Source organism: Dreissena polymorpha, chromosome 1 (assembly GCF_020536995.1).
Source record: "Dreissena polymorpha isolate Duluth1 chromosome 1, UMN_Dpol_1.0, whole genome shotgun sequence".
NCBI lineage: Eukaryota > Metazoa > Mollusca > Bivalvia > Myida > Dreissenidae > Dreissena > Dreissena polymorpha.
In genome coordinates, this window is record NC_068355.1 from 3,787,597 (window position 1) to 3,931,775 (window position 144,179).

Consider the following 144,179-nt stretch of genomic DNA (forward strand, 5'->3'; position numbering starts at 1 on the left):
TCTGGATTCAAGTATTGTCCAACCGAGCTTGTTCATCATTGCAGAAATTTCCGAACAAACTCAAAAAGATGTTCAAACCTTTTGGCAGCATGTTCTACTGCAACTCCATCTACTTCATTCACTTATGTCAACAATTTCGAAATGAACATTTCTCTCCCCACCCACACGGCAGTTTCACAAGCACAGTTTCCTGGCCGTAATCCAATAAATGGCATGTTTTTGGAGCTGTACTTAACCTGCAGAACCTCAATATCTACGCACAACCACCACAGTAAACCAAACGCGCAGTATATATTCCAAATTCTAATAAAAACATCATTCAATTCTTTTACACTTGTTGACACACTGCGAAGACTAGCTGAAATAATTCGCGTTCAGAATAAATCTGAACGCTGAAACTCCGGTCTGTAAAAACCATAACGAAAAATAAATACAATATTATTATGGGAATAACAGTATTTACAAGTGTATATATCTGAAATCTACCTTTTGTTTGACAAATATGAACTTAGATCACAAAAATTACCTGTATTACATTTAAAATCATAGACATGGAGCGATCATTTTCTCAAAGGCAGCCATTTTAGCATTGTTGTTGTTGTTGTTATTTCGTACCATTGCTATTTCGTACCTTTTACTTTTGGGGTATTTTGTTACTGTCGATTCTAATATTTTGAGTTATAATAGTTATAATTCTTTTTTTGCTTCATCTTCTTACTATTTTCAATTTCATTTCTTACTGTTTTGCGCATATTGCACACTTAATTTTTGTGTTCGAACTCAGTTACAAACATAGTTGAATTTAACCTCCAGTTCAAGGGAGATAACATGAACCCTTTACTATACAAGGATTTATATTGGATGAAACAAACTCGAAATATAGTTTATTAACAGGTAAATTTTGATATATTTTGCTCAATAAATACTATTTAGGCAACGTTCTTCCATAATAGTCACAAATATGTGTGTATTTAAATTCAGGAATGATGCGACCGAAATTCGTGTCGGAACTCTCGCTATTAAGAAGATAGAGTGGACTTTTGACGCCAAGAGTCTGCCAAAGCAAAAATCATCAAAAGACTCTAAGGCGGCAATTTATATTGACTATGCGAAGGCGTGACTGTGAGCGACTGCACTTGCCTTGACATGTTACAACGGTTATCAAGTTCGCCTTTAAAATGTATAATATATGCTTTTATTTTGTGTAATAAATTATTGATGCTTAAATTTTTTTTGCCGAATTAAAGAAGAAAGAGAAAGAAACAGCCTTATTAAATTACATTAAATGGCGCTACTTTTCGTGTTGCAGAACAATGCTATTTTTAGAAAGATTAATACGCGATTAATGAATGCAGCGGCTCCAGGGCGTAGCGATTTTTTTTCATTATTTCTTGAAAAACGGGGTGAGTGGTGTCAGTGGTATGATAAACAGAAAAACAGGTTACTGCCTAATCGTTATGTAATATATCAGGCTCGGCACGAATAAAATAACGGCTCGGCAAGCCTCGCCGTTATTTTATTCTAAACCTCGCCTGATATATTACAAAACGATCAGGCAGTAACCTGTTATTCTCTATATATCAAACGTATTGATAAGAAAATCATCGTACGGGCGATTTACATGGTTAGATTTGCAAGTAAAACAAAACCACTAAATATCAAAATCGAAGAATTCCTATCCAATTGTACTCCGAATTGATGAACATTTGCATGGATTATGCAGTTTTACATTTATCTCCACAAAATGCATCTATTGCTGTTATTGTATGCATTGAGATTGATTTTCATGTCGTATGTTCTACAGTGGTGTTTATATCATGTAAAAACACGTTATGCAACTTTTTTTTCTTTCGGAAAAGAAGGAAATCATTGTGGGCTATTGTCAAATAATTAATTTAACTAATATAATACAACAATATATAGTTCCACTGTATATTCTGTAAATACCGTCTAAGAAACATGCTTTACATGACATTAGGCTTTCTTGTACAGAAAAGAAAGGACATTTAGTGTGGGTAATTCTGCGTTAATTGTCATGACTGTGGATTTTTCGACACAAATTGTCATATACAAATTATTTCGCATCTAACAAGATTTTAATGTTTTCTCCGCAAAAAAGGTTTCAAAGACTAAGTATTGAGCTGCGATTTATAATTAATTATATAACCTAAGGTTTACATAGTGATACCACTGGGGGATTGTGTATTTGAACCAAGACGAATATCGTGTCAAGGACGAACACCAAGGTTGGTATTAGGTATAATTAGGTTTAATCGCTTCACGACATTCAATGCGATACACGGCAGAACCGTTGATCGTTGGGAATAGGCGACAGTGAAGGTTTCTGGTTTGGTCATAGGAAGTATTACATAGTTTCAACTGCAAGAAATAGTTAAAGGGACATTACTGTGTTATACTGAATACTAGATCCCGTAAGAGTTGCCTCTACTGTTAATCTTATTTGATTATGCTCCATAGTGTGTTGTACACGCTGTGCGTGATTTTTATAACACCGGGTAGACTACAACAGGTAGCATAGTATGATAATGATATTATGAAATAAAGAGAAGTTTTATGCTGCTTTCAATTATCCAAAGACGCTAACATTCTCGTGCCCCTTTCATTCATTCCTTTGAACCTCTTTGTACTCCTTCGTTCATATCAAAATAAAATGTGTAAACGTAAAATAGTGTGTTCTAGTTTAATAGCTTTTTCATGACCAGTGACGAAAAACAAGATGGTGCGCTGTTGTTTTTCGGGGCAAAGTTATTCACCTACAAGACGCTAATAAGTCGCTTACGTTTTGTCCAATAACATGCAGGGGTTGGGTGGCATACGAGAGCGTATCAGTTTTAAAAGAGTTAGCTGGAACTAACATACAAGATGGCGTCGTTTTTGTGTTATTTAGTGAAGGACTAGCGAATATTTTCACCTCGTAAGCCAATTTGTATTTATATTTCTTTTAAATGAATACGCCCTTTCGGCTCTACGATGTGTGTGCTTCCGACGAGTTTTTGTTTCAAGATCGTAGACGTCGGGATCAAAAAGTTATTGAAGGAAAACTGTCCACAAATATGTTATCTACTGACGTGACTTTCGAAAAATTGGATGCACAGATGTCATTTTCTCTTGTAATACACAGTACGTATTGATGTAAAGGTACAGTAAAACATAGCTTAAATCATGAGTATTTTATTTTTCGACGCCGTTTTATCTCTGATATCTAAATTATTGCCAAAAATGATTTAATCCCCTTTTTGGAACTGAAATCCTTTTAATCACATTTTGGGACAGGACATAACTTCCAAACGACAAAAAGCGCTTTCCTATGTTAAAGAGCGTGACACGAAATACCTACCCATCTTTAATGAGGTTTATATGTGTACTTCAATATTATAGTTTTATCGCATATAAGCGGGAAGAAATGACGTAACACAGATAATGGTATATTTTTATTTTAAAAAGACACATATTGAACGAAAAGTGTAATTAAGTAGCACTCATAGCAATTATATGTCAGACTTGTCTTTGTAGACATAATAAAATTAAAATAAAAGTTTACAAACATCGGCTGTACATGTTGTTTTGGTTCGTGTGTTTTAATTGGCTGTTTTAGTCAGGCGCTGTTGAGGGATTTTTTTCTATGATATACTACATAAACTTATGTGGTCCGTGAATGGGTAATGGCTTTTCAGTCCTCCGCTAATTTTAAATCCCTAATTACATATACTGCAACGAAAAATGAACATAGTGTCGCCCTATAACCTGCATCATCTGAAAATACAGTCAATGAATAGCTAAATAAAAGTTCATATCCGAATAAGGGCGACACGTCATGCAATTTAAAATTAAAATATTACTGAAAAAAGCTTATTAACATTCTATATGCAAAAACCGAGGAAAGCACAAACACCGTAGAGCCGAAAGGGCGTATTCAGTAAAGAAAAATTAAATACAAAGTGGCTCACCAAGTGAAAATATCCGCTTCTACTTTACGAAAAACACAAACACGACGCCATCTTGGAAGTAAGTTGCGACTAATCTCAGTTAAACCCGGTAAGCTCTCGTATACGCATGCCCCCTGACATTTGTCAATTACCGGTGTGATTGATTGTTCCCCGACTGAATAACGACTAAAGAAAACTTGTCCTACAATTCCCTGTTCAACATTACTAATAACATCGTTTTTTGAGGTTCGATACGTGATTATTGGTTAATTGCATGCTTTGAGTGTCCACGGTTAAAGTAATGAACACCAGACAGTGTTCTGCATTTTGAAAGACAGAATTAGAACAGTTGCATTTGCTTTTCACTTTGTACTGCATGTGACGTACTATAACTGATTATATGCAGTTTTTTACTTTATCATGCAGTTTCGATGTATGTAAAAAGTAATGATCAAAATGTGTGAAGTTGAATCTTCAAACTTTTATTGTTGGAATCATGTTATTCATTGTCACTTAGAGATCGGTTTTGCCTTTGTAAATATGCTTGAGAGCAAAGTGGAAACCTTAGATAAGATAGAAATTGTAGTTGAAAGGTCGAGTTGATTGATGGGTCAAGTTGATTGATTTTCTCATATGGAAGTATGCTAGCGACCCTCTGTGCTGTTGGAAGGACCAAATAACACTTCAGTGCTCTGTTAGGAATTCGGTGTATAGCAATAATCTCAAACCTCCTTTTTGGCAAAGATTTTATTACAAAATCTCTTACTGTAAACAAAAAAAACAAAGATGATGCTTTATTGTCGTCATTTAAGTTAATATTTGGTGGTCACGTTTTTTTCTTAAACAAGCAAAACATTATTCTAAAAGCTTACCAAAATGATTTAGCTGCATTTTGGTCCATTTATTGTCTCTAGTAATTATAATTCTGAGACACAGTATTTTTCCATACACTCTAAGAAATATTATCAGGCCCACAGTTTAATATCATGCAAACATATCCATTATTAGCATATTGCCATGGATAAACTGGTCATATAACCCATGTTTGCACCCGTGATACAAAAACAACATTAACACTAGTTATTGACACAAATAATGCTACAAACGACTTCGTGTTGCTAAAAAAAAACAATATAGCATTTCCAGGACAAATAAATATAGGATCTGGCACGAGTTGTCATATCATACCATATTTTATTAAAAGAGTTCAGGAATTTTGTCAGTAAGCGAGCCTTTGGCGAGCTTACTAACGAATTTCCTGGGCGAGTTTAATAAAATATGGTATGATATGACAACGAGTGTCAGATCTGTTTTATCACATGCTTTTAAATGAACAAAATAAATAAATATTTACGCAAACATGATGATAAATCTCGAATATTGTTTACATTTCCTGACGTCATTTTGAATGCCTCGGCTTTTACAAAGCAAAATAACAAAATGCGATTGGTCAATAAACGAAAACTAAGCCAATGAAAACGCTTTAAAATGTTGTATTACACATGTGTAATATAAAAAAATATGTAATGGTTGTATTATTTTGGAAACAGGGTATATCATGTGATAAAACAAAGTACAAAAACATTGTTATGGTTATGTTTGTAAAATACTTATAATTGCATTGTAAATTGTTTGTTCATACTTTTTTGATAATGTCGTATGAAAACGCAGCAAAAATTCAAATATTTATTGACATACAAGATACATGTTTAGATGTCGATTCCCTATTTAAGCTATTCGACCCAACATACGCTTGTTAATTTCCAGGTAATTTTGACGAAGTCTAATCGCTCAAGGTTCTGTTCCGTGCTTGGATTATCATCTATAAATATGTATTTTTAATCCGAAGCTTAGTAATGAATTGAAATGCTAAAATGAACGATATGAAATGCATATTGGAGAACAAAAATAAAGATCTTGCGTAGAAGAGTAAAAACTCGGTCAAAATCAAAACAAAACTCTTAACATTGAGTATGATGTGCTGACTACTTAAAGTGTATTCTCGGTTAAATCATTCATGTTTATTGATGGGACCAGAACGTTCAAAGTTAGAAGGTTTTAAGTTAAAACGTGTGTTGTCTCTGCCCCAGCAAATTCACGATTAAATAATGTAATAGAGTGCAAACATGTGTTCATTTTAAAATAAAATAGTAACAAAGGTAAGATTAATTAAATTTGCTATCACTTATTTAATATTATCGTTTTGCTTAATTTTGTTTTCAAAAAAAGAACAAAAAAGGAAATAAACAACTTATCGTTTACACTTAAAAGATGCTGGCTTCTAAGGCCATTTTCAGACGTGACACGCTGAAAATTATTTAAGTTCTAACCGACGTTTATTGATAGTAATAGGGCTTGGGGCTTATGTAGGATCAACACAAATAAGTATTCTTTTGGATAAACGTGACACACCGATCGCAACAATATGCAAACATAGGCCTAGTAATGTTCAGTTCTAGAGAGATTTTCAAATATTAATAAGCATTTGCCATTATTTTACGCGCTAAACAACACACCAGTTAAGTTGCATGTAATAAGAATTAAAATACTATAACATACACAATATGTTTAAAGTATTAAAATTGTTAAAACATTTCGTGAAGTTATGTATTAAAACACATTTATAAAATAAGAAATTCACATTACATAGGCAGTTCGAAATCTTTTTTTATCTTTTTTTAAATATTTTTTATCGATTTAAACTAGTAACATCACTATTTCATTATAACTTATCGGTATTACGAGTTGAACTATTATCACCACACACACACGTTAGTATACAATATGTGTGTGGACACCATGCTCACATGGATAATATCTTACTATTCACCTAACTCATTGGCGGTGATATCTTGTACAACTGAAGTTTCCCGGCTCCTGTGGCGCTGTTGGACACCGCCAGCTTTGTGCTATCCTTAGATCAGCTGTGCGGCAACTTCAAATTCAAAGGGTAGGAACCAAGAACGTCACCACCAACAGTCAGGTGCGCGACGTCATGGTTATTCTTACTACACACCAGAACTGTGTCGTCAGGCCCTACACATGCACTACATGGTTCCCGGATGTTTTTATTGATGACTGCTATAGTTGTGCCAATCAGGGTGTCGTTCATACATGTACACTGCATGAGCGTCCATGTCGGTAAGAACTATAACGTGTTCTTAGACTCGACATACGTGCACATACTAACATCTATTTTGTACGTCTTTACAGGAAACGTCACGTGATCAAAGTCAGACTCCACACCGTCCACTGAAAACATTCTGGCAGGACAGGGATCATCGTATGAACTCACGACCATGCGTAACGGAGACTCGCGAATATAGAGTAGAACTTGTTTGTTGTGTTGATTATCCTCGTCAGCATTGCATTGTCTTTACTCACAGACAGAAGACACACTAATTTACCTTTTCAAAGCATTGCAGCAAATTCATCTGATGAGAAGCATAATACATCTGATGATTTTGTATTGAACTTGTGAGATGTTCATAGTCTCTGCAGCAGCTCATTCACTATGCATTTGCAGTTATAGTTATCCACGGTTACTAGTCTCCCGTCCGATAGGAAGTCCAGTCCAGTGAGGTAAGGTTCCTTCTCATCCTCCTCATTCTTCGGTAGATCCACGGTCACGAGCAGTTCCAGGGAGATAGGTCTTGACAGGGATGATAGGCTAATTGGACTTGTTTCCACTATAATAATAATATTATGGTTATTATTATGATTATTATTATTAATCATGATGATGATGATGATGAGGAGGAGGAGGAGGAGGAGGAGGAGGTGGCGGAGGAGGAGGGTAATGGTAATAAAAACGTGATCTAATATGATCCATCGGCAATGTTGAAGTCACTTTTAATCAATGAACTGTATAGAACTACATTTTGAGTCAATACGATACCTAACATATCTAAATACTCTTAAACCTGTTGAAACGTACAGCATTAAATGAGTAAATATACGATTGCACTGTTTTTAATAATTATCATTACGCCTGGTTCCTACTATCTTGCTACCCATCATGATAGTCACGATTGTTCATTCGTATCTGATCGTGATCTGTCTCTGACTTTCAGTCTTCTGTTATGCAGTGCGCCCGGGTGCAATCTGATCACAATATGTTATATTACATGTATATTCTCGCTCATGCTTTTAAATACCGATTCAATAACGTCCGTTAGTAAATAATACGAGTTGCTTCGTTGAGTCTTACACGAGTTAAATTGATGTTGGCCAAGATACATGTATATGCCATAACAAGACACAATATAGCTAATACAATATTGGGACACAACTCTTTCCATAGGCGGGAAAATGTGGACAAACTAATAGTCATCATCCCGGACAGTACGGCAGACTACAAAGGTGTCAGAAAATGAAGCTGCGATATCATTCATTGTAGTCTTTTGCTGATAAGTAACCTCTTTCAAAACTGAACTCAATAGTTATTTCAAATGATCCAGCAATACAGAGGTTTCACCAATTAATTTAGAACTTAAAGGCGAACCTCGGACAATATCCTCCACAGGAGACAACTTTTTTACAACTTTTGGAGCATCAATCACATTCATAACAGAAATTATGGTTTTACTTACAGTTGTATCCACCAGTGTACTTGCAACAAAAAGGCATGTACCTCAGTGATTATTTGTAGGATCTAGCACGAAGTCAGACTTTCAATTGTCATTGATAAAGGCTGGAATGTACTTTTTTGAACTAGAGGGTATAATGATAGATTCTGGTGTTTGAATGAGGGCGCACAAAATAGACTGATACTTGTACAATGCCATTTTACCCATTTTTGTTTTCAACATTACCTTTGGCACCTTAATTGAGGCTTATTGCATACATGTATCTAAAAAGTCCATTCCTAAAATACCATACGATTCAGCAATATCACCCACTAAAAGTTCATGTACAACTGTGAGATGTTCTAATTGAAATGACAATTTGCATCTTCCCATTAGTTTAATTTCCCCTCATTGGCATCAATGAGAGATCTTCTGGTATCCAACAGTTTGGGCTGATTTGCATATACAATCTCACCTTTTTCTCGACAGAAGGGACAATTAAGGGAACCAGTCATTCTACACGTATTATAAGTATTCGCGTTTTAATTATTTTAAGTTAATAATAAGTTAAATTATTATATTAAGAAATGACAAGTCTTTTTGTAGTGTGTTGTTTGTATTTTAAACGTTAACAGTGCATGTCATGGCAGTCTATATGTTTAAAGGTCGTAAAACGTTCAAAGGGTTTGTTAATGAAAATTTAACACTTACGCTTTTTCAACTTGCATATTAACTAAATGTATAATTTATAAATAGAATTGTTGATAACAGTAGGGTAAATATTTTCGTATAAGAAGTCTATCAACGTTTCATTACTTTGTTTACTATTGCTAACAAACTTGAATGATTTAAATGTATTTCAAAAATCAACACGTACATTAACATTCGTATTGCTGGTATTTGTTTACCTATATTTGACATAACTTCATATGCCGACTGTCGCCTAATAAAACGAAAAATAGCGTGGTTCCGAGAACATATCTGTATTCCTGACCTGAAATACCTAAACTTAATGTAGGCGGCTAATTATAAATGGTCATAGTTTAATTAACATGAACGTTTATAATTGCCTCACCTGCATCATAAAGCAGATCTCAATACAATAACAAAAGATGTAAATGCCTAAACATTGCATTGCCCAGCCCTTTAATGGATTGTCATCGATCAATATAGGGAACAATTAACTTGGAAAGGTCGAACAAAGTACAGGAAGTTTCTGTAAAAAAAACTAATAGTCAACTATTATAAAATCAATATAAACGAAATTTTGATTCTTTTCTTTGTAAATTCATTTGTTCTTTACGGCGTTAAATGATTTAAATTTTTCTTAAATTTGTAGTTTAAAGAAATTTGTTCAAACATTGAGGCATCTTTTGAAGTGTGTCATTAAATGTAATTAATTTCAATTTTGCTAGATTTCTGAATAATAAGAATAGTTTTCAAACTTTAATAAAAGCTCGAACAATGGTCCTTTAGAATTAAAATCAACCGCCCTGAATTCTGGTTATGAACGTTTATAGTACGATATATTTTTATATTTACATAAGCGATCAACGTCATAAAAGTTAACGAAAATCAACATAAATACTACCTTTGGTAATTTTGTTCATAACGACTTCGCCTTAAACAAATAACAACATTTTATGACTTCAGGTTCATTTTTAATAACTATTTGTTAAGAGACAACAATAAGTTCTTGTTTATATGATTTATAAAGCACCGAACTGTTTAGGATTGTTACGAAATCACAATTGATGCTTCCTGTGATGTAAAAACATTTCTTATGTGCGTGTTCTAATTACATCTAAACTATTTGGTTCTTTAATTGTAAGCTGTTCACAATATAATTTGATCGCGTTAGAATCTAATTAATATGTGTATATGCTATTTTTTTGTCCTATAACCCACGATCATGGGTAAAGATGAGACTTACAAAATTAGTATTGCAAATTATTCATGAACGTGGGTTATAACTTAATATGAAAGAACATATTATTCCGATTCTTCCACTTATCAAGTATTGCATACTATATTGAAATAATACATTACTAGAGTGATTAACTTGAAGCCATCACTGCTAAAATGTTCAGAAACTTACGGCGTTCCGAAAAATCTACCTTACTTGAATACGTAGCAACCAGTGAATTTGTTGACTTGAATTCTGCACCCATAAGAAGGCTAATGTAATTGAATTGACTCAAGTCGAGCGCAATCCTTTTCTTGTTAACATGGACATATATTAAGCAAGATTGAAAATCGTATACATAGTATTATAAGGGGCAGTTTAAGCTTTGTATAAGTGGGCTGTTAACACAGTGGCAAGCTTAAAGTGCAGGGCCCCTCTGGATCATCGACGCACTGTTATCGTTTTTTAATATGACATCGGGTCATATTGGACTGTGTTATTTTCCGCAAAGCAGCATTGGTACTTTAAAGAACTTGTGTCACTGTCAGTCCAACATGAATTTTACTTTTCGGTTTAAGGCGTAACACAATACTATAAATTATATGGACTAACCGTCAAGTGTTTAAATACGATGGGGATTATAAACTGTACCTGAATCGCAAATATTGCGATGCGTGAAGCGGTAAGTACCAAGGTGTATGTACGTCACGGTGTATGTATAGAATGCCGTGCGGATGCCCCAACATAGAACGACCTAAAGTTTAAAAAAACACATGCACAACCACTGTTAAAAAATGAGGTATTAAAGTTAAGACCATGATCTCAATGCTTTCATTTTATGTGGTAAAACAAAAGTATTGCATTTATTTATTTTAGCTCTGTCTATAACAAATAACAAATTATCATTTATCTCACCACAAACTTTTAGAAAGACAGTAATTTTACTACATGCATATTCCATCGAGTCAAGTTCGTAAATACCTTTATAAATTAAGAAGATTTCCTGATAATTAAAATACATCTTTATTTTGGAACAAAGTGATCGTAATACGGTATATAACATTAAGTTTTGTTTCTTATTCGTATCTGAAAGGTTTTAGTTTTGCTGTTAAGTCAAAGCGTTGGCTTTGTAACTACAAAGATAACTAAATAATATGTTTTTATTTTATGCTTTCCGGTGGTTTATATAGAAATATCAGAAAATTAAAACTGATATTTCACTGTTTTAAACAGTGAAAAGTAACAGTGAAAAATATCGATATTTTTCACTGTTTTACTGTTTTTTGACGAAATGACGTCTTAAATCCAGCGACATTATCCAGTTAAATCTTTTTGAAATGTAAATAAACGGTGAAAAAAGCATAAAATAAAAAGAAAATTTGTTGGATTAGATGGATTGTCGATTTTAATTCACTCGTGATCATAGAAAATATATTTTTCACTCATGGCGGCGCCACTCGTGAAAATATTATTTTATATGATCACTCGTGAAATGAAATCGATATTCCATCGATACCGCTGGAGACCGCTAACTCGTTTCAAATACCACATCAGCATATAACATAATGTAATGTCGTAATGCTGTGTTGAACAGTAACTGTTAGATATTTGGTTGATACAACCTTTAACACTGTATAGCAAACGTGAAGATCGGGGACCAGAGTATATATGCCCATTTACAAACAGTGTGATTTACTGGTGAGTAACCTTTCAACGTCTTTGTACGGAAAAGACGTAGTTTAGCAAACATGTCCAAATATAGGTCAGACGTCACTTCCTGCAGATGACCCACTTGATTTATTCACAAAACCCTTAATTTTCTTTGTCCGTAAATATTTTATCTGACAGAATATTTCAATCGTAAACTGTGAAGTAAACGTAAGTATATATGTTTTTCATATATCACTTGATTTCATAAATAAGGAAAATGTTTGACACTTGGTTATGATTTTGTTTGTAAACAAAAGAAACTGTCAAGAATCACGGCCAAGAGTCACACCACTCACACTTCTCACGTTCGTCGATATTTTTAGTGCTAACATTTTTTAGATTGTGTGTGTGTATGTCATAAAGATGTTTAATTAAGTTGGAATCTAAGCTTTATTGGCACAGTTCTGTTCACACTACATCTGGACTTTTATTGCCAAATTTCAGGACCAATGTTATTTCACATGAATTTATCATTTTTGGTCATGCTAAAGAAAATTCACAGGAAAATAAATATACTGACGTTATAAATCAACAGTTTAAAGAAAACAACACATCAATCATTAAATTATCAGCATAATTAAGAAGAATTATAGTTTTACAATATAAACTTTTCACGGGGCAACTTAATCATTTCCAATTAGTGTCATCCAAATCTGGGGTGCTTGTTTTAGGTCGGTAAGTCAACCAAAATATTACTGAACTACAGTTACACTGCTGTAAACAAAAAATACTGGCACAGGACATTTATACACAAACATGGCATAGCCAAATGGCAAATTCCCAAAGTCTCTCATGTTAATGCCTATTAAAACACCATTTTAGGCTTGAATCATACTTAGATTGAGTAAATGAAGCAAAATATAAGATCGCGCTTAGCACAAACCGCTTATCATTACATAATCTTGAAAGAGCAATGGGCAGTATCATAATGTGAATGAGAAAATTGCTAATGTTAATTTTGCACCATGAACGCAAAAGAAAATGAATAGCATGTCCAATATATCTATATATGCATTCTCAGCCAAACATGGCCGGACCGACAGACATGTCCTGTAAAATTTTGTAAGGTCCAGCCTGTCGGTCAAATTAACAGGACCGATTGTCTGGTATAAAAAACGAGAACAAATTCGTTGGTTTGAATATGTTTATGGCTCTGAAAGTTTTATGAGTTGAAAAAAATAGCGATAGCATCTTTATACACGTGCTTTTCCGTACCAACGCTCTTTCTGCTGACAGAATTTTCTGAGAGCACCTGATTTCATTTTTAATACGTTTGCGGGTCAGGATGGTCCAAATTCATGACAGCCTAGTCGCTATTGTCCAGACTCCTATCTGACATGCGCGCTAAGCGTTAGCTTAGGTAAACAAGTATAGGATACTTTCGTTTTGAAAAACATTTTTTTGGATATGTTTCAACTTTTAACTAAACAAGACTAGTACCATGTATGGCGTGTATTATTATTGAACTAACTTCAGATACAAATGTGTGACCTTGAAATTAATAGCTTTTTAATCATTTATCATTTTATATCATAAACACCTTGATCCCAGCAATGAAACCAAGTTATTTTACAATTATATTCTGTAGCCGGTTGGTACTGTAAAAAAAGAGGAGGTCCTGTATTTGTTCCTGTTTTACAAGACCTACTGTCCTGTAAAAATTTGCCTAGTTTGGATTTGACTGTTATATGCACACCTAACAAAGGAAAAAAGCGGCACTAATGGCAGATGGCCAACAATGTATACATTTGCGAAATAATTTCCAGCAAAAATAAACAGAAATGATAAACCATTACTTGCATAATGAAATAAATAGAGGATATTTGTTGGATTGGGTGGAATATCGATTTTAATTCACGAGTGATCATAGAAAATATATTTTTCTATGATCACGAGTGAATTAAAATCGATATTCCACCCAATCCAACAAATTTTCTTTTTATTTTATGCTCACAAATTGATATTTTATACGTTTGCCAATCCATTCAAACCAATTTCCCTTTGGGCGCCCCAAAATATCATAACCGCTTTTTCAATAAGCGTTGCAAATAGTTCACAAGAAAACAAACGTTAAACAATAACTTTTTTGTATTTACAATGCAACACATATCAAGTGAAAAGAAAAAAACACCGATAACATCATTTAAAAAATAAATAATCATATGATGACACAATTTGTTTATGTCATGTTGTCGTATAAATATGCGGAGTCTATTTATAGCGTAAATAACGTTAACAGTGTGTACATGTATGTTCAAGGGAAGTTACTCCGTATGTTGATATAAATATTCATCGAAGAGTTCTCGCTCTTGGTGGAAGAATGCGTGGGGGTCACAATGGGGTAAGAAAAATAGTGCCGGTAAAACAGTGAAAATTATCGATAATTTTCACTGATAATTTTCACTGTTTTAACAGTGAAATTATCAGTTTTAATTCACTGATATTTCTCTATAAACCACCGGAAAGCATAAAATAAATGCTCATTTTCAAATGTGTTGGCTATGAACCTGCCTGAGCTTTATTGCTGAATTAATGTTAATGTAGTTTTATACATCTCACAACATACACAACATTATTTTCTTAAAATGGTATATTATTCACCTTTGCTAACAAAACAAACTATTTTAAATGAATGTGTTTCCCATTTATTTTATTGTTCTTAAAAACAATTGTGCATGTACTTATTTTTATCATGTTTCAGGTCATTAATAAAACAATTGTATAATGATAAGATTTATGTATTATTTGTATCTATTAATAAATATTAGATGCACAGTTGCAATATTAGATGCAATTATTTATTCTCTTCATATCTTACCATGTTAACTGGTTTATAACACTATCGTCTAACTTCTATCTTCTACTATTATGTATAAATTGTAAAATGCATATATAATGTGAGCTTTAAGCTTGTATGCACACAATAAATGTTGTTGTTGTTGTTACGTATGGATATTTTATGACATCCTTGATTATTCGAATACAGATTATTTATCTGAAGTGATGATTCAGCCTTTGTCATGCACTACCCATGTCACTTTAGTGGCAGATGCTTTTCTAAAATGGGATTTTTCCCCACACCTTATTTGAAAGTTGTGAATAACCTTTTTATAAACTAATACAACGTGCAAAGTACATTTTACACTTGCAACACTTACATGAAGATATGGAACTTGTGTTGACATGTGGCTAAAGTATTGCTACTAAGAACACTGATAGCCTGTCAATAATTTTGTGATAATTTATTCATGATCATTATCACCATGAATGCATTGTTTTACGTTGGGGAGGGGGGTAAAATTGTGGAGGGTGCTTGTCTGCATGTATGCCATATTAATAATAACCATCTGCAGCCTTTTATCAGGCTACTTAATATGAGCTTAGATCTGGGATAATTGGTCTAAATGCATGTGTGTTAAGTCTAATTAGGCTTATCAGGGAATGCAATATCAACCTAAACTTGATTTTTGTTTTGAGCAGACTTCATTTAGATGATGTTTCCAAAAAGCAGAAAGTGTTGTCTCTGATTATCCTTGACAGCATATTAAGAACATGACTTTTAATGGTCCCATAATTTTCAGACCAGCTGCCAGCATGTCAGACGATATGAACAGTGGGGAGTCTGACCATGATTCAGACACAGACCTCTCAGACCACATGGATGAGGACGACGATTACTGTGGTTACTATGACAATGATACCAACGACCTTGACATTGATAAACCCAAGAAGACAGACGACCCCGAGTATTTTGAATTTGAACTGTTGCAGTTGGAAGATGTGGAGCGGTTCTTAAATGAAGAAGTGGAGGTGCTATGTAGTTCACAAAAGGTTGGTTTGATTCATCAGTACCACTTTTCTACTGTAATACAACAACATATTTTTTAAGATTTTCACACAAAAAATTAGGTTGAAACTTGTTTTGTTGTTATTAATTTCTATTGTTATTCTTAATGATATAATGCATAACAAAAACATACTTTTAACAATATTATGTTGTTTGCTTTAAAATTAAAACAACAATCATTTAAAGACAGCTTTTTTAAGTTTTAGTAAGTTGTTGATTTGTATTAAGAAACACATGTACATGTAGACAGAAACACATGAAAACCAGTAAATCAATATACAAATGGAAATCTATTTGACATTTTACATACTTTTCTGTACTACTATAGTGGGAGACATATTGTTTTTGCCCTGTCTGTTGGTTGGTTTGTTTGTTTGTTTGCTCCAACTTTAACATTTTGCCATAACTTTTGCAATATTCAAGATAGCAACTTAATATTTTTCATGCATGTGTATCTCATGGAGCTGCACATTTCGAGTGGTGAATGGTAAGGTCAAGGTCATCCTTCAAGGTAAAAGGTAAAAAACAACAAATCCAAATGAAGTAATAAGCTTTAAAGGTAGATAATTATCTGAACCTGCCAAATGATAAAAAAAATAAAAATAGGCGCAGTAGAGGACATAGTGTTTCTGACAAATGCATATCTTGTTTTCATTTGAATTGAACTTAACGTTACATTGACAATTTTTTTTATAAATTTGCTTCAAAGTGCTTTAAATGTACTATATTATAATTTATTTCAACCATTTCAGATTAAACCATCGTTAGCCAAAATGTTGCTTCATGCACACAATTGGAAGAAAGAATTTGTGATTGAATGGTGAGTCACATTCATAGACTAGTAATAACCCTTTGCCACTCAGAAACAAAGTGAAAATGTGCAAACAGCATTAAACCAGATCTGTCTGCGAGTAACTCCCAGTCTGTTTAGGTTTGTATGCTGTTTGCTGCTCATCAGTATCTAAGGGTTAGAAATGAAGCCTAAAAATTTGAATCGAGTAAGAAAGGTCTTTAATTAAATTACAATTTCTAAGGGACTACAATGCGTCAAATTACGTATGATGATAAACGTGGTAAAGGGTTAATGTGCTTGGTTATGTATGTTCATGTATCTTCTGTGCAATATTTTGCACATGTCTAAAAATTTAAATGTTCAATTTTTAACCAGGTTTTTAACCAGGTTTTCCGAAGGAAAAAACTGGTTATTAGATTGGCGAATGCAGGCGGGCTGGCTGGCTGGCGGGCGGGCGGAACAAGCTTGGCCAGGCCATAACTATGTCGTTCATTGTCAGATTTTAAAATCATTTGGCACATTTGTTCACCATCATTGGACGGTGTGTCGCGCGAAATAATTACGTCGATATCTCCAAGGTCAAGGTCACACTTTGAGTTCAAAGGTCAAAAATGGCCATAAATGAGCTTGTCCTGGCCATAACTATGTCATTCATTGTGAGATTTTAAAATCATTTGGCACATTTGTTCACCATCATGGGACGGTGTGTCGCACGAAAGAATCACATCAATATCTCCAATGTCAAGGTCGCCACGACTAAAAATAGATTTTTTTTGAAAACAAACTTACAAAGGGGGTTAATTTTGTTTGTTCATTTCAAAAGTTCAGTTTGAGTTTTCTCCCTTTATCAGATTTTTTTTTCACAATGAAAACCTGGTTTTGTGACAATTTTGTCCCTTGTCTGATGATACGCTACACTTCAAAAAAATTCTTTAGTCCTGCAAACATGGTGAATGTTCTGTAAATGATTTGCTTACTTTTCAGCCATTCCAAAAATCCTTCTAAGTTGCTGGTAGATTCAAAGGTTATACCCAAAACCAAGAACCAGGTTTGTGCAAATATCAAATACTATTTCCACTTTCTTTTACTCATAAATGATTTTAGTTGAACAACTTTTTTGTATTGGACACATTTACAATAATTTTTACAGAATATTTACTGCCATTGCAGAGCAAAGAAGAGTGCAAAGTAGAGTGCAAAGTAGAGTGCAAAGTAGAGTGCAAAGTAGAGTGCAAAGTAGTTGGTGAAACCCATAAATAGTAATGATCAACGTAAATATGAACCACACTCAGGGATAACATGGCTTTATATATTTGCGTAAAGTGTCATCCTAGATTAGCCTGTGTAGTGTGAACAAACCAATCAGGGATGACACTTTTTGCTTTTATGGATTTTTGTGTTTTAAAGAAGTCTCTTGTTAAATTTTTTTTCAGAGAAAGTCTCATAGAGATCTTATGTCTTAGACTTGAATATGACATCTGGAACTAACACAACATAGTATAAATAGCCTTTACATCAGATTGTAGACTCTATAATCGCCATCTTAGCAGCTTCACTAACATACAGTATTTTTATGGTATTTATCTACTTGATAAACCAATAAACAGACGTAAATTTAATTCTTAGATCTGTTATGGCTGATGACTGAATAAATGACAGCTGAACATAGAGGGGTATATAACCTATTTCCAGATAAGGTTTCCTGCTGAAATATTTGAGAAGCGCTTTAAGAAAAGAGGGTGTAATGAATGTGTGTGAAGTGTCGTCATTGATTAGCCTGTGCAGGCTGCACTGGCATTGAACCTCGTTTTCTCTGTGCATCACATTTATTTACTGTTTGCCATTTCCAGCAGCTGCTAGCTGGCCCGTCAGCCGTGTGTGGGGTGTGTCTGAGCCAGGTGGCGCGCACTGACCTCTACGACCTCTCCTGCGGTCACATGTTCTGTGGGGAATGCTGGGACTCGTACTGCCAGGTCCAGATACAGCAGGGGACCACGCTTGGTGAGTGCATTGATCCTTTCCTGTCAGAAGCTCAAGTCCCATGAAATGCTCACTTTTAGCTCGGCTGTTTTTCTGAGAAAGCCCGAGGTATTGTCATAGACAGCTTGTCGTGTAGTCCGCCGTCAGCGTCTTGCTAAAACCTTGACATTTTGCTCTAAAATCAAAGTGCTTCCACCTACAACTTTGAAACTTCATATGTAGATGCACCTTGATGAGTTCTTCACGACACAAACACCCATTTTTGGGTCACTAGGTCAAAGGTCAAGGTCACTCTGACCTCTACAAAAATAAAATTCTGACAAGCTTTCATTTATTCAAAACTGCACCTGTAGCCAAGCGTGGCACCCGTTATGCGGTGCTCTTGTTAAGTCAAGGCTCATGCACCTCTGACTTACAAGATTATACAAGATTAGAGGTCGTAGTGTTGTAGTGGATATGGCGTCCGCTTAGCAAGTGGGAGGTCACAGTTCAATCCCCACTGGGGGAGCGTTCTTTAGATTTCCCTCATAGACACCAAGTACTGGTTCTGGTCCCAGGAAACTGACTCTAGAGCATTTCAAATAAGCCTTAAGCCGGGGATTTCAATAGATTTTAAAAACCAGGAGTCAATGACCCCTGGACTGAAATTTTGAGGAGTCAAATTGAAAAATGGTGGGGTCAATTTTGAAGCGCGTTAATTGTGTTTTTGTCTGTATTATTCAATTTTTTAGATAAAAATATGCTCTAAGAGTAACACAATATCTTAAAAAGTTATACTGCTTTATTAAATAACAATACCATGATACATAACACAACATATTTTAATGAATTGGCATTTAAATATACTTCCTTATAGTTATAACACATTTAAGTCTTTTAACACATTTAAATAATTTAAGATATGTACCGGTAGCACCTTTTCATCACATATTTATCGTCATTATATTATTATCATCCCTATGATAGCTTTTCTAACAAAACACAATCTAAATACATGAAACATCTAGTATATCTATTACTGTTTATCCTAAAACTATACATGTCCGAAATATGTACACTTTGGAATGCCTTACCTGTAGTAGTTTTACTTTAATAATCCAAATTTTTCTTGTTGTTATCGGGTTTAACAAACCTTATCAAATGTTTGTTAAATCCAGTTAATGCTTTCTCCATTATTGAATCGCTATTACTTGCAATTTGAATCGCCAGCTTTGAATTGAACGCGGGTTGAATGTTAAGTCCGCCATTTACAATGTCGAAGGTCATGACGCAGCAATTTAATTCTACTCGGATAATTTATATATTATCGAGAAAATGTGTTTTCTCAATGTTTATGTGTAGTATTATTACTTGTTAGTATAAAAATGAACTGTGATTCCAGTTTATATCAGATGGGTGTTACTTGTAATTATCGGTGGATTAACAACTGACAAAACTCGCTGGACTTAGATCTACTATTGGATCTACGTAATTAATAGACCTTTGTTCAATATGGTTTTTACTTTAATTAATTTTGCCGACATTTTTAACAGTGCCGTCTGCAAAAAACCTGCAATTATCGGATGGTCAATCAATTATCACGTAATCACTGCTGCTAATTACCCAGTTAGTGGGCACGCACTATTTAGACGGTGACATGTGTACTGGAAGAGATGAGATAAGATAAACAACGCCCGGGGTATTCCCTCGATTATAGACCGAGTTTCAAATACTGATACATTAATTTCAATTAGGAGCACAGCGGGATTTATTACCATTGAACTCGAGATGCTAACTGACTGACGCACGGGTCAAATTTTCGACGCGTCAAAATGACGCACAGCAGAAAAAAGGGTTGCGTCAAAAATGAGTCATTTTTAATTTGCTCGCGTCAAAACGCAGGATTCTGCGTCTATTGAAATCCCTGAACAATCAAGCTAAATAAATAGGTTTGAGATGATACACTAGTACCTTTTGTGATCAATGTTCTTTGCTTAATGATGATTGTTTGATTTTCAAGATAATCTGTATCAATAGATATTGAAGCCTGCTATGCACTGTTTCGATGGCTTCTAGTGATTTAAAGGGGCCTTTTCATGTTTGGGTAAATTGACAAAATTGAAAAAAGTTCCTGCAGATTCGCAAATTTTCGTTTTAGTTATGATATTTGTGAGGAAACAGTAATACTGAACATGTACCATGCTCTAAAATAGCCATTATACAGGGTCTTCCCCAGGCCATTTAAGCGCCCCTTGCCGGGGCGCTTGAATTTCGAAATCAGAGTCCCCGGGGCGCTTGAAATTTTCCGATCAGTGTATTCTTCAGTAAAAGAAAGTGGAGATTGTCCAAAAAAATCAAGGTTTCCCTTTCAGTGTATCAATATTCCCTGTTTTAAAAGAGCACTCGGTACCTACTTTCACAAGTAATCGCCATAAACACCACATGGGGTAATGGATAATCCACTGATAAGAGAATAGCATGAAGCGCGTATCGATTATTCTAGCCACATTACACGGTCATTTAAATGCTGACAAGGATGTATCTGGTAACTTTCCAGTCGTCAAACTGTGAAGTTCATCGTACAGTACAGAACATTTAAGACGGTTTCGGGCATCATCATCACACCTTTTTACTGTAAACAATTGTTACCTATGACTCATAATTAATACGAGAAATTAATTGCAAGTGGTAAACAATTAATTATTATAGCGAGTAAGTTGTGCGAATGACTCCCGGTTACAATTATGTGACAACAATTTATTTAATTCCAGTACATGTATATTTCAACATGTCCATTTATAGAACTGATTCATCTCGTTTTTCTGACATTTATTCGACACGTAATGCGCTTAAACAAATTTTCGTTGAATTAATTACGCACACTTGTAAATGTTTCGTCCGATTATCGATAGTTACAAGACTGATGATGGCAACCGGCCGTGATCCTCGTGGACAACGTGAATTTCATGCATAATTCCGTTAAAACAGTTATTCGACTCGTAAAGTGTTTAAACAAATTATCGTTGAATTTATAACGCAACGGTTAATATTTGTTGAAATCTCAAATGGAAATAATTAAATTTGTAATCCGAAACCCATTCCCGTAAGTCGATGTTAACGCGTTTTTAATCCGAAACACTTCCGAATGTAAATGTTACCGCAACAATAAATATTTTTGCTTCAAATTAGCAGTGCAAATTTGTTTTGTGTCGAATCTTTTTCTCAATAAAAAAGAGCGCGAAAATTATGCAGCATGTACAACGTCGCGTCTATTGCATACAAATGGCGTGTATTGAGCGTTTTAACAAGCACACAACAGGTCAGGGGATTGACGCATATTCAGAGGCAATATTTCATCAAATCTATAAATAGTCACTTAAAAATGGCAAGGTTTGTGTTAAAGAAATAACTGAAAGCTTTTATCGTAAATATTTACCAGAAAGAGATTGATAAAAACGGAATAAACGGGATTATCGGGTAAGAAATAGAAACTTGAAAAATAGTAAGTATACAGTAATAGAGTCGGGTTGAAACGGATGTATTGGGGAATCGTTCGAGTCGGGATTTTACTATCTGTGCGGAAAAGTTTTAAAACAATTAAACAATATAAAAAAAAATTTTTTTTAATGACTGGGGGATTTTTTTGAAGAGTCATAGCGCACCAAATGACGTCTTTTGACGCTGTTTTTCTTTGAGTTATAACGCACCACACAACGTGAATTGACACGTTAAATAAAAAAAAAATCAACGTCGGGAGGGCACACCCCTCCCGAACCCACCCCCGATCGGCCCCGGGGCGCCTGAAAAAAATCCTGGGGAAGGCACTGATTATATGCATCTTTTGATGATTTAAAAACCCGAAAATTATAAAGCGTTGCAACGGGATACGAATTAATGATTTGGAGAGTTCTGTTGTTGTCATTATATTCTGTGAAACTACGAGGATTGGTTATATTAAGTATAAAATGCATCTGATATTGTATAAGGAAGGATGGCCTAGAGGTCTAAATAGGAGACTTTTTACTCCAGGACTCCAGGGGTCAGTGGTTCGAGCCCTGCGGAGGGTTACCTTTTTGTTCGTTTTAGCTCACCTGAGCACAACTTGCTCATGGTGAGCTTTTGTGATCGCCTATTGTCCGTCGTGTGTTGTGCGTCGTGCGCCGTTAACATTTGACTTGTGAACACTCCAGAGGCCACATTTATTGTCCGATCTTCATGAAATTTGGTCAGAAGATTGGTCTCAATGATATCTTGCATGAGTTCGAAAACGGTTACGTTTGCTTGAAAAATATGGCTACCAAGGGTCGGGTATTTTTCCTTATATGGCTATAGTAAAATCTTGTGAACACTCTAGAGGCCACATTTATTGTGTGATCTTCATTAAACTTGGTCAGAAGATTCATTCCAATAATATCTTGGACGAGTTCGAAAATGATGTCAGTTGGTTGAAAAACATGGACGCCAGGGGGCGGGGCATTTTTCCTTATATGGCTATAGTAAAACCTTGTTAACACTCTAGAGGTCACATTTATTTTCCGATCTTCATGAACCTTGGTCAGAAGATTTGTCCAAATGATATCTTGGATGAGTTTGAAAATCGTAACCTTTGCTTTAAAAAAATGGCTGCCAAGGGGCAGGGCGTTTTTCCTTATTTGGCTATATATGGCTATTGTAAAATCTTGTTAACACTCTAGAGGCCACATTTATTGTCCAATCTTCATGAAACTTGGTCAGAAGATTCGTCGCGATAATATCTTGGACGAGTTTGAAAATGATGCCGGTTGGATGAAAAACATGGCCACCAGGGGGCGGGGCATTTTTCCTTATATGGCTATAGTAAAACCTTGTTAACACTCTAGAGGCCACATTTATTTTCAGATCTTCATGAAACTTGGTCAGAGGATTTGTCCTTATAATATCTTGGATGAGTTCAAAAATGATGCCGGTTGGTTAAAAAAAAGGGCTGCCAGGGGGCAGGGTAGTTTCCTTATATGGCTATAGTAAAACCTTAATTGTTAACACTCTAGAGGCCACATTTATTTTCCGATCTTCATGAAACTTGGTCAGAAGATTTGTCCCAATAATATCTTGTTTTATCCTACAGCTAAATGATTTTATAGAACAAATACGACTCATAAAAAAAGATTTTCTCCACGGTTATTTTTAGATCAGGTTTCTTTCACACTTATTTTAAGAACATTATTTAGGGACTAGTTTTTTTTTGGCCTTTCACCCCTGATTGCGTCATTTAGGTCATTGGGTACGCAGTCTTTTAATGAGTTTACGAGTGTGTGTGTCTACGATGGATTATTATGCCCCCCATCGAAGAAGAGGGAGTATATTGCTTTGCACATGTCGGTCGGTCTGTCGGTCGGTCCGTCCACCAGGTGGTTTCCGGATGATAACTCAAGAACGCTTGGGCCTAGGATCATGAAACTTCATAGGAACATTGATCATGACTCGCAGATGACCCCTATTGATTTTCAGGTCACTAGGTCAAAGGTCAAGGTCACGATGACCCGAAATAGTAAAATGGTTTCCGGATGATAACTCAAGAACGCTTATGCCTAGGATCATGAAATTTTATAGGTAGATTGATCAGGACTCGCAGATGACCCCTATTGATTTTCAGTTCACTAGGTCAAAGGTCAAGGTCACGGTGAACCAAAATAGTAAAATGGTTTCCGGATGATAACTCAAGAACGCTTATGCCTAGAATCATGAAACTTCATAGGTAAATTGATAATGACTGGCAGATGACCCCTATTGATTTTCAGGTCACTATATCAAAGGTCAAGGTCATGGTGACCCAAAATAGTAAAATGGTTTCCGGATGATAACTCAAGAACGCTTATGCCTAGGATCATGAAACTTGATAGGTAGATTGATAATGACTGGCAGATGACCCCTATTGATTTTCAGGTCACTAGGTCAAAGGTCAAGGTCACGGCGACCCGAAATAGTAAAATGGTTTCCAGATGATAACTCAAGAACGCTTATGCCTAGGATCATGAAACTTGATAGGTAGATTGATCATGACTCGCAGTTGACCCCTATTGATTTTCAGGTCACTATATCAAAGGTCAAGGTCACAGTGACCCGAAATAGTAAAATGGTTTCCGGATGATAAATCAAGAACGCTTATGCCTAGGATCATGAAACCTCATAGGTACATTGATCATGACTCGCAGATGACCCCTATTGATTTTCAGATCACTAGGTCAAGGTCACGGTGACCCGAAATAGTAACACGGTTTCCGGATGATAACTGAAGAACGCTTATGCCTAGGATCATGAAACTTGATAGGTAGATTGATCATGACTCACAGATGACCCCTATTGATTTTCAGCTCACTAGGTCAAAGGTCAAGGTCACAGTGACAAAAAACATATTCACACAATGGCTGTCACTACAACGGAGAGCCCATATGGGGGGCATGCATGTTTTACAAACAGCCCTTGTTATAATATTATGAATGTAAAAAACACAGTGTTTGGATATAAAACTGGAATGAAACTGGTGAGACTGCATTTTCGATTTAGTTAAAATGTCGAATGTACTCGAATAACGCGATGTTTTGTTGAACAATTCATGGATTAAATTTAAGAAAAGTGTCAGTGAATTGTTTTTTAACTTTTCGAAGAAAATCAATGTCGAATTAAAATGGTAATTTCTTTGATGGTTTAGTCTTCCTTTGTCAGTCGATCAAAGAATGTCTATCCAAAAAGAATTGCCTGCTTACATCCAGTGCTTTAAAATGGAAAAGATGGATGGCGATGAAGAAATTTGTCTAGAATTTTAACTCGTCATGGAAGCAAATTAAACATTACCAAAATAAACATGGATGTGGTTATTATACAACTTTGGTGAGTAGAACAATACTTTTATGTAAGTAAGTATAAAGTGTGTAAAAAGAAGAGTTGTTTAAAGACTAAAATTAACAATATCGGCGGGAATAAATGCTGAATCATGCTTCACTTAGCCATGGTATGTGTCTACATATTTTGTAAATTTCAAAATGGCGGGAGCCATGTTTGTTTTTTGGTTTTTTACAGTGTTGAAACAAGAATTGTAGTTTGAACACAACCGTCTGTGTTCTACTTGAGTGTGTTACATTTGGAATGCTGATTAAATTTGAATCGAGGCGTATAGCGATATTTTGTCTCGTTACTTTTCTTTTGCGTGGAATTCTTAAGGACTATTTCGATTTCTGTAAACAGGAAAGATCACAATACATATAACTACGCAATGTAAGATTCAGTTAATTTAATGTGTTTTTGCTTTTATTTTAGGAATAAATTAAATAAAACAATATTGTAGGATAAATATAATACTATGATAGTGTGATTGTGCAAGCCTCGCCATGTAAACCTTTCTTCACATGTGGGATAAATTTAAGTACACAATCACACTAGCATAGTATTCTCTATATCTCAGGTGAGCGACTTTGGGCCTTTCAGGCCCTCTTGTTTAAATTGTATTCTTGATTTTTTACTAGAGAATTTAAAATCCAAACTTTACATTTATCAATATAAAGAATTTAATGACAAACTTCAAAACATGCCAATATCTGTGAAAATGCCCCTTTAAGGCAATAAACACATAATGTTTAGTCAGTGTTTGTTTCACCATTTTGTGAATGGGACTAGGGCCATTTAAGTTAGAAAAAAAATCTTGTTATTTTGCATGAAATTGAGATATTATTTTCTTGTTTTGGGCTAACAAATACCTTAAAATTGAGAAAAAAAGTGTTTTCAATTTAATATTAACAAAGGTTTAACTTAAAGAGCTTAATATTGATATCAACTAAATATCTATATTAAAAAAAACTTTTTTTTTATAATCTTCATTTGGAGTATTACTCATTTGTGAGAAAAAAAACTGAATGGGAATGAAGCAAAACAAAAAAACTTGTAGTGTAACAGTTTTATCATGGCTCCCAGTTTGACATATTGTCTGATTTCAGGTATTGCATGTATGGCCAACGACTGCGATGTGATGATGCCTGAAGATTTCCTCTACAGCATTCTCAGTAAACCTGACCTCCGCAACAGATACTCACAGTTATCTTTCCTTGAATATGTCAAGGTAGGTAATGCTCTTTTTTAACTGCTCTACCTTACAGTGTATTTTATACCCCGCCATGGGCGGAGGGATAAAGTTTTGACTTTGTCCGTCTCTCCATCTGTCCAGAACACATCTGTGTCCAAACAAATCTCGATACTGCTTTGGCAGATTTCATTTAAACAAGGTCTGAGTGTTTATATGAATTAGAGGATGATGCAAGTCAAATGCTGTCACAATTGATGGCAAAAATGAATAGAGTTAAAACCCTTTTTGACTTGAAAATAAGCACACTTTTGTGTATGGAGCCAGATTTTGGAAATTCTTGGGCAGATTCATTTAAAGTTTGTATTTCTGTATATATTGAAAAGAAGATGATGCATGTCAAAATGCAATGCAAACAAATTAACAATAATAGAGTTATTGCTGTTTTTGACTTTAATATACCCTTTTATGTAGCACTTTTCTGTCTTGATTTATCTCCAATAACAAATGAGTTACAGACATACAACCTACCACAGTTGTTCTCTGTAATTTGGGGCTGAGTAACATGCAAGACCCATAACCCTAGAGGCAACATTTAGGTTGCTAATTAAGGTGAGGTCAAAGATCACAAATTTGATTAATTATTAAAAAGTAATCCATTACTTCACTGTGCATCTAGAGATTCTGTTATGTCTTTCTACAAGTGTTCTTCTTTATCTTGCAGTGTGTCTAGGTGAGACTGAGGTCTCTAAGGTCAGGGTCAAAGTCACATACTGTGGTCAAATGTTACACATTTTGATAATATAGGCCTTATTATTCGTTGTAAAAGGCAGAGGTACAGGCCGTCCCTCTATCTGTCAGTCTGTCGTCTGTCTGTCTGTCTGTCTGTCTGTCTGTCACAAACTTTTTAGTTATGGCAGGAGATATCAATTCAAAGAACTTGCCTGTTGTGTTAGGATTCTACCATACTAAAAGAGATTTGCATCAATCTATGAACTAAATTAATTTTGCAGTGATATCAGTTCTACATAATTATTTGCTTGTTTTTTGCGAATGTTGCTGGGACCGTTTGGATAAGGGTATTGTGTTTTGACAACAGTTGGGAAAATTGTCTTCTTGTTTTTTATCTAAAAATAATTTTAAATTGAGAATGAAATTGTTTTCAATAGAATACTTACTAAAGTTCAACTTATAGAGTTTGATAGGAAGATGAACTAAGTGTTGTTTTTTGTTACCATTTTGATTTTTTGGAAACCTTTAATTGAAAAATGTAGGCCCTTATTAGAGAAAAACACAAGGGAATAAATGGAAATGGGAATGAAGTGCAACCTTAATGTGGCACACACAAAACATTTATTATTCAACTAGGACAGTATTCAGTTTCTGGTATAACTATGTGTACTTAGTTCTAATTCTGGTAGACCACCTAACCAAGGAAAATTGTGGGGAGTTTAACTGACTGCCAGTATAATGACTTAAATACATAAGATAAATAGGGGCAATATATCTCAACGATAAAAATTGCATGTGCCTATAGTGTCATCCAAGATTAGCCTTTTGGTTTACAGGCTAATCAGAGACAACACTTTCCGCTTGTCTTCTTAACGAAAATCTGGTTTAGGCAAAACTCTACACACAAGTATTAAGCCTTATTTTTATGCAGCAGTCAGGGGTTCCACTGGCCCAAAAAAAGTTGTCGCCACTTTTTCGCGGCGCGAAACTGTCAGTTATTCCGACCTTATTAATTATGACAATCGTCTAAGAAACCTTACAACATCAATGTCATTGACTATATTATTACTTTTAAAAGTATGTAAATACATAAATAATAATAAGAAACTTCATAAGTCTTAATAAGCTTTATTTATACATAAAAACATTAGTTTGCACATGATAAACAATCACATATAACCAAACTTATCTAATAATGTTAACATCAATGGAACAGTATGCTGCATACATTTTTTATAAAAATTTATTTAAACATACAATCACACAAATGTACATCATCTGGAAGGGAAAAAAATTCAAACATCAGTAAATAAAGCCTCTCAATTTAATTGTTAAACAGTTACATTTCAGAAAATAAAACATCTAAATTTAATTGTTTAACAGTTACATTTGGTCATTTGGCTAATATGATGCACATAAACTGAAAGCTAAAAAAATGATACACATCTGAACGACTAACATCTTAATTTAAATTAACACCGCCTTATATATCGTTATAATCATTGATCTTTGTGCCAGTTTGTCCTAAGTGTTACATAATTGAGTGTTCTTTATCATAAAAGAACCGTTAATCCGATAATAACCCCCATAAAACTTGACAATAGCAGTAAAAACACCGACTGTAACACTTTCACGCTTCCATGATTTCAGTGCACTCTACACTGTAGGTCGCTTACATCGTCGTAAATCAATATTTACAACTGACATACGCTGGCCGCTTATGCTTGGTCGCGTGCTTTTCGACTCGCAGTACATTTTCGGATAGGATTTTACCGATTTTTTTAAATTCGCCACTTTAAAAAAATTGGAGCCACTTAAAAAAAATTAGCGCCATTTGGCGCCAATGGCGATCGACAGCGGAACCCCTGATGCTCCCCCAAAATTTATTTTGGGGGGAGCATATAGTCGCCGCTTCGTTTGTGTGTCCGTCCGTGCACAATTTTTGTCCGGGCTATTTCTCAGAAACTATTAACAGGAATTCAATGAAACTTTATGGGAAGCTTCACTACCAAGAGGAGATGTGCATATTATCAGCAGGTTCTGGTCGGATGATTTTTCACAGAGTAATGGCCCTTTGAAATTTTCCATTAACTGTACATATAGTGCAATTCTTGTCTGGGCTATTTCTCAGCAACTAATGACGGGAATTCAATGAAACTTTATGGGAAGCTTCACTACCAAGAGGAGATGTGCATATTATCAGCAGGTTCTGGTCGGATGATTTTTCACAGAGTAATGGCCCTTTGAAATTTTCCATTAACTGTACATATAGTGCAATTCTTGTCTGGGCTATTTCTCAGCAACTAATGACGGGAATTCAATGAAACTTTATGGGAAGCTTCACTACCAAGAGATGTGCATATTATCAGCCGGTTCTCGTCGGATGATTTTTCACAGAGTTATGTCCCTTTGAAATTTTCCATTGTACATATAGTGCAATTCTTGTCCGAGCTATTTCTCAGCAACTTATTTTGGGAATTCAATGAAACTTTATGGGAAGCTTCACAACCAAGAGGAGATGTGCATATTATCAGCCGGTTATGGTCGGATGAGTTTTCACAGAGTTATGGCCCCTTGAAATTTTCTATAAACTGTACATATAGTGCAATTCTTGTCCGTGCTATTTCTCCCCAACTACTGACTGGAATTCAATGAAGCTTTATGGGAAGCTAAACTACCTTGAGGAGATTCTCATGTTATTTGTGGGTTCTGGTTAGATGATTTATTTAGAGCGTTATGGCCCTTTTTTTTTTTAAGTTGCTAAACCATCCATTGTATTATTTTGTCCAAAGTTATGCCCCTCAAGACGTTTCCTTTTATCTGAATATATAGTGCAATATTGTGACAAAAAAAACCTTTGGGGAGCATCACCCGTCTCCGACGGTTTTTATCCTTGAATTAGACTCTATTTTCCCCTGCATGTTTGTTTTTCAGAGCCATCCTGCCCTGAGGTTCTGTCCAGGACCAAACTGTCCCATCATCGTGAAGGCCAAGGACTGCCGTGCTAAGAAAGTCCTGTGTTCAACCTGCCACACAATGTTCTGGTACAGATTTGGAATTATGGGCTTACATAATTGCACATGTTCATGCCTTATTTGCTGGAATGTTCAGTTTCACTGCTCATTTGATTTGTTTACTTAAAGTAAAACAAAATGTGCTTTTGGATCAACATGGACGCAAATCGTCTTTCTTTCGGAAATTGGAAAATTTATAATTTTTCCTTGATTTGGATAGAGGCTTTTATGGGTACTGTAAAAAGAAAGAAAACATCTGCTGTCAGTCCAGCCAGTAGCAGACTTTGCCTTTAGCTACTCACATTGTTTACCCTTTACTACTGAGATATGCACTTCAACATGTTTGTAGTCCCTTGAAAATCAATTGAAATTTAAGATTTCTCACTAGATTCAAATATTATAGCCTTTATTTGGTGAGCACCAAACAGCATAAAACCTGAACAGATTGCAAGTCACTGCGAGCTGTTCTTGTTTTATGCTGGTTGCATGTAGCCATTTTCCCTTGCTTCTGAGCGGGCAATAATTGATCTAAAAAAAAAGACTTTTAGAATGATAATTCCATTAATAGTTTGAGATATACTACTGGCAAAAATGTCATTGAAAATTTACCAACATGTTTTGGGCTATAGTGTGAGGTCGCTTAAAATTGGAAAATCTTCAACAATTCCATACCATTCTTTCTACTATGGGTATTCAGTTGAAACTTAATACACGTGTTTGGGGTCATTGAGGTGAAGTTGTCTTACGTGGTTGCTAAAATAAGCTGCACAGATAGGATCAAAATATTTTGAAGTAAAAATTGTCAATTGGTTACTGCCGTTCTCAATAGTTACTTAAGTTACCAGGTGAATGAAAAAGCAACTAAATGTGGTATCAGAAAGTTTGTCTTCTTTCTATTATTGTGTTTTCAACTTTCATGAAGATTTTGATAAAATACCCAATTTCAAAGCTAGGGCCATCAGTTCAACAATTGAACAAAAAGTGGTCTTTTGTTTATTTTATTAAAGTTTATCTTAATGTTTACATATACTGTTGAAAGCGGTTTACGGAAAGCTCTTTTTCACATGTTATACATGGCTTTAATAATTCATTCTTATTCTTAGTTACTGTATTTTTGGGATATAAGAATATTGGAATATAAGACACTTCCTCTATGTTGCTGGTTTAATAACTTCAATACGAATCTTGTTTTGCAAAAACAGGGTTTAATGCATGTGTATTAAGTGTTGTCCCTTATAAGCCTGCGCAGTCCTCGGAGGCTAATCGGCACAACACTTTCTGCTTTATGGAATGTTTTGTTTGAAGGAAGTCTCTTCTAAATTAAAATCCAGTCTGAGCAGTCTTTGCGGACTGCACAGGCTGATCTGCGATGACACTTTACGCACACGCATTAAGCTCCCTTTTCTCAGAGTGCTGCACATTATATTAATATTCTATGTGAAATGTTAGTAGTGTTGTATGTTTGCGTTTATTCAGTTTCAAGTGTGGCCTAGAGTACCACGCTCCTACTGACTGTGATGTCATCAAAAAGTGGCTGACAAAGTGTGCCGATGATTCAGAAACAGCAAACTACATTAGTGCAAACACTAAAGATGTAAGAAATATATTTAGCATTATTATTGTTCAATATTGACATTTATATTTGTCATCTTTAATCAGGCAAATTTGAAGTTTTCATGTGTTATTGTTAGTCCTTTTGCTTAATAGTCACATTATATGAGCTTTGCTCTGGTAAAAGTTGTCTAAATGCATAAGTTAAGTGTCGTCCTAGATAAGCATGGACAACACTTTCTGCTTTTATGGTAGTTTAAAGGAAATCTCTTCTTTCTACAATCCATTGTAGGTGGAAAGTGTTGCCCTTGATTAGCCTGCGCAGACTTTCACAGCCGAGTGTGGCACCCGTTATGCGGTGCTCTTGTTTATAAAAATTATGTTTTGAATTTTCTGTGCTAAGGCTAACAACTTTTCTTATTACTTATTTGGTAGTTATGCTTCAAATAGTTTGTTCTTTTTCTGTACAAAAATACAAACTTTCTGTAGAAAAATACAAACTGTATGAGATGTTTTGTAATCTGCCATGAAACATGTTGCAAGTCACATCTGTTGTACATGTATATGTTTTCAGTGTCCTAAATGCCATGTGTGTATAGAAAAAAACGGAGGATGTAATCATATGGTAAGTGCAAATTGGAACCATGCACAAAATTGTTAAATTGGGTCTTTTAACATTTTCGTTATGATTAATTGCATATCCACAACCAGTTAGATTCTTTTATAAATATAGAAAAAGATTAAATATATGAATGTGGAATAATTAACCATACATACCACCATGGAAATAATTCATGAGCTTACTTGCTGACAGTGCCATTCATGTAAGGATATTTTTATGCCCCCAGTAGGAGGGCATATAGTGATCGGACTGTCCGTCTTTCCGTCACACTTTGCGTTTAGGTTTCGAAAAATGCTCACAGCGATTTTTCCTTCTTTATAAAGTACCGGTAAACAGCACTTTCCCAATTACGAAAAAACTACAAATTTCCCAATTGCTGTCTAAAAATTCCCAATTTAATTTTAATTTTTTTGGAAAATGCAACATTTTGTTAGTTTCCCTATGCAGCTCTATTGTTTGAAGCTAGGTAAATGTAATATTGACAGATTGAAAACACTTAGTTATCAATTTTAAAGTATTTGGGAGCATAAAATCAAATACACCATTTTCCCAATTTGAGGGTTTCACGACTCGATTTTTCCCAATTTTCAGGCTTTCACGACTCAATTTTTTCCAATTGGTACGGGTACTTTTCCCAATTGGACAAAAAAAATCGCTGGCTCATAACTTCTATGTCCCTGGAGATATAACCTTCATATTTGGTATGCATGTGTATATGGACAAGGCCTTTCCATACGCACACAAATTTTGACCCCTTTGACCTTGACGTTGAACTTGGGGTCCGCGTTTTGGTTTCGAAATCTGTGTTTAAGTTTCGAAAAATGCTAATAACTTCTATGTCCTTGAGATATAACCTTTATATTTGGTATGCATGTGTATATGGACAAGGTTTTTCCATATGCACACAAATTTTGATCCCTGTGACCTTGACCTTGAAGTTAGGGTCTGTGTTTAGGTTTCGAAATCTGCGTTTAGGTTTCGAAAAAAGCTCATAACTTCTATCAAGCGTTTATAGGGGGCATAAGTCATCCTATGGTGACAGCTCTTGTTGATATTGCGTTCAATAAAGTTGGAATACAATTTAAATTTAAATTAATCCACTATTCACCAAATAGTCTTACTTGTAATACTCACCCTTGCATTTGCGTTGGTGTAATTCTCTAGTTTAGGTTTGTGTGCAAAATCGCCATATTACTGTTACTACTGCGGTTATTCAATTGAAACTTCATACATGTGGTCAAGGTCATTGTATGAGGTCCATTACAAAGTACTAAAACTCTGACAGGCAATTTAGCAGTGTTATGCCCTTTTTGTTGTCAGAATTTTCATGTTTAGTTTACCTGTAGTTTAAACCTATTTATTTAGCTTAATTGCATTTATAGCCTAAGGCTCATTTGAAACGCTCTTGAGTCTGTTTCCTGGAACCAGACCCAGTACTTGGTGTGTATTGGGGAAATCTGAAGAACATACCCATAGTGGGGATCGAATCTGTGACCACCTGGTCGCTAGGCGGACACCATATCCATTACGTCACTGTTTATGTTTGCCAGTCAGTAACTTCAGCTTGAATGATCATAATGAAACTTTGGTTATGGCAGGTTTGCCATGTAGACCTAGGGGTCAGATGGGTGAACTAACATAATTTAAGACTGAGGTTTCGTGTGAATTTTTGTGTGCAGGTACATATAACTTACATGGAGACCTATACTGGTAATGCATTTAAGGCCAGTTCGCTACAGGCCAAGGTAACTGTTACTATAACCACAAAAATGGTGTCTGTCCCTGTAAAGCTTAATGTTGTGCTGAAATTGTTTGTGGTGATAAATTTAACAACATGCTTTGGTTGATGTTGCAAATTAATGAAATCAAAGTATGTGGTAACCTTTGAAAACCTCATTTAGTGATTATGGTCATGTTTCTTGTTGTATTTTATTAATCTTGAGGTTTAAATTTATTTCTCTTTAACTACTACAAATATTTAATGTCATACATGTCTTCCCTATTAGTGTGTGAAAATTTACTGATACACCATCAAACTGGAAAGACTAGTTGAGCACTTTTAAAAGCAATTGTTTACTTTTATTATTCCTTATCAAAGTATGAGAGCATATAAATCGTAGTCATCCTGTTGGATGTGCATTCAGTCTATTGAAAGCGCAGTCAGTCTGTTGGTTGGTGTGCTAGTTAACAAGTTTGTTGAGCTTTTCTCATGCAATGTACTTAAATTATGTCCTCACCATGTCACCATCACACTTTTCATCGGTGTGATTCACACATCCCAAAGTTATTTGCATAAGAACATACATGACAATATGTCACAAGAGTAGGAGTCATTTTTGCTTCAAAATTCGAGCTGAAAGAAGGTCATGGTCAACAGAAAGTTCTTATATCAGTCATGTGTGGAGGATGGTCATTTTACTCGGAATCAACTATGAAGAAATCATTTTTAGTAAAATTGAATCAGATTCAGCAAAACAAACAAATTGATACCAAGATGTAATATATTTTAAACACAAAATGCAACACAAACAGCAACAAACATTTTTTGCCAATATTAAGCATGTGTGCTCATGACGTCATTATTAACACGTCACACAACAACAGTCATATTCTTTCCCACTAAAATTGCAGCTTTTTAACGATTTTTATGCCCCCGAAGGAGGGCATATAGTGATCAAACTGTCCGTCTGTCCGTCCGTCACACTTTGCATTGAGGTTTCAAAATATGCTCATAACTTCTATGTTCCTTTAGATATAACCTTTATATTTGGTATGCATGTGTATATGGACAAGGCCTTTCCATACGCACACAAATTTTGACCCCTGTGACCTTGATCTTGAACTTAGGGTCCGCGTTTAGGTTTCAAACTCTGTGTTTAGGTTTCAAAACATGCTCATAACTTCTATGTCCCTTCAGATTTAACCTTCATGTTTGGTATGCATGTGTGTATGGACAAGGCTTTCCATACGCACACAAAATTTGACCCCTGTGACCTTGACCGTGAACTTAGGGTCCGCGTTTAGGTTTCGAAATCTGCGTTTAGGTTTCGAAAAATGCTCATAACTTCTATGTTCCTTGATGTTTGGTATACATGTGTATATCGAGTATGCATGTGTTTATTGGCAAGGCCTTGAACTTAGGGTCCGCTTTTAGGTTTCTAAAACTGCGTTAAGGTTTCGAAAAATGCTCATAACTTCTATGATCAAAGCGTTTATAGGGGGCATATGTAATCCTATGGTGACAGCTCTTGTTTAATACTAATGATTAATTCAGGAGACTGCAAATTTTGTTTACTTCATTTAGTTATTGTTTGAAAAAGCTGCGTAGTAAGCTTAGAAGCATATATGATACAACTTTTTATCACATGCTATACCCTGTATTCCATGTAATACGACCATTACATATTCTTTAGCTCACCTGAGCTCATGGTGAGCTTTTGTGATCGCTTTTTGTTCGTTGTCCGTTGTGCGGCGTCAACATTTGCCTTGTTGACTCTCTAGAGTCCACATTTATTGTCCAATGTTCATGAAATTTGGTAAGAAGATTGGTTTCAATGATATCTTGGATGAGTTTAAAAATGGTTATGTTTGCTTGAAAAACATGGCTGCCAAGGGGCGGGGCATTTTTCCTTATATGGCTATAGTAAAATCTTTTTTAACACTTTAGAGGCCACAGTTTGTCTGATCTTCATAAAACTTGGTCAGAAGATTCATCCCGATAATATCTTGGAAGAGTTCAAAAATGATGCCGGTTAGTTGAAAAACATGGCTGCCAGGGGGCGGGGCATTTTCCTTATATAGTAAAACCTTGTTAACACTCTAGAGGCCACGTTTATTTTCGGATCTTCGTGAAACTTGGTCAGAAGATTTGTCCCAATAATATCTTGTTATCTCAGGTGAGCAACTTTGGGCCTTTCAGGCCCTCTTGTTTTAGCTCAACTGATTGCTCAGGGGAGCTTTTGTGACCGGTCTTTGTCCGTCCGCCCGTCGTCCGTCCGTCCACATTTGTTTGTAAACACTCTAGAGGCCACATTTATTGTCCGATCTTCATGAAACTTGGTCAGAAGATTTGTCCCAATGATATCTCGATCCAGTTCGAAACTGGGTCATGCAGGGTCAAAAACAAGGTTAATAAAAGGAAAAAGCTTGTTAACACGGTATAAGTCACATTTAATGCCCAATCTTCATGTAACTTTGTCTTAATGTTTTAATGATATGTTGGTTGAGTTCAAAAGTGGTTCTGGTCTTTTGAAATACATGGCTGCCTGTAGGCGGGGCAGTTTTCCTTATATGGCTATAGAGAAACCTTGTAAACACTCTAGAAGTCACAATTTTGGCCCAATCATCATGAAACATAATCAAAACATTGGTTTTATTGATATGTTGAACAAGTTCAAAAATTGTCCAGATCAGTGAAAAAACATGGCCGCCAGTGGGCGGGGCATTTTTCTCTATATGTATACAGTGAAAACATGTGAACACTCTAGAAGTCAAATTTTGTGTCCAATTTTCATGAAATTTGGTCAGAACATTTGTTTCCTTGATACAAGAGTTGAGTTGGATAATGGTTCTGGTCAGTTGAATCACATGGCTGCTTGGGGGGGGGGGGGGGGGGCAGTTTTCTTTATATAGTAAATAAAAAAGCTTGTTAACACTCTGGAAGTCACATTTTTTGCCAAATCATCATGAAACTTGGTGAAAAGATTGGTTTTGGTTTTATATATATATCTCAGATGAGTTTGCAAATGGTTCCAATGGGTCAATAAACATGGCTGCCAGGGGGGTGGGGCAGTTTGCCTTATATGACTATATAGAGAGAAACCTTGTGATTGAACACTATGGAGGTCACATATTTTGCCTAATCATCGTGAAACTTAGTCAATACATTGGTTTTATTGATTTCTTGGACAAGTTGGAAAATGGCTCAGATTGGTGAAACACACTTTTTTGCTCACCTGATTGCTCAGGTGAGGTTTTAGGATTGGTCTTTGTCCGCTGTCCGTCCGTCCACATTTGGTTTGTAAACACTCTAGCATTCACATTTCTCAAGCATTCTTTATCAAAGTTGCTGAAAGATCTCAGTCAAGTTTGATGATGGGTCACCATTTTAAATCTTACAAAAACAAAAACACTCCCTACGCCAGAGTTTTGGTTCAATAATGATGAAACTTGACCAGGATGTTTGTCTGGTAAATATCTAGGTCAAGTTTGACATTAGGTAAAGATTGAATGAACCGACTCCTCTCAGGTGAGCGAACTAGGGCCCTCTTGTTTTATTGAAAACCTGGTTTTGTGACAATTTTGTCCCTTGTAGACATGTGTAATACAACATTTTTTAGCGTTTTCATTGGCTTAGTTTTCGTTTATTGACCAATCGCATTTTGTTATTTTGCTGGAATGACGTTGCAATGTCAAATTACGTCAGGAAATGTAAACAACAATCGGGATTTATCATTATGTTTGCGTAAATATTTATTTAATGTGCTCATTTTAAAGCATGTGATAAAAAAGATCTGACACTCCTTGTCATATCATACCATATTTTATTAAACTCGTCCAGGAAATTTGTTAGTAAGCTCGCCAAAGGCTCTCTTACAAACAAAATTCCTGAACTCTTTTAATAAAATATCACACGATATGACAACTCGTGTCAGATCCTATATTTATCCTAGTATGTTGACCCAGAAATTGTGCGTATATGAGCACTGCAGGATTAAAATAATTGTCATACATGTCTTGTTTCTTAGTTCTGCTTGTTATACTGCCGAGAGGGGAGCAGCCTACAGTTACCTTTTTGTCCACCCAGGGCTTTTTTTCCTGATTTTGTGAAGCGGCCCTGGCCCCCTCATTTTGTGAAAAAAATGAGTCGCGAAATACTGAAAAATGTGAAAAACGAGTCACGAACTTGTACAAATTGTGAAATTCAGAAATCAATGCATAAGTATAGTAAAAGCATGTTTAACACTTAAATATTATGAAAATGTTCTTAAATAATGTAATTAAATCATATCTTCCTTGTATGAATAGTATATTCAGGGGTTTTACTGGCCCCCAAAAAGTTGCTCAACTTTATCGCGGTGTGAAAACCGCCAGTTATTCCAACTTTATTAATAAGAACAATCATTTAAAGAACTTTACTACATTAATGAATGATGGCATTGATTGTATTTTTTTATTAGCAAGGCTGTTTTCGGAGAAAACCTGAGCTATTTTCATAGCCAGCTCGTCGTCCGCCATCTGCGTCGTGCTAAAACCTTAACATTGGCCATAACTTTTTTAATATTGAAGATAGCACCTTGATATTTGGCATGCATGTATATCTCATGGAGCTGCACATTTTGAGTGGTAAAATTTCAAGGTGAACATCATCCTTCAAGGTCTAGCGTCGAAAAAACAAAGTGAAGGGAAGTAATAAGCTTTAAATGGACATAGTTATCTGACCTGCCCACGTATATATTTTTGTTAAATAAATCAAAGCGGCGCAGTAGGCGGCATTGTGTTTCTAACAAACACATTGTGGTAAAAGGTCAAGGTCATCCTTAACGGTCTATGGTAAAAAATACAGATTTAAGGGAAGTAATAAGCTTTAAAAGGGAGAAAATTATTCAATATTGAACATAGCCACTTTATATATTTGGCATGCATGTGTATCTCATGGAGCTGCACATTTTGAGTGGTGAATCTACAGTCATGGTAGTGGCTTTTAACTATTTGCTACTAAAAATAGAGATTTGTTACAGACAATTTTTTTCAAGGGAAGTAAATTATATAATTATAAATCTCATATTATATACTTCCTTACCAAGAATTGAAGTTCTTTTCACAGTTACTGTACAGATTTATTATTTTGATTATTTATTACCCAAATGATTGATTTTTCAAATTTTTATAATTTCTTTGATGTTTATTACATACCGGTGCCTTGGTTGTCAGTGATGTCTGACATGGTCATAATTGACTGTGAGACCCTCCCCAGCCCCCGCTTGGATTGGACAAAATTCAAGGGAAGTAATAACCTTTAAAGAGAGATGATTTCTATACCTGACAAATGATATATAGAAATGTTATTTCAATGCGGCGCAGTAGGGGGCATTTTGTTTCTGACAAACACATCTCTTGTTGGGTCACTAGGTCAAAGGTCAAGGTCACTGTGACCTCTAAAAAAATAATCTGACAAGCTTTCGCAGCCGAGCATGGCACCCGTTATGCGGTGCTCTGGTTACTTTTAGAAGTAGTATGTTAATTAATACATAAATAACAACAAGTACCTTCATAAGTCTTAATAAGCTTTATTTTTATATAAATAACTTTTTTTCACTTGATAAATCAGATAACCAACATAATATTATAATGTTAACAATAATGTAACAGCATCCTGCATAAATGTATCAGAATTATTTATTGAAACCTAGAATCACACAAATGTACATCATCTGAAAGGAAAAATGAATCAAAAATCGGAAAGTAAAGCGTCTTAATTCAAATTGTTAAACAGTTTTATTTGGTCTTTTGGACATGTTATAAATCAAATTCTGTTTATTATCAAATTTCACAAATTCTAAAACAACACCTTTTGTTATCTGTTGTGATTGATTTCCAGGTCCAATTAAATGAACATTTTTCATATCTATTTCTTGACGGAAAGGCACAGGATAATTGCCACCATTCATTATTGTTGTCTGAAATAACACAAAACAAATTTTTACAAACTATCAACAACAAATCAAATTATTGTTAACAATAATGTAACAGCATCCTGCTTAATAATAATTCACCTGTCAATAATACCCGCAAGGGGAGTTAGACAGTATAGATAGATAGATAGAAATCTACACATAAATATCACTATATTTAGATGTCCGAATTTTAACATATCCGAGATATAGTACAACGAGTGAAAGAACTACTTTTGATTTCAGAAATAGTTGGTATCTTAATTTAAATATATCGTTCCCAGAACATTATAATACTGAAACAGTTAAACATGTTCATGTGAATGGATCACAGTTATACTTCATTTGAACCAATATTTACAATAATTGCAAACGGATAAGATTAAGAATAACAAGTCTCGCTCTCGGTTACCAATGCTTTCATTTGCATAAAAAAATCAGATTACTTTCCTCATAATTTAATCCATGTCTGTTTTAATTGTGCATTGTAAAAACACTTACCCTTCTGTAGAAGTTTTGGCTTTTTTATGGTTATCCTGAATTTCAATACATCTGGATTATTTGGTGTTTTTTTTTCATAGTACCGCGAGTTGCGCGACGCTATTTTGTTTGGATAATGGTGAGGTTGAGCGGCCGCGAGCAAACTAATATGCACTGGTTTCAACTTTTAATCGATTCACGTTTGAAATCGATTGAAACAAGGACGTCATTTAAACGATTAGAGTCGATGCAGCATATTCCGTACGCATTCGTAAACAAAAATTGCGAAATCGAAATAAAAAACGGTGAAACGAAACTTAATTTGAAATTGTAAAATGTCCGTTTTTGACAGTTTTGAGCACAAAATGTCCCGGCGTTGTTTTTTTTTAATCGCGGCCTTACTAGATTGAATTGTCCGTGAATTGTCCGTGTCAAAATGTCCATCCATGGCCAGTCTAAAAAAAGTAAAAAAAGGCCCTGCCACCAGTCCTAATTCTAATATTTAGGTTTGAGGTTTTATGAAACACTTTCTCATATAAATTTGTCCTTTATAGTGGATGTTCCCCATTCTGGTCATTCACTTCCATGCAAGATATTGTGTTTAATTCGCCTGCCACCTTTGTTATTATGGTTGAAGCATACACAGTTTGTTGCAATGGTTACAGCAATGCTCCAAGTGCAAGTACGACTTCTGTTGGATGTGTCTGGGAGACTGGAAGGCCCACGGCAGCGAATACTACGAGTGCAGTCGCTATAAGGTATGTACCGTAGTTGTACCTGCAGTCAATACAAGGTATGTACCGTAGTTGTACCTGCAGTCCATACAAGGTATTTACTGTAGTTGTACCGGCAGTCAACACAAGGTATGTACAGAAGTTGTACCTGCAGTTGATACAAGGTATGTACCCTAGTTGTACCTGCAGTTGGTACAAGGTATGTACCATAGTTGTACCTGCAGTTGATACAAGGTTTGTACCGTAGTTGTACCTGCAGTCAATACAAGGTATGTACCGTAGTTGTACCTGCAGTTGATACAAGGGATGTACCTTAGTTGTACTTGCAGTCGGTACAAGGTGTGTACCGTAGTTGTACCTGCAGTCAATACAAGGTATGTACCATAGTTGTTCCTGCAGTCAATACAAGGTATGTACCGTAGTTGTACCTGAAGTAAATACAAGGTATGTACCTTAGTTGTACCTGCAGTCAATACAAGGTATGTACCATAGTTGTACCTGCAGTCAATACAAGGTATGTACCATAGTTGTACCTGCAGTCAATACAAGGTATGTACCGTATTTGTACCTGCAGTCAATACAAGGTATGTCCGTAGTTGTACCTGCAGTCAATACAAGGTATGTACCATAGTTGTACCTGCAGTCAATACAAGGTATGTACCTTAGTTGTACCTGCAGTCAATACAAGGTATGTACCTTAGATGTTCCTGCAGTTGATACAAGGTATGTACCGTAGTTGTACCTGCAGTCCATACAGGTATGTACCATAGTTGTACCTGCAGACAATACGATGTATGTACCATAGTTGTTCCTGCAGTCAATACAAGGTATGTACCATAGTTGTTCCTGCAGTAAATACAAGGTATGTACCATAGTTGTTCCTGCAGTCAATACAAGGTATTTACCATAGTTGTTCCTGCAGTTGATACAAAGTATGTACCATAGTTGTTCCTGCAGTGAATACAAGGTATGTACCATAGTTGTACCTGCAGTCAATACAAGGTATGTACCATAGTTGTACCTGCAGTCAATACAAGGTATGTACCTTAGTTGTACCTGCAGTTGATACAAGGTATGTACCTTAGTTGTACCTGCAGTTGATACAAGGTATGTACCATAGTTGTACCCGCAGTTCATACAGGTATGCACCATAGTTGTACCTGCATTCCATACAAGGTATGTACCATAGTTGTACCTGCAGTCCATATAAGGTATGTACCGCAGATGTACCTGCAGTACATACAAGGTATGTACTGTAGTTGTATCTGCAGTCCATACAAGGTATGTACCGCAGTTGTACCTGCAGTCCATACAAGGTATGTACCATAGTTGTACCTGCGGTCCATACAAGGTATGCACCATAGTTACACCTGCAGTTGATACAAGGTATGTACTGTAGTTGTACCTGCAGTCCATACAAGGTATGTACCGTAGTTGTACCTGCAGTCCATACAAGGTATGTACCATAGTTGTACCTGCAGTTGATACAAGGTATGTACTGTAGTTGTACCTGCAGTCCATACAAGGTATATACCATAGTTGTACCTGCAGTTGATACAAGGTATGTACCGTAGTTGTACCTGCAGTCCATACAAGGTATGTACCATAGTTGTACCTGCAGTCCATACAAGTATGTACTTTAGTTGTACCTGCAGTTGATACAAGGTATGTACCGTAGTTGTACCTGCAGTCGATACAAGGTATGTACCATAGTTGTACCTGCAGTAGATACAACGTAAGTATCAAAGCTGCATTATGATTGCAGTAGATGTGTACCAAAGTTGAACTATACACAGTTGATATGAGGTATGTACTGTAGTTGCACTATATGCAGTTGTGACAAGGTGTTTACCGCAGTTGTACTCTATACAGTTGATAAAGGTATGTACCATAGTTGTACCTTTAGTAGATACAAGGTATGTACCATAACTGTATTATGATTGCAGTAGATTCAAGGTATGCAATGTATTTGTTCTATATACAGTTGATACAAGGTATGTACCATTGTTGTACTATATGCAGTTGATACAAGGTATGTACCATTGTTGTACTATATGCAGTTGATACAAGATATACACTTTAATTGTACTATGTTTGCAGTCGATACAAGGTATATAACATATTCAGTGGACTTCAACTGAACTTATCTTAGCTAATGCATTTTTGGAACTATTAAACAATTGCTTACTGAATACATGGTTATGTTCTATTACAGGAGAACCCAAACATTGCTAATGAATCCGTCCATGCTCAAGCCAGAGAAGCTCTCAAGAAATACCTCTTCTATTTTGAACGGGTATGTATGTGTGGTAGCAGTGAGTGTTATTATTCTATTGACAAGTATACATTTGGGAAGGCAGCAAGAGTACTATTGGAGGGATGTTTTCCTTCTTTATAATTGAATATGGGTCTTATATCACACCATGTCCTCTCGTGAGGGCCACAAAACCCTTGTGACTTTACAGTGGACAGGGTAGCCCCTGACTAGACTGCAGGAAACTGCAGATTGGGTTAGAGCTATACTGTCCACATACTGGTATTCCATAAGACACAGTTTTGCATGACGCTGCTCATTTGATCTGTAAATAGGAGACCACAAGCAAGCCATACATGAGAATCACTTATCAACTTATCTGTTTTAATGATGATGCACAAATTTTAATACAAAGATCAACTGACCACAATTATATTATATAATGGTGGTCAGTTGATCTTTGTATTAAAATTTGTGCATCATCATTAAAACAGATAAGTTATATATTATATCAGTAAAATATTGATGAAAATGGTGATACATCCAAAACAACAAAAATAAATTTTGATTACTATATAATTATGTAGCAGGGTTAGGAATAAGGCGAACTTAAACTGCCTTGCTATATGAGCTAGCGATGCAGTAGAGTGTCGGCCTGATTCGGAACTGGGAGGTCCCGGGTCCAAACCATTGTGATTGGAGATTTTTCTGGCTGTGTTACATCTTACACCTAATGTTACCATAGTGGGAGAACCATGCAAAGAGTTTGAAGCTGGAAGAGCAGACCCTGGACAAGATCAAGTCACGTATACAGGAGAAGGTGATGAACAGCACTGGCACCTGGATAGACTGGCAGTATCTACTGGACGCAGCACACCTCCTAAAGAAGGTATGTATTGAATAAATACTGTGACATGGCTAATAGACTGGCAGTATCTACTGGATGCAGCACACCTACTAAAGAAGGTATGTATTGAATAAATACTGTGACAGGACTACATTATTGTCAGTATGAACTGGGGTCTACAATTTGGTTTTGTTTGCAAATGGCGTCCTTCGGAAGGAAAAAAGATTTTTGAATGAACAAACCGCTCTCACCAAATCTTGGTGATTGACAATTGGAATGGTAAGAATCAGCTGTGAAAAAAAATCAGAAAGCAATACAAGTTTCTAAATGGTTAAGGAAGATTGCAAGGCAAATTCATAAGTAACGGTATTTTCTTATGTGAAAAAAATATGATGCCCTGGTAAATTGTAATTAATTGACCACTGTTAAACCCTATAAAGTGATGACCCTATTGCAATAGTAAAAGTCTTGGGCAAATATGAACACTTGTCTGTATTATTCACTGGGAACGAGAAACCATTTGACAAACATTGAGGAATTCAACATAATGAATATTGCTAAAGTTGTATCCTTAGGTGACATATGATGGAAAGTAAGAACAATATTTTTAATATAATCTTGTTAAGTTTAAATAGATGTTTATTTCTTATTCTGTTTTACGAGGTTTGTAGGGTTGTTATAAACATCTTGTCTATAAAACTTAGTTTTCAGAAATTTCAATCACACCCATGATATGCTTACCTCCCTTTATTTCAGTGCCGCTACACTCTCCAGTACACCTACCCTTATGCCTACTATATGGAGAAATGTGCGAGAAAACAACTGGTAAGACAACTGAACCTGGAATAGACAAGAGTTCTTGTTATTTAAAGAGAACCGCTCTGAAGATATGTTTATTTTGTGTTTTAGCATTGTCTTGCAAAAATATACAAATTTGCCAAGGAACAATTCAACAGCCAACATGTAAAGTACATGTCTGGTTTTAGAGCTTCATTTTATGAAAACTGGGCTTAATGATGTCTTCTGCACTGGCTAATCTGATATAAATAAAATTCACTTAACCTTAATTTTTGTTTTGAAGAGATTTATTGAAACAAAAACTTCTAAAGAACTGTGTCGTCCTTGATTAGCTATGTGGACTGCCCAGGTTAATCTGTGAAGTCACTTTAGGAAAATGCTTAAAGCCAAGTTTTAATATAACGGGGCTGGTTTATTAAAGTTAATATGTTGAGTAGGGTAAGATTCAGTGTATGGTTCAAATTTACACATTTCTGTATTATTGAATCCTGATTGATTCCCATGTTATTGTTTAAATCCTGATTGATTCCAGGGGTTTTGTTTGTGTCTGCATTGATTCTGCTGTTGTCTCACCCTTTTGATTCCTCCGTTGAATCCACATCGATTACCCTGCCAATTGCTTTTTATAACCATGTTTAAGCACAATTGAGTCCCTATAGAATCACAATTGATTCCCATGTTGTTGTTGTTGTTGTTTGAATCCTCATTGATTCCCAGTTCTTGATATGCAGTTTAAATCCCCATGTATTCCCAGCGGTCGACAATTTTTTTTTCAGCAACTTGCCTTGAAGGGCGAGTAGCTAAGAATTTCTACTTGCCCTGCTAAAATATGTACTTGCCCTGAAATTTATTGAAACAAAAATGCAATAAATCAGCAACTTATATGTTTTAATGTGATTTTCTATTGGTTATCAAATAGAACTGTTAGTGTTAACTCATGAACTTCAATAAAGTTAATAAACTGTTTTAACACACTTTTAACTTGTTTGTTTTTCATTTTGCCCTCATGGTCACGATCATTTAATGATTACACTTTAGGAGCAATTGGAGAGTCCGAAAGGCATTTTGTTAATCTCCAACAAGCCTCTGTGTGTACAAAAGGCAGTTTTCTCTTTGTCATTTTCGTCCATTAAAACTTGCCAAAATCCACTCTTTAAATCTAAAGATGTGAAGAATTTAGACGAATTTTTTAGCAGTATTAAAAGACCGTATACGGTACTGTATAGGATACATTTAGGAACATACCGGTATCGACGCGTAACAGGAACAGGACTAATTTTAATGTGCAATAATCAACATCCGGTTAATTTTTAATCGCCGATTAAAAGTTGTTTTGTTTGGCGAAAATGTTTTAAAGCTTGAAATTATTTTTTTTTCGGCCAGATATGCCACTCGCCCTGCAGGACGAGCGCTGCCGGAATATTCACTCGTCCGGAGCCGATTTCTACTCGTAATTACGAGCGGGCCAGTGGATTTGTCGATCTCTGATTCCCATGTTGTTGTTGTTTGAATCCTCATTGATTCCCTGTTGTTGATGCAGTTTGAATCCCCATGTATTCCCATGTTGTTGTTGTTTGAACCCTCATTAATTCCCTGTTCTTGATATGCAGTTTAAATCCCAATTTATTCCCATGTTGTTGTTGTTTGAATCCTCATTGATTCCCTGTTCTTGATGCAGTTTGAATCCCCATGTTGTTGTTGTTTGAATCCTCATTGATTCCCTGTTGTTAATGCAGTTTGAATTCCCATGTATTCCCATGTTGTCGTTTGAATCCCCATGTATTCCCTGTTGTTGATGCAGTTTGATTCACTATGTATTCCCTGTTGTTTTTTTTATGCCCCCGGATCGATAGATCGGGGGTATATTGTTTTTGGCCTGTCTGTCTGTCATTCTGTCCCAAAACTTTAAGGTTACAGTAAAGTTTTGCAATAACTTTTGAAATATTGAACATAGCAACTTGATATTTGGCATGCATGTGTATCTCATGGAGCTGCATATTTTGAGTGGTGAAAGGTCAAGGTCATCCTTCAAGGTCAAAGGTCAAAAATTTAAAACTTAAATATATTAAAGTTATTCAATAACTTTTGAAATATTGAACACAGCAACTTGATATTTGGCATGCATGTGTATCTCATGGAGCTGCACATTTTGAGTGGTGAAAGGTCAAGGTCATCCTTCAAGGTCAAAGGTCGAAAATTTAAAAATTTAACATAGTAAAGTTTTGCAATAACTTTTGAAATATTGAACATAGCAACTTGATATTTTGCATGCATGTGTATCTCATGGAGCTGCACATTTTGAGTTGTGAAAGGTCAAGGTCATCCTTCAAGGTCAAAGGTTAAAAAAAAGCGGTGCATTAGGGGGCATTGTGTTTCTGACAAACACATCTCTTGTTGAATATTCATTGATTCCCTATTATTAATGCAGTTTGAATCCCCATGTATTCCCATGTTGTTGTTGTTGTTGTTGTTTGAATCCCCATGTATTCCCTGTTATTGATGCTGTTTGAATCCCCATGTATTCCCATGTTGTTGTTGTTTGAATCCTCATTGATTCCCTGTTGTTGATGCAGTTTGAATCCCCATGTATTTCTGTGTTGTTGTTGATTTCAGTTTGAGTGCCCATGTATTATTCCCATGTTGTTGTTGTTGATTTCAGTTTGAGTACCAGCAGGCCCAGCTGGAGGCCGAGGTGGAGAATCTCTCCTGGAAGGTGGAGCGGGCTGAGATCACACATAGAGGGGTATGCTTTAGTGCCTAACCCCTTCCCGCTCAGAAGCAAATGGGAAATAGCTTTTGCAACCAACCTTAAACCTGAACAGACTGTGAATAACTTGGTTTAATGCTTTTTGCTGTTCAGAAGTTTTTTGGGGTTGGAAATGACACTTTCAAACTTGAATCTATTATGAAAGTCTAAAATTTAATTAGATTTTCACAGGGGCTACAAATGCGTCAAATTGGGTATCTGAATGGTAAAGAGTTAAATGCCTTGTTTTACGAATGTCTGGCCACGCAAAGGCGTTGTCCTTTCAGTGTATTGGTCCTCCACATAATCTCTCCTCTACAATTTTTTTTCTCAGCTGGCTTTGCAAATGAGTCGCGTTCTGAGAAAAATGGGCATAATGCATGTGTGGAAAGTGTCGTCCCAGCTTAGCCTGTGCAGTCCACACAGGCTAATCAGGGACGACACTTACCGCCTAAATTGGATTTTTGGTAAGAAGATACTTCATTTAAACGAAAATATCATAAAAGCGGAAAGTGTCGTCCCTGATTAGCCTGTGCGGACTGCAAAGGCTAATCTGGTACGACACTACGCATATGCATTATGCCCAGTTTTCTCAGAACACAACTCAAATATGGAATGCTCTGTTTCATCTCGGTTGTGAATTGAGCTTCATTCTGGGAAAACTGGGCTTAATTCATGCGTGTAAAGTGTTGTCCCAGATTAGAATGTGCAGTCTTCACGCTTATCAGGGACAAAATTTTCCCCCTCAACTGGATTTTTGATAAGAAGATACTTCTTTTAAACTATAAACTCCATATTAGCGGGAAGTGTTTTCCCTGATTAGCCTGTGCAGACTGCAAATGCTAATCTGGGATGACGCTTTTCGCCTGTGCATCAAGCTCAGTTTTCCCAGGATGCTTCTATATTGATCAATTTTAGTAAGCTTCCACTAATCTGCATCAATAGTGTTTAGGCAATAGAAAATAAAATCCTAGATTCTCATCCCCGCCCGCCCATCAAAAAAAACCCGTCCCGCCCAAACGCTATTTTGAAAAAAATCCATTAAAAAAATCGAGCCGCATATACTTTATAGGACAAAACGGTTGAATGAGTACGAAAATAGCGAAGTGCGAATCGGCAACTCAATGTCTCAGAGACATTTATTGATTTTTAACGGCGCACAAGTGTCATCTGAAATTTAAGTGATCAAGCAAAAACAACAACAAAATGTTTCTTATTTTAAGGTGTAGAAACGGCGTTACAACGGTAAAAGATTGGTACAGGGTGTCAAAATGTGCAGAAACTTTTACTCTCGTGGACCTGTACGATAAGTTCATTTGTGATTCGTTTGACCAAGCCCCATCGTTGAAAGTTGACCACCTGAAAATCGTCTGTGCCTTCGTCGGCCAAAATAAATTAGAATTGGCATAGGTGTCACCCGATGTTACAGTTAGTCAAGCTGTCGGCTGAAATTTAATTGACTTAAGTATTTGAGACAACTACTGAAACTTCCCATAAATCTCCACCAGGTACACCGGAAAGAAAAGATGCTTTCACTTTGCTTATGTCAGCAGCCAACAAGGCAAAACACTTGCCACCCGAAAAGGCAACAAGTTATGCAAAAGCCAGACTTTTTAATGACATTCTTACATGGCTGAAAGATAGTGAAGTTGGATTTACGTCCGTTAATGCCCCAGTACCCGGAAGTAATCTAGTCAACTGTCTCTCTGACATTCTATGGTATATTGATGGTAATCATGGCACTTTAGCATGGAGAGCTTGTGGCCTTCCAGATCGAGAGGCGGAAAACTACAACGGGCGAGGCATGGTCAGGGTTGATAACCCCAAAAAAGGGTGAGGGTACGGGTTAGGGTTAGGGGTCGGGTTAGGGTTAGGGTTGGGTTTAGGCTAACCCAAACCCTAACCCGACCCCTAACACTAACCTTAACCCTAACCCTCTAACCCCCCCCCCCCCCTCCCCCTTGCGCAATACCATACCATGCCTCGCCCGTTGTCGTTTTCCGCCATTTTTCAACAAATACAAACTGAACTTGAAATAGTAAATGCCGTCTATTGAATGCATACCATGTTCTAATAATAATATCTAGTCATACTGAAAAAATAATGTAAAGGGTTCTGTTACAGATTTGTATTTTCTTTAATACCTTGTCTAGTCAATGTTTTATTGAATGTCAGAATATGTTTAACATGATATTAAAAGGGTAAAATAAAACACAATAGTCAAATTTTGATAATTTATTTCTTTTATTCTATATAATTTTACATACATACATTCATATAGGCGTTATGCATATAAACCAACAAATTTGTGAACATTTCATTACTTATATATAGGTCCGACACATAAAATGAAAAATAACAAATAAAACCCACCTACCTGCCCCAATTTTCCCCAAAATTTGGATGAGAAACTAGTTATTTATTTTCTATTTTCTATTGCCTTACACAGGAGGTGATAGTGGGGTTGGGATGCGGGCGAATAAACAAAGATTAAAGTAGGCCTACACAAGTGACATGCAAAGAAAGGTTGTTTTTCTTTGATCTTATAGTGGAGTTTAAGAATGATAAGAAAGATAATTTTTCACAAAATGGGGTTATCTGTATCGCCTACATTTAACATCTTTCTCAAATAAGAGTTAATGAGATGGACGTCTGATGATGCCAGGCTCATAAACAGGAAGTGTATGTATTTCTTCCAGGACCTGGAAAATCAGATGGACATTGCTGAGAAGAGAAGACTCACTCTGCTGAAGGATTTCCTTGATATTTGACATTCTCCACAATCTTCATGACACTTTCCTATGAGCCAAGTTTAACACTCTTCAACAAACCTTGACATTTGATACTCTTCAACAAGCCTTGACATTTGACACTCTTCCACATGAAACTACCCTTGGATCCACATGAATGTTTCACCCTTCAGCATTCACTCCCAGAAGGTCTCGATTCCATGACCATGTCCACAAAAAGACTTAGGGAAACATTCATTATTGTTTGGTAAATGGATTATGAGGTTGCCATGGTGTAATTGATATGATGTCCCACAAGCACCTTTGAGGTCACTGGTTCGATCCCCACTGTGGGAGGGTTCTTTAGATCTCTCCCAAACACACCAAGTACTGGTTCTAAGCCCAGGAAACAGACTCAAGAGCCTTTCAAATAAGTATTTAGTACTTTAAATGCAATCAAGCTTCAAAAAATAGGTGTAAAAACGTTTAGTAAAAGGAATTTTTAGGGGATTATTCATCAAGGAAAGTAAGGGAATTTAGGTGATTTTTCCTTAAGTTGGGGAAAACTCACTTATACTTAAATGGTAATTGAGACATTGAATGAGAATGAAGTGAAATTAATTTTGCTGCAACAATGCCTATATACAAAAAAACAGTTTTGCCCTTTAAAAATGTAGTTTGATTTTGGACCAGTTCCCTACTAGTAATGCTTACCAAAATGGTAAACTCATTCTATATTTAACTTAAAAAGGGCAACTCATACTTCATGTTTGAAGGATTTTTTATATAAACAGTTAGTACTGTAGTTTTGATGGCTATTGGCCAAAAAGTCTAGCTGTGCTCATTTTGTGAACATAACACATACCAAAGATTGTATTCTGACCATGTGCTTCTCACTTCATTTTTCGGATGACTTGTTCAAACAGTGCTGTCAAATGTTATAGTCCTTAAGTGCTCATATTTGATGTTTGTCATGCAAAAATGGGTCTTATGTCATATTTGGCTAGAGTAGCTCCAGCCTAGCCTGTAAACTTCAGTCTCAGAATTTATCATTGTTTTATTGGCCATTCAGGTATTTTCTTCAAATGTGTGTGTGAAATATCATGTATCATATTTATGTTACGTATTTGTGCAATCACTTTATTGACAATTGTTTGTATCGTGTGTTTTAAGTTTTTTGTATTTGTATATAGACATCTTATTTATTGCTACAAATTGTTAATGATTTGACGCATGTGATGACTTTCAAATTGAATCACGCTTTGGGAAAACCGGCTTTATGCATGTGCGTGAAGTGTCGTCTCAGACTAATCAGGGACGACACTTCCTGCCTTAACTGGATTTTCTTTAAGAAGAGATCTGCAAATGTACAATTCCATGAAAGCAGAAATTGTTGTCGCTGATTAGCCTGTGGGTTGTGGACTGCATAGGCTAATCTGGGACAACACTTTATGCACATATTTTTAGCCCCTTTTTCCCATAGCGATTCTATTTTTGTCTGTCCCTTTTTACCCCTTCCTTTGTGTGAATGATGAAATCATTAATGATTTTAACATTTAACCCGGTTTCTTTAAAGGTCAGATCATCTGAATAATTCTGTAATTATATTTGTTTTTTTGTATGCAGTCAATAGTTCACGATTTCAGAGTCACTAGATTTTTGAGGAAGTTTAAACATACATGTAATGATGTTGATGTGTTTTAAATACTGGAAAGTATGAAAGTGTATTGTTAGGCATAATTTTTCTGTATTCATCTCGTAAATGTTTTCAAAAATGATTTTATCAGCATCTGATGCCACTACTGTGAAGTATGTTAGTTTTTGACACTGAAATACTTAACACAATCAATTAAATTTAACAAAGAGGCTTATTTTTTGTAAAATAAATAAATGTAATTTTACTCTTTTTTTGTATTTGTACTCTCACCAGTGAATGTTGTTATTTAGTGTTAGTTTATATGTTTATGTGGATTTATATGATTGTTGAGGATATAAACAAGTACAATAAACAACAATGAAAACATTATGCCACTGAAGATACAATAAGAAAGAAAAATATTTAAGCACCTAGCAATTGAGTGTATTGAAAAAGTCCATACTAAAGAAAATGTATCTGTTTTATAATTTGGACCATTCAACAAATGTTTTTCCTTTATAACCAGTGGTTGTCTTAATTTGAATCAGTAACATCAATTAAATAGTTGTAATTGTATTAACAAACAAAAAACTACAAAAAAAAATAATTGTTTTGAAAACAAATAATTGGAAAACGCTATTGTGAGTATTTACGATCATATTTGAAGACCTTGTATTACAAATCACTATATACTAGTCTCATAATCAAAGATTACAGATCAGTTAAAACAGGTGCTATTTTATATGAGCAAAGTTATGCAAAAATTGGTCTAATGCCAGTACATGTGGCAGGTGTAGCTACAGACCAGTCTGCACAATTGCTCAGTCTTGTCAGGACCTACCTTATCAGCTTATACTGTGAGTTTGACTAAATCGTGCGTGACTTTATAGTAGACAGCGTATCTCCTGTCCAGACCCTATTTTCTGACCAGACTGTATCTGCTAACCAGACGTCTTCAATTGGGCAGGCTGGTCTGGAGCCATGCTTGCTGCAATGGCATAACAACCATTTTTACATGAGGTGGCTCATGTACTTTAAGCAATAGTTTTCCATTAAATATGAAAAATGTATTGCTCTGTTTGATTTCATTTAAAACATGAATAATGTGCATTTATATGTAACTTGCATGTGCAACCTGTATACATCAGGTGGATTATTATATGTGCTCTTGAAAAGTGAGGTTTAGTAGATGGATGTTTATGTGTCTGTACACATGTTTGAAAAAAAGGACTGTGCTCTATGAAAAGGGGATTTAATGCATGTGACAAAAGTGTCGTCCCAGATTAGCCTGTACTGGCGGCAAAGGCTAATCAGGGACGACACTTTCTGCTTTTATGATATTTTTCATTCCAAGAAAGCCTCTTAGCAGAAATCTTGTTTAGGCAGAAAGTGTCGTCCCTGTTAAGGGACGACACTTTACGCACATGTATTAAACCCCATTTTCACAGAGCAGATTATATGTCAATGTGAGAATGAACGTTTTTGCAAATATCTTATCAGTATTGTCAACCTATCTGTGTGTTAAAAACAAATGTGTGTACTTCTTCATTAAAATTTTTATTTATAAAAAAGTCAATGATTATGTTAAATAAAACGTAAACTATGTGACCGCATCTCTTGTTTTTCTTAATTTATAATGCACACAACAAAGCGATAGCGCAAATGCTGGATTTAATAATTATATAGTGGTCGTCATGCAAGATAAAGATACATTTAATCCTATATAAAAAGCAAGTTACTATTAAAAGTGACAAACTTCCATCTATAATGTGTTTAATGTATTTTTTAGCCTCGGTCTGGGAAAACGGAGCTTTATGCATGTGCATAAAAGGTCGTTCCAGAATAGCCTGTGAAATCCGCACAGGCTTTTCAGGGTCGGCACATTCCTCTTTTAGTGGATGTTTGTTTATAGAAGACTTTATTTTCGGTGTACACTTCCTTAAATATTGTGCCTAATTTGCCTGCGCATTGAAATTCAAGTTCACCTAGTTAACTTGATATCGTTTATAACGATTCTTTTACTTACCGCGAAATGACCTTATACCTTGCGAGATGGAATGCAATTTATTAAATTGAGGTAACGATACCACGCTGGAAATATATTCCTAACATTTTTTGCTATTTATTGCATACTTACACGGCCGTTAATCATGCTCGCCACCTCTGTTTTGAGATGCATTAAGAAATGAGCCAACGCTACTTTCGAGGTGGCGCTCAGGCCCGGATGTTTTGAAATTAAACGGATAATTTTACAGGGTGAATAGGTTTGATATGTTTTTATGCCCCCCTTCGAAGAAGAGGGGGTATATTGCTTTGCACATGTCGGTCTGTCGGTCGGTCTGTCCACCAGGTGGTTTCCGGATGATAACTCAAGAACGCTTGGGCCTAGGATTATGAAACTTCATAGGTACATTGATCATGACTCGCAGATGACCCCTATTGATTTTGAGGTCACTAGGTCAAAGGTCAAGGTCACGGTGACCCGAAATAGTAAAATGGTTTTTGGATGATAACTTAAGAACGCATACGCAGCCAACAGGGCGATCTCTGTACAATATAACTGAAGCAACTGGTCTGTAATCCTAAATTTATGATTATCAGTCCAATGAAACATCATCATTTGAGTAAAAATAAAGTGGATCAGTAAAAATATTATCAGAATATGAGACTTTTTTTGTATATTTTGTATATTTAATATTGTGTTAATGTTTAATTTTGTTGATTAATATAAACATAAGCAGAACGGGGAGGTAAATATCTATTATATCTTTCTTATATACAGGGGAAACAAATGCAATAAGTTTAATTTCATGTTTAATAAATAGAGGATATTTGTTCATGTCAGGGTGAGATCATTTGTTATTTTTTTCATTGTCCCTTGACATATTGCTTTTATATTTGCGTACTGTTTACCAACATCACCCCAACCTATATTTCCCCCCCCCCAACCTCACCCCCATCCCATTAGGGGGGGGAGGTGTAAAACAGAGGAGCGAAGAAAGGACCACACACCCACAGGAGACCCCCGCCTCGCACCCCCCCGACACCCCCACCCACCCACCCCAGGGGGGGAAACACAGCGAATGAAAGGACCACACCCACAAGGATACCCCCCCGCGCACGCCCCCGTACCCCCCACACCCCCCAAAAAAAAACAACAGTTTGTTTAAACATCTAATAAATAACCACACCCCACATAGAGCCCCCGCTCACGCCCCCCACGCCCCCCAAAAATTTTTTTTATTTTTATTTTTTATAAACAGCCAAGAAATGACCACACCCCACATTAGACCCCCCGCTCACGCCCCCCGACCCCCTTACCCCCCCCCCCATCCCCCCAAAAAAAGATAAACAAAAATATATTTTTTAAACATGTAAGAAATTACCACACCCCACATTAGATCCCCCTCTCACCCCCACCCTCCCTACCCCCCACCCCCAACCCCCCCCCCCCCCCAAAAAAAAACATATTTTTTTTAAACAGCTAATAAAGGACCACACCCCACAGGAGACCCCCGCGCACCTCCACCACCCCCCGACCCCCCCCACCCCATCCCCCCAAAAAAAATTTTTTTTTTTATTTATTTTTAACATCTAATAAATTACCACACCCCACATTAAACTCCCCTCTCACCCCCACCCCCGAACCCCCCACCCCCCCCCCCCCCCCTCAATTTTTTTTTTAAACATCTCATAAATTACCACACCCCACATTAGACCCCCTCTCCCCCCCCTACCCCCCCCTATCCCCCCCACCCCCCCTCCAAATTTTTTTTTTTTAAACATCAAAGAAATTACCCCACCCCCATTATACCCCCCTCACTCCCCCCTACCCCCCCTCCCCCACCCCCCCAATTTTTTTGTTAAACATCTAATAAATTACCACACCCCACATTATACCCCCTCCTCTCACCCCCACCCCCCTACCCCCCCCCCAAATTTTTTTTTTTCAAACATCTAATAAATTACCACACACCCCACATTATACCCCCTCTCGTCCCCCCCATACACCTCCACCCCCCCCCAATTTTTTTTTAAACATCTAATAAAACCACACCCCACATTATACCCCCCTCTCACTCCCCCCTACCCCCCACCCCCCCCCTCCAATTTTTTTTAAACATCTAATAAATTACCACACCCCACATTATACCCCCCTCTCACCCCCCTACCCCCCCCACCCCCCCTACCCCCCAAAAAAAAATTAAAAAAAAATTTTTCCTTTTTTTATTTTCGAAAGATCGTCTAATAAATTATTGAATATGAACAATTTCCCCATGATGGCTTACGTTATACTGTCAAGCACTCGAATAGTCGAGCGCGCTGTCCTCTGACAGCTCTTGTAGGTCACAAGGTCAAAGGTCAAGATCACAGTGACTCGAAATAGTAAAATGGTTTCCGAATGATAACTCAAGAATGCTTACGCCTAGGATCATGAAACTTCATTGTTAGATTGATCATGACTGGCAGATGACCCCTATTGATTTTCAGGTCACTAGGTCAAAGGCCAAGGTCACAGTGACTCGAAAGAGTACAATGGTTTCCGGATGATATCTTACATTAGGTCAAAGGTCAAGGTCACAGTGACAAAAAACGTATTCACACAATGGCTGCCACTACAACTGACAGCCCATATGGGGGGCATGCATGTTTTACAAACAGCCCTTGTTTAAATAAATTTTGCATTATTAAAAAAAATCGGCCAATGTAGTGCGATTCAGCGATTATGAATTCATTTAAAGATGTAGAGAAACATGCAATCACAACACATTAAGAAACGTGAGGACCTTTATAAGTTATGGCATGGTAGAATTCGTAATAGCAAATCGATGTCTTTTGCCTGTGTGACGAGCCGAATCCCAGCCAATTAAATCGCTAATTACATTAAACGATTGCTTTAAGCCTGTACATGTTAATGCGTGCATAAAAACATCAGCTGGAAGCCGATCTAATTGATAAATTTGCATTTTTAAGAAGAGAATAAGCCAATGCCAAGGAGATGGCGCTCAGATTAGGAGTTGGCGCCAATGCACATTTATAGCTATTTTAAAGTGACATATTTTATGTTATGGTTTCTATTATGTTTACAGGACTTACGTTGTTTTTTTTGTCAGTTGATTACTTCAGCATATTTGAGTCGCGTGCGTTTGTAATTAGAAAAAGTGGTTTTCTTATACTGGGTTTAAACGTTCGTCTTTATAAATAAGAACATTGAACATGTATTTTGAAAAAAAAAGTCCACGGAAAAAGATCGAGCTATCTTCATTTTTTTTGGAGTTAATAGTGGGAAATACAACATATATGAGTCTAATTAAGATTCGTTGACCTTGGCCTTTAATCAATTATGCATTTGGATTAAGGGACAGAAAGCATCGTTTCAAGAAGTATAATCTTATATTTATTTCGTGAATTATCATACTGTATACAAATATTGTTGCCTATGATTTATTTTGATAATGTTGAACATTAATTTATTGGTTTTATTGAGTATTACAATTGTTTGGTATATATCGTACAATGTTTTATTCATGTTGTTGACTTCTTAATTGGGTTGATCACTTACATATGTGATAAACAACATCTCATTTATTATATGATGTTTATATGTTCTGTAAAGATTTTGGCCTTCGTTAGTACGTTGAACAAGAAATATCTTTAAAAAAGATATACGGCGTAAATAGTTTAATGAATGAGATCAAGGATAGCGAATGTCTTTTTCTGTGCAGTTCTTAGCTGCATCACACGCAGTACGGGATGTTACGGGGAGTTTTCGCGGCTTATTTTACATTATAACATATTGCTGGTCATAAACCTATAGATACAAAACAGAAAACCAAAAGAAGAATGGAAGTGAAATTTAAACATATGAGTCAACCGGCCACACGAGAAGTATCCGTATTTATAGGCGCGTTCTTCGAACAAACCTGTTTTAGTGGTTTGTCGGGCATTGCTATTTGATTCGATTATTAACATTATCAATTATCATCGTGCTAATGCTTAAAGTAATATTATGGGCATTTTGCACTGTTGAATTGAGCTGAAAAGAATTAACAGGTCAAAATAGTTAGTTAAAATGTGGTTACTGATTAATTATCTGCAACTCACCTTGCTACCAGTTGTTTATAAAAATATATTTTATATTCGATATTCTTACGTGACCCACCCAGTCCTGTAAGCTGAAATAATCCGTAAAACAATTTCGTGTCTTTGTGTCGTATGAACAAATCTGCACTAAAACTAAATTTAGGTTCAACTCGTAAACGCATGATCAGTTGTCAAACGAAAGTACGGTTGATATTAAAATGCATTATTTTTCTCTTTCTGGTATATTGTTTTAGTATGATGATGCTGCATTAATTAATATAAGTGTATATGAAGTAGAAACATCAAAAATAATCAACGGTTGCGATAGACACCTATAAACTGTTACATGCTCATAATATCACTTTAGTACATTAGGCAATATGGACGAATAATTATTGTTAAATTTATCAACAATAATATTTATCATTGTATTGTTGAAAACACATTAAGAATCTATTATTTACATACCATAATTATATTGCTGAGTATCTTCATTTAACATATTTCTGGTCTAAAGAAAATTCCAGGTATCCTAGTTCACGGATAGCGTCTTTATTATATAACGATTATTTTACTGGCTGCCAACTCCGGTGATGACCTGTATATAAACTCTGAATGTCCGCGAGTTGACCCGATATACCTCACGGGTTGAAATGCAATGCTTTAAAGTGAGGCCTCGCTTCCATTGCTCTTTATACTTTTACATGTTAACATGTTGACAGGAATAAGGAAGTAAGTACTAAATATGAGAACATAGCCTTTTAAGTAGAACGCTCTTGCGCTGGTAATACTCTGAAAATAAAAGGTGTACGCACAAACTGTATTGATGTCGAGAATTGAGTGTAAAACTGTTCTATCTATTAAGCCTTTTCATTCGAGATAAAATTGTTTCATACAGTAAAACAGTGTTACAAAGACGCGGATATGTTTCCAATGTTCTGGTGGTATACTCAAATCAGCCAATGGAATAAATGAAGTGTATTCATTCGTACCTAGCCGCGGGAAATTTTATTGGAATTTTATTGGACACTTACAAAGGTCAGGCTAAGGTGAAAAGCTGGCTTATGCAGCTTACGCCGAAAAATAAATTAAATTTAACAAATAACATTATTTATCAAATGTACCTCATGTGATAATGCCATTGTGAAACGACTTTATTTGATACATCCTGCATTGGCGCCACCTCCTATCATTAGCGCCATATCCTACGCATTGGCTCCATCTCATTTGTAACAATGCAAAATCAACTACTACGTCCAGAGGTCCAGATAAGATGCGTAAAATACTCATGGACAATTTCCAAATACGCACGAAGTATACTTTTGACGAGTGATAAAAATCAACATAAAAATTGGCATACGCACTTAGTGCAATTTTCAGTTGGACGAACAGTTCCCCAAATCGGATTATTTGATCAGCCATTTCAAAATGCATGTTTATGTAAACAAGAGAAGATGTTCTTTATTATTTATACATGTTTTTTGCATGTTCATGTATAAAATGTTTATAAAATAAAAAATCAAGACTTTTACGTGAGTATTTTAAATACTCCCGCAAAAGTCTTTGATTTTTTATTTTCCTCATCAGCTAAAAAAAGTCATGTAAGTCATGTCATGAGTGAAATACTCTTTATTTTATAAAAATACTACGTCGGCAATATTTTTGTGCATGCAGCATCTAATGTATATTGTACCCAATCGTTTGATGCCGTTAGCGATTTAATTGGGTGGAAATTGTCTCGTCACACAGGAAATCTAATCGAAATGCTTTTTAAAACTCCACCATGCCACAACTTAAAAAGGTTCTCATGTTTTTATATGGGTTGAGAATGTTTGTTTCTGAAATTCTGTACATTATTGGATAAATTATTTTTCGCTGAATCTCACTTCAATGGCCGATTTAAAAAATAATGCGAAATATGTTTAAAAAACATATAAAACCTTATCACCCTGTAAAATTATTCATGAAATTTAAAAACATTGGGGCCTTTGCGCCACCTCGGAAGTTGCATTGGCTCATTTATTAATGCATCTCAAAAAAAGTGGCGCGCGTGATTAACGGCCGTGACTTAGCTTTGTTTTTATTTACAAAGTGAATCTCGTCGTATTTGATTTTGAGATAACATATCTTTTCAATGTATTGATAAATGGGGTATGTTACTTCGAATAGTTTTAACGGATTAATAATTGTCTTGTTTCTTGCAGTAGTCTATATATCGAGTTTTTTCAGGGTTGTAATATCGTTAAATTTACCTTGCGATTTTTGGCGGAAACAGATAGGGTCAATTACAGTATTTTGATATTAAAGGGGCCTTTTCACAGATTTTGGCATTTTTTTAACTTATTCATTAAATGCTTTATATTGATAAATGTAAACATTGGATCGTAAAAGCTCCAGTAAAAAATAAAGAAAAAATTAAATAAAGGAAAAGAACATTGCCCGGAGCAGGTTTCGAACCAGTGACCCCTGGAGTCCTGCCAGAGTCCTGAAGTAAAAACACTTTAGCCTACTGAGCTATTCCGCCGAGTACACATTCTTGACGTATTTTATACCTCATATAAGCAATCTTCGTAGTTTCACAAAATTTAACGACAAAAACAGAACTCTCCAAATTATTCAATCGTTTCGCGTTGCAACGCTTTATAATTTTTAGGTTTTAAAATCGTCAAAAGATGCATATAATGGCTATATTAGAGCATGGTTAATGTTCAGTATTACTGTTTCCTCACAAATATCATAACTAAAACGAAAACTTACGAATCTGAAACAACTTTTTTCAATTTTGTCAATTTACCAAAGCGTGAAAAGATCCCTTTAATCTGCAAATTATTTTGCATATTATAATCCCCACGCGTGGGGATATTGTGGTTCGTTCTGGACAATATCTCCTCCTACACTATCAGCACTAGAACCTTGAAACTTACACACATGGAAGCTATGAGCATATGTGCGACGGTGCACTATTTTGAATTTTGATCTGATTCCTGGGTCAAAAGTTATGGGCAAATAAATGGGCAAAATGGGTTTAAAAAACTCATTTTACTAACAACATGCGACGCACATAATAACTTTTGACCCAGGGGTCAGATCAAAATTCAAAATAGTGCACCGTCGCACATATGCTCATAGCTACCATGTGTGTTAAGTTTCAAGGTTCTAGTGCTAATAGTGTAGGAGGAGATAGTGGCCGATGGAGGTTTGAGTGAGGCCGAAAATTTTGTTTAAACATAACTTCTTCATTTATTCACCAATTGACTTCAAACTAATACTGAACATCTCTTATGACAACAAGGTCTCTCTCGACCATCCATGTCCACATTACCCACCCCACGGCCATTGATAAAGGTAAAGGCAGTTTGGTTCCCGTCCTTTTTCAAATTTATCGACAGGTCCACGTGTACTACTTCCCCGTACATCAAATTTTGTTTAGTACCCAAAAATTTTCGTAACCATTTTTTTTCGTACCAAATGGTTTGTCGTACCCAATTTTTTTTCGTACCCAAATTTTTTTTTCGTACCCCAATTTCCCCTTTCCCCCAAATTTTGTTCGTAGCCAAAAATTTTCGTACCAAATGTTTTTTTCGTTCCCAAATTTTTTTTCGTTCCCAAAATTTTGTTGTACTCTAATTTTTTGTCGTACCTAACTTTTTTTCGTACCCATATTTTTTTCGTTTTTTTTGGCATATTTTTTTTTACCCAAAAATGTTCGTACCCGAATTTTATTTCGTGCCCAAAATCTTCGTACCCACATACGCAATTGTGTGATGTAGATAAACTTAAATTGATGCTTTTATATCCATCCTCTTAAAAAGCATCGTCCCACCAGTACTGTCAGTACTTTGATTCTTATTTGTAATTGATTATCCCCACACTTCAAATTGGAGCGGGGGGATTATGGTTATCTCCGCCGTCTGTCTGTCCGTCCGTTCTTGCCACTATCTCCTCCTATTAGTACTAGAACCTTGAAACGTAAACACATTGTAGCTATGAGCATATGTGCGACAGTGCACTATTTGAATTTTTGATCTGACCCCTGGGTCAAAAGTTATGGGGGTTGGGATGGGGCCGGGTCAGAGATTTTAATTCAGTTTTTTAGGTTATTTTACATTAACTTCTTTATTTCTACACCGATCCACTTCTAATTGATACTGAACTTCTCTTATGACCATACGGTCAATCTCAACTATGCATGGCCCCATTACCAACCCCGGGGCGCACCGCCAACATAAACCACGTCCACCCAAAATTGTGTTTTAACTTAACTTTTTCATTTTAAGATTTATTCACCAATTGAATTCAAATAAATACTGAACATCACTTATGACAACACGGTCTATCTCGACCATGCATGTCCACATTACCCACCCCGGGGCCCTACCAACATAGGCCTTGCCCACCCAAAATTGCCTTTTAAGATAACATCTATGCGGCCTGGGGATACGCGTTAGCCTCTGCCGCGCCATTTATAGTTTGAAATTAGTTTAACAATTTGAACTAGGATTCAAAACCTCTAGAACGTGTGTTCGAAAATATAGCGTGCATGTAATATTTTGCGTATGTAACAAAGTCGGTAAATATAACAACAACAACACAACAACAGCAACGAATTGTTCCTTTCTGCTTCAATGAAAATGACGCGATCGTAACAGTATAATGAATAGTAACGAAACAAGAGAATCACAGATATAACTTTGATCTTAGCTTCCGAATGAAAAGGTTGTTCAGTATCTGAAATAGTAATGTTGTAATGATGACGTTAATTTAAAGTGATATTTTGGGAATTTTTCACTGTTGAATTGAGCTGAAAAGAGTTAACAGGTCAAAAGAGTAAGTTAAAATGTGGTTACTGACTAATTATCTGCAACTCATCTTGCTACCAGTTGTTTAATAAAAATATATTTTACATACGATATTGTACATGACTCACCCAGTCCTATAAGCCGAAATGATCCGTAAAACAAAATTGTGTCTTTGTGTCGTATGAATGAATCTGCACTAAAACTAAATTTAGATTCACATCTTACATCCATGATCAGTTGTCAAACGAAAGTACGGTTGATATTCAAATGCATTATATTTCTCTTTCCGGGATAATTTTGAGTATGTTGATGCTGCATTAACAAATATAAGTGTATATGAAGTGAAAACACCAAAAATAAACAACGGTTGCGATAGACACATATAAACTGTCAGATGCACATAATATCACTTTAAACAAGAGCATAAATAAACATCTAGCCAAACAGAAATAACATTTACATCCAGGCATTTACTTGCTCGCAAAATACCAAGCTCCTTGATACATAGTTCTGATTTTCCTATTGGTATAGGTAGGTTTACAATATTTCACCACTTCTTGTTTCATTTATGTGAACTTTTTCTAAAAAAACAACACTTTTTTGATAGCCTTTAAGATTTTCATCCAGTCAACGGTTCGTTTAATATTTACTTTAGCAGAAACTTCCCTTTATCTTGCCAATGGACTTTCAACGCCGTCGGTTCTCTCGTTATCACTATACATAGTATACGAACGTCCAGTATTAGCGGTGTATTTATGATAAGCAAATGTGTGCTTTAAAATTGTAGAACTGAAAAGAAATGCTTTGATCTCTTCTATTCTTTTCATAAAGTTGCAGTTCATGCGAGTGGCATATATGCCCTAACCGTTTCATAAGCAGGCTCTTGCGCGCATGCTTCCCGCATTTAAGGCATCAATGTTATTCAAAAGTTTACACATTAATTTAGCATGCCATTGTGTTATTACAATTTTGGAGGGGAAATAGACTCGGCGAGAACCGTCAAGATTATTCGTCCGATTATATGTAATATGTTATAGATAATATGTAAACGTAATACAGTAAACAGACAGTGCAAAGTGGCAATTGAGACCTTACTATGATGATATAATTCCCTTGCATATACATGAAATTTTAAGTGTTGGTGTCATATGATGATATAATTCCCTTGAATATACATGAAATTTCAAGTGTTGGTGTCAAGTGGCAATGTGAATGGTAGGAAAGCGACTGGTATTATACATATTAAGACATCGCAATCGGTCTTAAAGGGGCCATTTCACAGATTTTGGCATGTTTTGAAGTTTGTCATTAAATACTTTAAATTGATTAATTTAAACATTGGATCTAAAACGCCCCAGCAAAAAATCAAGAATAGAATTAAAAAAAGAAAAAAAAGTAACCCTAAGCAGGGCTCGAACCACTGACCCCTTGAGTCATGGGGTAAAATGTCTACCACTTAGACTACTCGGCCATACACAACACGCATGACCCAGTTGACAGTGATCATGCATTCTTTATGAATGAAATCCCCAGTTGTAAAGACACACCTCCGCATTGGACCAATGAAATCACTCGTATGTTTAAAATGTCAGAAATGTTGAAATGTATGTAAACAAAGGTTTCAAACGGCGCTGGACAGTTAGTCTTGATGCAGAATGTAACGACAGGAACGGTAATAATGTTTTTTCATACGTTTTATTGAATTATGGTATCGAACTACATGAACTTTGTAGGGAAGTTGCCCTTTACTCCGTGAAGATTTCAGTCTGAAAGACAGCATGATCACTGTCAACTGGGTCATGCGAGTTGTGTATCGTGTTATTTCTTAAAAGTTGACCCAGCATTTGTAAAAATATTGCAAGACATATACATTTCCAGAAAGGAAATTCATTTCTGCGTTGAATAAGACCAAGATCGTGAAAATCGCTGCACAATTGATGAAGATATGGCTGTTCAAAGCGATGCACCCCGTTTTGGGCTGATTTTGAGTTGCATACCTTGTTATATATATATTTGATAGTGAAATATTTTTTTTTCAGAAAAGTTAATTTTTCGTTATAATATGAGTATTTATCATTCAAAATGATGTTTTCACTAATTAATATCATAGCCACACGCTAACCACCTGTGCGCCTATACACATTCCGTTAGAATAAATATTGTATCTGAAATTGAGATAGATTAATAAACAGGTATATATTAAATATTTTATATTTACATACCCCTAAGTGTTAAACAGTATAATGGTATATTGTAATCAGAATATTTGTAAACTATGCTCTAAAAGACCACTATCGGACGAGCAATCTTTGACGATTCCTCCGGCTTCATTCTCCGTCTGACAAAATTGCATGCTTAATAATTTTGCGAACACTTGAATATCAAATGTGCCAAAATCGCCCGAAGCATTCACGCGAGAACTTGTCTGTGTACAGTAATTGTGAACGTCCAGACTGTCAAAAGAAGGAGAATACCTGTGCATACAGATAAACACCTTGCGAGAATTGAATACTCATGTAATACATTTTGAGTGTCTCGTCTTTCTTCGCGTACTTCCTACTGTTATGGCATTCTGCACTCAAATAAAAGTTGAATGAAATTTGCTGAACCATTCCATATTGGTTGTTATTATATGTTTCTGTACATTTGTTGATGAATAAATCTTCGCTGAATCGCACTTCATTGTCCGTTTTTTAATAATGCGAAATATGTATAACATTTTAAAGCTACTCACCCTAGCTGCATGTGGGATCTTTCCACGTTTTGGAAAATTGACAAAATTGAAAAAAGTTGTTTCAGATTCGCAAATTTTCGTTTTAGTTATGATATTTGTGAGGAAACAGTAAAACTAAACATTTACCATGGTCTAATATAGCGATTATATGCATCTTTTGACGATTTAAAAACCTAAAAATTACAAAGCGTTGCAACGCGAAACGATTGAATAATTTGGAGAGTTCTGTTGTTGTCGTTTAATTTTGTGAAACTACGAAGATTGCTTATATAAAGTATAAAATACGTCGCCTCAATATAATTGGCAGGATGGCCTAGCGGTCTAATTGGTTTTTACTCCAGAACTCCGGGGGTCACTGGTTCGAGCCCTGCTTCGGGCTACATTTTTTTCCTTTTTTAAATTTTATTCTTGATTTTTTACTGGAGCTTTTTAGATCCAACGTTTACATTTATCAATATAAAGCGTTTAACGACAAACTTCAAAACATGCCAAAATCTGTGAAAAGGCCCCTTTAAAATGAGTTCCACAAGCTTTTTAACCATAATAATGTCTATATATTTTGTACGATGTTTATACACGCCACGTTTACATATATGGCAAAGTGTCTTAAAAGAACCTCTTCTTTCCATGAAGCAAACACCAACGATCAACGCTACTATATAAGGTGTTAATAACTTAAGCCACCCATTGAGCTATCAAATACAAAGACCAGTCTTTTTCGATTCAACGAATACCAATCTCGCAAATTTCGATCCAACAAATATCAAATCAGCTTGTATGATCAAATAGCAAACTGAACCTTTAGATTCAACCCCATCCATTCTATTTAACTAAATGTATACACATTGGTCATCCAGCAGCTTCCATCACTCTGCTTACGCCAACCCACCATATATAAAACCGTAAAAACTAACCATACTATTTAGAGCGATCATAAATAAACTCCATTCTTTCGATTCAGCCAACACCTACCCAGAAGATGACCAAGCAAAACGAAAACACATTTTCGAGCAAACAAATACCAACCCAACAATCTCGATTCAACAAATACTATTCTGGCCCATTTGAGCCAACAAAATTGATACCAACTCATATGTTCTATGCACAAGAAAACTGTATTGTTCTAAAAAATACCATCCATACCAATCTGGTATTGAATATGAAAATATGTAATACAACCTTCTAATCCAGCAAATACCAGTCCTTCTTTCCGACCAATACCAACTAAGTCCGTTCGCTTTGTTTCAAATACCAAACTCACCTTTCCGCTCTATTTAATATCAGCACACCCCTTCGATCGAACAAATAACAACACAACCTTTTTCGACCCAACAAATATCAATTCGACCCAACAAATACCAACATAACTGTTTAATCCATCAAATACCAAATCCACCGTTTCATTTCATCTAATTCTAACGTAGACAAGTGTGATCAAACACGTTTATCAGACAGAAACAACATGTTTACAAATCCGACAAATACCAACTAAGTCCGTTCGCTTTGTTTCAAATACCATCTTTCCGCTCTATTTAATATCAGCACACCCCTTCCATCAAACAAATACCAACACAACCTTTTTCGACCCAACAAATACCAACTCTATCAATTCAACCCAACAAATACCAAATACAACTGTTTAATCCACAAATACCAAATCCACCGTTTTATTTCATCAAAATCTAACGTAGATTACAAGTGTGATCAAACACGTTTATCAGACAAAAACAACATGTTTACAAATCAAATACAATCTACCATCTTCGCCGTCTTGTTCAACCAAACACCATGTATTCAGGTTCGACCGTACAAATCCTAAACATGTAGTTACATCTAGACATCTAAACATCTAGTTACACCACACTTCAAACTTCACCATGCCAATAAGATTGTTTAGATAAAGATGGTTCATGTTTAACAGTTTACCAACTTCTAAAATGAATTTTCTAAATGCATACGTGCACATAAAGTACAAGGCATATCATTTAAACTCTCAATTAACTTTTAATACAAAATAATTGCAAAGCAGAAGTAGTTTCATATCGTGTCGCGGAAAATATTATTCACGGAAATATGCATTTTAACTGATCTGGTTTGTATTCGACGAGTGAGTATAATAAAGTGGCAAAGTATTTTCTTCTAGTGTTGTTTGATTTAAATGCGAAGCTATATCACGGTCGTTAATCACGCGCGCCACCTCTTTTTTGAGATGCATTTATAAATGAGCCAATGCAACTTCCGAGGTGGCGCTCAGGCCCGGATGTTTTGAAAATTTAAAGTATAATTATACAGGGTGATAAGGTGTAATATGTTTTTCAACACATTTCGCAATATTTGTAAAAAAATCGGCCAATGTAGTGCGATTCAGCGATTATGAATTCATGTAAAAATGTACAAAAACAAACAATCACAACCCATTTGGAAACGGGAGGACCTTTATAAGTTGTGGCATGGTAGAATTCGTAAAAACAAATCGATGTATTTTGCCTGTGTGACGAGCAAATCCCTGCCAATTAAATCGCTCATTACATAAAACAATTGCTTTGAAACTGTACAAGTTAATGCGAGAACAAAAACATCTGCTTCTAGCCGATCTAATAGATAAATTTGCATTTTTCAAAAAGAGATGGAGCCAATGCCAAGGAGGTGGCGCTCAGATTTGGAGGTGGCGCCAATGCACATGTATAGCTATTTTAAAGTGAACTAGTTTATGTTACGGCTTATATTATGTTAACAGGACTTACATTATTTTTTGTAAGTTGACTACTTCAGCACATTTGCGTCGCGTGCGTTTTTAATTAGAAAAAAAGTAGTTTTCTAACAATGTATTGATGGATTTAAACGTTCGTCTTTGTAAGATAACAACATTTAACATGTATTATACAAAAATGTTAACGGAAAAAGACCGAGCTATCTTCATTTTTTTGGAGTTGATAGTGGAAAAAAACACAACATAAATGAGCCTAATTAAGATTCGTTGACCTTGGCCTTTTAGTAAATTAAGCATTTGGATTAACGACCACAAACCATAGTTTCATGAAGAAGTGTTATCTTACACTTATTTCGTGAATTATCATACTGAATACAAATATTGATGTCGATGAATTATGTTTATAATGTTGAACATTAAGTAATTGGTTTGATTGAGTATTACAAATTTTTGGTATACATCGTACAATATGTTTTATTTATGTTGGTGATTTCTTTATTGAGTTGATCATTTGTATATTTAAAAAAACAACATCTTATTTATAATAGATTGTGTTTATATCCTGTAAAGATTTGGGCCATCGTATGTACGTTGAAAAATAAATTAAACATAACAAATAACATTATCTATCAAATCTACGTCATGTGATAATGTCATTGTGATACGACTGTTAATTGATATATCCTGCATTGGCGCCACCTCCTATCATTAGCGCCACCTCCTAGGCATTGGCTCCATCTTTTTTGGAAAAATGCAAAATTATCTACTACGTCGGCAAGAAGCCAATATTTTTGTGCATGCAGTATCTAATGTATGTTGTAGCGATCGTTTGATGCCGTTAGCGATTGAATTGGAAAGACTTTTTCTCGTCACAAAGGAAAAACTAATCGAAATGCTTTTATAAACTCCAACATGCCACAACTTATAAAGGTTCTCACGTTTTTAAATGGGCTGAGAATGTACGTGTATGTACATTTTTTGACGAATCAATCTTCGCTGAATCGCACTACATTGCCCGATTTTAAAAACAATGCGAATTATGTTGACAAAACATGTACAATCTAATCACCATGTAAAATTTTCCATGAAATTTCAAAACATCCGGGCCTGAGCGCCACCTCGGAAGTTGCATTGGCTCATTTATTAATGCATCGCAAAAAAGAAGTGACGCGCGTGATTAACGGCCGTGTATATGATTAATTATTCACTTACAACCCAACAAGCAATATTCATTCGAAAAGCAAAAAAATAAATATGCAAAAATAGCAGACACACAAACAGCAAACATTAAGTAGTTCATTAGTGAACGGAAACATTTTTTCTTAATTTCAAAAGATTTGTATGGACACATGCATGAATGACTCAGTCAAAGCTGTTACACATTTTAAGTTGAAATGCTTTGAGTGGAAATGCGACACAATTCATGTCTAGTTGGTTCGTTATACTTTTGGTTGTGTGAATAATTATCAACGCTTGGCTACGCATAAACGAAGACGTGTGTCATAAAGAAACCGAGTATATACACATTGGTTGTTGTGAATATATATGCAAGTCACAGCAGAATTCCTTTACACACTGGCTCTCCCTCTCTCTACAATGTGATTGCAGGGTACGTAGGGTTTGGGTCACACAGTAATAAGTTCTTAACATTTCGTTTATTCAACTGTTTTGTCTCCATAAATCCTACCAAATATTTTTAGCGACTTTACAATGAAATACATATGCTAGTGACAAACCACATAGCAGAAGCTACAAGCAAAGATGCAATGATTATATATCTATTTTCAATATTACTTTCAACTCCACGTCGTCATTGAAGTAGTCCAAACTCTTTATTACTGCTCTAGACTGGAAGTGTCCTTCCCAGTTTTCGTATTAGAACATGTGCAACACCTGCAACGAAATCAACCGTAAAACATACTGCAATAAAAAAGTATAAACTATTTTAACAAACACAATGTAATATACGGTTTGTCAAAGGACATACAATTAATGCACACTGCATAATGAATAAAAAAGTAAGAATTGCCTTTCGCGTGCGCAGATATAATTTGGAGACGAATGCATATGCTTAATGGGCATGACGCCAATGTCATTAAATGATTATTATGCTAATTCAAATTGCCAAAAAGCTGAAGAAATATCTTATTATAAGCACGATCTCCTTTATTGATAGCATGTAAGCAAATGCCAAAACAATACGACCTGCTCCAAAAGCATATAACAAACACATATAACTAAAACTGAGACAACACAGTAAAAACAGACTTGACTATGTTATCGCCATTAACCGAAACAGGCAAAAAGCGCAATTATCAATTAATCGCCTTCCCAAAAGAACGTAAGAATGTACTCTGTTCACGTATTGAATAGAGCAACTGATTCGGGTCCCGATGTATTGTAAACTCTACAATCGTAACGGATGGACATTTCTTGATTTGCGAACACACCAAACAATTAAAGCTTTGCAAGTAACTTGAGCATATCGAAATACTTATCTACAATAGCCATCTTAGACCATTTAAATATCAGTTGCATTCTTTGGCTTAAAGTAATATGATCATACGGTTTTGGTACACACAAAAAAGATTAAGTTAATGATTATTTATATATTATTAGTGTAAAATGTATGCTTTTACTTCAGGTCGTAGACATAGTAACTATAAAGTGACACACAGTTAAGAGTTTTTAATTTATATATATCCAATTTATCCATGATTCATATAGAATTTTAAACATACATTCGTCAGATTTATCTTTTGTTTAACAACACAACGGTTTATTTAACAAAACATTCTAAAATATCAATGGAAAATAAAACAACGGAAAATAAAATGTAACATAACAAAATAGTGCATAAAAGTATGTATTTATGTTTATTTCATTTGTGGATTTCCCATTTAATAAAAAACAACAACAATTACATTAAATAATAAGACCATTACTATTTGTGCGATTAAAACCGTGTTCAAACTGTTCTAGCAATCATATTTTATTTGAATATTAGTACACTTGTATTTAATGTGTATGTAATCATTAAATTGCCAAAAGATTACTCTTAAACAAAGTTGTGTTGTTTTTACGCTTCAAACCAGATATTACTTATTGCTTTTTATTGTTTCTACTGTACTGTTCTTAACGCTATAGAAACGAAATATTTATTGTGCATTTAATATTGGTATGTTCAGTAGAGATGCAGTTTAAATAACTATGCATCTCCCCCATAGGTTATTACTTCTTTTTAAGCATTATTATTATCAACACTATTTATTATCTGTGGTTATTTTATCATATGCGCCTCGCAATGTGAAAACGGACTATAATGCATCTGCGTTAAAGGGGCCTTTTCACAGATTTTTGAATGTATTGAAGTTTGTCATTAAATGCTTTATATTGATAAATGTAAACATTGGATATAAAAGCGCCAATAAAAAATCAAGAATAAAATTTATAAAAGAAAAAAAGTAACACTCAACAGTGCTCAAACCACTGACCCCTGGAGTCATGGAGTAAAAGTCTACCACTTAGACCAATCGGCCATCCATGCTCATACAATGACATATTTATTGTATTCTTTTTATAAGCAATCTTTGTGGTTTCACAAAATATAACGACAACAACAAAACTCTCCAAATTATTCAATCGTTTCGCGTTGCAACGCTTTATAATGTTCATGTTTTTAAATCGCAAAAAGATGCATATAATCGCTAATTTAGAGCATAGTAAATATGTTCTGTCAAACTGTTTCATAACAAATATCATAACTAAACAAAAAATTTGCAAATCTGAAACAACTTGAAACAACTTTTTTTAATTTTGTCAATTTACCAAAACGTGAAAAAGCCCATTTAAGTGTCGTCCCAGATAAGCACGTGCTGTCCGCACATACTAATCAGGGACGACACCTTCCGCCAAAACTGGATTTTCGCTATTAATTTTACACGAAAATGTTCATAACAGTCGAAAGTGTCGTCCCTGATTAGCCTGTGCAGACTGCACAATCTAATCTGCTCTACACTTTGCGCAAATGCATTATGCTCCGTTTCCCAAAGCGAGTCTCGATTGTATTGCACTCATGCAGCTCAATATGATCAACAACACAAACGGTCAGCACAAATATATCACATATGATGGCAAGCAGAGAGCACTAGGTCGAAAACCTTGCTATCAGTACCTATGCATTGGAAATTAAACATTAACATTTTATTCGAAAATAAAACTTAACAAAATAGTGAAAATTATACACAACAAATTAGATACGTACCGTACTCACGTATTTTGGGTTTTATATCGAGGTCAACTAATACAATTATAACCTACTTTGGACCTACGGATTACCAGCACTTAGTTAGTTGTTAAACATATATCTGTTTGCATGTATATAGTTGTGCAATCAACAATTAAGATCTAATAAAACTATCCTGCTTAACGCTCGACACAAATATATACGTGTTTCTAAACAAGTTTATTGGTCACCAATATGCTACTTGGCTGGTAAATTTACAATTATAACTTGACCCAATTGCAAAAGAATTAATATTGGCCTCGATCAAACACTCGTTGAGACTATTGTAATAAGTACCAACAACATAGGATTTAATGACCGACGACGATGTTATTTCACCGTATAGACATCTTTACTTCCCTTATCTAAAGCCCTGAAATACATGAAAAGGTAAATTTAAATGATAACAGTAGTGGGTGGGGAATTTTGACTCGATGCTTATGACAAATAGTATTAAATCATTAACAACTGATCCTTCGTCATAGAACTTGTTTAAAAAAGCATTTTTCAAAACAACATATGTTAATTAACGTTCATAAAGATTTGATTGCATACGTGTACAATAGAATATTGATTCAATATTTGAGTTACACATTCATTTGTTACAGATGGTCAGTTTGTACACGTTTTTATACATTTTCCAACATATTAAAGCGTGCAAATTTGTCCTGTGGTTAATAAGGCAATATCCTTAATTAACATTATCTACGTGTCTTTTGCAATTATTTTAGAAGTTTTGGCTCACTTGATTTGCCAATTAGTCCCGTTGTGTAAACTGCAAAACACAAGCAATTCAATGCTGCGTCAAAAGTAGGTCAACGCCACAAGTTGTGTAAATCAATTATTTAATTAATGTCTCTTTTACTGCTAAAACTCAACTTTTAAGTGTCCCAATAAACCAAAAGGGCAATTTTTATTTGACCCGCCTTATGTTCAATATGTACAGAAAAGAAAGATCAAGGTGAAGCATTTGTTGTGTACAATTTTGCAGCAGTTCTTCACAATGTACGTGACGAAAAAAATGGAACAGACACAACACCAACCACACAATTCTGCCTAGAATGGCAAGTTTCAATAAATGCAACCTGGTGACGGCGATAAACGTAGTCCATCTCGTTATGTGCCAGAAACAAAAAAAGCTTATGTTTGAACACGTGTACGTGCTGATGACTAAACAATTTGATATACATCACAATACAATGACAGGATGCAATAAACCCCAGAAGTTTAAATTGCTTTACAGCAAACGTGTCTCATACTGTCAGATACTGTTTCAATATGAAATGGAACAAGCAATTTTTAATGAGACCATACAGCAAACATTTTGTATATGTATATCTGAATAAGAACAACACACAGTGAACAGTTTGTAGCGATGACTTTTATACATGGTGTCATACATTTATTAATAATTGCAAACGTTGAACAACTGGATTTGCTACCAGCTGAAAGTTTTCACTGGATCTAAATTTGGCGTGGACAGTTATAACTTCTATGGTGTCAGTATAATTCATAATAATTATACAATTCATTTGGCCTTCATACTTTTTATTTAAAGCTTGAACCATTGCCTACGTGTGGTAGGTCATTCAACGACAATAAAGTGTCATTTATCTTAAGTATATTCTCTTTATAACCTTAACAAATCTCATTAATACGCTTACACGAAATAAGCTTTTATGTTTAAACTTGAATTTATCAATTTTGATTTTTAAATCGGGGTACAAAACAGATTATTAGCTGATAAGTTTCGGTGTATTGAGTCATACATCGTGTTTGTCGTCTCCAATTGGTTTGCGCAAGCTTTGTTCAGGACGTTAAGTGCCCGGATGTTAGCTTTACCAAAATCCGCCATTTTGCGTAGGCCAATCTAGAAACGGCGCAACTGTTTTTGTTAACAAAGTAAGTAAAATCGTGTTTTTAGTTGCTATTGTTGGTTTAAATGTACTCATTTGAAATCGATGATCCATTTTGAAAGTTATATTCGTGTGTTTAAATATTAATGTACAGAAAATTGCAGCGGCCCATCTTGCATCGTCAACTGGCAGTAGCACGCAGTCGCCTGCGCTGTCAAAAAGCAAGAGCCGATAAACCGATACAATTTGGAGTTCGGCTGGTATATGTCGACTGCTAATTAACTCAAGTTGATATTTCCCATGATAAATACTAAATCGGTGTTTTACTGAAAGTTATTTCAACCATTCTTGGAACACAATTAAACCAAGGGTTTATCGTGACTTTGCTTAGGTAATGCTCAACGATCAAGAGTGCTAGACAGCAAGATGTAAACAAATGAAATTAAATACCTTTCAAAGTATATGAAATGTTTGATAGATTCCCAAAAGTATAAGAATCTAGACCTATGTTCAGATAGGTAAAAAAAGTTTGGTTTGTGGCAGCAGAGTTTAAATTTAATTATGAAGTTAGTTGGTGTGTGTGAGGTCCATTTTTAATTAATTGTCAGACTGATGGGGGAACAGGTAATAAAGCAATTAAAAATTAGTATCAGATATTACTAGTGCATACAGAATTTTGCGCTTGGGATTTCCAAGACATCCGCATAAAGCTCTTATATTGATTAAAAAATGTAAACTTGTTGCATTTTTTTCTTCTTTTTAGTCTAAAGGCAATGGTAAAAAAGTTTGTCAATCCCAATGTCAAAAAAATATAGTTTGATAGCCTTAAAGTCACATTTCCAAAAAATAAAAATAAAGCATTTAAAAGTAAATTTTAACATTAAATCCAATTCCTTGTTAAGCTTCGGAGCTGCTTTATATAATTTGAACCTTGCTAAATATTTTATATTGAAAACGCTTTGATTATTGGTAAGAAAAACAAAACAAGAAAACAATTTCCCATATTTTTTTGTAAAAAGATTGTTTTTTTCTTAAAATATATAATTCCTGTGGAATCATTGTCAAATGTGCTAATTTGCTGCATGATTAATCACACAAGCGGATAGTTGTATACATTTTGCAATTGCATTTACTATTTGCATGGCTGACCTAATTCCAGTGCCATCACATCAAAGGGACAGTACTGCAGTACAATTGGCATTAAACATGAACATTGTGTTTACACTTACCTATAAGTTCGTGCACCTTAAACTTCAAAGGCATATCTTTCATGAAAAATCATTAGGCATTAACTCAACTTGATATATACTTTATGATTTATCTTTTGTTTAACAAATAACGAGTTAAATATGTTGGTTGACAGATAATAATAATGAAGTTAAGTACCTTTAAACATTCATGTATGTCGTAGTCTGCGTCATACAGAATTACCCTACAAGAGCGTGCATCGATTTTGATGACGTCACAGTGAGGCCCTGAGATGTGTTTATAATAACCGATATATCTTTTTGTGAATATGTGTTTATTTGTATTAAATATGTGTTGTTTGAGATGAATTTCGTGAATAAACTGTATTGAAAAGAATGGTTTTAACAAAACTGGTCATCATTAAAACGAAATATGAACTGTGATAACTGTATTCAGAGGTCTAGATAAATTGTATTTACTAACGGAAAAGAGCTAAATAAAATTCTATTCACAATGGGGGCATATTAAAAGGCTGTCACCCCTTCTAATGACAGTTGTTTTGTGACAAAATCCCAAATTGACGCAGTGAGAACCTTTATCGCAATAGGCCAGTCACGATCTTAACGTATGGTCTCGTGTCATCAATTGGGGGTAAAATTTTCCGCATGCACAGCATACTTAAATCGTATTATAATACAAAGTACAGAGAGCACAATACAAATTCGAGATGGGCCTCCAAGGGAAACTACTCTTACTACATTTTATGATCAAAACATTGATAAACATTTCTTTCGAACGAGGTCAGAAAAACGGACAATTTATATCATATTTATTGGTTTTTCCTCATGATTGTTGTCTTATCGGCTGTGAAAATTCTCGCTTTACAAAAGTGAACAGTTTTCTGGCACGTGCGTTTGAATGTTGCTTAGAAGTTTACGTCATAAAAAAGTACACGATCTTATAGGGCTGCACGAAGTTATAGGAATAGAGGATAGTGCAGTTGTCTGCTTCACTGTGCAATTTTTGAATGCAGTTAACAAAATCCTCATTTTTGTTGCATTTATCTTCATTTCAGTTGTAGAATTGGTAGTAAAATAAAATACTTGGAGATTATGCGTATGACGTCATCACGAGAGTCTTATTCTTAATTTAAACAAAATCACAGTTTAAGGTCTCCACCAGACTGAGGTCATCTTGCAATATTTCACAACTGCATAATTAATTGGTTACTTGAATATGGTACTAATCAAACAAATTGTGAATCTCACATGTATGTACAGCAGTTTAAAATATGTTAATTTAAAGTTATCTCTGAAGTATTTCTATCTCTCCACATAAATAAGATTTTTTTCCAAAAATTAGATTTATATTTTGAGTTTTCATTTATCCAAATCTGTTGCCCGATTTATTTCAGTGAATGTAAATATTAATACAAATATCTGTTTTGGCTAAAAGGAAAGGTTATCGACTGCAAAAATTAATGTTTCTCCTTCCAGCATAACTGCTTCAACTTATTCACCAAAATGAATGTCAAACTGGAGGGTGACATGGTGGACAGATAAAACAATGTTCAGAGTGAAAAGGTGTGGAACATGCAAGGTATGTCACATCAATTTGGGCCGTGCTCTGTGAAAGGGGGGGTTGAATGCATGTGAGTAAAGTGTCTTCCCAGATTGCACAGGCTATTCAGGGCGCCACTTTCTGATTTTATGATATTTTTCGTTTTAAGAGTCTCTTTAGCAAAAATCCAGTTAAGGCGGAAAGTGTCTTGCCAGATTAGCTAAGGCCAGTGTGCGAAATTCGCACTAGCCTGAAGGGTTTTGGCTAGTAAAAATCCATTTGTGCTAGTGGGAATTAAAAAATGTATAACGTCGGGCCAGTAAGAAATTTTACTTTTTATATATGTGTATAAGAATTTGGGCTATTTCTTTAAAATCTAAATTTCACACACTGGCTAAGGCTAATCTGGGACGACACTTTACACACATGCATTAAACCCCCTTTTCACAGAGAACAGCTTATATATCTTGTATAAGCATGCACTTTGTGTTGCACACACATGTCCTACACTTATAATTTCATTTATATGTTATTTTATATGTTCATTTATAAATTTAATATGACCGGGAGGTCACGGGTTCGATCCCCACCATGGGAGCGTTCTTTAGATCTTACACAAAGACACCAAGTACTGGTTCTAGGCCCAGGAAACGGACTCGAGAGTGTTTTTATAAGCCTTAGGCTTTCAATGCAATCAAGCTAAAATAAATAGGTTTAAACTAAATTTCATTATTCATTATTATAACCAATTGATTTTTTTAAAGAACTGTTTACAGATTGACACAATTTTTACACTGAAACAGGTCATCATTTCTAATGAAATTATACATACCAAACAATGGAGCATGTTTAGTAAATTGATAGCGTTGAGCATGTTTAGTAAATTGATAGCGTTGAGCATGCAGCGATTTTCCTTGTCCAATTGGGAAAAGTACCCGTACCGGTCCAATTGGGAAAAATCGAGTCGTGAAAACCTCAAAATTGGGAAAATCGAGTCGTGAAAACCTCCAATTGGGAAATTGGTGTATTTGATTTTTTGCTCCCAAATACTTTAAAATTGATAAACAAGTGTTTTCAAGCTGTCAATATTATATAAACCTAGGTTCAAGCTATAGAGCTGCAAAGGGAAACTAACTAAATGTTGCTTTAAAAAAAAAAAAAAAAAAAATTTTTTTTTTTTTTAAACTTTAATTGGGAATTTAAGGACAGCAATTGGGAAATTTGTATTTTTTTCGTCATTGGGAAAGTGCCGTTTACCGGTACTTTATAAAGAAGGAGGAAAATCGCTGGCATGTTTAGTAAATTGATAGCGTTTTTCATTTCAGTCACTTTCAACATTCAGTTATGTTTTAAGACCTAACTATGTAAAGCTTGCTTTTGTGATTCTTTACTTAATTTGCTTTTGTATTTTTATTTCTTTTCTCTTAATCTGATTTCCATGTTTAACAAAATGCCTTACACAACAAAGTTTGATCAGCAACTTATATGAACCCTGCAAATGACAAAACTTTATCATGTTAGCATATACTTTATAAACATTGGAAATAAATAATTGCAAAGGAAGGTGACAGGGATATTTTTCTATAATAGGGTACTAGATTGGGAAAATGGCTTGCCCTCCAGATATTTAATCTGAAAACCCTGATTAAATAATGCCAAAATCTGTCAACAATTTTCTTTTAAGCAAGGTACCTTGATTTTTTTTCCCCACCATTTTGGGAATGGGGTTGGGTCCTTTTCAATTGGGAAAAATTGCGGTGTTTTCGGTGATTTTTTTGCTTTTATTTGTTACAGTCTGTGCCATTTGAATACGAAAAATTAGCGCGATAAACCATTAAATTGGAATAAATAGCGCGATAAACCATGAAATTGGGAAAAATTAAGCATTATACAGTGTTTTTTTTTTTCATTCCCAATTGAAAAAATAAATATTTTTCCCAAATGGGAGCTAAAAATTCCCAATGGAAGGTTTCCAAAAAAAAAAAAATTTTTTTTTTTTAGATCTCAATATTTTGTTCATCTCCCATCCATATAAGATCAACCTTAGTAAATATAATACTGGACACACTTGTATCATCAATTTTGAAGCATTTGTTAGCAAAAAAACAACAACACTAATTTCCCAATTTTAGTCAAAACGTCGTGAATTTTCCCAATCCAAAGGGACCCGGCCCCATTCCCAAAATGGTGAAAAAAAACACTGTTATAAATATGATTATAAGTAACAAAATTAATATTGTTTTTAAGTGCATGTTCAGGGGATTTTCTAGCCATTTTGGGAAAAGGAGTTTGGTCAAATTGGTATTTTTTTAATCAATAAAAGTGGCAAATTTGGAAAAATTTTAATCTTCAAAAAGACTAATTTTAAGTTATATATTTTGTATGATGTTCAAAAATAAAGTTGAGATCTAGAGTTAGAAAATCATAATTAAGTCATAAGAGACTTCTTTCTTTAAATTTTATTTTATTTTTTTAGCTCCACTGGCCAGAGGCCAGCAGGGCTTATGTCATGGTCCTGTGTCCGTCGTGCGTGCATCCGTGCGTTAACTTTTTCTTTAAACATCTTCTTCTCCTAAACTGCAAGTCCAATTCTGATAAAACTTCTCACAAATGTTCCTGGGGTGAACCTCTTTCAAATTTGTTCAAGTTATTTAGTCAAATTTAACCCCGCCACGGGGGTCAATAAATTGAGCATATGCTTATATAAAGCCTATTTTGTGCAAACTTTAAAAATCTTATTGTCCATAACCGTAGGGCCTAGGGCTACCAAATTCGGTATGTAGTGACATCTAATAGTTCTCTACTTAGTTTTTTCAAATTATGCCCCTGGGGTCAAATTTGACCCTGTCCCGGGGGTCACAAAAATGAACATATTATGCTTAAATGAGGCCTATTTTGTGCAAACTTTTAAAATCTTCTTGTTCATAATTAAAGAGCCTAGGGCTACTGAATTTGGTATGTAGTGACAGTTAATAGTCCTCTACCAAATTTGTTGAAATTATTCCCCTGGGCTCATATTTGACCCTGCCCCGGGGGTCACAAAACTGAACATACAGTACAGCCAACGCGGCACAAACATAATCCGCGGCTACGCCACGGCCAGATTATTAGAACGCGGCGGCTGAATCGTGTGTTCACGCGGCGTATCGCCGTGGCACTCTGCATCGATCCGCGCAACAACGCCGAGTCTGTATTAACCTCGCATACTTTCGCGGAGTTAATCCGCCGCCTTGTACGCGGCGGATCGAGTGAAAAGATATCCACCTACATGAACATTCATGTATGTGTAGCGTAGAATTAATTACGCGCAACTGATAATGTTTCGTTTGATTATCATAATTAAATTTGTAATCCGAAACACACTTCCGAATTTTAATGCTAACGCGACCTTTGGCAATTTCTAGCGTCAAATAAACAGTTCTAAAATATCCTTTGTTTCATAAAAAGCGCGCGAAAATTATGCAGACATGTAGAACGTCGTTTGAAAAGTTTGGGTGTATTTTGTGTTGTATAAATACATGAACATCACGTCAGGCGTAAATCGCGTGTTCAGTGGGGGAAAAAACGCCACCATTAGACGTTATTTCATCATCTCTATAAATAGTAACAAATGCATAATGTATTTGATACTAAAGGAAATATCGAGAATGTTTGTGTATCGTAAATATTTACAAGCATTTGCTTTAAAACTGGAATATACGGGATTATCGGGTAATTAGTAGCGATATTAACTGTATAATATGAACAAAATAAAACGTGTTTATATACGCATATTCAAACAATAGTAAGCTGATAATTAACAAAACAACAAATACGTCATCACCGTCTTGATTATTGATGTGGCTTCAAACTGCTAATTTTCTCAGCTTAAATATAATTGCAAAATCAACATGCAATTAATTTATAAATCCACCATATGCTGGAGCCTTGACCACTTGTATGTGCGAAAACATAATTACGTGACCTTGTTTATGTGTGAAATACATACACTACGGGCGGGAAACAAACTTAATTGGCCAGACACATTAATTATGCTTACATTTATATGCTAATACAATCCGCGCACAATAAATTTATTATGATTTTAATTATTATTATAATAGTTCTTTCAAAATTTGTTAACTACACGTAACTTATAATTTTAAAAAGATTTTTTATTTCATGATGCGCATCAACTCGGCATCATGTCGCGGATCGCGGCATGCCTCGGCAGACAGATGCGAAGTTTCGCGGCGAAATGCGACTTGCCGCCGCATACAGATGTGGCGTCAACGACTGACGTGGCATCGACTCGTTTCACCTTGTCGCCGCGGATCGCGAAATACGTTTGTTCCGCTTTGGCTGTACTGTATGCTTATATAAAGCCTCTTTTGTGCAAACTTTAAAAATCTTCCTGTCCATAACAATTGGGCCTAGGGCTACCAAATTTGGTATGTAATGACATCTTATAGTTCTCTACCAAGATTGTTCAAATTATGCCCCTCAGGGGTTTTTGTCTTATTTTGGGGAAAGGGCCTGGCCTTTCTGAGGGGAAAAATAATCGCGCGAAGTGCTGGATTTTGGGGGGAAAAATCACTTGAAAGGCCAGATTTTGGGGGAAAAAAGGAAAGTCTTAAATAATCAATTTAACATATTTTGCTGTTTTTAAAACAAATTCAAGGCAACAGATAAATTTAATTATGCAATATGTTATATTTTCTACACTGGATCAGGTTAACTTATGTATTTAAAGTTAAAAAAAAGTTTACGAAAAAAAATGAAGTCTGGGGAATAAATTTACCTGCTGAGGGGAAACCAAAATCCGAGGGGAAAGGGCTGTTTTTCGGCAGGTCCAAAAGAAGGAAAAAAAGCCCTGCCCCTGGGGCCAAATTTATCCCTTGAAGGCTCCCATTAAAAATGCTCACCCTTCAAACTTTAAGCACCCAGTGGGATGAGGGATAGAAAGAGAAAGTCATATGCTTGAGTACATTTTAGCCCATGCGCATTCCACGCTTTTTTCACATAAAAAACAGTGGAGCGATACAGGGCCATCATGACCCTCTTGTTTTTTTGGAAATTGGGCTTTTGGGGGGAAATTTTTGTCAGATTTTTTGAAAAAAACGTGGAATTTTGCGATTAGGGAGCAGCCGAAAATCGGTGGTAATTTTGAGCAAAAAAATCACTGGTTTTGGCTAAAAATTTTAAATAAGCATTGTTGTTTTTCTAACATACGCTTCAAAAATGAGAATAAAAGTGTTTTCTGTATTATATTTACGAAGCAACTTATAGAGCTAGATAGGAGGTGAACTTTATATTGGTATTTTAAAGGGATCTTTTCACGGTTTGGTAAATTGACAAAATTGAAAAAAGTTGTTTCAGATTCGCAAATTTTCGGTTTAGTTATGATATTTGTGAGGAAACTGTATTACTGAACATTTGCCATGGTCTAATATAGCCATTATATGCATCTTTTGATGATTTAAAAACCTAAAAATTATAAAGCGTTGTAACGCGAAACGATTGAATAATTTGGAGCAGTGATTTTTTTTGCTCAAATTTACAGCCAAATTTCGGCTGCTTCCCAATCGCACAAAAAACACGTTTTTTCCCAAAAATCTGACAAAAATTTCCCAAAAAAAAGCCCAACTTCCAAAAAAAAATAAAAAATTTATTTTTTTTATTTTTTAGAAAGAAGTCTCATATAACTTAATTATGATTTCTTAAATCTAGGTCTCAACTTTATTTTTAAAACATCTTACAAAATATATAACTTGCATTTAGTCATTTTTGTCCATAAATCATTCCCAAACTTGCCACTTTTATTGATTAAAAAAAACAACAATTTGACCAGACTCCTTTTCTAGAAAACTCCCTGAACATGCACTAAAAAACAATATCACTTCTGTTACTTATAATCCTATTTATAATGCTTAATTTTTCCCAATTTCATGGTTTATCGCGCTATTTTTCCCAATTTCACGGTTTATCGCGCTAATTTTCCCAATTCAAATGGCACAGGCTGTAACAAATTAAAGCAAAAAAAATCACTGTGGAGAGTTCTGTTGTTGTCGTTTAAATTTGTGAAACTAAGAAGATTGCTTATATAACGTATTTATGTATGCTTGGCAGGATAGCTCAGTTGGCTTATGCGTTTTTACTTCAGGATTCCAGGGGTAAATGGTTCGAGCCCTGCTGCGGGCTCCTTTTTTTTCCCTTTTTTAAACTTTATTTTTCATTTTTTACTGGAGCTTTTAAAATTTAATGTTTACATTTATCAATATAAAGCATTTAATGACAAACTTCAAACATGCCAAAATCTGTGAAAAGGCCCCTTTAAAAAAAATAACTTTTTGTATGCTATGATATGGGTGACATAAAGCAGTCATACTGCCCGTCAGTTGGTCCTGGATTCTGTTTTTTACGCAACGCTTCCCTATATTGAGCTGATTTTTGATATGTGAGTCTACCTACAGATGAAGTGTGAGTTTTGTTCCAGTCCATTGATTTCTGGCAAAGTCTTGGGCCTTGGACTAAGAAATTTTCTCTACAAAGACTGTTTTCCCCGAGTTTGTTAATAAACACTTTTAGATCTTTAGCTGATTTTTATGCCCCCGGTAGGGTGGCTTATAGCATTTGAACTGTCTGTCCGTCTGTCGGTCTGAAAACTTTAACATTGGCCATAACTTTTGCAATATTGAAGATAGCAACTTGATATTTGGCATGCATGTGTATCTCATGGAACTGCACATTTTGAGTGGTGAAAGGTCAAGTTCATCCTTCAAGGTCAAAGGTAAAAAAAAAAAAATCCAAGGGAGTAACAAGCTTTAAAGGGAGATCATTTCTATTATCATTGAGCAGGTACAGATCATTTTTACTAGGAAAGTAACATTTTTTAAAGGGATATAATAAAAATAAAATCCAAACAAAAATCAAAGCGGCGCAGTTGGGGGGCATTGTGTTTCTGACAAACACATCTCTTGTTAGTTTGTGAGTCTACCGACATGACTAAAAGATGCAGTGTGAGTTTTGTTCGGGTCCATTGATATTTGGCATAATTTTCTGTTTTTCGGAGGTTTATTACGACAAACTTTCAGATTTTTACTTGATTTTTGGTGTGCAAGTCTACTTACATGACTCTTGTTAGTTTGTGAGTCTACCGACATGACTAAAAGATGAAGTGTGAGTTTTGTTCTGGTCCATTAATTTTTGGGGTAGTCTTGAGCCTTGGAACAAGATATTTTTGATTGTGTGTTTTTTGGAAACCTTCCAAATTGTAAGGTCCCATTTAGGAAAAAAGAATTATTTTTTCCCCATAGGGAATTGAGCCGTTTGAAGCCCAAAATTTTAATGAAAAAAACAACACTGTTTGATGTGTAGAGATTCAATCCTGTATCTTAATATCCATTAATGAATGAATTTTTGTAACGGTAATTAGCAAGATTTTTATCTCAAAATAGTAGAATCTGCGATTCTGTTTTCTTATATTTATTCAATATTGGGTACTTTATCTATGACTATTCAGCATAATCCTCAATTTGCCTACCTTAACAGTATGTTTTTCCCTGAAACGGTAAAATTCCCCCATGTAAGTCTGCAAGAGCAGGTGGTGAGGGTAGTTTATAAATGGCTATTGCATTTCAAAGATGCATAATTATTAACAGCTTTGCAAATTATGCAGACATATATTGAAATATATACTGAATATACTGTAGTTGTATTTGAAAAGTTTGGTTTGCCGATGGACAAGGGAATCTTCTATTTCAAGGGTAGGACACCCATACTTTTCAGACTGGTAATGGAGCATTATATAGGATAACAAAATATTGTATACAGGGAACCTTACTATATTTGTGGTAAGGTGGAATAGAAACCATTTTAGACAGTTTAATCAATAAAACAAAAGCCAGCTTTACATATGATGTGGCATGTCTAGTAAAATCATAATTGCTGTTACATGATATTTTGTGCTAATTTTGACAAGCAAGCCAAATGCATACTTAGTCTTCATATTATCCTGATTGTCATATACTATAATTAAATATCGGCTGAAATTCCTGTTGCCTACCAGTTGGGTGGCACATTTCATGCTTGCTATCCAAAAAAATGTTTATTGAGTGTAAATTTTCTTAAGTTTCAGAAAACAAACTTGGCACTAAAAGATTTGTAAGTAAAACTTAACATTAGATTGTCCTATATGTACCTTTCTTCATGGGAAAGCAGGGCTTTTAACGTTTTCAGGATCAAGGTTTGGAAATCACACAAAAAGTTGTAATTGGACTTTGACACTTGCTTTTCTTTTCAAAAGAATGCATCTCAAAAATGATCATGAATATAGCACTAAAAAATTTTTTTTTTAATTTTGCAATTCTTGTACAGGAAAACCAGATCATGAAAATGAATAATCAGATTATTAAATACAAATTGAAATGAGCCTTGTTCTGAGAAACGACACTGTCCGCCTAGCTTGATTTTCGGTAAGGAGGGACTTCCTTGAAACTAAAAATACCACAAAAGCGGAAAGTTTCGTCCCTGATTAGCCTGTGCGGATTGCACAGGCTAATCTGGGACGATACTTTACGCACATGCATTATGCCCAGTTTTCTCAGAACACGACTAAAATCAGGTCTATACGAGACATGCTCTGGGAAAATGGGGCTAAATTCATGTGTTCAAGTGTTGTGCCAGATAATCCTGTGCTGTCTGCACATGCTTATATGGGACAACACTTATGTGGCTTACAGGAAGTCTATTCTTAACCAAACTCCAGTCTAGCGGCAGTAGTGTTGTCCATGATTAGCCTTTGCGGACTGCTTTACACACATGCATTAAGTTATGAATGACCACAGTGATTCTGTTTTGTCCAATTGGGAAAAGTACTAGTTCCAGCCCATTTAGGAAAATTGTGCGTGACAAAAACCTGAAATTGGGAAAATTCACGTCGTGAAGTCTTCATTTTGAAAAATTGGTGTATTTGATTTTTTGCTCCCAAATGCTTAAAATTTGATAAATAAATGTTGTCAAGTTGTCAATATTATATTTACTTAGGTTCAAGCCAAAGTACTGCATAGGGAATTTTTTCATATTTTTTTTAGAAACCTTCAATTGGGAATTTTATTTACAGCAATTGGGAAATTTGTAGTTTTTACGTAATTTGGTAAGTGCTGTTTTTTGGAACTGATAAAGAAGGAAAACTATGGCTGTCAGAGCATGGCTCATCTGAATTTAGGAGACATGTTTTTGTATAAGGATGATCTTAGAGTTGTGAAGATGCATTCTTTTTTTAAGCCTGCTTATATAACAATTATTTCTAAGCACTTTAATGCACATTAATTACCAAGCTTTTAGTCTGATATACCATATCTAACATGATAAGAAACAAACTTTTATGAAAACCACATTTTGTCGTTTTTATACGCCCGTCTATGACGGGACGTATTATGGTATACCCCGCGTCTGTCCGTCCGTCCGTCTGTCCGTCCGTCTGTCCGTCCGTCCGTCCGTCTGTTAATGTCGTACGCTACGTCAAATATCCTTTGACAGATTTTCTTCAAATTTTAACACAATCTTAATATTGATAAACCCTGATCCCCTTTCGTTTTTGACGGAATTCTGAATTGTCGTTCCAGAGTTATGGGACTTTGTTCGTCAAAATTTCGTGATTTCATTGAATGTCCTACTGTAGCTCAAATATCCTTCGATGGATTTTTTTCAAATTTCAACACAATCTTAATATTGATAAACCCTGATCCCCTTTCGTTTTTGACGGAATTCTGAATTGTCGTTCCAGAGTTATGGGACTTTGTTCGTCAAAATTTCGTGATTTCATTGAATGTCCTACTGTAGCTCAAATATCCTTCGATGGATTTTTTCAAATTTCAACACAATCTTAATATTGATAAACCCTGATCCCCTTTCGTTTTTGACGGAATTCTGAATTGTCGTTCCAGAGTTATGGGACTTTGTTCGTCAAAATTTCGTGATTTCATTGAATGTCCTACCGTAGCCGTCCGTCCATCCGTCTGTTAATGTCGTACGCTACGTCAAATATCCTTTGACAGATTTTCTTCAAATTTTAACACAATCTTAATATTGATAAACCCTGATCCCCTTTCGTTTTTGACGGAATTCTGAATTGTCGTTCCAGAGTTATGGGACTTTGTTCGTCAAAATTTCGTGATTTCATTGAATGTCCTACTGTAGCTACATTTCTCTTTTATTATTGGTCAAAATATCTATAACAGGTTTACTTCAACTCCATATCCTCTAAAGAAATGCATACATATACTCAAAAAAAGATATGGTATGAATGTCAAGGAGACGGCGCTCCATGCTCATGTACTTATAAAATAAACCATGTATTCAAATACAAATAAACTGAAGTAAAAAAATGATTCAAAGGGTTATTTATTACCTTACTACTTCATTGGCGAACGACGGGCGTATCATGCGCTCATGGCGCAGCTCCTCAGTTGATAGTTTAACAAATTGTGATATGATTTCTATTTTTTCTTTGCATGTGTTAAAAGAACCATTTAAGTGTGACAAAAATAACTTATTTAAAAAACATTCAAGGGAGTTTGCACCATTTTGTCAAGTATTTATGAATTTATATAAAATGTGTAAAAACTTGTAATATATTTCAATATATTAAATTAAAATAAAAGTTAAGAAGAACATGTCTCTAAAAATGCGAAATAAGCCAGATATTTAATTCTGAAATCAAAAATGTCTGTTCGGTCGAATTCGCCAGCATGTATATCATGCATATGTACGATTTGAATCTTAATTTAGTTTTAATGTAGATTCGTTCATAGTACACAAAGACTTAATTTTGTTTCCTAACAAATATGAGTTAAAGTGTCGGCATCAGCTTTAACCAGCCAGTTAAGAAATTTACTGAAGTAAACAATATTTGATTTCTAGTACCATATAGAGATTGTTCATTTATAATATTTAGACTATTAGCATTCCTAGGACATATTCATACGTTGGTTTAAGATTGCAAGAATTACGTGTTGACATAGAAATTGTGCATACTCCCTTTAAGATATATTAATAATTATAATTAAGTTAATGGTTTAATTAATGAGTTTTGGTGTACAAACATTCTAGCTGAATATACATGTAGAAGAATCTCTAGGTACTCCCACATTACTGGCATTTATTCAAATCTAGAATCTAGATAGTGAAATGTCAATGACCGGTTGAACTTTTATTAGGTGAGAAACATAATACATTTTATTTATAACAAAGACACCATGTAGCCAGTAGTTGTTCATGGGCATTCATGATTTTTAGTTATTGTCTATCTCTTAAAGCACAAAGTACTCCTTTATTTGACATTATATGCTTAGAATGTAAGAATTAAAAAAAAAGATAATTTGTACATGTGGTAACACGATGAGCACTTTGCACAAACCATAATTAACATAAGGGAATTGAAGATGGAATTTCTACTATAGAATTATTAGATGCTCAGTGTTTCAGAACATCTTTAATTTTAAGAGTCCTGGAGACTTTGGATTTAGTGTTTTGTAAAGTTGGGATATTATAAGTTCTTTCAGTTTGGTTTAAATTATTAAGTGTTATGGACATTAAATAGGCAGGTAAAAGATTATGTTACATATAGTTGATTAGTAATTGAGTCTTGATCTGTGAAAAAGGGGTTTAATGCATGTGTGTAGAGTGTCATCCCAATCCCAAATGATCCTGTCCAGTCCGCAGAGGCGAATCAGGGACGACACTTTCCACCTTAAATGACTTTTCGAAAGAAGAGTCTTCCTTTAAACGAAAAATACAATAAAAGTGTAAAGTGTCTTCTCTGATTAGCCCGTGACTGCACAGGATAATCTGAGATGACACTTTACGCACATGCATTAAACCCCATTTTCTCAGAGGGCGTCTCAATTGTATCAAGCAAAGTGCTGCTATGTCACACCAGGTTGTTAGTTAACTGAGTCACATCTTCAAGAAAGTCCTCCAAGTATTAAAACCTATTAAAGGCAAGAAGGCTCTGCTGCAGAAGCAAATTATTTGTGTTCCACTATTATTATGCATAGTTGTGCCTGTTTATTACATTGTTTTATGGTACTTCTTGTTAAGACCACGAAAACCAAAGTATTTTTTCTTGATGATTATTAAAAAGAACACCTATAGAACATTTGATCAACTTCAAAGATCATGTAAATAATTTTAGCTGCGTCATACAAAAATGTTACTTATTCCAGATGCGATGAGCGTAACTCCAGACCAGCCTGTGCATTTGCACAGTCTGATCAGAAACTCTTGACCAGATAACGCAGATGTGCTGGTACGCCGTATATATGTCATAAGAACCATTTTTGCATGACAAAGCTCCCATGTAGTTGTACAACTTTGATACACTCCTGGAGCTAACTGGATGTACCTGTGTTACAGGGCTGCCTGAAGCCTGACTGTGGCCAGTGTGTGGTCTGTAAAGACATGAGGAAGTTTGGAGGCAGCGGGGTGAGGAAGAAAGCCTGCTTAAAGAGAGCTTGTGTAAGCGACATTGTACATGTGAATAGTATAGGCTGGGTTATGAAGTATGTGATTAAGTATGTGATCCAAGTTGACTCTAGTTACCTCTTTGTCCATATGCCATGCAATAGAAAATATTTAACCTCCATGTAGCTTGATCACATAAGAATTAAGTTTTGTCTCAGTCAACTTATATTGCAATTTGGTAAATAATGTCTTCTTGTTCTTATTGTTTAAAAAAAGCTTTGGGATTGCTTGTCTTACTTCTAATTTTGACAACTGCCCAAGATAATAATTTACCATGCACTTTTGGATTCACTGTTTAAAAGCTTTTACCCTAAGGCATAATTACAAGCTACTGAAATTATAGCCTGAAAACAAAGTTTTATAACCTGTATTACTATGGGAGTCACTCTGTTGCTTGCATGGCTGGTCCGAGAGCATAAAATGCAATTAGTTTGTGGAGGGAATGATTTTTACATTTCTCAAGTGATTTTAATGAAATTTTACATATAGCCACCCTGAAGTTAACCCTTTCTCCCATAAGAAGCGAAGTGAAAATGGCATAAGATTAATTTTTGCAGGAGGCTGCTCATTTGTAATTAACAATACTTGCTTTGACGCATATATGATGTAACTAATAAAACTAAGGTATTAAAATGTAAGACAAAGGGACAAACTAGCTGGTAGTGAAAATAGACAAGATTTAAAGGTGAATGCTTTGCACTTCTAAATTGAGTTATCACCTTTGAGTTGACAACTGCAAGCCCTACGCTTTTAACTTTATAAATTTTCAGTCCGGCTTTTGCTATTTCTCAATTTTGTATTGGTGGGCTTTGTAAAATTCTTTGCTGTTAACAGTTATGTTAAAAATAAAACTTGGTCATGTATTTACTTGGTCAAGAAGGCTATTTTTTAAAATATTTTTTAAAATGGTTTGATTTTTTCCAGGAAAACAAAAACATAATAGAAATAAACAAAACAAGTGGTGATGGACTAAGTAGAAGGAAACTTACGCCAGATAAAGGGAAACCTTTGACAGCAAGTCCTAAAAGTGTAAAATCTGACGGCAATATTGGTTTGCCCAAAACACTCAGTAAGAACAGATCTGAAACCTCAAAAGTCAGCAACGCTGCTGCTCCTCAATCTCCACTAAAAGTGAAAACACCATCGCATAATACCGGTACAAAACAAGGAGTTAAAAAGGCTGTTCTTGAGCCCGAGGTTGTGAAGGTGCAAGTTAAAAAGATGGTTAATTCACCTGTTAAAGAGAAGAAGGTAGTTCAGGTTCAAACAATGCTCAGCAGTGTGGCAGCAAAGACTGCTTCAATAACTGTCCAAATATTGGACAAACAAGTTGGTAGTAGTCCAGTTCAAAATTCCTTTAGTGCACTGAGAACTGCATTGCAACCAGTATCTGCAATCGGAACAGAAATCTCAGCAAATACAAGAGTAGCAAGTCTGAGCGGTAACGGTACAAACGCTACACCAGCGTCTGTGGATGGGAACACAAGGAAGGATTCAATAGTTCGAAGGTCGCTGGATTCTGCCATGGATCTGTCGTCTGAGCAGGCTGCCACTGCTGTCAGTAAGCCAGATGTGAAGCTGCCTTCACTGAAGATGGATACCATGAGTAAAGTATGTGTAGTGTGTAGTACATAGGCAGTAAGTGTAGTATGTAGTACATAGGCAGGCCTTTTCCTTGCCATTTTGGGAAAATTGTAATTTTTGGATAGGGAAATGTTTTCTTGCAAAAAGTCTACTGATTTGGGAAAAAACTAATTCTTTATGATAATTCAAATTATAAGAACAAGATGTAATTGAAATATAATTCAGATATAATAATCACATGACACTTTTCAAAGCCAATTAATTTAATTGGGATTCTTTTTTTCCAAATTGGGATTTTTTTTACCATTTTGCTTTGGGAATGGGGCCATTTAGTTTTCCAGGGAAAGGCCTGAAGGGTCAGCAGTAGCAATTACGAAAATGATTAAGTAAACACTGTATTACAAGCAGGGATCATATTTTTGTCGGTTTTGTCGGTCCTAGACCGATTGAGGTCATGAGAGACCGATTGAAAATCCCAAACAGTCGGTCTGATTCTGTTTGCTAAAATTCCCATGTCATGAAATCGATTACACAGTGCACACCCCTAATTACATCCTTATCTCTATTAGGTGTGATAAACCATTCGCTGCAGTCTGTAAACCGGTCAGGACCAGATTATTGCATGTCAGCCGACTATTATCAGAGTAGTGCCCCAAGCAGCGAAGATTCGCGCATCTGTGAATAACCCCGTGTCAATATCAATCGATAATTTCACTGGCTTATACCTAAGACAATCGGTCCGTAAGGTGTACTCGTCCAGGATAAAATCGTTGACAGTTACTTCGGAGATACAAACCTTGATGTTATCCTCGTGGAAATTGTGCATTTCATGCATGATACAGTAAACTGTCATATAAACAAAGAAGAAAATCGGATATTCTGCAATAATTGTGGGCGGACCTTATACACTGAAAGCACGCGCTGTAATTAAACAAAATATGCCGATACATTTTCCGTCAGCGTAATAATTCGGCAAAAAATAAATAAAAGTCGCGGATCTGATCGACAGAACAGCCGAAAGTTAATTTTATTGGAGAAACTTTACATAAAATAGTACACAAGAAAAATAATATACATTGTATCAATCTTCAGTAAAAATCTTGTTAGTGTATAAGTCTTCAGTAAAAATCGTGTTAGAATCGAAATAATTCGTGTTCTTTATTGTTTGTTGTTGAATAACCCACGACCGAAAGTTTAGATGCGTGGTTTCAATTCATTTAATCCCTACGCATCTTAACTATCGGCCGTGGGTTATTCGACTACAAACTATAAACAGACATTTGTTTGGTTCAATGCATGTTTGTAAGCTATTATCGAGTTGACAACGATTTAAAACATCGGTATAGATTTACACAGACTAACAATATTGACAACGATGAAAAACAGTCAGATAAAACAGCACACGAAACAACCAATGTCAATGAAATAGCTAATGATAAAACAAAATGAGAAAACTTGTATCTTCCGTTAAAAAATAATAAGGGAATTTAACTTGTACATTTATTATACCATCTTAATGAATAGCAAAATCAATGGTATATATTTTAATGTAATTTGTCATGATTTCGGATATAAATTTTCGGACACTTTTTCCCCATTTAAATCCGGACCGATTGATGTTTCGGGAAAATATGATCCCTGATTACAAGTACAGTGAACATTTCTTATCACATAAAATCCAATTTAATCAAATTTCTGTTTGAAATTGAATAATTCATTTTTACAAAATAATGGAATATTAAACATCAGAGCAATTAAAAATGTTGTCAGTCTAAAATAAGTAGAATTATGTATACATTCATGTAAGACTTGAAAGTTACATACATTTGTACCAGTCTATTTAAAATGATAAAGTTTAGATATTGGGAAATTTGATGGTGCAAACACTGAAGTACTGTACAAATCTCTTAAATAGCATTATTAAAGAAGTGGTTTCCATGGTTACATGTTGTTAGAAAAGACATGCTTGTGTGAAACAGTCCTCAGTCTTAATGTTAATATTAAGAAATACACATGAAGTATAATAGTGCTATCAGGAAGCTTGGTAAACATATTTTCCAAAGTAGCAGGAACTTGCATCAGTAAGTTTCTTTTCATTTTTCATGGAACAGTTCCATGTCAATCTGCCATTGAAATGAAACACATTTTGTTTCTTTTGCATTTGTTTTGATTTACTTCATTTATTACATCAGATATGACTTATTAACTTGTGTATTTACAACATAACCTTATTGGAAAACATTTTCATTACTCAAAACTCGGTCATAAAGATGAGCCGTGCTCAAGGAAAATGGGGCTTAATGCATGTGTGTTAAGTTACATCTACAAGTTGTCTTCAGTCTACACAGGCTCACCAGGGATCACATTTTCTGTTTTAACTATTTAGAGGAGGTCTCTTCAAAATCCAATGTTGGGAAAAATTATTGTCCCTGATAAGACTGTTAAGCCAGGGACAAAACATAACGCAAATACATTAGCCCCATTTTCCAGGGGCGCAGCTTTTATAATCTCTGTGATAATTACATTAACTCATTTAACGTAGGATGGTTGTGATTTTCTGTTCTGTTCTAAAACCATGTGTGTTGTTTCAGTCAGAGCTGAAGGAGTTCATCCCTGGGTTACTGAAGATGTTGACTGGTCGCCCGTCTGCTTTCCACAGTCGCAGGTCGGGCAAACCAGTCTGGTGGCCAGACGACGTGTCCTGGGTGAACAACATCACAGACTGGTACTCACAGGTGGGGCAGGCTGGATAACATGAGCCTTGTTCTGGGAATACTGGGCTTAAAGAATGTGCGTAAAGTGTCTTTCCAGATTAGCCTGTACAGTGTGCGCAGGCTAATCAGGGATGACACTTTTCACCTAAACTGTATTTCTGTGTATAAGAGACTTCCTATAAAGAAAAAATTCCATAAAATCAGAAAGTGTTGTGCCAGGCTAATTAAGCACATGCATTAAGTCTCATATGTAGCCCATAGAGCTGGCATTTGTCCCAAATTAGTCTCATAAACATTAGTCTTCTGCAATATGTGGCTAGCATAGTTCAAGCCAAGCCTGGACTTCAGGGCAGTCAGGTCATTAGCTACCCTGTCTGCTTAAAGAATAAGACGACAAAACTCTCCTGACTAAAGCAGACAGACTATGTGATTGCGAATGCTTGTCTGGAGCCACACATTTGGTACAAGACCAATTTTTGTGTTGCTCATCTAAAACCCAAATTAGTAATCAGACCCTTTGCTGAACAGAAATAAAGCTGTTTTAACCCAATTCTAATTCAATGGCCAGAACAAATTATTTAACTAAAATAACCTTATTAAGTGTAATTTCTTTACAAATAAATGAAAACTTGGCATAATATCTTGTGAAATAAAAAATTAATATCAAATCTTGAATTCCATATGGTATTTATTTCTTTTTTCCTGTTTTAATTTGGACTGGTTGTTTCACAGAAACTCTGGCCAGACGTATTGAAGGACATAATTGTGAGTGGGTACAGGCATGTGGGTCAGACCCACCTACTGTCGGATAGCAAGCACCCAGGTCTGCAGGCCTGCCTAGCTCAACAGGTCAGTAGTGGACACTGGACATTCTATAGTCAAGGCTTACTGTGCCATTTGCCTCATGGGCCAAAGGCTACATATTGACCCCATATGGCTGAATATACTCTTATTTGTCTACACCTTTTTTTGGCATAAAAAATAGCAAAGTAATTTGCAATTCACGCCAGTAAAATTGACTTACACACATTTTGATATATGGGAATCCATGAGAGTTTCATGTTAATCCAGTCACCAAAATACACAAAAATAAATTTCACTTAGCCAGTGTGCTTTCAATTGATATCAATTCAGGGAATACAATTAAACAAGTTTGTTGTATTGATAGTTGAATATTAGCACGTCCAGTTCACAATGTATGGTGCAGGGCAGTCTTGGGCTAATTGTGAGCAGTGTTAATCAATAGTCCTTATACATCTTTATATATTTGCTATATGTCGTATTTCTTGTATGTGTACCGATTATCAGGCATTGAATTGCAAAAGGGGCACTTTTTAGGGAATGATAAATTGAGCCTTATTCTGGGTAAAATGGGCTTCATTTATGTGCATAAAGTGTTGTCCCAGAAATGGGCTTCATTTATGTGCATAAAGTGTTGTCCCAGAAATGTGCCTCATTTATGTGCATGAAGTGTTGTCACAGAAACGGGCTTCATTTATGTGCATAAAGTGTTGTCCCAGAAACGGGCTTCATTTATGTGCATAAAGTGTTGTCCCAGAAATGGGCTTCATTTATGTGCATAAAGTGTTGTCTCAGAAATGGGCTTCATTTATGTGCATCAAGTGTTGTCCCAGAAATGGGCTTCATTTATGTGCATCAAGTGTTGTCCCAGAAATGGGCCTCATTTATGTGCATAAAGTGTTGTCCCAGAAATGGGCTTCATTTATGTGCATCAAGTGTTGTCCCAGAAATGGGCTTCATTTATGTGCATAAAGTGTTGTCTCAGAAATGGGCTTCATTTATGTGCATAAAGTGTTGTCCCGAAATGGGCTTCATTTATGTGCATAAAGTGTTGTCCCAGAAATGGGCTTCATTTATGTGCATAAAGTGTTGTCCCAGAAATGGGCTTCATTTATGTGCATAAAGTGTTGTCCCAGAAATGGGCTTCATTTATGTGCATAAAGTGTTGTCCCAGAAATGGGCTTCATTTTTGTGCATAAAGTGTTGTCTCAGAAATGGGCTTCATTTATGTGCATAAAGTGTTGTCCCAGAAATGGGCTTCATTTATGTGCATAAAGTGTTGTCCCAGAAATGGGCCTCATTTATGTGCATAAAGTGTTGTCCCAGAAATGGGCTTCATTTATGTGCATCAAGTGTTGTCCCAGAAATGGGCTTCATTTATGTGCATAAAGTGTTGTCTCAGAAATGGGCTTCATTTATGTGCATAAAGTGTTGTCCCGAAATGGGCTTCATTTATGTGCATAAAGTGTTGTCCCAGAAATGGGCTTCATTTATGTGCATAAAGTGTTGTCCCAGAAATGGGCTTCATTTATGTGCATAAAGTGTTGTCCCAGAAATGGGCTTCATTTATGTGCATAAAGTGTTGTCCCAGAAATGGGCTTCATTTATGTGCATAGAGTGTTGTCCCAGAAATGGGCTTCATTTATGTGCATAAAGTGTTGTCCCAGAAATGGGCTTCATTTATGTGCATAAAGTGTTGTCCCAGAAATGGGCTTCATTTATGTGCATAAAGTGTTGTCCCAGAAATGGGCTTCATTTATGTGCATAAAGTGTTGTCCCAGAAATGGGCTTCATTTATGTGCATAGAGTGTTGTCCCAGATAAGCTATTGCAATCTACGAAGGCTAATCTGAGACAACACTTTCCACCTCAATTGGTTTCTTTGCTAAGAATCGACTACCTTAAAATCGATAAATACCATAAAAGCAGCAGGTGGTTTCTCATTAACCTGTGCTGACTGCACAGTCTAATTTGGGACACACTGTAGATTTATGCATTAATCCAAGTTTTTCAAGAAGGCAGCTCAACTAACAAATTTAATTGCGAATTACAATCTATTATCGAACCCTTTACTACTTAGAAGCAAAGTCAAAATGGCTATGTGCAAACATCATAAAACCAGAACAGCCTGCAAGTAACTCGCAGTTTGTTCAGGTTTTATGCTGTTTGCTGATCATCAGTATCTAAGGTTTGGAGATAAAGCTTTAGAAACTTGAATCTAGTAAGAAAGGTCTTAAATTAAGTTTAACTTTCTTCGGGACTAAAAATGCGTGAAAATACGTTTCTAAGTGGTAAAGGGTTAGCTAAAGAATGCACCACTATGTATATTGCCTGTTCATGACTATACCAGTATATGTTGACCTCCACAGAGGGAGGTCGGTGAGGCGACAGTGGGTGCCCGATCATGCCCACAGACCCCCATCAAGACCAAGAGTCTCACAAAAGGTGGGTATGGGGAATGTGCTACTTTAACCCTTCCTTCTTAGAAGCAAAGTGAAAACAACTTTATGCAACCAGCATAATATAAAAAAACTTAAAGTTACTCGCAGGCTGTTAAGGTTTTATGCAGTTTGCTGCTTATCAGTAGCTTAGGCCTGGCAATGAAGTCTTTAATACTTTAATCTCCTAAGAAAGATCTTTACATTTCATTCAATTTTCCCAGGGATTGCAAACGCGTCAAATTTGATGTTTAGGTGTTGAAGGGTTAACATAGACAATGTTTGATGCTTGTTATTGTAATGATAGCTTGTTTAAAAAAAACAATTATTTGATTTCCACATTTTAAAAGAGTGAATTATCCACACACACAAACTAAATTATAAAGGAATGCTTTGCCTTGATCTGGTTTGCATCTTTTAGCTAGTCAGTTATAAAGTTCTGTTCCAGTCATAAATATTTGATATAATGGTGAGCCCTATTTCTTAGAAGTGTAGTTATGTTGGGCTTCACATAAAACGAAACGTCATAAAAACTCTAAACTCTTTCTTATAGGTAGTATATTCTCCATAAGTACTACTTGTGTTCCCGACCGATGAAACTTGAGGGGACCATAGTATTCACCCCTGTCTGTCAGTCTGTGTCCATTGAATCAGGATCCTGCAATAACTCAAAAAGAACTTTAGATAGGTTTATGAAACTTGGTTAATGGATAGAGGGTCGTAGGGGATATATGCATGTTATTTCAGTGTTTTTTTTTCGTTGTTGCTTTGGTTTCACAAATAAGTGAAAACTTAAATGTGGATCTTGCAGCAACTAAAAAAATACTTAATCTTACTCAAACAAAATTAACCATGTTGGAGACAGATGTTTTGTCTGTGACAAAGCTCTTGTTTATTTATAAAGCTGATACAAATGCAGAACATTGTCAGTGATTTTTTTTGCTAAAAATTACAGCCGATTTTCGGCTGCTTCCCAATCGCAAAAATCAACGTTTTTTCCCAAAAAGCCGACCAAATTTTCCCAAAAAAGCCCAACTTTCCAAAAAAAATAAAAAAAAATATATATATATATATTTTGTTTTTTTTTTAAGAAAGAAGTCACTTTTTTATTTACACATCCTACAAAATATATAACTTTAATTTAGTCCTTTTTGTCAATAAATAATTCCCAAATTTGCCACTTAAATCAATTAAAACAATCCCAATATGACCAGACTCCTTTTTCCAAAATGGTTAGAAAAAACCCTGAACATACACTTAAAAACAATTTTAATTTTGTTACTTATAATCATATTTATAATGCTTAAATTTTCCCAATTTCATGGTTTATCACACTATTTTTCCCAATTTCTTGGTGTATTGCGCTAATTTTCCCAATTCAAATGGCACAGGCTGTAACAAATAAAAGCAAAAAAAATCACTGATTGTTGTGTTAGATTAAAGAATTTAAGAGTGAAAATAGTTAAATATTAAATGTTTTTAAATCCCTTGTCTTCTATTGCAGACCTGTATCTACCGTACTATGCAGAGATCTACATCTGTTACTTTTGTGAGAAGGAGTTTATACAGCGGGACTCCATGCAGGTCCACCAGTCTCTGTGTCCCAAGAGGCCTGTCTTCACCCTAGAGGCGGGGGAAACCTTGACCCTGGGGGCGGGGACAAGTAGGCTGGCCTTCCAAGACATGCAGGGGGAATCTTCCTTTAAATCGAGGACGGAGGTCGGAAATGTCGGAAACAAGTGGTCCTCTCTGTCCAAGGAGAAGTTTGTACCAAATTTGGGACTGATAGCTCATAAAGAGGCTGTGGCCATTTTGAAACGGAAGCCCAAGCTGGAGATTGACTGTGATATAAAGCTGGATGATGTGGATCCAGTGCCCTTGTCGCCAGTGCAGATGAGCTCCCCAACCTCACTGATGTCTCAGCTGTCGAGAGAGGAGTCTGCAGCAAGGAGACACTTGTCTTATTCCATGTCAATGGACAGGTCCGTAAATCATATCTGTTCAGTATCCAAGATGATATATTTTGCAATGTTAAAGCAAAAAGATATCATTGATACTTCTATTAATTCCTAGTTGTGTATAAATTCTTCATATTATATACCAAATTACCATTGTTTTTGTTAATTTTTTAATGCCCCTGAAGGAGGGCATATAGTGATCGGACTGTCCGTCCGTCTGTCCGTCACACTTTGCGTTTAGGTTTCGAAAAATGCTCTTAACTTCTATGTCGCTTCAGATAGCAATTTCATATTTGGCATGCATGTGTCTATAGACAAGGCCTTTCCATACGCACACAAGTTTTGACCCCTATGACCTTGAACTTAGGGTCCGCGTTTAGGTTTCGTAATCTGGGTTTAGCTTTGAAAAAAGCTCATAACTTCTATCAAGCGTTTAAAGGAGGCATAAGTTATCCTATGGTGACAGCTCTTGTTTTTATGCCCCCGGATCGAAAGATTGGGGGTATATTGTTTTTGGCCTGTCTGTCTGTCATTGTGTCATTGTGTGTGTCCCAAAACTTAAACCTTGGTTAAAGTTTGATAACTTTTTTAATATTGAAGATAGCAACTTGATATTTGGCATGCATGTGTATGTCATGGAGCTGCACATTTTGAGTGGTGGAAAGTCAAGGTCATCCTTCAAGGTCAAAGGTAAAAAATCCTTGGTATTTTTCTTTCCTAAAACTTTAACCTTCGTTAAAGTTTGGTCATAACTTTTTGAATATTGAAGATAGCAACTTGATATTTGGCCTGCATGTGTATCTCACGGAGCTGCACATTTTGAGTGGTGAATGGTCAAGGTCAAGGTCATCCTTCAAGGTCAAAGGTCAAATTTATGGCTTCAAAGCGGCGCAATAGGGGGCATTGTGTTTCTGACAAACACATCTCTTGTTTCTATTTTTTGTTATATTTATATCTGCTGCAGTCATATTTTAATGCTATAATTTCACATTCCTTATTTTGTGGTATAATATATAGAATTGCATACTACAGTTCTATGTTTAGCCGAACTTAATCTCTCTGTGTATATGCATTTATGGTATGATTGTATTTAGCCAAAAGCATGTATTGCTGATAATCTGTATAAATAAACCGTTCATATTTACTTGTTCAGGAATGAGATCCACAGTGTTCCCTCTGATGAAGACTCCGACAATGATGCCGATGCTGACAAGAAGCAACAGTCTGGGCCTCAGTTGAATTTACTGAATATCCCGATCACGTCCCTGCTTGGTCAAAGAGTGAAAAAGTATGTTCACGTGGACACAGCATTGCCTGTTGTGGCTGACTCAGACTCTTTCTGTCGAACCCCGGTGAAGAATCAGTTCTTAGAGAAATTGCGGAAGAAGCCCCTGGTGTATCCTATGATATATAAGCCGAGAAGAGTCGCCAATATGCAAAAACAGAACCATACGTATTGGTTCACCAAGAAGCAGAAAAAAGAGTTCAACTGTTTTGCTGAGTACGGTTTAAGTGTGAGGAGCTATGAACTGTTGAAAAAGATGAAGAAGTTTCGAGTCACTGTGGAGAAGATGTCGCGCAGGACGTTACTGATGTGGGTGCCAAGGCGGGTGCTGGACAAAATCCTGCGGGGGAAGTTCAAGGGTCTGAAGGTAGGAGGGTGTACATATGAGGAGGAATTCTCCACTTCAGAATGCGAGTTTCCCTCTGGGCCCAGCCTGCTGGCCCCTAACATTGACAAACTTCTTGGGCTAAAGAAAAAGTCGAGCCAGAAATCTCCACAGAAGGCTTTGAAGCCCCTCGGCCTGACTAACTGTGTGTCTGAGGAGATGGAGGCAGAGGCTTCCAAGCAGAAGCTAACGTTGTATCGGAGCTTGCTGTACGAGATGTCGGTCGTGAAAACTGCTGTTGTCATGGAAGACATTGCTGGAACTAAGGAGAGGTGTTCGGGTATGAAAAGTGTGGCAAGAGACAATTTGAAATCAATTAATAATGATAGTGAAATATTCAGGAAATCGGACAAAGGAGCTAGTACTAATGTTGTGGAAGTTAAAGACCAGAAAAGTGTGGGTACAACAATGGAGTACAAAACTCTCAGGTCCATTCTGACCTCAGGAAGGGACAATTCACTGCACACAACAAACAAGCTGCTGGAGCCAGGGTCCTCGCAGCCAGACATGGACCGGCTGTCTGTTAGGTCTGTCTCCTCAGAGAACGAGTCCATCAGTTCAAACTGTTGTTCAGCGGCTGCAGATAAGTCTCAGAATACCCTTATCTCCCACAGTAAAGTTGGTGGCTCCAAGAGTGCTAGCTTCTTAGAGCCACTGAATGTGAACATTGACACTGAGGGCGTGGGAGGGAGTGGGGACTATGCCTTTCCTTCACCTGTCTCAATAACAAGTGAGGCTCCCTCATTTGTGCTTCCCACAGACCTGAACAAGTCTGGCTTGGAGGAGGATTTCAAATCTGCATTAGACTCACCTGCCGTTGTGTCTCTTGAGATAGATAATGGTAATGTTAAGAAAGGGGAATCGAGCAGTTCTCAACCTGTTCGGAAATCAAACCGTTTGAGATCTCACTCTGTTCAAAATGTGCCATTGTCTTCACTTACTGGGGAGAAACCTCTTCAAGTTGTGAAAAAAATGTCAGTCTCTCCTTGTAGGATGTCACCAAGGAAAAAGTCCCTTGTTGTCGAAAAGGACTGTAGTGAAAGACTTGCTGTTGGTTTGGAACTGATGTCAGTAGTTACTAGCACACCTGATGGTCCAGAAAATAAACCGCCTGAAGTGAAATCTGTCTTGACAGGAGATGGAGCATTTAATGTGAAATCGAGGATGGGAATTGTAAACCCAGAATCGTTAAAGAACACTGTTTCTGCTCCCTCTCAAGGGAACCCCGGTCAAAAAGTAACAGAATCTGTCTCTCTGATGGAGAATAGGAGTAGAAAGCGTAAAAGAACTGAGAGTCTTCAGCAAATTGGCAGTAACAACGCTTTGGTGTCGAACAGTCCAAGCAAGATTCGGAAGGTTGTGTCATCCACAATATCACCTACACATTCTATTCTTAATGTTAAAACTCGGTCTTCAAAGAGGGAGGAAGGGGCGGGAGATAAAGCATGTTCCATTTTTTCCTCTGATATATTTAAAAACAATACCACACAGTCAAACAGTCTTGAGGCCAGTATCAAGAGAAGCCATAGACTTTCAGAAAAACTTTCTCAGAACAAAGGTCTTTTGATTAACTCCAGGGAGAACTTCTAGAAACGTGGAACATAATTTGTTAATTTTATATTTTCAAACGATTGATTTGATATTGAAGAAAACATTTAAAGAAATTGTTCAGTTTTTAGATGCCTCCAAAATTGTTCAAAATAAATATTTTTGTTGTCCCTGATTTTGGAAAATTTCCAAAAAGAAATTTAATTAAAATGTGTTATTACTTTATGCGCTTTATATGACTATATTATTGATGCTGTGTTTTTAGAAAGACAGATTTTTATTATTGTATAAATTTGATAATGAAAATGCTTAATATAGTATAAATGAGACAAATGATTGAAATTATCATGAAAAATCACAATATTTAATAATTAAGTTTAAGGCTTTAACTACATGTAATCATGCAAAATCTTAATTTTACATAAATAATGTAAATGCTTAAAATTATAATTAAAAATTCTAATATTAAATAAATCAGGTAAAAGCTTGAAAAAAAATCATTAAAATAGATGTATTAAATAAAAAAGGTACATGCTTATAAGGATTATTCAATGTTATAATATATCCTATTGGAATCAAAGGTGTCAAGATTCTGACAAGATTAAATACAGTCTCCATATTTGTTACACATTTCTTATCAATACCAAGGTTAAGGGTGTTCAAAATATCAGTCCGAGATCATGTTAATGGTATACGTTTGTGAAATTGTGATGCAATTGGTTCATTAGAGCTACAACAAAACATAATGCATAAATTGTTGTGTTGCCAGTGTTTTATAACTGGTTATATTTTATACTGAATCCTTTTTTTCAAGACTGTTCAGCATAATGTTTTCATTTTTGCATGGTATACTCTGTCCATCTGGGAGTCCTCATTAGATATTGTCCTATTTTTGAGTATTGAAGAAATAAGAGACCATCATGAAAGATCAATAAAGAAAATTGTTTTGTTTTTTATTCAAAAAAGGTGTACGCTAAAATGTTTGGTTCCTCTGTTATAGTATTTTATTAATATGCAGTAATATTGAGTAAATTGTGGACAGAAAGTTGTCTTATACTGAATTGTTTACTAGGATTGTGTACAGTATGCGCTTAAACTGTTATAAGGGGTTCTTATTTCTGAAATTAATGTGAAAAAAAACAACATTAATACAATTATCTAGTTTTGGTTGTTCACTGTAAATTTTACAGCTACTTATTTTATTAACTTCAATCATATTCTTTCTGTGTTATTATGGGTATATTCTGACAGAAACTTTTGATTACTGTCTTGCAAAATGAGAATCTCATGCATTGTATATTGCTACATGTGCTGCATCATGTGAAAATGGATCCCACGCCATGGAAGCCAGCTAACCTGTCCATGCAAGGTTTCATTGTCTCTCTATCAAACAGCGTAGCTTAAGACAAGCCTGTGCATTCACATATTACATAAGCCCCTTTTTTGCATGATGCAGCTCTTAAGTTTTTTAGATGAATTATATTTTGAAATGAATGCAATAAAATCGATGCACATGTTTTTACCCTCAAAAAGAACAAACAAACTTAGTGTGAATAATGATCTGAAGATTCAGTGCTGGCCAATTACTTCAGTATGAGCATCAATTTGAGAAAACTGGGCGTACTACATGTGCTTAACATTTGGTTCTAGATTAGCCTGTAGTTTGTGCAGTCTACACAGGTTTATCCGAGACTACACTTTCATGCAATGTATCCAGTTCAGGACAAAGTGTTGTCCCTGATAAGCATGTGTGGACTTCACAAGCTAATCTTTGATGATACTTTAAAAAATGCATTTGGCCCAGTTCCTGGAGGGCGGCTCGTGTATAGTTTTGTTTACCTGAGGAAACTAGATGTTCATGTTGTTCGTATCTATGCATAATTAATTGATTTATTTGAATGATACATTCACTCGTTTAGTTGCGATGCAGGCAAATTATCAGAAATAAAAATGTATAGTTCCACCAAGCAAGTCCCAATTATTAAATGACTTGAGACCAAGAAATTGTAATAATTCTTCCTACAGAAGCCTCATTTTGAGATAACTGACCTTAATGCATGTAAGCAAAGTTTTTGCTTTTGAGGTCTGCACTGGCTAATGTGGTGCAACTCTTTCTGCTTTGTTTAAACATTTCGTTGAAAGTCTCTTCAAAACAAAAAATCCATTGAAGGTGGACAGTGCGTTTAGTCCAGTTTTCTGTGAATGAGGCTCTATAAGAAGCCGAGAATCCGATCAAGTCTGGTTCAGAAGTAACTAGATCAAACTGCTTCCCTGACTATGTTGATATTTGGTTCTTTCTCTTGAGGATTTCTTCAGTTGGAATGCCAAAATTTCATAGACAAATTATGCTTACATTTCTATCCTATTCAGTATTGCACAGTTTAGCAAAACATACTTAAGCCCCACTCTGGGATAAAGGGGATTAATGCATGTGCATTAAGAGTTGTCCCATATTAGCCTGTGCAGACCGCACATGCTAATTAGGTACAACACTTTCCACTTTTATGGATTTTTCAGGTGAGCTTTTGTGACCGGTCTTTGTCCGTCGTATGTCCGTCCGTCCCTCCGTTAACATTTGCTTGTAAACACTATAGAGGCCACATTTCTTGTCCCATTTTCATGAAACTTGGTCAGAAGCTTTGTCCCTATGAAATCTCGGCCGAGTTCGTAACTGGGTTGTGCCAGGTCTAAAACTAGGTCACTAGGTCAAAAAAAAGAAAAACCTTGTAAACACTGTAGAAGTCACATTTCATGCCCAATCTTCATGTCACTTTGTCAAAATGTTTGTCTTAATGATATCTTGGTTGAGTTCAAAAGGCCGCCAGTGGGCGGGGCAGTTTTCCTTATTTGGCTATAGAGAAACCTTGTGAACACTCTAGAAGTCACAATTTTTGCCCAATCATCATGAAAGTTAGTCAAAACATTGGTTCAATTGATGTCTCGGAAGAGTTCGAAAATGGTCGAGATCGGTGAAAAAACATGGCCGCCAGTGGGCGGGGCATTTTTCTCTATATGTATATAGTGGCAGTTTTCCCTATTTGGCTATAGAGAAACCTTGTAAACACTCTAGAAGTCACAATTTTTGCCCAATCATCATGAAAGTTAGTCAAAACATTGGTTCAATTGATGTCTCGGAAGAGTTCGAAAATGGTCGAGATCGGTGAAAAAACATGGCCGCCAGTGGGCGGGGCATTTTTCTCTATATGTATATAGTGGCAGTTTTCCCTATTTGGCTATAGAGAAACCTTGTAAACACTCTAGAAGTCACAATTTTTGCCCAATCATCATGAAAGTTAGTCAAAACATTGGTTCAATTGATGTCTCGGAAGAGTTCGAAAATGGTCGAGATCGGTGAAAAAACATGGCCGCCAGTGGGCGGGGCATTTTTCTCTATATGTATATAGTGGCAGTTTTCCCTATTTGGCTATAGAGAAACCTTGTAAACACTCTAGAAGTCACAATTTTTGCCCAATCATCATGAAAGTTGGTCAAAACAGTGGTTAAATTGATGGCTTGGAAGAGTTCGAAAATGGTCGAGATCAGTGAAAAAACATGGCCGCCAGTGGGCGGGGCATTTTTTTCGATATGTACATATATAGTGGCAGTTTTCCCTATTTGGCTATAGAGAAACCTTGTAAACACTCTAGAAGTCACAATTTTTGCCCAATCATCATGAAAGTTGGTCAAAACATTGGTTTTATTGATATCTCGGACGAGTTTGAAAATGGTCGGGATCGGTGAAAAAACATGGCCGCCAGTGGGCAGGCATTTTTCTCTATATATATAGTGAAAACATGTGAACACAGTAGAAGCCACATTTTGGGCCCAATTTTCATGAAATTTGCTCAGAACATTTGTTTCCTTGATATGAGAGTTGAGTTCCAAAATGGTTCCGGTCAGTTGAATAACATGGCTGCTGGGAGGGGGGCAGTTTTCTAATTATACCCCCCCCCCCTTTCGAAGAAGAGGGGGTATATTGTTTAACTCATGTCGGTCTGTCCGTCCACCAGATGGTTTCCAGATGATAACTCAAGAGCGCTTATGCCAAGGATCATGAAACTTCATAGGTACATTGATCATGACTCGCAGATGACCCCTATTGATTTTCAGGTCACTAGGTCAAAGGTCAAGGTCACGATGACCCGAAATAGTAAAATGGTTTTCGGATGGTAACTCAAGAACACTTATGCCTAGGATCATGAAACTTCATAGATACATTTATCATGACTCGCAGATAACCCCTATTGATTTTCAGGTCACTAGGTCAAAAGTCAAGGTCACGGTGACCCAAAGCAGTAAAATGATTTCCGGATGATAACTCAAGAACGCTTATGCCTAGGATCATGAAACTTCATAGATACATTGATCATGACTCGCAGGTAACCCCTATTGATTTTCAGGTCACTAGGTCAAAGGTCAAGGTCACGATGACCCGAAATAGTAAAATGGTTTCCGGATGATAACTCGAGAACGCTTAGGCCTAGGATCATGAAACTTCATAGGTACATTGATCATGGCTCGCAGATGACCCCTATTGATTTTCAGGTCACTAGGTCAAAGGTCACAGTGATCCGAAATAGTAAAATGGTTTTCAGATGATAACTCAAGAACGCTTATGCCTAGGATCATGAAACTTCATATGTACATTAATCATGACTCGAAGATGACCCCTATTGATTTTCAGGTCACTAGGTCAAAGGTCAAGGTGACCTGAAATAGTAAAATGGTTTCTAATGATAACTCAAGAATGCTTATGCCTAGGATCATGAAACTTCATAGGTACAATGATCATGACTCGCAGATGACCCCTATTGATTTTCAGGTCACAAGGTCAAAGGTCAAGGTCACAGTGACCTTAAATAGTAAAATGGTTTCTGGATGATAACTCAAGAACGCTTATGCCTAGGTTCATGAAACTTCATAGGTATATTGATCATGACTCGATGATGACCCCTATTGATTATCAGGTCACTAGGTCAAAGGTCAAGGTCACAGTGCCAAAAAACGTATTCACACAATGGCTGTCAAGGTCACGGTGACTCGACTTAGAAAAATGGTTTCTGGATGATAACTCAAGAATGCTTACCCCTAGGATCATGAAACTTCATAGGTACATTGATCATGACTCGCAGATGAAATAATGATGAAACTTGACCAGGATGTTTGTCTGGACAATATCTAGGTCAAGTTTGACATTTGGTAAAGATTGAATTAACCGACTCCTCTCAGGTGAGCGAACTAGGGCCATCTTGGCCCTCTTGTTTGTATTTAAGGACAATGCAGTTTATTCGGAAATTATCATTCCAGATTGTGGACTTCACAGAATTATCGCAGATGATCTTGTACAAACAGGCATTAAGCCCCATTTTCCTAGACAGGGATTCATATAAGTTTGCTTTGTTAACACCTCTGTCTGTTATTCTTTATTGTTGTTTTGTTGTCTCTGTGATATTTAATACTATAGCAGATTTTTTTGTCCCCCACTATAGTAGTGGGGGACATATTGTTTTTTCCCTGTCTGTTGGTCTGTTGGTCTGTCTGTCTGTTTGCGCCAACTTTAACATTTTGCAATAACTTTTGCAATATTGAAGATAGCAACTTGATATTTGGCATGCATGTGTATCTCATGGAGCTGCACATTTTGAGTGGTGAAAGGTCAAGGTCATCCTTCAAGGTCAGAGGTCAATTATATGTGGCCAAAATCGCTAATTTTATGAATACTTTTGCAATATTGAAGATAGCAACTTGATATTTGGCATGCATGTGCATCTCATGGAGCTGCTCATTTTGAGTGGTGAAAGGTCAAGGTCATCCTTCAAGGTCAGAGGTCAAATATATGTGGCCCAAATCGCTTAGTTTATGAATACTTTTGCAATATTGAAGATAGCAACTTGATATTTGGCATGCATGTGTATCTCATGGAGCTGCACATTTTGAGTGGTGAAAGGTCAAGGTCATCCTTCACAAGGTCAAGGTCATCCTACAATGTCAAACATCATATAGGGGGACATTGTGTTTCACAAACACATCTTGTTAAATGCTTGGTTTCACCTATTTTAAGATAAAACTACTTAACTCGTAGGTACTTAGTGAAGTGTTTTTACAAACCATTTAGAAAGTAACATGACTTTGTTAATGTTGTTCATTTTATACCAAAATCGGAGTTAATGCAATGGCGGTCATTATTAGTCCCATACCTGTGTTACGAAAGGTAATAAAGGTTAACACTGGTCCGTCCATAGTGTGTCTGATTCTGGACCCTTTTTTATGAGCAAATTGCAATTTGTGATTTGTTTGTGACATTTTAATACATGTAGGGCATGTAGTGTATGCATTTACTGATGTCATACATTTGCGGAAGTTCAACAACTGATTATTTAATATCTACCATGCAAAATATATCCACTTTATCTTGACACAAACTAAAATGACAAACATTAACTAGATTTTGTCAGTCAGGGTTTATTTTCGACCACACTTGCCCACACGTGTTTTCATTTGTGGAGAAAAAAGTAGTTGTCTAAGATAATTTAAGAGCCAGTGTCTGCTGTCAATTTAGTCTCATTCTGGGAAGATCGGGCTAAAAGCATGTACATATTGTGTCGTCCCTGATTAGCCTGTGCACAGGTTTTTCAACTACAACACTGACTGCTTTTTATGATTGTTTTTCTTTAAAGGAAGTCTCTTAACAAATATCCAGTTTTAGTAGAAAATGTTGCCCCTTATTAGCTTGTGTTGACATTCAAGTTTACACAGAGCGAGGCTCGACGTATATACCTATTCAGTTACGATGTCTAGATACTTGACTACAAGTTATGCTCTGTGATAATATAGGGTTTCGTCTGAGCTTCGAATGCATTACAAGTAACAACTTAATTAATCCATTTGCATTAATAACATATTTTTAATTTACAAAAAGTATAAATGTATTACCCAGTCAAGAAAAAAGGAAACAGATGAACATAAAACAGGTACAATACATGGTATTTTGAAACTTTTATAACATTTAAATCTGTTTAGAATTTTGTTGGGTACATAATCGTTTTCTTTAAATGAATCCGAGTTTTTCGGTATGATTAATTGGAGAAAGAAATATTGTTAAATGAATGTCACAAACCAGTTTAAAATGTGTTAACAAATTTGTTTTTGTTTTAAAGCGTCTAATTGCCTCCTTATGCAAATCTAAGCTGAATTTTGCGCTTAATTTCAAAATGTTTACTTCCAAAATATTTGACCCAGTGATTTTGCTCCCTGTTTGCCACGCGTTTGCCATTACTACATTGGTAACTCTTGATTTTGTTAATATGGTTGTTTTGTAATGAAACAATTAGCATTACTCGTTCTGCTTGTTATTTCATGATTTGAATAATTTTGTCAGTTTAACAAAACATTTATTTGTAATACCAAACGTATGTAGACATAATTATTGTGTCGATATTGGCTTGTGTACATAGCGTTCATACATGCAAATTTCCCAGACTGTAGGTTGCCTGTAAACGTGTTGTATATGCCGGGTTTTCCTGCATATTTTACAGTCTCAATGACGAACCAGTGTTCCAAGAGAACAGTTGGCTTTAATTTATGAACATTATGAAATAAATTTTATGAAAACTATTTCAATATTCACTCGTTTTATTAACAGCATGCTCCGTGTGAGCTTTTGCGATCGCCGTTTGTCATAAATCCGACTCCGTCGTCAACATTTACGTAGTAAGTACTAAATAACACAATTACTGTCGAATGATTATGAAATTTAGTCTGAACGGCCAGAATAGGAATTTCGGCCTTGTTCGGAAACTGGTCACGTGAGTTGGACATGGCGAGCCAATTTTCCGTAAATAGCTTGAACAGTCCTTATGCCCAGTTACACGCTGGGTATGCGGATACTTTGATAACAGATGGCACTTCGATACCAGATAACAACAAAAGCCTCGCGCGAGAGGTAAGTTCATCAGTTTTTTAAGGTATATCGTAAAAATTAGTTTTTTTAGACAAGGCGCATGGTCGAGTGTATAAATGGTGTATCTTTTTCTATTGCAAAAAAAACAAGGGACAAAATTGTCACAAAACCAGGTTTTCATTGTGAAAAAAAATCTGATAAAGGGAGAAAACTCAAACTGAACTTTTGAAATGAACAAACAAAATTAACCCCCTTTGTAAGTTTTTTTTTTTTAATCTATTTTTAGTTGTGGCGACCTTGACATTTGAGATATTGACGTGATTCTTTCGTGCGACACACCGTCCCATGATGGTGAACAAATGTGCCAAATGATTTTAAAATCTCGCATTGAATGACATAGTTATGGCCAGGAAAAGCTCATTTATGGCCATTTTTGACCTTTGAACTCAAAGTGTGACCTTGACCTTGGAGATATCGACGTAATTATTTCGCGCGACACACCGTCCAATGATGGTGAACAAATGTGCCAAATGATTTTAAAATCTGACAATGAACGACATAGTTATGGCCCGGACAAGCTTGTTCCGCCCGCCCGCCAGCCAGCCAGCCAGCCCGCCCGCATTCGCCAATCTAATAACCAGTTTTTTCCTTCGGAAAACCTGGTTAAAAACACGGAAGAATGGTAGATTTTTCCCCCAAAAAATAGAAAATTCGGTCGGAAAACAGCATAAACCGGATGAACAGTAAACATTTCAACAAAATAAAACTACTTAGAAATATTGCAAGAAATTGTTTGATATTCCAGCATGTAGAGTAATCACTGTGCTTCAAATACTGAAATTTTGATAGCATTCTATGAAATATAAACGAAGAAAGAGCCTGTTTTAATAGGTGGTATTCATGAAGTTGCTGATACTTTGATTCCCGATATAGGGCACTTCGGATAACAGAGACTTTCAACAAATTGGGCACTCTGATAACCGAGTTTTATCTTCTACCTGAAATGCATGTATGTATATTATGGCTATTCTTACCAAACATTTTCTAGTACGAATCAATTTGCATTGTCAAGCCCGAAACGTTGGGAATCTATGCATAACGTAATTACATACACATGTAAAATATAACCAATGGCGTTGTTCGTTTTCAAAAATCTTATTACTATTAATTTATATAATTTATTTTATAAGTGCAAATTGTAAATAAGATTAAAATGCTTATTTCTGAAGTAATATATTTCAAGTGACGACCGAAAATAATTGTCTAAATAATAAACTTGTTTTTAAGTGGTAGATTGAGATTAAGAGAATTGAAAATGCAACGGATCATGTGGATCAACACGACTGTGGGGGAAATAAGTCAATATGCCGTGGCTGCCTTGTGCGCCATATGTAAACGGACGACTTAAATCCCAGTGATCGGGGGGTAAATGTCAAAGTCGATTGAATCATAGTGAGTAATCAGACTATAAAAGCATGCCTTTACCTTTATATTTTTACCTTTTGAATGTGTTCAATTGAACTTATAGCAGGACTCTAGATAAGGGGAGCAATGGGTCTTAAAGCGGCCAATAAACCTCATAAAATCCTTTGTCATTGGTGCTCATTAGAATCGCATCATGAAGACGATACTAATGCGTAGCCACACAATTTAAAAGTGGTTGGAAAACTCCCTTTATATTGAGATCTACTTATAGGAAGCACTTCCCTTTACACTTCCCTTTCCCTGTTATTATCATATTCCAAAGGGATAAGCACATGTTTCGGTAATTCGTTTTTAATTTGCGTCAGTATATACATTTTTATTTATTGCCTGCTTACTATAGCAGTATTCCACAGCGAATTCTGCATTTCTGATTCACTAAATAGAGTGTGTTATATCTGGTAAAAAGTGTCGCGTTATCTGGAATCGAAGTGCCATTGTATTTGAGATGATCGGTAAAAGAAGTGCCCATGAAAATTTGGTAGCCGACTCTTAAAACATTTCAATTTCCTCAAATACGTTATTCAACTAAAATTTAACATGTTGTAACATTAATGGACATATTGATCTTTTATTTCGATTAGTTGGCACGTTCTTGATTTATTTCCAAGTATTTTTATTTTGTTGAAATACGTACTGATCATCGAATTCATGACGATTATCGATAAAATTGTATCTTTTTTTTATAATCCACTGTTGTTTTTTTTTCACGTCTTTCTTGCTCCGCTATACGAAATACTATACCATTATTCGACCAAACAATGTAACGTGTCTGAAAATCAAATGAACAGAACATAACTGCAAAAAAGCTGACGAACTCAACTCTCGCGCGTGGCTTTTGTTGTTATCTGGTATCGAAGTGCCATCTGTTTTCAAAGTATCCGCACACCCGGCGTGGCTTAAGAAGTCACATTTTTGCCAGTCGTTATGAAACTTGCTCATAGCTTTTGTTTTAATAATATCTCGACCGGTTTCGGAAATTATATCCATCATTAGTGCAACTTGTCCGCTAGATAGTGTTCCTTTCATAAAGTACACGCTGCAATTATGCGAACACAAAATTGCGTTCAGTTTATACCGTGTGGGATGGGCATGTTATGATCATTTTACAAACATTGACATTTAAAATAACACCTTTGTTTATTGACTTTCTTTTATGTCAACGCATCTTTGTATGCTTAACTGACCGTATGGTAGAATTTGTATGCTCCCCCAAAGATTTAGGGGGGGACATATAGTCGCCGCTTAATCTGTCTGTGCTTTTGTCCGTCCGTGCACAATTTTTGTCCGGGCTATTTCTCAGCAATTAATGACCGGAATTCAATTAAACTTTATGGGAAGCTTCACTACCAAGAGGAGATGTGCACATTATCAGCCGGTTCTGGTCGGATGATTTTTCACATAGTTATGGCCCTTTGAAATTTTCTATTAACTGTACATATAGTGCAATTCATGTCCCCCCAACTACTGACTGGAATTAAATGAAGCTTTATGGGAAGCTTAACTACCTTGAGGAGATGCGCATGTTATTTGTGGGTTCTGGTTAGATGATTTATTTAGAGAGTTATGACCCTTTGAAATTGTTATGTTGCTAAACCATCCATCGTATAATTTTGTCCAAAGTTATGCCCCTCAAGACGTTTCCTTTTATCTGAATATATAGTGCACTATTGTGGCAAAAACCCCTTTGGGGAGCATCACCCGTCTCCGACGGTTTCTTGTTTAAACTACTTGCGCAATATTTACCCTATAGCCTGCTACTTCTGTTAAGGCCGTTAAATAGTACATGTTCAGTCAGATCTATAAGCAGTGAATGTCTTTGGGGAAAAAACGATTTCCTCATAAATCACGGACAAATATATGAAAATACATGTACACATTGTTTTTGTATTTGTTCAATGTCATTAATTTTGATCGTTTTATCTATTAAAACGAACAATATATGTATAACTAACGCATACGTTAATAGTGTTTTTAAGTACTGACACTGTATATGCAACACTATTTCCTTTCGCTTGGACAAGTTGGCATCCCTTAATATGTATTTGTTTGATAGTTCAGGCAACGCAGGTCAGGCTTAAAATACCCGACATACATGTACCAGCAGCAGAAGCCAAATGTGCGACAGGATATGGGCTCTGAGACTGCTATGAACTCAGAATTGTGAACACGATCCACAAACGTTCACTTCGTAAACCTCAACCAAAATTGTCAAAATTATTCAAATCGGTCTGGTTCGCTGCATATGTAGGTCACCAGAGACAATTGAATTATGAAACATATTCTTTTCAAAGAGGAAACTTGATCAAGGTGTGTAGAGGACCACCTCTTTAATATATTAAATACAAACCGCGTGAATTTTTAATGAGAGCCTAGTGATTTCAAATACTAAAACCAATAGGCTCGGTTAAAAATAATGCGGTTTGTATTTAATATATTATAGAAGTGGTCCTCTACACACCTTGTTCAAGTCATGCTCGTTAGATTTCCAGCTTCTGCCACAAAGCGCCGATAAGAACCAATTAGCAAAATATATTACACAGATGAAAAAATATTTTATCAAACCAATATTTTTTTATTTGCTAAATTTCGTTCTACATCGCAATGCAGATCCTGTAAACTTGAAACCACATGTTTTCACGCATTGGATCGCCGGTCCGTTGAGGGTGAATTAATATTATGATCGGAGAAAGTAGTCTTATAATGTAATATCTTGGTGTCATTATTTTGCGTCGATTGAAAAATGTAGGAAAACAATCCAGGACTTTTAAAATGTGTCCGCCTAGCCGACGGTTGTATACTGTTTAGAAACTAAATTGTCTACAGCTTTGACATTTTGTTTGTGACTTAATATGGCGGACCTCTACAGCGTTCGTCCAAATGATGCTATTGTGGTCAACAATAGCCATGTCCTGATGTCCCATGCTTTATTACAAAATATAAATAAATATATTTTTCTGAAAACAAAAGTGTTTCGGTTTTACTTGTTGTATGTTACATCATTAAGTGGCTAAATTGGTGTTACCCGGGGATAACTTGTTTTCTTTTTATGTATTGTCAGTACTCCACAATGAAATTTCAACACATCGAATCAAATCAATATTGATGTATTGTCGGTATGAATACACAATATTATAAACATAAGCTATGAATAGCTTTTGACCGACTTTATTACACAAACATAACAATATAACAAATAAGCATAGGGACACAAAGTTAAGAAATGACATGGAAACGCAAATTATAAGTTAATTTATAAATCACATTGCAGAATCACAGTGAGAAACATACATATAAGATTATACTAAAAAATCAGATGCCATACAGAGAGAAGCCGCGTCCAAACCCGCCGACTCTACAAGAGGGTCGGTGGCCTGGAGCACGCTGACCTTGAAAATCGCTATTTAATCATAAGACTAAAGAGGGGAGATCATCGGCTTCTCTGGTTCGGTGGTTCGGACAAAGCTCTCAGATGGTATTGACATAACCGAAAGTCAATTGAAGCCTAAAAGGGAGTAATACATTAGTTTATTTAAAAGCTGTGTGAAAGCTGCTTATTGTGACCCTTACCGGGTCTAAACACTGCCATAAAAGGAGAAATGGTAAAACACTGACATAGATAAAAGAACACAAAAGTGCGACACTTAAAATAAGTTTAAAGAACTTATCACCTCAAATCAGATTTGAAGGGCACTGATCAGCAGCTTTCACACCATAAAAACAACATCATATCATACATGTCACCAAGAGGCAACATTGTTTCAACGAGTCATATGACTCTGAACATTACAGACGTACAGCACATTAGAGTTTTAGTCTGATCCAAGACTCTAGCATATTTATGTTGATAAGTTAGACGGATTAACTTGATTATCATATCTGTAAAGTAGGTTTTAATTTAAGATTTATGCTGAAGACATATTATTATTCAGGTTTTAACAATCTTAATTAATACACAGTTGCGCCATAATTGTAACATTACATAACGTATTAATTTAAGTTCCGTCAGAGAACCGTCCCATTCAATTATGTCCTTGCGCGCCCGCGGCTGCATTATGTGTGTCCATGCACTTTTACCTCATTGACGTGCTAGAATTACGAAATTTATAACGAATTTTTAAATATAGAAAAAAATTCCAACTATTTAGTTGTTTCAGAAAGTGTTTCAGAACATAACAAAAAGATCGTATACGATTTCCGATATATAGAAAATACTAAAAATTTAGAATTATAAGGTGTGAAAAATTATTACTTTTTAAACAAAGGCGAGGATAAGATAATACTTTTGATGAAAATATCTTGATTATATGATCGCAATATATAGTAGCATATCGATATTGCTACTCGGGTAAAAAAGTAACTGGCGTACATACGAAAGGTGTTTTGTTACATGCATCTATAAAGTAAACCTATTAATTGTTTTGCTCAGAATGACTAAATTTAGAGAATGGTTTTTCAATATATTTCATTTGTTGCCGGCCTAGCTACGCGCAATTTGCGTACTTTGGGTTCGACGACAAACTATCGAATCAATCGAGGTTTAAAGTTTTAATAGATCGATAAAGGTATCTGAAATAGAAACAATTAATACATGCAATTAGGTATATAATCAAGATAATATATGTATGCATTCAAATGAAATACACATGAATAATGACTAGCGTTGCATGGCGGTGTAAATATTACTCGCAATAATTTATTTTAATAAATAACTAATAAACACAACCGTAACCGTCAGATGTCTTAAATAACAATACAAACAATTGACAGATAAAATAAATAAAAGATTCAAATAAGTTACCTGCAGGAATATAAAATGTCCTACACAAATAATATAATGTTTCAATCAAAGATTGAATGGCTGTCTGAAGCAACCTTCAGCAAACAACTGAATAAAGGAGGGAAAGTGTATGATTGGTTGTTACGTGCACGTGCTAAATTAGGTTACAACTATATGTTAACTATAAAATAACTAAGACTACAGACTTTATATCAGAGCTACCTAAAACTACTCGACATGAATAACGAATAACTTACTAACGATAAATATGAATGTATACCCTGTGACATATTCCCCCTGCTATAGAAATGTCGTCCCGACATTAATTTATATATGTTCTATAAATTCATAGAACACGCGGTGATAAAACATATACGTTCATCAAGTTACTACTTCCAAAGTTTGCAATAACACAAACACATGGTATCAATCATAAGTTTTATTATAAAACATTCAAGTACAATAACTTGCACATTTTTTTCGTAACAACACAAACAAATGGTACGTATCCATCATAAATTTTATTATACAAACATTTAAGTACGATATATGGCAATTTTTATAAAGACACATATTTACATCATTTTTTAAAATAACTCTATAACTTATGCCACACTTCTGTCTATAAGCAAACACTTCACATTATCATATCACTGTTAGTCTTTACCGTTCATATATAACACGAACCCGCAACGTAGAAGTTCGGCGCTTTACGTTGGCGGTTCGAGCGACGTATGGGTACACTACCGTCGTCATAGTTGTCACGTGATTGTGTCCGTCGTTGCGGTATAACGTATCTCGGAGCTTTCTGCTCTTTATTTTGATGTTGCTCCGTTATTCCCAATGGCAGCAACAAGTTTCTGTGGACACGACGTATACGTTTGGAGTGAGGTTGATCCTTCTTGACGTCATACACGGGAATTTCAGTATTTGGCTGGTCAATTACCACATATGGCACATCTTCCCACTTGTCAGCGATTTTCTGTTTCCCGCGTTGAGTCACATTTCTAACTAAAACCAAATCACCTGGAATGATTTTAGTGGCTCTAGCTTTAGTGTCATATACCCTCTTACTTTTCTCTGCATTTTGAAATGCGTTCTCTTTCGCACGACTATACGCAGTCGCCAATCTGTCGCGAAGTTTGCGGCTGTACTCATTTTGGAACACCTTCCCATTATCGTTCGACGGTAAATCAAGTAGTGCGTCGATCGCTAACCTTGGGTGACGTCCGAACATTAAGTAGTACGGCGAATAACCAGTACTGGTATGAATTGTGCTGTTGTACGCATGAACCATCGGTGCCACATACGACTTCCAGTCGATTTCTTGTCCTCCTCGAGTGTGGACAACATGTGCAGCAGTGTCTGGTTAAATCTCTCTGTCATCCCATTACCCATAGGGTGATATGGAGTTGTTCTAGATTGTTCAATTCCAGCTAACTTGCACAGTTCGCTTATAAGGCCAGACATAAAATTGGTACCTTGATCACTGTGTAAACGCGCCGGAAAGCCGTAATGCACAAAAAACTTCTCAAACAAAACTTTCGCTGTTGTTCTTGCTGTCTGATTTGTCGTTGGGAACGCCTGCGTATATCGCGTAAAATGATCGGTGATAACTAAAATATGCTCGTATCCACCTTTTGATTTTTCTAAACTCAAGAAGTCTATGCAAACAAGCTCCATTGGTGATGAGGTTGTAATGTTCACAAGAGAACTAATTTTGGCTGGAGTTTTGCTTCTTATGCATCGGGCGCAATTACTAATCTTGTCTTTTACAAAGCTTTCCATGCCAGGCCAAAAGAATCTTTGTTTGAATAATGATAGTGTCCGATCACGTCCTTGGTGGCCGAGGTCATCATGCTGGCTTGAAAACACTATCTCCCGTAATGCTTCTGGCAAAACTAATTGGCTGTACTCCTGCTCACATATCTCAGTTCTTCGGTATAAAACCCCATCCTTCAACTCAAGACTGGGCCAGTGTCTGCTATATTTCAAAACACCGGTACATGAGTCTGAGGAAGATGATACAGAAGGTCTTGTGCCAACTTGTAATTTATGAATAACCTTGGAAATTACTGGGTCGGCCAGCTGTGACTTTCTCCAATTGTGAGAACTCAGGGCGTATGTTTGCAAGACATCTTCTGGAACTTGATCACAAGCCTCAGGTTTTTTCTTTTACAGGTGCGGATGTACTGAAACAGTAGGGCGCTTGTTCAATCCCTGCTGTTACGGCAGTGGTTATAGCAGCTATTGTTTCTGGTTGCACTACCACCCTGCTTAAACCATCTGCGTCGGCGTTGTTTTTACCTGCCCGATAACGTGTCGTAAAGGTGTAGTTTGATAACGCAGCAAGCCATCGTTGCCCTGTCGCGTCCAACTTAGCACTCGTTAGCACGTAGGTAAGTGGGTTATTGTCCGTTATAACCTCAACTTCCGCGCCGTAAAGATAGTCGTGAAACTTTTCCGTCATTGACCATTTCAACGCTAAAAATTCCAACTTGTGCGCAGGATAATGCTTCTCTGACGGTTTAAGTGAACGGCTTGCATAGGCTATGACCTTTTCGTGGCCGTCTTGGCGTTGATAAAGTACAGCACCCAATCCCTTTGAGGAGGCATCTGTGTGCAGAATAAACGGCAATGTATAGTCTGCATAGCCTAAAATAGGTGGATTGGTAAGCTTTTTCTTTAACTCCTCAAAAGCAGTCTGTTGGTCGGATCCCCATTTAAATGGAACTGGTTTTATTGCTTTGTTGTTTCTTTGTGTTGTACGTTTAGTCGGATGGCCTATCAGCAGGTTATTTAATGGCCTTGCAATGGAAGCGAACCCTTTAATGAATCGCCGATAATAGCCAACAAAGCCGAGAAATTGGCTTACTTGTTTCACAGACTTTGGGGTTGGCCAATTTTTTACTGCTTCAATTTTGACCGGATCTGCTTCTATGCCATCTGCTGATACAACATGGCCAAGGTAAGTGGTTCTTGTCTTGAAGAATTCACATTTTGATGGTTTGATCTTGAGGTTATATTCAGCCAAACGACAGAACACTTGGTCTAGTCTTGCAATCATGGTATTGACATCTTTGGAAAAAATAATGATGTCATCCAAATAAATGAGGCAATCTCTAAGATTTAAATCGCCCATACAGCGTTCCATCAATCTTTGAAAGGTTGCGGGGGTGTTGCAAAGTCCGAATGGAAGGCGGTTACATTGATAAAACCCTAGTCCACCCACTTGAAACGCTGTCTTTTCCTTGTCCTCTTCTTCTAACTCCACCTGCCAGTATCCACATTTCAAGTCCAACTTTGAAAAGTACCGTGATCCTGCTAACAGATGAAGTGTGTCCTCAACTTTTGGTATTGCATAACTATCTTTCTTGGTGTTTGCATTTAGTTTTCTAAAATCTATACAAAATCGTATGGTTCCATCTTTTTTCCTGACGATTACACAATTCGATGACCATGGACTTTGAGATTCTTGTATAGCTCCCATTTCTAACATTTCTTTGAGATGTTCTCGGACTTCATTGAAAAGAGCTGGGGGAACTCGTCGAAAAGGCTCTTTAAAAGGTTCCGGATTTGTCAGTTTGATGGAGTGCTTAACTGCGGTTGTGTGTCCGATGTCAAATTTTTTACATGGGTTGAAACTTTTTTATAAGTGGGTAGCAAATTTATTGATTGTCTTGATCCCAAATTATGACCTTTAAACTAGCACCTGAGCTATCTACGTGCCTACCTGTCTGTATTGTACTACTTAATGTACTTCTATTGTTATTGAAACCGGATTAGTGACAGTGAAAACACAGTTTACACAAATGCAGGGGCGTATGTTAAACGGGACAACCTATGGTTAGTGCATTGAACCAAAAAATCTTTAACCTAGGTTGGACAAAAATTTACATTTACATTAATTAAAAAATTAATGATATAAAGTGAACAATAGTATATATCAAATATTATCAAATAAATAAACTAACTAATCAATAATAAAATGTACAGCTCACCACACCGCCATGCGTCATGAGAAATAATCACTATTGTCAGTGTTTATACACCAAGTCACACACAGTTTACACACTTCCAGCGACGAATGGTCCTTGGTCCTGATGATGTGACGTAACGGTCTTGAAGAGGGCCCTTAGCATGCTTTAACGTTAACCCGGGTATTAAACGACGTCTTATGTGGCCATCAAGTGTAGATCCTCGTGAAAGGATTGTGCACACGGATTGTCCAAATTATATTATTTGATCGATCAGTGAAGAACGTTGGGCGCCATTGTTGCCGGCCTAGCTACGCGCAATTTGCGTACTTTGGGTTCGACGACAAACTATCGAATCAATCGAGGTTTAAAGTTTGAATAGATCGATAAAGGTATCTGAAATAGAAACAATTAATACATGCAATTAGGTATATAATCAAGATAATATATGTATGCATTCAAATGAAATACACATGAATAATGACTAGCGTTGCATGGCGGTGTGAATATTACTCGCAATAATTTATTTTAATAAATAACTAATAAACACAACCGTAACCGTCAGATGTCTTAAAAAACAATACAAACAATTGACAGATAAAATAAATAAAAGATTCAAATAAGTTACCTGCAGGAATATAAAATGTCCTATACAAATAATATAATGTTTCAATCAAAGATTGAATGGCTGTCTGAAGCAACCTTCAGCAAACAACTGAATAAAGGAGGGAAAGTGTATGATTGGTTGTTACGTGCACGTGCTAAATTAGGTTAAATACAACTATATGTTAACTATAAAATAATAAGACTACAGACTTTATATCAGAGCTACCTAAAACTACTCGACATGAATAACGAATAACTTACTAACGATAAATATGAATGTATACCCTGTGACACATTGTTTTACTTTTGTTATCATTATAGAACCACAAACACTTAAATTAAACGAATATTTTATCGTAAAACAAAGCAAACACATTAACACTCAGTGTTACTAATAGCAATAGCAATGTGTGTATATATATGTTATAACTGTCATTTTGATTATGAACATTAAATAACTATGCATTAAGTTAATATTGAATGCTATAAACGCATCATTAAAACGAAAATTAAACAGAAACTAAATCATCTTTTATACAATGCTTACAAGTACAACGAAATATGAAGAGAAAAAGAGCTTTCTAACCTCGAAAAGTTATTACAAAAAGGTATGATGGAAATGATAAAAACACGTGTGTGCATAGCGATAAAACTTTAACAGTACAGTGAACATATTAAGTTGTGTTCTTTTTGTTTTCAATGAATGATCATAATTAAAAAAAGTATACTTCTAGGGACTATTATATTCATCCTCAAAAGAAAATCAAAACACTGGCATGCAATGATACCTACTATCCAAGCACCTGAATTATCAAACGTATCACAGAGTGATGAATCTTCAAAGGGAAGAAACATGTAAAGATTATTTTTGAGACACCTGACACTGATCAGAAAAGGCCCTTTTTACCGAAAATGAAACAATAGAGATTCGTTTTATTACCTTAGTCTGGGGACGATTTTTTAAACATAAAAACTGAAAATCGACTTGCACTAAAGATTTGACAGTGATTCAGTTTGCCAAAAACATCGTCCTAAATTAAAAAAAAAACTACTCAACTTTCTAGTTCGTATCTGCTGATATCTATAATGTTGTCGAATAACGTTGGGATTTAGGTTAAAATTAACCAATAAGCGCATAATAGTTTACATGTAAAAACACTCAAAGGATAGCAAACACATATAAACAGTTTTGAAAATAATATTCCGATGCAAAATTATTAATACACTGGATTTATGCAGGCTGCGTGTATGTAAATTCAATCAATTTTAAAGTAATAAAACGAGTAACCATTCCATGAACGAAGCATTTTGATATTTACATAGCGTTTAAGGCTGTACTATATTACTATATGTTTATGTCAGACAGTTAGTTAACACATGTTTACAATGATATTATTTTTGTGCTTTCTGGCACAATTCAGTTGTAGGTGGCCCAATATAGTATTTACAGAAATAGGGGTTACCTTGAAGTCAGTTACTTCGTGGGTTGTTTCACCCAGAGTAGATCCACCAATTCCGGTGGTCTTCATAATCAACTAAAACATTTTTCCATTTTTTTTCCCGATAAAAAATAAACCCATTCTGAGTAAACACTCTAGATACCACGTCACTCAATTTCCGTCTAAAGCTGATAAACACTTGTAGTTTCAAAGGGGTAAGGTCTTCTATAACTATGATACCCGAAAGACAACGTGTGCGTTCTAGTCTAAGCACAGACTTACACATTGGCCCGGATGCGCCAAATATTATCCTCCCGTCCTTCCTTCTAGTATTTTTTTTAAACGGCGGGAATAACGTTTTTGTTTTGTCCTATCTTTAAACCTTATTCTTTGTTTCACATTTTAAAAAGAATTTCAGTCGTTTCATCTTAAGTTATTAAGGATTGGAGGCACATAACACGTTGTTTACTTGCTTCAATGGCCAAGGTCAATTTGAGCGAATCCGTCACACCTTTTTCTACAAACACCATATGCTTAGTGTCATTTACTTGTTAATCCGACCAGCACAATTCTGTAACTTCTAGTGTCCTTATTTATTTCACCGACTTGTGTAGTCATAAATGTGCAAACTATATTGTTCGTGTTGTAACTGACCAATATGTTCATTAAGCGTTTCGGGGCTAAATGTATGAATGGATGCTATGTCTAACGCACTCATGCTAGTATGATGTTCCGGAATCGTCGATGTGTTTGCCGGCTCAATGGCTTCATCTCCATCGGGTTTGTACTTAACCTCATCTACTTCGTCTTTTCTCTTTCCCGTGTGTGTATGATTTGCTTGTTTATAACTGTCGTCATCTTTAGGTAAAAGATGTGTGTGTAAGTCAATCAGAACAGGCACAAGGTAAAGAGTATGATTTAGATTATTCTAAATAAGGCAGATGGGGTTAAAACTCATGTTTACTTACATTTCTTGACATACGTTTTAGCTTGGAATTGCTTCAAATCGAAAGACGATAAATAAGTTTACGAAGTTTTGCATTGTGACAAATTTATGTGTATCCAAATAATGTAGTTTTACAAGTTCCTGCGCAGAGGGCTATTTTTGGATTTGTAAGATTCTTGTCTTCGTTGCACTTTGTTTGGCCATATATGTATTATAATATCATCAAAAGTACTACATTGTTTCAAAATCCATAAATTAAAAACATGCAATATGGAAGAACGTGTAAATATATGTCTGCACAATAAATATTCCCCGCGATCGTTACATAAGTGCCTGCTTATATAGAAGCAATAACAAAATTTAGTCTAAATATAGAATACTAAAACTCCAAAATTTGTATCAATATATAAATTCTTGTTACAATCTACTAGTTTTATGCGAAACAGGATTTCGTGACATGTAATGAAAGTATAGCAGGGAGCAATATATTCTGACCTTTCACCTTAACACGTGGTGGAAGTGGAGGTGGACATTCTTCATTTACCCAATATTCAGAGTCATCAAGCAATTGTTCAGTGACACTTTGATCAATGACACTCTCGTCATTTTCCTCTTCGTTAAAACAATTTTCTGAATATTCTGCGTGAATGTTGTAAATTGTTTGACACATGTGGTATCTATAAACAGAGACGTGTATAATGAAAAAAGTTCAACGGCCTGTTAATTTCGCACTTCTTCGAACAATTAAAAGATCTTTATCATTACTCTTCATCCCTTTTTATATAAGCTTTTAAAATAGATGTTGTTTTCAGATGATCTGCAATATTGTACATTGAATACATGAATGCACAGAGGCCATGCGTTTTTACTCCATGAACGCTCCTTTATCGATCTGGTCGGCCCGATGAGTAACAGGAGGATTTATTTAAGCCTCTTTTGGGGTTGGTACGGAGGATTATAAAATATTGTCTCTGATAGACAAAGGTGAGCAAAAACGTATTATTTTTCTGTGAATGTTCGTCTTTATTAAAAGCAATGTCAAAACATGTCGATAAATCTGTTATAAAACCTCTAATATTACAAACCGGTAGTTGCTTGCGAAGTAGTACCAGTCTCTGGGTTGCATCTCGTTCCTTCTATTTGGATAAAACCCGCAGATGACTGATCATTCACAATATACTAGTTTTATGCGGTACAGGATTTCGTGACATGTAATGAAGGTATAGCAAGGAGCAATATATTCTTACCTTTCACCTTAACACGTGGTTGAAGTGGAGGTGGGCATTCTTCTTCATTTACCCAATATTCACAGTCATCAATCGATTGTTCAGTGACACTTTGTTTAATGACACTCTCGTAATTTTCCTCTTCGTTAATACAATTTTCTGAATATTCTTCGTGAATGTTGTAAAATTGTTTGACAAATGTGGTATCTATAAACAGAGACGTGTATAATGAAAAACGCTCAACGGCCTGTTAATTTCGCACTTCTTCGAACAATTAAAAGATCTTTATCATTACTCTTCATCCCTTTTTATCTAAGCTTTCAAAATAGATGTTGTTTTCAGATGATCTGCAATATTGTACATTGAATAAATGAATGCACAGAGGCCATTCGTTTTTACTCCATGAACGCACCTTTATCGATTTGGTCGGTCCGATGATTGGTACGGAGGATTATAAAATATTGTCTCTGATAGACAAATGTAAGCAAAAACGTATTATTTTTCTGTGAGTGTTTGTCTTTATTAAAAGCAATGTCAAAACATGTCGATAAATCTGTTATAAAACCTCTAATATTACAAACCGGTAGTTGCTTGCGAAGTAGTAGCAGTCTCTGGGTTGCATCTCGTTCCTTCTATTTGGATAAAACCCGCAGATGACTGATCATTCACAATATACTAGTGTTATGCGGTACAGGATTTCGTGACATGTAATGAAGGTATAGCAAGGAGCAATATATTCTTACCTTTCACCTTAACACGTGGTTGAAGTGGAGGTGGGCATTCTTCTTCATTTACCCAATATTCACAGTCATCAATCGATTGTTCAGTGACACTTTGTTTAATGACACTCTCGTAATTTTCCTCTTCGTTAATACAATTTTCTGAATATTCTTCGTGAATGTTGTAAAATTGTTTGACAAATGTGGTATCTATAAACAGAGACGTGTATAATGAAAAACGCTCAACGGCCTGTTAATTTCGCACTTCTTCGAACAATTAAAAGATCTTTATCATTACTCTTCATCCCTTTTTATCTAAGCTTTCAAAATAGATGTTGTTTTCAGATGATCTGCAATATTGTACATTGAATAAATGAATGCACAGAGGCCATTCGTTTTTACTCCATGAACGCACCTTTATCGATTTGGTCGGTCCGATGATTGGTACGGAGGATTATAAAATATTGTCTCTGATAGACAAATGTAAGCAAAAACGTATTATTTTTCTGTGAGTGTTTGTCTTTATTAAAAGCAATGTCAAAACATGTCGATAAATCTGTTATAAAACCTCTAATATTACAAACCGGTAGTTGCTTGCGAAGTAGTAGCAGTCTCTGGGTTGCATCTCGTTCCTTCTATTTGGATAAAACCCGCAGAAGACTGATCATTCGTGTCTGTGATAGATGTGTCTCGCCGATCAACGAGAAAAAACGCAATGTCTGTGCTGATTGTTTCACGCGTATCAACTTGAACAAAGCCGCTGTCTGCGCTTTGGTTAGAGTAGTTGGCCGTGTCAGGAGTTTGTCGTAAAAATCGAAGTGGCATTGATTGCCCTTCCGGTAGATAGACAATTTTGAGCATTGTGTTCTCTGATATGTGTTGAACAGCGTGAACTGAAAGAACAACAGTTCAAGTACTGGTTATTTATCGTTCCTTCTATTTGGATAAAACCCGCAGATGACTGATCATTCACAATCTACTAGTTTTATGCGATACAGGATTTCGTGACATGTAATGAAAGTATAGAAGGGATCAATATATTCTTACCTTTCACCTTAACACGTGGTGGAAGTGGAGGTGGACATTCTTTTTCATTTACCCAATATTCACAGTCATCAAGCAATTGTTCAGTGACACTTTGATCAATGACACTCCTGTCATTTTCCTCTTCGTTAATACAATTTTCTGAATATTCTTCGTGAATGTTGTAAACTTGTTTGACAAATGTGGTATCTATAAACAGAGACGTGTATAATGAAAAACGTTCAACGGCCTGTTAATTTCGCACTTCTTCGAACAATTAAAAGATCTTTATCATTACTCTTCATCCCTTTTTATCTAAGCTTTTAAAATAGATGCTGTTTACCTATTATATGTTTACATTAAACAAATACTTGAAAATAATTATTGGGGCATTTATTCTACGAATAAAACATGTGTAACCCATTCAATGTGCAACAAAGATAATCGCTGTGGAAGTCCATCGATAAAACCTGAAGGTAGTGCAGTATTCTCGTAAGCAATGTCCGGTCCGGCAGTATCTGCTTCTGATTCGGTCATATCTGTTGCCATATCATATAAATCTTCTCGCTCTTGAGGGGATGGCTGCTCACAAGATGACACGATTGTGCCTGAATTGTTCGTCGTAAATGGAGTTGGGAGAGGTCTCGAATCCGTTTTTGTTGATAATGTTCGTGGGGGCCTGGGTCGTGGTTGACGTGGTGGTGGTGGTGGCGGCGGCGGCGGCGGCGGCGGCGGCGGCGTTGGAGCTTGTATATCACTAAGCGATGTTGTGGAATGATTTTGACTTCCAGATCGATTTGAACCAACAAAACCTACAATGAAAACATTAATTACAGATAATAATACCTGTACAAATCTGCGCAGTATTATCCACCTGCTGTTAATTCATTACAATACATGAACGTACAGGTAAAATGTTTTTTTATTACCATAATGCTATTCCTAAGACAACCATCTGTATAGTGGTCTTCACATGGCGAAACATTTTTATTCATGTACAAATCACATTTGTTTAGAAAGGAATATATTAATAGGTTATATACCCCCACAGAAATTGGAGTGTACAATATAATGACAATTCACCTATATGGAGTTGTGGAATGTCTAGCAGTTCCACGGCATCAGAAAGATCTGCATGCTTAAGCGCGTCTACGAAGTGACTGTACCAGTACACGTGCCTGTGTTGGATAATGTCAAGTAGTATATCCACAGCATTTCCCACTCCATCCGACTCTTCCGCATCATGTATCAGTTGTACATCAGCATCATTAAGTACACCAGTATTCCACAAATAACGAGTTACTCTTGACGGTAAAATCAGTGGCTTAATCACATCAGACATGATCGAAATGAACGTGTTTTGATTAAGAATGTTGATATCACCCAAAAGCCTAGTTAAGTGTTCATATCCTGAAATTAAGGCAACTATAATGGCATTCATATTGGCTTGGCTTAATCGATTTCTGTGAATTATTTTGAACTTTCATCATGAAGTATCACTGCAGATGATAACACGTGTGAGTTATTAATATCATTTTTCAACTTAAACAAACCACTTACCACATCTTTGCAGTCCAACCATGAACTTTATTTTATGATTGTATTTTTTTTATTCTAAAAGTCGCTCAATCAACAACACTACTGCAGAAGTTTTGTTCCGATTTGCAATATGTTTAAATTCATGCGGATATTCTGAAATATATAAATCGCATGGAAACTTATAACAATAGAATTGTTTTCTTATATTTTAATAACACGATCGAACGCAACTTGTATACCCTTACTTTATTATGATAAATAAAAGAATAATTATATATACAGACACGTTTTTAATTCATAAAGGAAACGTCAATATTAATTTACAGCATTTCAGATACAATCATACATTCTATGCATAATATACTGAGCATGATTGATAATGTATACTATGATTGCAAATAATCATTTACGTAATGAGCGCAGCTATCACAACACAACTTATTTACATCAGTTCGCGTTAGAATCACTTTTATGTATCTCTGTTTCAACGCAACGTTGTGACTGATACAATGGTTTTTAACATATATGAAAGGAAACCAGATCTGATATGAGGTAAACATACTGCTTATGCACTTACCCACAAATGACAAATGTGGAAGTATTTTGTGAATATCAATAGACGCAACGATTACTTTTCTGGAAACGGTAAGTTTGGTTTGAAAATGTTGCCAGGCAATCACCTCTTCCGATGGACCATACGCTACATCTGAAATTCATTACATTAAATGGCTTCCGAAAATCCTGTCAGCAATTGTTCGTTTCTGACATTCCAATATGTAAAATACGGGAATAAGGAAACTCCAGAGCATCATCAGGAGTGAAAATCTTTTTAACCGTCGCTATTATTTGAATAAGTTGAGTGACCCAACTTATATAAAATACAGCATTTTAAAAATGATAACAGCGTGGGAGGCCGCTTTCGAACGTTCAATACGTTGTGGTTTAAACTCGTTGCATGGCGCGACGAACCATACACTTTCTCCATAATTAATAATAAACATCCCGTGAAATTTAACGTAAAACTCAGATAATTGTTTTCAAAACTAAAAACAGTTATTGTTTTTTTTAATTAAAATGCAATTTATTACTAAATCATTTCGCATTATTAAAGAACAAAACATAAACCAGCTTTGAGATACAATGTACAGTGAATTGAGGGAAGATTTCCGTACATAGAAGCATAACGTATCGTTAAGCATAAATATACCTTCATCTTGTTCATAGGAACTATCTGCAAAGTCATCTGAAACTGTGTCCAATCCGGCACCATCCAAAACTGTTTCCTTCATAATAGTATTATGTGTCGGATTCAAACGTTGCGGTTCCAAATAGCTCTCGTATGTACTTTCATCTCTTCGAACCCAAACTGCGCCATTGCTTTCCTCAAACGTTGGTTGATTTGCCTCATCGAGTGGCCTGTAAGCTGGCATCTGCATGTCGGCGTCGATGAGCACATTCTTTTAAATATATAATATCTTTGAACAACGCTCAAGCGTGCGTAAATGAACAGCATTTTATAATACAGTATTGGTGCTCGACATTTTAACCATTCAAATTTTCCATTGTATTATGTGTATGTATGTGCAAAAATAAACATTGACTATTGTTGATCAATAACGCAGTTTGCACAAGTTTTGTTTCTATAATTTTCTATGGGCAGTAACAAAAATGTTGTTCAATTTTCTATACACACGTGATATTTATCGATAAGAAAAGTGCGATACTACCAAATAAACATTTAATGCATTTTCAGAAAGCAGATTTAGCACAACGAAAAACAACAGTTTTTGTAACAGAAACAACTCAAAAAATCTTACACTTCAGTTCAATAAACGTTACGTTCTCTAATTTGCAGGTATTTAAGATAATATTTCTGGTGAAAAGAATGTCTCAAAGTATCATTTTCTATTGACGAAAGCGTAAATGAGAATGATTTCGGTTTGATTCTTTAATGGTATTTCTCGAAAACGAAAGTCTTATCAATCAAAGCGTACACCGTGACTAAACTGTATCATTATTGTCAATTAGTTTGTTCGCCAAAAAGTGTCTCATCTACTTATGTTCAGTTACTCAGTTATTCAGACATGTTTACATTACGAGGTGTTGGCGTCATTGCGCGGACAGTCACATTAAGTTAATGTCATTATGTTTAAGTTTGTTTTTCACAACGCGTTTGTCTAACTCCTACCTGAATAATCACACTATATGTTGGTGTAGTGAACCAAATGACAATATTGGAAAAGTAACTAAGGCTTTTTTAAGCGCATCGGCTATCGCCGCTTCATTATCGATAATTAGAGAGATTCGATTCCGCCGAGTGAACAGGGTATTAGTGATAGCGACTGCTTCGACTAATAACGGAAGAGGCTACAAAAGTGAGGGTGTTGAACGGCTCAAACCACAACCGCACACAGAATCTCGTTACGGGACTGGTTTAATGTTTCCTCAAATCGCGAGTAACAAAATAGAAACGCAGAAACGCTGTGAAGCAATGCATTTGCTAACACACAACATACGTCGTCGATCCTGGATGACCAGCACTCTTTCCGTCTTACATGTGGTTATTACAACGGCACAATATATCTACCTCCAGACTTGCACAATTGTATCTCGAATACTTTGTTGAGGCCTATCATATGAATTGCATGTATTTGTCCCTGAGGGAATCTGACGATTTGTTGAACAACATATGCTTATAATACAATTTACCTATTGAAACCTCTTCTTACTGTTAAATGAAAACAGTAAATTATTTAGTTAAATAGTTTCTATAAATAGAACGCATGCCATCACGGTTGTACGCATGAAAAGAATGTGGACAACTGCTAATTAACAAAGCTGTTCAGCGAAAACCTAGCATTTTAAATTCAAAATTATATCTGTAGGTATACAGATATTTCACGAAGATGTATTTTTTCCTATTTGTAATGTGCAAAAAAGATAAGTGATTTATTTTATTTTCAATATCTAATATACTTTAGATTAAAGCACGCATTCAGTAAAGAGTTTTCAATTTGGTAAAGAAGGCTTTAAAAGTAACCTGCATGATATATTTTCCATTGTAAAAATGTCATTAACATAAAGTAAACGTGGATAAGTGCAAAAGTTGGAGACATTTTGTTGTATTTTGTTTAATTACAAAGAGGTAATACTTTACAGTAAAGTGTCTTACTGATATATTGCTCAACGGCTTTGTGCTTTGAGTAATATTTCTATTGCTTAATCGTAAGAATCTAATGCTACTTCAAACTTTTCAACGGACACCATTATAAAGAATGTAATGTATTACGCAAGCTGCAGTATATATAAATATAAATAAATAAATATATATATATATATTTTTGAGATAATCCACGCCATCTACTGCTGAAACAAAAACTGAAATAGAACCACGATTGTAAGAGAAATTCACCATTCGAATGTGTGTGGCCGCTTCATCTTAAGCTAGCACGAGCAACACCGTCGTGCTTTATTGGAAGCTATAATCATTTCAAAGGATACAAATACAAAAATCTCCTCACCCCTTCACAGGATCACACAACCTCGACCATTATCTAAAAGACAATATATCTAACATGTTTGGTTTAATGTTCCCGTAAGTATGGGTTGTATATATTATACACAATGTATAGAACATTAGGCAGAACAAATAATCTAGACGTTGTTGCAAGCTTTATGATACCGCTACCATTTGTGCAGACCATATACTCTAGAGATTGAGACAAGCTTTATGATACCGCTACCGGCTTTCCACCTATATTTGAAATTCGATCCCAGATCATTCCTCCAAATATAGTCGATGCCCTTTACGGATGCGACAGACGCTTATTCCTAGCAACGATGGCGGTTACGATCCGCGAACAGTAAAAAATCGTCCCAACACAATACGTATCTATTGCGAGTCGGAAAAGACACTGTGTCCCGATTTGTGGTCCGATTTGCTTTACAATATATGTGGTGTTTGTAAAGATTTAATACAAACTAATATTTCAGCCAATATATCAACATTGCTGGATTTGGTTTTCAATTTTGTTATATAAAACTAATTTGGGATCCTAAATAAGTTTATTATTCCGCGTTATGAAATGTGTTTAAATATAATACATGTGATATAGCGCTAACGGATAAAACTTGATAATCCAAGCGTCTTCCGATAATAGTAACACGGTGATATTTACAGCAGATAAATACAATGAATAAAGCAAGCATGTCATTAACTTCTAAATTTGTTTTTAATAGTGAACAATTATTTTTCAAATTATGGTAGTATTTGAGCCGAGCCACCAATAATGCTGTAACTGATTCAATCAATCAAATCAAGGTTCACGTGTCAAAAGCAATGTTCTAATCGATACAAACGCTCTTATTATTATGAATGAAAGTTGTAAATTAACGAAACAATATTCTTACATTTGTCCTTTGTTAAGTTAGTGTTATCACGATTGTTTTAATTTAATCTATACAATCACGCTTGAATCGTTTACTTGTTTTTGCCCCCTCCCCCCCGCCATATAGAATTGGCGTCGTCCGTCCGTTGTTCCGTTGTCTGTCACAAAAACTTTTCGGATACTATCTCAGAAACAATATAACATATCAACATGAAACTTTAAATATGTATATATATCTATGAGGAGACGTGTCATGCATAAGAATCATAACCAAACACTTGCTTATATAAGAGTTATTGCCCTTGTTATTTTGGTATGATGCAACTTTCAGGGCTATGTCTCAGATACCGTACAATACTTCAACGTGAAACTTAATAGGGGTATTGCTGTTAATAAGGAGAAATGCAATGCTTAATAATGATAAACCTTTACTTTCTTAAATGAAAGTTTATTCCATTTGTTGTTTTTGTATGATAGCATTTTTTAGGGCTATAACTCAGTTCCGATACAACGTTTCAACATTAAACTTCATGGTTGTGTAGAAATCAATGGAAAGAAGTGCAATGCACAAGAACCATACCACTACATTTTCTTGACTAACAGTTATTTTTCTTTGTTGTTGTACGATGTAACTTTTTAGGTCTGTATCTCATTATACGCTACAATATTTCAACATGAACTTTGCTGGGTTTATAGAAATCGATGAGGATAATTACAATGCATACAATAATAACTCTACACTCAATTATTTTTTTATGATTATCCGTATATCAAGGGAGTTGCATTTTGCAGGCGATACCAATGCAACGAATTGGTTTCTTAGTTGTCTTGTGTTTTTTTTTTAAATCCATGAATAAGTTCTTTAAAATAATAACATATGAGTTTATTTCCATTATTTGTTCATGGTACTGTTCCTTAAATTTCTCAATCAATCCCTATATAAAGTATGTTTAAGCATTGGAACCGTCATTGCATATAATCAGAACACACACAATTAGTAGAGGCTCTGAAGTTTTGATTACTGAAAAAGTTAAGACATGAACATTAAAAAACACACAGATATCACCCGTTTTTTTGCTGGAGTCATCGCCGCAGAACGATCAAAGTCGTTATCACCATTAGTTCAATGCATATTTAACATCAACACGAACATGCGAATAACTACAATTCCCTCTCGGTGCAATTTCACTTAACAACAATTCAAGATACTGTTTATTTCAATTTAATTACATGATGTTATTCAGTTACCCAGGTCTTCACGTTTTCGACAAAACCCTGATTGATATGCTTAATAATTTCGTGCTGTAAAAACTTACGTCGTCGTAGCTTAAGTTCCGCCTCCATATATTTCTTGATTTTGATTTCTGAAAACGAAAATTATGTTTTATTAGCACGGAAATAAATAAGTAGTCTTCGTTTTTACTAATAATAAAACTAATCATATAAACAATAAATAATCAAACCGCTATATAAATGCCAGCACGTTTTAACTTTTAAATATTCAAGTTTGATATAAACAAACCTTTTTTGCGGATGAGTTTTCATTCCCCATGATAGTTGTTTAGTGAACAAATTGACTATGTAAGTCACCATTTAGCTTTTCAAGTAGGAATTACCCGTAATATTCCAATATATTTTTAGATTATATTGATTACCTTATTAGCTCAGCTTGAGACATGATCCGTTTGATTGAGTGTAGCGGGGTTCGGTATACTTATACCGATATATATACTGATATAGGAGAACTTATACTGCCTTGCTATATGAGCTAGCTTTTATAGCGACGCGGTAGAGTGGCTGCCTGATTTGGAACCGGGAGGTCCCGGGTTCGATCCCCATGGTGGTCGGGGATTTTTCTGGCTGGATTACATCGGCGCCCAACGTAAAAAAACCACCATGTGTGTCAGACGTCCTACATATGTCATGGCAATAGGAAATACGTGGAAGAATTTCAGAATTGGAGGGGGTGTATGTAGCAGGGTTCGTTATAAGGAGAACTTATACTGCATTGCTATATGAGCTAGCTTTTATAGCGACGCGGTAGAGTGTCAGCCTGATTGGGAACCGGGAGGTCCCGGGTTCGATCCCCATGGTGGGATTTTTCTGGCTGGGTTACATGAGTAACACTCATTTGCGAAGTTATTTTCATTCAATTGCCGTTTAGCCCATGATATGTTTACACTGTTTTATCTGGGCAAAAATTGATAAATGGTCTTAAATAAAAGGCAAGCGGGTGTGATAAGGCTTCCTCTTCTAGTAATATTTCTGTAGTGTTCAATATAAGTCAAAATCGAATGAAACATGAAGTCTTAATTATGATTAATATCCATTTGTTGTTCTTTTTTTCCATAACAGTCATACAAGAACTGTATGAGTTTGGTAATTATTGAATGGAAAACAGATTATGTATGTCGTAAAAATTGCAAAGGTGCCGCATGGAAAACTTTACGTAAGCATACTTTTTGTAGGAAAATCGTGCCCAAAAGAGATTCTATGGTTATAAATAAACTGTTTAAGTTTAATTAAAAATAGAAAAACCTCTATTCCGCGATAAAAGTCTCCAAGTGTGCACTTAAGTCTCCATCCGAAAACTACGGAATCCGGATAGTCCATCTGTAATCTCGCACTTCGTTCATCAAGGGCGACACAAGACACACAATGCGATACACAATTTTTTTGCGACACACGATATTTTTCGCGATACACGAAGCGACGCGTGAGAATGTACCACGAAATATCGCCCTTGTGTAGGTAGCCCAAAAGGCGATATATCGGTGGTAAATATCGCGTGTCGCTTCGTGTATCGCGAAAAATATCGTGGGTCGCTTCGTGTATCGCGCAAAATATCGTGTGTCGCATTGGTTGTTGGTTGTTGAATCATAAATTCGCGGTTAAGATATTTGCATTTAAGAACACTGTACATGAGTTTATTAAACATATAAATCATATGTCAAACCAATGTACTACAATGAATCGTTTGACAGCCCATTGTTCACTTAAGCCAAGCGCAATTAAAGTAATCTGATATCAATGAATTTGAACTTGCGTTAAACGTAGTCATTTGAATGTGATTCTACGCATGACTACTAAACATGTTATGAGTGCGATTTTCATTTGTCTGTTCGACAATCGAAAACAATACGCAAACAAACCATTCAGCGTTTATGTATATGTCGTACAAAGAATTTATTAATGAATGAAATCAAAGAGTAGTGTTTATTATCAACATTTACAATAAACAAAGATTTTCAAAATACATTACAATGTGTTAGAAATGTACTGCTTGTATATAATTATTTATTAGTTAATATATCTTTTGAAGAGTGTGTGAGTGTTTATGTTGATTGTTTGTGTCGAAACAATGTTAGCAGATTCTATTTGTTATTACTTTTCACCATGAACGATGTCGATAAAGTATCCTCTGTTTAAACACAGATAATTTATGTATGTTTTCAATCCTTATTGTATTTCTGAGTTGTATTAAAAACAACGGTAGTGGCTCGAGTGTGGCTGGAAATTTTTTCAGGTTGTGGTGTTTATTGAGGTTAGCTCTTCAGTGGGTTTCTTCTACAATTATCACAACCGCTACTAGCAATGATACTAACTTATGGTCCCACATGGGCATCGACTGGAAACTTTGTCAGGATGGCACGGTCGTCCTCGGCAGTACACTCTTTGAGGGAAACGCTCGTCCGCTATTGTCGTCGGCTGCACACCACCGATTCTCCTTGGAATACCTACCCCATGCAAATGCTAAACCTCCAGGGCAACACACTAAGTCACAGGCTGATGCACGGTCTAATACCTACCGTCACAGGCTAATACACTTATCCTCCTGGAAATACTTACATCAGGGCATCTATCCTCCTGGCAATACGCACCTCAGGGAACACACCCGTTCACGTCCGCGGACTGGGTAGCAAGAGAGCATGGTCATCCCATCAGGCATCTGCGTGAATCCGATTGACTCCACATCATGCAGCATGGTCCCGTCACATGAACGACGCAAGCCGGGTACCACTCTGCAGGGGGGCGTGGCACCGGATGTCACTGGCACACCAAGGTAAATTTTTCATAATTTCGCGACCTGTCAAATTGTGTTCCTTCATCATGTAATGTCTTGAAAGCATCTTTCGTCATATACTAAGTTTAAATGTTATCTTGTGATGCAAGGAACCTCAGTGCCCAGTTAGAAAATCTTCTCCACAGGAACCTCAGTGCTCATAGGGCTTGTCTGCACCCGGCAATGTTGAAATGTTAATTTTTGTGAAAACAAACATCATACTGTATGAACAGTGAAAAGTGTATGTTAGCGAGCAAACTATAAAGTAAATAAGTGTTAAGGTTTCGTTTTACTTTGGCATTGCTACAATTTAAAACGAGAACTTTTTTTGTTGATAAATGTTTAATGTTTTGTTGTCAAATTATACTTTTCAAACATTGTTGTTGTTGTTTTTTTAAATTTAGACAGACAATTATCATTTTCACTTATCTGAGGAATCCGGATCCGAAAAACTGGAAGAAACCATATTTGGATTCGGATTCGGATCCGAACAAATTTTTTGGATTCGTTGCAGCCCTACTGCATAGTGTATTGATATCTTCCTCGATTGTTTCTTAAAGCTAAACATTCGCGACAAGCAAACACATTTCCTTAAAACTTTGAAATTATTTTTAACATATTGTTTTCTTATCAACATCAAAATTCGTTGGAGAAATGTTCAATCAGCGCAAAACGGCACTACTTATAAGATACGGTGAGGTTGCATAACACATTCACGGTTTGACTTACTGAATTAAGCGTATCGTACAGTATTATTTTTAATAAACATATTCCTGCGCGACATAACGTATAAGTTCTTTGTGGTTTCATTAAGTGTTTGTAAGCTTATTAGATATACCTCTTAAAAAATCTTATAGATATTTACTTCAACACCCAAATGCAAACATCTCATTGTGCGTGATCTGGGAGTCGTACTAATTCAATGATTCGGCCAAATGTTATAGTATTTTGTTATCAACCGAACAACTAAACTAATTAAAGCTGGAGTCCACGCCTTAGAACTGTCAATAAAAAGATTGGGAGGAAACAATTATGTAATGACGCGTAGAACCTCACACTTAGCCATAAATCACGACCGTACACGTGTAAATAAAAAATAAACGTAGCATAGCATTGTTATTCAAACTTAAAAGGAATAAAATATAATTTCAATTCGATTTAACTGCAATTTAATTACTCAATTGTTAAATAAAAACAAGATGGAGAGTTTTAAATGTTTCTGAGGCGCTATGAAATGAAGTCTGCAAAAGTTGATTTTTGGTTCCCAATAAAACACGACGGTTTTACACAAAAAGAAGAATTTTCATGAAATCGTTCACTTTAGTTCGAAATGTTTTTCATGGGTGTTGCACATGCTCACTAAAGATGCAGCGTGCACACACATTCGAATTGTGAATTGGCCATTCAATCGCGGTTCTATATCAGCTTCTGTTTCAGTGGTAGATGGAGTGGATTATTAAAAAATAAATATTTGACTACCACTGTTTCATAAGTTGATAACACGCATCTATAAACTATATATGAGAGAAAATAAATCTGGATTCTGGGTTAATGAATCACCAAAACACTTCTTAAAAAACTATTTGATTAAATTTAGGTTATTCTATATGGGCTAATGATTCGAAACTGTGACACTAAACGGAATTATTACATTTTGTAGCTTTTTCTTGTTGACAGTTTACGTTTAAGTTAATAGTAGTATATATAATGCAGCTTGCATAATACATTAACATTCTGTATAATGGTATCCATTGAAAAGTTTGAAGTAGCATTAGAATCTTACGATAAAACAATAGAAATATTACTCAACAAAGCTGTTGAGCAATATATCAGTAAGACACTTTACTGTACAGTATTACCTCTTTGTAATTAAAACAAATACAACAAAAAGTCTCCAATGTTTGCACTTATCCACGTTAACTTTATGTTAACGACTTTTTACAATGGAAAATATAACATGCAGGTAACTTTTGAAAGCCTTATTTACCAGATTGAAAACTCTTTACTGAATCCGTGCTTTATCGTAACGTTTATTATATATTGAAAATAAAATAAATCGCGTATCTGTTTGCACATTACACATGGGGAAAAATACATCTTCGTGCTGTATACCTACGGATATAATTTTGAATTTAAAATGATTGGTTTCCGCTTAACAGCTTTGTTCATAAGGAGTTGTCCACATTCTTTTCATGCGTACAACCGTGATGACATGCGTTCTATTTATAGAAACTATTTAACTAAATAATTAACTGTTTTCATTTGACAGTAAGAAGAGGTTTCAATAGGTAAATTGTATTATAAGCATATGTTGTTCAACAAATTGTCAGATTCCCTCATGGACAAATACATGAAATTCATATGATAGGCCTCAACAAAGTATTCGAGATACACTTGTGCAAGTCTGGAGGTAGATACATTGTGTCGTTGTAATAACCACATGTAAGACGGAAAGAGTGTTGGTCATCCAGGATCGACGACGTATGTTGTGTGTTAGCACATGGATTGCTTCACAGTGTTTCCGCGTTTCTGTTTGGTTACTCGAGATTTGAGGAAACATCAAGCCAGTCTCGTAACGAGATTCTCTGTGCGGTTGTGGTTTGAGCCGTTCAACACCATCACTTTGCCAGCGTCTTCCGTTATTAGTTGAAGCAGACGCTATCACTTATACCCTGTTAATTCGGCGAAATCGAATCCTTTAACTATCGATAATGAAGCGGCGATAGCCGGTGCGCTTGAAAAAACCTTAGTTGCTTTTCCAATCTTTTCATTTGGTTTACTGCGCAAACACATAGTGTGATTATTTAGGTTGGAGTTAGAAAAACGCGTTGTGAAACACATACTTAAAAATAATGACGCTACCTGCATGCGACTGTCCGCGCGATGACGCCAACACTACGTAATGTAAACATGGCCGAATAGTAACTAAAAAAAGAAGAAGAGGTACATTTTTGAGAAAAAACAAACTGACAAGCATGACACAGTTGAATTGCGGTGTACGCTTTGATAGAAAAGACATTCGTTTTCGAGAAATACAATTTAAGAATCAAACCGAAATCATTCGCATTTACGCTTTCGTCAATAGAAAATAATACTTTGCGACATTCATTTCACCAGAAACAACTAAAACATATTATCTTAAATACTTGCAAATTAGAGAACGTAACCTTTATTGAGCTCAAGTGGACGATTTTTGAGTTGTTTTTGTTACAAAAACTCTTTTTTTGCGTTTTGATGAATCTACTTTCTGATAATGCATTAGGAAATGTTTGCACTTTTCCTATCGATAAATACCACGTGTATATAGAAAATTGAACAATATTTTTGTTTCTGCCCATGTACAATTATAAAAACAACACTTGTGCAAACAGCGTTATTGATCAACAATAGTCATAAGTTGTTTGTCGACGTTATTTTTTACACATACATTACCACTTATACCATGGAAAATTGAATGGTAAAACAGTCGTGCACCAATACTGTATAATAAAATGCTATTCATCCACGCAGGTTTGAGCGTTTTTCAAAGATATACATTTAAAACAAAGAATGTGCTCATCGACGCCTACACGCAGATGCCAGCTTACAGGCCACTCGATGAAGCAAATCAACCAACGTTTGAGGAAGACAATGACGCAGTTTGGGTTCGAAAAGATGAAAGTGCATACGTGAGCTATTTGGAACCGCAACGTTTTAATCCGACACATAATACTTTTATGAAGGAAACAGTTTTGCATGGTGCCGTAAAGGACACAGTTTCTGATGACTTTGAAGAGAGTGCCTATGAACAAGTTGGAGGTATATTTATGCTTAACGATACGTTATAATTCTATGTACGGAAATCTTACCTCAATTCACTGTACCTCAAAGATGTTTTATTTTTGTCTTCTTTAATAATGTGAAATGATAAAGTTATTAAATTGCAATTTAATTATAAAAAAATATTACTGTTTTTAGTTCCGATTACAATTATATGAGTTTTATTTTCACGTGGATGTGTATTATAAATTATGGGCAAGTGGATGGTTCGTCGCGCCATGCAATGAGTTTACGTATTGAACGTTCGAAAGCGGCGTCCCACGCTGTTGTAATTTTTTTTAAATGCTGTATTTTATATGACTTGGGTCACTAAACTTATTAAAAAAGTATCGGAGGTTAAACATATTTTAAATCCTGATGATGCTCTGGAGTTTCCTTATTCCCGTATTTTACATAATTTTTATTAAAATGTTATTTACGAACAATACCTTGCAGGATTTTCGCAAGCCATTTACTGATATGAATTTCAGATGTAACGTATGGTTCATCGGAAGATATGATTGCCTGGCCGTTTTCAGAAAAGTAATTGTTGCGTCTATTGATATTCACGAAATACTGCCACATTTGCCATTTGTGGGTAAGTGCATAAGCAGTATGTTTACCTCATATCAGATCTGGTTTCCTTTCATATATGTTAACAGCCATTGTATCAGTCACAACGTTATGTTGAAACTGTGGTACATCAAAGCGTTGCCAACACGAACTGATAAGTTGTGTTGTAATAGCTGCGCTCATTACTTAAATGATAATTTGCAATTATAGTATACATTATCAATCATGCTCAGTATATTATGCCTAGAATGCATTGTTCATATGATTGTATCTGAAATACTATAAATAAATTTTGACGTTTCCTTTTTGAATTAAAACATGTCTGTATTAAGAATTAATCTTTTATTTATCATAATAAAATAATGCTATACAAGTTTCGTTCGATCGTGCTTTTAAAATTTTAGGAAAACAATGCAGAGTTAGATAACATCGTTTATGTTTCCATGCGTCTTATATAATATATCCGCATGAATTTAAACGCAAAGCGGAACAAAACGGATGCGGTAGAGTTGTTGATGGATCGACTTTTGGAGATAAACATTTACAATCATGCAATATAGTTGGACTGCAAAGATGTGGTAAGTGGTTTGTTTTAGTTGCAGAATGATTTCAATAACTTACACGTGTTATCATCTGCAGTGATACTTCATTATGAGAGTTCAAAATAATTCACAGAAATCGATAAAGCCAAACCAACATGAATGACATTATAGTTGCCTAAATTTCAGGATACGAACACTTAACTAGGCTTTTTGATGATGTCAACATTCTTAATCAAAACACGTACATCTCGATCATGTCTGATGTGATTAAGCCACTGATTGAACCGTCAAACGTAACACGTTATTTGTGGAATACTGGTGTACGCAATGATGCTCATGCACAGCTGATAAACGACGCAAAAGTGTCGGGGGAACTTGCAAATGCTGTGGATATACTAATTGACAGAATCCAACACAGACACGCTTCCTGGTACAGTCACTTCAAAGATGCGCTCAAGCATGCAGATCTAACAAATGTCGTGGAACTGCTCGACATTCCTCAACTCAATATAGGTGATGTGTCATTATAGTGTGCACTAGCAGTACTTTAGGAATGGAAAATCTATTAATAGATGCCTTTTTTAACTAATAGATATTCTAAATAAATAAAAGTGTATCGCCATGTATAGACTACTATACGTATGGTAATCAGATGTGTTTTAATGTGGTAATAAAGTAATATTTTAATCGCATTTTCATGTATGTTAGAGAATTTGTACTGCAGATGAATAAAACTACGCAGATACGTAAAGCTGTAATTATATGTAATTTATATTTTTATTATACCCAAACAAGGTTGTGCTGGTTCAAATCGAACTGAAAGTCAAAGTGATTCCAGAACTTCGCCGAGTGATTTACCACCACCACCACCAACAACAACAACAACAACAACAACAATAACAACAAAAACAAAACACAAAAACAACAACAACAACACGTCCACCATCACGTCCACCAATACCACGTCCACCACAATCAGGGCTGTACCACCATCATTAGGACAAGCGGTTTCTTTACCGCTTTCAATTCCAGTAACGACACAAGATTCAGTCACAATGACGTTATCTTGTGTGCAGCCAGGTCCACAAGAGCGAGAATATATAAATGCTCAACACATATCAGAGAACACAATGCCCAAAATTGTATACGTACCGAAACGACATTCAATACTCTTTCGATTTGTACGAGAAACACCTGACACGATCATCTACACTAACGAAAGCGCAGAAAGCGACTTTGTGCTTGTTGACCGGCGTGACAAATCTATCACCGACAACATAGTTAAAGTTTGTTCTCGTTGATCGGCGGAACACATCTATCGCAGACACGGATAATTAGACATCAGTGGGTTTTATCCATATGCAAGGGACGAGAAGCAATCCAGTGACTGCTACTACTTTACAAGAAACTATCGGTTTGTAATATTAGAGGTTTAATAACAGTTGTATAGACACTGTTTGACAACGCTTTTACTCAACACAAAAATTAACATGAAAATATGTTTATCATTACCTTTGTCTTTCAGGGTCAATATTCTCTAAACTGCAGTACTCACCACCGAGAGAGGCGCTAATTAAACCTTCTTCTCGTCCTTCTCGGACCGAAGCGATAGATAAAGGTGCGTTCATGGAGTCAAACGCATGGCATGGCTTTGTGTATGTATTCATTTAATGAACTATAAGGCAGTGTATCCGAAAACTACATCTATTTTAAAAAGCAATAGTAAACTTTGATGAAGGCTTATGATAAAGACCAACAATACCACAACATGCTTGAAAAATATGCACATAATGTTATAAACGACGATGAAAACGAAGCGAGTGTCATTGAAAAAAATATCACAGAACAATTGCGTGACGACTGTGAACATTGGGTATCTGAAAACGAACATCCACTTCCACGTCAACCACGTGATAAGGTGAAAGGTAAGAATGTATTATTTCCAGCTATACCTCCATTACATGTTACGAAATCCTGTATCGTATACAACTATAAGATTTTAACGTTTTATCTTAATACATATGAATCGATGCTTCAAACACCACGCGCAGGCAGCCGTAAGTAGACAGATTCGATGCTACAAACACCACGCGCAGGCAGCCTGAAGTAGAAAGATTCGATGATACAAACACAACGCGCAGGCAGCCTGA

At 35.7% G+C, this 144,179-nt stretch overlaps 2 protein-coding genes across 8 annotated transcripts; both read left to right on the top strand.

The window, feature by feature from the left end:
• Positions 1–12,152: 12,152 nt before the first annotated feature.
• Positions 12,153–54,201, top strand: LOC127868848 (potential E3 ubiquitin-protein ligase ariadne-2-like). 3 transcript variants are annotated; one of them, XM_052410983.1, is made up of 15 exons: positions 12,153–12,299; positions 15,713–15,962; positions 16,731–16,798; positions 17,756–17,819; positions 18,622–18,772; positions 26,698–26,819; positions 30,447–30,556; positions 32,003–32,120; positions 32,652–32,702; positions 41,518–41,610; positions 43,802–43,882; positions 44,586–44,729; positions 45,444–45,512; positions 48,145–48,228; positions 50,931–54,201. In XM_052410983.1, exons 2-15 carry the CDS (start codon positions 15,726–15,728, stop codon positions 51,000–51,002), a joined length of 1,464 nt encoding a protein of 487 aa, XP_052266943.1. In that variant the 5' UTR covers positions 12,153–12,299; positions 15,713–15,725; the 3' UTR covers positions 51,003–54,201. The 3 variants fall into 3 exon arrangements, with proteins under 3 accessions (XP_052266943.1, XP_052266932.1, XP_052266921.1); XM_052410972.1 differs by lacking the exon at positions 12,153–12,299 and adding an exon at positions 14,331–14,472 and having other exon boundaries at positions 18,625–18,772; XM_052410961.1 differs by lacking the exon at positions 12,153–12,299 and adding an exon at positions 14,332–14,472.
• A 20,810-nt stretch (positions 54,202–75,011) lies between these two features.
• LOC127868831 (uncharacterized) lies at positions 75,012–110,642 on the top strand. 5 transcript variants are annotated; one of them, XR_008044269.1, is made up of 10 exons: positions 75,012–75,110; positions 77,749–77,851; positions 90,209–90,310; positions 91,241–91,927; positions 94,492–94,635; positions 95,347–95,463; positions 97,784–97,859; positions 99,357–99,834; positions 100,964–108,835; positions 108,976–110,642. XR_008044269.1 is itself a non-coding variant. In XM_052410935.1 (10 exons), the coding sequence occupies exons 2-10, from the start codon at positions 77,845–77,847 to the stop codon at positions 103,068–103,070; spliced, it is 3,750 nt and encodes a 1,249-aa protein (XP_052266895.1). In that variant the 5' UTR covers positions 75,012–75,110; positions 77,749–77,844; the 3' UTR covers positions 103,071–110,642. The 5 variants fall into 5 exon arrangements, 3 of the variants coding, with proteins under 3 accessions (XP_052266895.1, XP_052266905.1, XP_052266879.1); XR_008044270.1 differs by having other exon boundaries at positions 100,964–107,146; positions 107,859–110,642; XM_052410935.1 differs by adding an exon at positions 85,923–85,954 and having other exon boundaries at positions 100,964–110,642.
• Positions 110,643–144,179: the final 33,537 nt, after the last annotated feature.

What these genes read in the sequence shown, in the direction of transcription:
- LOC127868848 (XM_052410961.1), top strand. An exon ending in CAGCACACCTCCTAAAGAAG is followed by an intron (nt 44,730 to 45,443) that starts GTATGTATTGAA and finishes CCTTTATTTCAG; the next exon opens with TGCCGCTACACTCTCCAGTA. An exon ending in AATGTGCGAGAAAACAACTG is followed by an intron (nt 45,513 to 48,144) that starts GTAAGACAACTG and finishes TGTTGATTTCAG; the next exon opens with TTTGAGTACCAGCAGGCCCA.
- LOC127868831 (XM_052410919.1), top strand. Translation starts at nt 77,780, where the DNA reads ATGTCAAACTGGAGGGTGACATGGTGGACAGATAAAACAATGTTCAGA. An exon ending in CCTGCTTAAAGAGAGCTTGT is followed by an intron (nt 90,311 to 91,240) that starts GTAAGCGACATT and finishes GATTTTTTCCAG; the next exon opens with GAAAACAAAAACATAATAGA. An exon ending in TATTCCATGTCAATGGACAG is followed by an intron (nt 99,835 to 100,963) that starts GTCCGTAAATCA and finishes TTACTTGTTCAG; the next exon opens with GAATGAGATCCACAGTGTTC.